The sequence below is a fragment of the Haliotis cracherodii genome, unplaced genomic scaffold, assembly GCF_022045235.1.
Source record: "Haliotis cracherodii isolate W230 unplaced genomic scaffold, xgHalCrac1.p SCAF_7, whole genome shotgun sequence".
In the NCBI taxonomy this organism is placed as follows: domain Eukaryota; kingdom Metazoa; phylum Mollusca; class Gastropoda; order Lepetellida; family Haliotidae; genus Haliotis; species Haliotis cracherodii.
Window position 1 is genome coordinate 36,035,413 of NW_027266330.1, and position 144,179 is coordinate 36,179,591.

At 42.6% G+C, this 144,179-nt stretch overlaps 3 protein-coding genes across 4 annotated transcripts in view; 1 reads left to right on the top strand and 2 right to left on the bottom strand.

Moving 5' to 3' along the window:
• Positions 1-15,469: 15,469 nt before the first annotated feature.
• Positions 15,470-93,782, top strand: LOC139447578 (ATP-binding cassette sub-family C member 5-like). Of its 2 annotated transcripts, XM_071228986.1 has the most exons (33): positions 15,470-15,591; positions 32,016-32,112; positions 37,903-37,994; positions 48,822-48,941; positions 49,804-49,962; positions 50,855-51,002; positions 51,900-52,047; positions 55,672-55,757; positions 56,635-56,808; positions 58,015-58,077; positions 59,466-59,550; positions 60,358-60,506; positions 61,214-61,321; positions 62,378-62,501; positions 63,946-64,094; positions 65,352-65,423; positions 65,959-66,083; positions 66,276-66,348; positions 67,390-67,593; positions 69,262-69,427; positions 71,092-71,445; positions 72,558-72,745; positions 75,665-75,820; positions 76,559-76,688; positions 78,180-78,462; positions 80,831-81,017; positions 82,582-82,671; positions 84,108-84,297; positions 84,837-84,996; positions 86,102-86,180; positions 88,215-88,328; positions 90,576-90,740; positions 92,225-93,782. In XM_071228986.1, the coding sequence occupies exons 3-33, from the start codon at positions 37,942-37,944 to the stop codon at positions 92,321-92,323; spliced, it is 4,401 nt and encodes a 1,466-aa protein (XP_071085087.1). In that variant the 5' UTR covers positions 15,470-15,591; positions 32,016-32,112; positions 37,903-37,941; the 3' UTR covers positions 92,324-93,782. The 2 variants fall into 2 exon arrangements, with proteins under 2 accessions (XP_071085087.1, XP_071085088.1); XM_071228987.1 differs by lacking the exons at positions 15,470-15,591; positions 32,016-32,112; positions 37,903-37,994; positions 50,855-51,002; positions 51,900-52,047 and having other exon boundaries at positions 48,842-48,941.
• A 7,987-nt stretch (positions 93,783-101,769) lies between these two features.
• On the bottom strand, positions 101,770-108,248 carry LOC139448842 (uncharacterized). Its single transcript, XM_071230367.1, has 2 exons — positions 108,230-108,248; positions 101,770-104,751 (listed from the first exon to the last, which is right to left on the bottom strand). Exons 1-2 carry the CDS (start codon positions 108,246-108,248, stop codon positions 102,974-102,976), a joined length of 1,797 nt encoding a protein of 598 aa, XP_071086468.1. The 3' UTR covers positions 101,770-102,973.
• A 35,562-nt stretch (positions 108,249-143,810) lies between these two features.
• LOC139448551 (sodium-coupled monocarboxylate transporter 1-like) overlaps positions 143,811-144,179 on the bottom strand; it is a 17,225-nt gene continuing 16,856 nt past the window's right edge. The window contains exons 15-16 of the mRNA XM_071230117.1: positions 144,126-144,179; positions 143,811-143,960 (exon numbers count right to left, since the gene is read on the bottom strand). The exon at positions 144,126-144,179 is cut by the window's right edge and continues 47 nt beyond it. Coding sequence (XP_071086218.1) covers positions 143,811-143,960; positions 144,126-144,179 — 204 coding nt within the window. The remainder of the gene's footprint in view (positions 143,961-144,125) is intronic.

A 144,179-nucleotide genomic window follows, 5' to 3' on the forward strand; every position in this document is an offset into this window, starting at 1 on the left:
CCATTTAAGTGGAAGCCTCGGTGGCTGAGTGGGTTAGATCGCTGACTTTGTGTGCTGGCGATTAGGTGCCTCACCCTGGCAGGTGTGGGTTCGAATCCCGGACGGGACTCAACCCAAAAAAGTACTAGAGTCTTTACTTTACTAAGAAAGTGTTATCCCAAATATACCATTAGATGCATTTGGCCACTTTCTAAATGGCATTGTGTATTCATACTCATATACCCAATTATACTTATTGTCGTATTCCATTGTATCATACATAAATTATAACAACCTTTAAGAATACACCTATTAGTGACTAGTAGCTTACTCCAATATTTGATCATGTTTAACAATCTAATAATTTAATACACAATATATTATTGCATAACAAGTTGATCTCTTAGCACCGAGTATTCGTTTACAATACTCCAGATGTACTCTTTCGATATTATCTCCCTTACGCAACCCCCACACTTGGGATGCATGGCATACAATGCTACCAACATAATTAAAAAACAGAGACAACATTGTTTCAAGATTTAGATATAGTGATTTACAATTACGATACAAACTAAACAACGCCTATCTGCCTTGGTCGTTCCGAAACTGTAAATCTGTTATTAAAATTAAATAATATTCATAGATAAAAAAAATTTATCAACCACTTTCGAGGGTAAATAGAACAAGCATATTTATTTCTAGATTAACCTCATGTCCCCATTGCTTTGTATAGTCCAAAAGAACATTTAATTGACCTTGCAAACCTTCTACTGATTCCGAGAACATTTTTAAGTCATCGGCATACATTAACAAACATAGACTTAGGCAGTTACAATCATAAGTTGTGCAATTCCCTATAAAAAAGCCATTTCGAAATTATTTGTGTACAATGAAAATAACATTGGTGACAAAACCTCACATTGCATTAAACCCAGGTTATTTGAAATATAATCCGAGTTCACCCTACCTTACAAACACGTGATTTTACGTTTGGATGCATTGCTTTAATTACAGTTAGTAATTTTCCTCTTATTCCCACCTTTGACAATGTATTCTCATCCGTGATAATATCACTGTCTGAAGATCAAGATAAGAGTCTTTGATTAATAACTGAAGTAAATAATTTACCGAAACAACAAACAAGGCTGATTCCACGATAGTTGCCTGGATCCGTGTCATTGACCTCCTTAAATACTGGCACTATAACAGCCGACTACCATTCCTTCGAAATAACCTGTATATAGTATATATTGAATAGGCTATGTTGGTTGGTTGGTTGGTTGTTTAACGCCGCACTCAGCAATATTCCAGCTATATGACTGTAAATAATCGAATCTGGACCAGACAATCCAGTGATTGATATCGTGAGCATCGATCCACGCAATTGGGAATGATGACATGCTTCAACCAAGTCAGGGAGCCTGGCAATCAGATCTTACGATAAGCGAATAAGCTATGTCATATAGGAATAAAATACAAGCCGTCACTAGAACACCATGGGTGTTGCCATACCCCTGCTACAGCGGCTACAAGCCCTCACTAGAACACCATGGGTGTTGCTATACCCCTGCTACTGCGGCTACAAGCCCTCACTAGAACACCATGGGTGTTGCCATACCTCTGCTACAGAAGCTACCATCCCTCACTAGAACACCAAGGACGATTTATAGCCCCGAGAATACGGCGTCCAGCACTCAGGCAAGATGTGGTTCTATTTCTTCACACTAGCAAAAGGTCAAAGCTGTTTTGGCTGCGGGGTTTTTAGACATCTAAGTACGATGGGTTTAGCTTCTTCTGAAGAAGGATAATGAGATTGTGCAGGGAGATTGGTCAAGTGGTGGCGTGGTTACCATGATACACTGGCGACGTCAGATAGAAATTTTGGGAATAGGAACAGTAATGAACAATATATGAGTCTGTCACGTGGTCGTAATATAGTGACAAGGTGACATGTGTCTGTCACGTGGTCGTATTATGGGATCGATGACATACATCAACCAGTCGCCGTTAGTCGCCTCTTACGACAAGCATAGTCGCCTTTTACGGCAAGCATGGATTGCTGAAGACCTATTCTATCCCGGATTCTCACGGTACGGTCGTATTATGAAGACAAGGTGACTTGCGTCTGTTACGTGGTCGTTCGCTCGTCACGCCGAAGACCCGGGTTCGAATCCCAAGATGGGTACAATGTGTGAAGCCCCTTTCTGGTGTTCCCCGTCGTGATATTTCTGGAATATTGCTAAAAGCGGCGTAAACCCATACTCATTCACTCACTCGCCTTTCGAATCCCATATTATGATTCTTGACTTGTCAGCACCCTATCTGTGCTCGTGGGTTTTTAATGTCTAAGACATGCAATACTTCCGGCTTTCCTCCCACATGAAGCCGACACGCGATGATGTTTACTGAAATACTGTTAAACCAAACTCACCCACTAACTTGTATGCGATTGGCCAAGTCGTCTAAAGCGCCGCAATTCGCTATGCAGAGTTGCGTCCCATTGGCACCCAAGGAACCTATGAGCGTGGGTTCAAATCTCGGTTCGCCCCGATTTTGTTACTTGGTTTGTTACCACCATACCTGTGCTCGTATGTTTCACCAAAGCTGATACGCCGTGATATAACTGGAATACTGTTCCAAGCGGTGCTAAACCCAACTCACTCACTCACACTCACTCACTTTTAAAGATGTATACACTGTTACCTTCATATATGTGCAACCGATTCAGTAAGAATGATTATGCGATGACCTGTGTATTCTAAGTATTTATGGTATATTACATTCATTAAAATGATTTTTCTACGACTGAATCAAGCGGAAATACTGCCTGCGTTCGATTTGAAACCCCTGGACGACGCAGGTGAACCTAAGTCAATCATGGCTGACCTATGCTTGCTTTCGATTTGAAACCTCTAGAAGACGTAGGTGAACCCATGTTAACCTTGGCTGACCAATGCTTGCGTTTTATTTAAAACCCCTTGACGACGCAGGTGAACCCGTGTTAACCTTGGCTGACCCAATGCTTGGGTTTTATTTGAAACCTCTGGACGACGCAGGTGAACCCATATTAACCTTGTCTGACCAATGCTTGCGTTTTATTTAAAACCCCTTGATGACGCAGGTGAACCCGTGTTTACCTTGGCTGACCCAAAGCTTGCGTTCGATTTGAAACCTCTGGGCGACTCAGTGAACCCGTGTTGACCAATGTTAGCTCAAGGTAACTGATTTACGCCATACTTCGGTTGACCTTAGATGGCCACACCTACTTATCCCTAGGATGCGGCACTCTCGTTAGCAGCCACCACGTGACGGCATGGGTAACGCTAATTTGTTTCAGTCATTGATTCTTTCATGAATAATATTAAGCATTCTAATGAATATAATTAACCAGGCATTGACAGAGTAAGTATTCTGAAATGCGTCACGGAAATGTAACTTTCGATTGTTAATATAGATAATTTAGAATCATAACTTTGATGAATAATGTACATCATCTGTTTGATGTTCTACGCGTTATTTTATTGTCGTTTGAAATGCATTACATAGACAATGTACAATGTACTTTGTCAAGCATGGTCACAACCTCGAATAGTTGTATGACATAGAAATGCTTGCTGTGTTTATCCTTCTACCAGCCATTATTAAAACCATGTTTGCATTCTGTTCTTTTTGTGTTGGGTACTGCTTTAAGTTCCCTTGATTAACACTGGTTGACTGGGGTTGAACAAGTCAACCCTGGCAGTAGGAAAAGGTATAACCTCGGTTCAGCAAATCGAGCGCTCGTAGTCATTAGTTTAAACGATGACCGAGGGGACCGAAGTACAACGTCAACGTGTCAGCATGTGCTAGCATTGGTCAACCAAAGCCTCGGTTATACGTTGGTCAACACAGGTTTACATGGGGTCAGTTCAACAAAGAGATCGTAGCGCCACGACTGTCTAAGTCTATGTTAAAATATAGAAGCTACGGTCGCCTCAGAGCTGCAATCGCTTTGTCGAGCGGTCCTTGGGTCTTCCAACTTTTCGAATCGAACGTAAATATAAATTTTCAGTGCAAGAGAATAGATTATCTGCCGAAACAGATTCCATTTGGCGTAAAGGCAGTAGTTGTGAAAATTACAAGAATGGACCACTGAAAATCAGTAACGACACCAGGTGTTCGCGAAAAGGGTAAGCATGTTTCGCTTTTCCGGTAGCACACGCCATTTACACAATTGGCCTAAAGAAGAGCCTGATGCTATACAGCAGTACCCCAAAAGGCGACCTGCACACAAACTACAACTGCTTCCATTGGACACATACAGGAGTTCCCATTGTAGGTCATGTTTATTCCAACCTTATTTGGGCTGCATTTGTCATGTTATAGAGCCAACAGAATCAATATCTAGGACAGAGAAGCTTATATAACACACAACATTTGAAGCGTTATCGATTATTATATATTGTTTTTTTTGTTGTTTAACGCCGCAAAATATTCCAGCCAGATGACTGTGTTCTGTAAATAATCGAGTCTGGACCTGACAGCCTAGTTTTTGACACCATGAGCATCGATCTACGCAACTGGGATACAATGAGATGCATCAACGAAGTCAGGAGCCTGATCACACGATCCCGTTAGTCGCCTCTTACGGCAAGCGTGGGTTGATGATTACTAATTCCAACCAGGATCTTCACGAGGCGTTGGAAATATAATGTCATAAGCGCATTTGAATCATGACAATCATTACATGCACAATAAGGAGCGTAAGGTAGCCTAGTGGTTAAAGTGTCCTCTCGTCACGCCAAAATGACCTGGTTCGAATCCCCACAAGGTTTTCCTAGCTGAGGTATTGCTGGGATATTGCGTAGAGCATATAACAGTATTCTCGCCGGATACATGAAATTACGATACAAGACAACTTTAATCCAGAGGATCAACACTGCGCAAAGACATTTTGTAGTATGCCTACCTATTGATGCAAGTACTTGTACTGTCATTAAGCGCACATGTGTAACTCAGATAAAAGATAAAACAAATTGTGATTTGTATGTTGTACCATCAGAATCAGGAATGAGAATATGGGACATTTTAGTTTAAATATTTATGTAATATAAAAGTAGAAAACAAACATATTATGAAAACAAAACGAGTAAAACGTTTTCACAGCAATGATATGCTGTACTTCTGTTCTCGTCCCACTTACAGACCCGCTTCACAGAAATAGGTCAACGTTTCACAGCTGCGACATGCTCATCTTCCCGAGGCAAGGGAGTTAACGGACTGAAAAGTCCAGTTTCCACCCTTGGCGAACCAGGCTGGAATTTCTGGGTTCGATCGTAGCGCCACGAGTTATGCCCCCTCTATGTCCCTCCTATTGACCAATGAGATTCCACCTCTCATCACTCGCATTTGCTTCAAACAAAATGGCGCCGCACAGTCAATACGATCTGATAAATAATCAAAACTTTATTGTAATAAAACGGGTTTTACTTCGCGAAGTACATCAAATCACGTGAGCACCTTGATTTAAAACGTGCAAAGGTTTGGAAAAGATCTGTTGCCGCCGAGTTGGTCGTACACATGCTTTGCAAATCCTGAAATCGACTGAAATCTGCACGGCAGGTTACGAACCGGGTGTCGATTTCGTTACGCGATTTTGATTGGACTATGCATAGCCTCGTTCGTCCAGCCAAACTCTAACTCCATAAGTCCAGCCTGGGTGGAAACTGGACGTTTATAGTCAGTTAACTCCCTTGTTGACTCGGGAAGATGCGACACTCTATACGGGGAAACAGGTCGGAAAGAGCTAGACTGGTACCGTGTCTTTCGTGTTATAGCGGCTGCAGGCGAGGAAAGCAATTCATTTCCTCACAACATGCCCAGTCATCTAATTGGCAGTATATCGCCCTAGCCAGCTATTTGGAATTTCATGTGACATTAAGCTACATTACGACAGCCTGTAAATATTCGACTCTGTACCACACACCCCAGTGGTAGATATTTTGAGCACCGCCCCACGCCAGCGGGGTAGAGAGACTTACCATTTGACTTCGTCATCTCTTTCGACAAGAAAGCAGGGTTAGAAACTAACAGTTTTCGGCCACTAGTCCTTATAATGATAACATATAGCAAAACCCATAAAAGGGCAAATTTCAACAAGTCCTTATGATACCTTTACCATTGGGCAGTTTGGCAAGGACTACAGGACAAGTGCCAGTTTCTTACGCTGGAAAGTAATGGTGTGGTCTAGACCCGGGTCCCAAAGGCACTCGACTAACTAACTAACTGACTAACTAACTAACTAACTAACTAACTAACTAACTAACTGACTGACTGACTGACTGACTGACTGAGTGACAACTCATTACATGTAGAACTAACTAATTGAATGAATATACGAATAGATGAATGAATACATCTGTCGATGATTAAATGCAATCATTTCTGAACAGTATTTCTGAAAACAGAAGGCACATCGCGAAAATAGTCATGCTAAAAAAATGTTTAATATTAGATTCACCTCATTTTTTACATTACATTTCACATCGCCATGCCAGCTGTTATCAACAAAGTGGCAAAAAACCCATGAATTTGTATATACCCATTGCCCTTGACGTATGAGCACGTTGAATAGTAGTCACGGTCCATATTGTGGAAAACATAATTAATGTATGCATGTGATCATACTTTGCTTATGAAACAGACTGTCAGTGTTTGGATGGCGACATTTCGTCAACGTGTTACACGTAAAAACAATGTTTGTTTCAAACACTGAGTACGACAGTGGGAATGACATCCTGTAGAGTTCAAAGAAAAACATAACACTATTTTTTTACCCTGCACGTTATTATATATATATAAGTCCACGTTAGTCCATCATCTTCGTTACACTGAAGAGCTGTCATGAGACAGCGAAAGTACTATGTCTGAAACTGATATAAGGAAGATGATGGACTCACGTGGACTTTATTATTTTATTATATATTACATTTACACCGAGTGAACATTTACCTCATTTTTGTATATATATATATATATATATATATAGAGAGAGAGAGAGAGAGAGAGAGAGAATATATATATATATATATATATATATATATATGTAGAGAGAGAGAGAGAGAGAGAGAGAGAGAGAGAGAGAGAGAGAGAGAGAGAGAGTAAAAGAATGAAAGAATGAAAATACCTGATTGTTCCACTAAGATGTCATCGTTGGTAGCGGTGAGATTATCCCACAACGGATTATATATTTTGAGTGTTCCCTGGCTTGCCTGGCCCAAACTCGATTATTGACAGAACATACACATCCATACTTAACGTCCACACCAGTGAAGATCCGGGGTAGAATAGGTCTTCAGCAACCCATGCTTGCCGTAAGAGGCGACTATGCTTGCCGTAAGAGGCGACTATGCTTGCAGTAACAGGCGTCTATGCTTGTCGTAACAGGCACATAGAAACAGACTTATTAGTATCGCACTACAAGAAAGTGTGCACCCATGTTGCTGCTATAAAACAAACAAGAAATGGTTATTCGATGTGAGGCATTTTTTTTGCGGTTTTTTAACGTTTTGATAACATTTGTAATTTGTGCGACAAATCTAGTTTTAAAGTTCGTAATTTCTTTTGTCCGGAATATTAGTATTTTTTAACTGTCTAGTAAGCAACACCCTGGCAGATAGACAAAGATCTTAATGACGACATTCTGCAATTAGCGATTTGCGCCGTTCGTGGTAGTTTTTTAATTAAAACCTCTCAATCACTGACTCCGTTGACACGAACGTGAGGTCCGTACGTATTGCTCTCAGTGCAAAGATGTAATCTACATGTCATTTATAGAGTATATATTATTGGCATGTTCAGCTGGCTCCACTCAGATAGCACTGATAAACCCATTCGTAACTTACTTCTGCACACTCCTTTGTCGTTAACAACAACACCACTGGCGTGCAGTGATATCAATACATCCACGTACTGATGGTTAAAGTGTGTCGCTTGCTGTGTTTTATGAAGGTCAACGTTGGATATCAGCTTTCAGCACTGAACACTGTGACGTTTACGAAGGACGGTGGGTGATTTGGGGCTGTGTGGGAAGGGTGGAGATTGGGTGGGGCCTTGGGGCTGTGGGGGGTGGGGGGAGGGGGGGTTGTGTGTGGGGTGGGTGGGATTGGGCTGGGGGTGCTGATTAGAGGGTGTGTGTGTGAGATGGGTGGGGATGGATGTCGGGGGATTGGCGTTGATCTAAAATGGTGTATTGATTGATGTATTAGTGGGTGTTTTGTAGTGACTTGTTTTCAGATTTGTTTTCTTTCAAAATTGGAGGGGGCACGGGTGGCCCAGTCGTCTAAGGCGCCGCGATTCACTTTGCAGAGTTTCGTTCCTTGGGCACGCCAGAAACCTATGATTGAGGGTTCGAATCCCGGTTCGACCCAATTATGTTTCTAGGTTTGTCAGCACCATACCCGTGCGCGTGGGTTTCACCGAAGTGGTAAACGTCGGAGACCTGCATCACTTTGGGCTTTCCTCCCACATTAAGCTGACACGCCGCGATATAACTGTAATATTGTTAAAAGCGGCGTTAAACCCAACTCACTCACTCACTCACTCAAAATTGGATACCAGTAACGACGCATATTTTTAATCAAATCTAATCGATTTATGAAAGGGACCAAACCTAGTACAATCCATTGCCTCGAAATAGTGTTCGATGACAAAAACAATAGTTTGACAGTTTTTTCAATTTACTGTTATGATTCATCATATGGTCCCACTGTCGCCGATGAAGACGTCCCAGTTAATTACGGCATATCTAGGAACACTTCGACTGAATGATCTGACATCAGAGCTCCAGATAAGCTGCGTATCTGCGTGAAATACGCATCAGAAATGCAGAAATATGCAGTAAAATATAATCCAAGCGTATCAAATACGCAATGAACAACACAGATACGCTACAAAAATAAAACTTGTGCGTATCATCAACATATTGTGAAGTAACCCTGCGTATTCGATTAGCAAATCAGCAACTTATTTTGAAATTATAAACGGGCATTCCGTCAACCTTGCCAAACTACGCGATGACAGTCACATCATGATCATTTGCCATCACACTTTCTTGTGGAAGTATCCTGGTATTTTTGAGTCCTATAAAGCTCTCGAACCCACACGACACCAGTTTTCAGGGACTAGATGCATAGTGTTTTTTTTTAATATTTAACTTAAAAACCCACATGTGTAAAAACTAGTGGGTAACAGAAATTTGAATACGCAGATAGAATTACTGATACCCAATGATTTTAAAATGCATGGGTAAAATACCCACAACACCAAAAGCTTATCTGGAGCCCTGTGACATAGTGTTTCTATGTCGGGTCATATCTAGGGTCAATATATGGGATGAGAGCCCTCGCTTCCCGGTAAAGAATGAAAGAATGAAAATACCTGATTGTTCCACTAAGATGTCATCGTTGGTAGCGGTGAGCTTATCCCACAACGGATTATATATTTTGAGTGTTCCCTGGCTTGCCTGGCCCAAACTCGATTATTGACAGAACATACACATCCATACTTAACGTCCACACCAGTGAAGATCCGGGGTAGAGAAGGTCTTCAGCAACACATGCTTGCCGTAAGAGGCGACTATGCTTGTCGTAAGAGGCGACTATGCTTGCAGTAACAGGCGTCTATGCTTGTCGTAACAGGCACATAGAAACAGGCGTATTAGTATCGCACTACAAGAAAGTGTGCACCCATGTTGCTGCTATAAAACAAACAAGAAATGGTTATTCGATGTGAGGCATTTTTTTTGCGGTTTTTTAACGTTTTGATAACATTTGTAATTTGTGCGACAAATCTAGTTTTAAAGTTCGTAATTTCTTTTGTCCGGAATATTAGTATTTTTTAACTGTCTAGTAAGCAACACCCTGGCAGATAGACAAAGATCTTAATGACGACATTCTGCAATTAGCGATTTGCGCCGTATGTGGTAGTTTTTTAATTAAAACCTCTCAATCACTGACTCCGTTGACACGAACGTGAGGTCCGTACGTATTGCTCTCAGTGCAAAGATGTAATCTACATGTCATTTATAGAGTTTATATTATTGGCATGTTCAGCTGGCTCCACTCAGATAGCACTGATAAACCCATTCGTAACTTACTTCTGCACACTCCTTTGTCGTTAACAACAACACCACTGGCGTGCAGTGATATCAATACATCCACGTACTGATGGTTAAAGTGTGTCGCTTGCTGTGTTTTATGAAGGTCAACGTTGGATATCAGCTTTCAGCACTGAACACTGTGACGTTTACGAAGGACGGTGGGTGATTTGGGGCTGTGTGGGAAGGGTGGAGATTGGGTGGGGCCTTGGGGCTGTGGGGGGTGGGGGGGAGGGGGGGTTGTGTGTGGGGTGGGTGGGATGTGGCTGGGGGTGCTGATTAGAGGGTGTGTGTGTGAGATGGGTGGGGATGGATGTCGGGGGATTGGCGTTGATCTAAAATGGTGTATTGATTGATGTATTAGTGGGTGTTTTGTAGTGACTTGTTTTCAGATTTGTTTTCTTTCAAAATTGGAGGGGGCACGGGTGGCCCAGTCGTCTAAGGCGCCGCGATTCACTTTGCAGAGTTTCGTTCCTTGGGCACGCCAGAAACCTATGATTGAGGGTTCGAATCCCGGTTCGACCCAATTATGTTTCTAGGTTTGTCAGCACCATACCCGTGCGCGTGGGTTTCACCGAAGTGGTAAACGTCTGAGACCTGCATCACTTTGGGCTTTCCTCCCACATTAAGCTGACACGCCGCGATATAACTGTAATATTGTTAAAAGCGGCGTTAAACCCAACTCACTCACTCACTCACTCAAAATTGGATACCAGTAACGACGCATATTTTTAATCAAATCTAATCGATTTATGAAAGGGACCAAACCTAGTACAATCCATTGCCTCGAAATAGAGTTCGATGACAAAAACAATAGTTTGACAGTTTTTTCAATTTACTGTTATGATTCATCATATGGTCCCACTGTCGCCCATGAAGACGTCCCAGTTAATTACGGCATATCTAGGAACACTTCGACTGAATGATCTGACATCAGAGCTCCAGATAAGCTGCGTATCTGCGTGAAATACGCATCAGAAATGCAGAAATATGCAGTAAAATATAATCCAAGCGTATCAAATACGCAATGAACAACACAGATACGCTACAAAAATAAAACTTGTGCGTATCATCAACATATTGTGAAGTAACCCTGCGTTATCGATTAGCAAATCAGCAACTTATTTTGAAATTATAAACGGGCATTCCGTCAACCTTGCCAAACTACGCGATGACAGTCACATCATGATCATTTGCCATCACACTTTCTTGTGGAAGTATCCTGGTATTTTTGAGTCCTATAGAGCTCTCGAACCCACACGACACCAGTTTTCAGGGACTAGATGCATAGTGTTTTTTTTTAATATTTAACTTAAAAACCCACATGTGTAAAAACTAGTGGGTAACAGAAATTTGAATACGCAGATAGAATTACTGATACCCAATGATTTTAAAATGCATGGGTAAAATACCCACAACACCAAAAGCTTATCTGGAGCCCTGTGACATAGTGTTTCTATGTCGGGTCATATCTAGGGTCAATATATGGGATGAGAGCCCTCGCTTCCCGGTAACACGCATTTCAGTTTGCTTGAAGGAGCGTTTACCTCATTATACAGCGTGATACTGAATGGGCGAAGTGCAGAAACAAAACAAGTGTCACGGTGATGGTATAAAACACGTGAATACCATGACTTGCTGGCATGTCCCAGATATAAATGTCCCAGAAATGATTATTTGAGCAATCTTTAATCTACCCTTTATACAGTTGAGAAATATGCTTTAATGTAGATTAAAGGGGATACGCCGGATGTTTGCTGTATTCATTAAACAAAAAAGGAGATTAAATTTCGGTAAATTTGGAAAAAAATAGAAGAAAATAGGTATTTTAGATAAATGAAGTTTTAAAAAGACGTATTGAAAATGCTATGCACTAATATTAACTCTAATATCTTACCTTTTCAAACATAGAGATAGAGGAAACATGCGCAGAGACAGCTATTTGCGTTTGATAGCCCAAAGTCTATCAATTAGGTGTTATTTTGGTGAAAATAGACCCCACGTGATTTACCTATGTTTTGTACACACCCACCACACCAAACCCCACCCCACCCCACCACATCCCACCCCACCCCACCCCACCCCACCCAACCACAACCAACCCAACCTTAAGCCTCTCTGGATCCGCGCCCGGCATAGTAAGGAGTTAATGCGATTATCTGAAATAGCTTTCCCAATAACCGGTGACATTTGCACTAGATGTGGAAAACACTGAAGACTGTCAAGTGTTTCCCTTTCGATTTTGTTGAGATTCCTTAATTCACGAAATGACATTAGACAATTGGTCTACAATCAGGCAGTATTCCTTTCTGTTTGCTGTACGAGGAACTTACACCGACTCTGGAAACATTGATAAAAAATATAACAGATCAATCATTTACAAGTGTACAAAAGTCTTCAAGTGCTATCAGTTCATACCGCGAAATCTGTGGTGATGCATGTACGTGCTGCATGTTAAGCATGTACTCACATAAACTACCGTGCAGAACAAAGTAAACACCCATGCTTGATGGTGGATAAAAATGAGTGAGTGAGTGAGTGAGTTAAGATTTACAGTCACATCATTTCAGCCATATCGTGACTACAACAAGTTAAACATACATACGGAATATGTGTAAACTATCTAAAGGAAAGTAAAATAACTAGGGTATCACAGACATGTTTAAAACTAGTATGGAACGATAAAACGCTATTACGATACATAACAATACATGATAAAAACGAGCTAGGGATAGCCAGCAACCAAAGTATGGCCAGCATACTGGGGGCCGTGGGGACATACAATACTTCTGCTTCCTTCACGGCTCCCCAGCAGGATTTACCCCATGCCTTCAGACGCTGGCGATTATAGTCAATTGTAGCTATCAATAAAAACTAACAAATATACTACGATCAAAAATGGGATAAAAATGAACCAAGAGGAAATTGTTATTCGATGGTGATGTATTTGATACGGGAATCATAGTTATGTTTTGGACCTGAAGTTTGCAGTGTTTCAGGAACTGTTTTCTACTTTGTAATCTTTTGATAACGTTTGGTTGAATCTTCTTTTCAAGTGTATACTTTCTTTTGCTCGGCAGTGTAATTTCAATCCAGTAACAGTAAAGGCCGACACGGCAGCCATATTGAACATACGCTTCTTGAATAGAGCGTAATAATGTTAGGGGGTGCATTATTTTGTAATTTGTGCATTTAACTTTTGTAAACATGATACGTAAGTATTTCAGTAATGTTTGGTTAAATATATCAATAATGTTTTGGTTTGGTTTGGTTTGGTTTGGATTGTTTGCGTGTTTGTTTGTTTGTTAAACGCCGCACTCGGTAATATTCCAGCTATATGATGGCGGTCTGTAAATAATCGAGTCTGGACCAGACAATCCAGTGCTTGACATCATGAGCATCGATCCACGAAATTGGGATACGATGACCTACATCAATCAAGTCAGCGAGCCTGACCCCTTTTCCGTTGGTCGCCTCTTACGACCATCTTCCCGAGGCAAGGGAGTTAACTGACAATAAAAGTCCAGTTTCCATCCTTGGCTGGAATTATGGAGTTACAGTTTGGCAGAACTAACGAGTCTATGCATAGTCCAATCAAAATCGCGTAATGAAATCAACATCCGGTTCGTAAACTGCCGTGCAGATTTCAGTCGATTGCAGGATTTGCAAAGCATGTGTACTGTCAACTTAGCGTCAACAGATATATTTTCCAAATCTGTTCATGTTTTTGTTTTAAATAGAAATTAGATCCGTTTTATTATAATATAGATCTTGATTATCGATCAGATCATCTTCACTGGGCGCCGCCATTTTGTTTGAAGCAAATGCGAGTGTTATCAGAGGTGGAAAAAATAGGAGATTGGTCAATAGCAGAGACATGACACGCTACGATCGAACCCAGAAATGCAGGCCTAACAGTCAGTTAACTCCCTTGATTCGGGAAGATGCTTACGACAAACATAGTCACCCTTTACGACAAACATAGTCATCCCTTACGACAAACATAGTCACCCCTTTCGACAAACATAGTCACCCGTTACGACAAACATAGTCACACGTTACGACAAACATAGTCACCCCTTACGACAAACATAGTCACCCCTTATGACAAACATAGTCATCCCTCACTACAAACATAGTCATACCTTACGACAATCATGGTCACCCCTTTCGACAAAAATAGTCACCCCTTACGACAAGCATAGTCACCCCTTACGACAAGCATAGTCATCCCTTACGACAAACATAGTCATCCCTCACTACAAACATAGTCATACCTTACGACAAACTTGGTCACCCCTTTCGACAAAAATAGTCATCCCTTACGACAAGCATAGTCGCCCCTTACGACAAGCACAGGTTCTAGGATACCTATTCTAACCGAGGTCTTCACATGAGTGTGTTAATTCTGTTTGAATTCATCATCTTCCCAAGGCAAGGGCGTTCAACTTTCATGATCAGTTATAAAACTCCCTTGACTCGGGAAGATGCTCCCCCATTGACGTATTCCACTTTTTTTCTGTAAGGAGTAGAATTATTTAACAGACTAAGCGGAACTAATTACAAATTAAACGGTTTAATATATTTTGAGATGAACCTCTCTCATTTATAACAATCCCCAAGATGTTATTTTTCTCCAGCTACGACTGTATTTAACATCTACAGAATATCTACTATTTAAATAATATTAGATTTAACGATCAGTTTAAAGTGAGAGAGACATAATGCACTGGTAAGTTACAAACATATGTAAATTGTTCTGAATGATTTATGTGGCGTCCCTGTGTCATGGTCTATATATCATTCGGGAACAAAAGCATCCGTCAGCTGTGGGACCAGTTATACAATAGGAAATGTTTTATTTCAACTACAAAAATATATCTCAGTATAGACCTTTCCAGCTGTCGAAAGAATCTCTAAATAATCTGGATTGTCTGAATATCAAAATACAGTGTACTGAAAACTGTTCCTTTTCCGGTCCTAATTATTTAAAGCAACGCAACTTAACTGTCTCTCTTATTTAAGAACTCCGGGAACATTCTTGTTCAGAGGAAGTATTTTCGTAAAGGTTACAACGTCCCAGATCTTAACGTGTCTATTATTGTGGTGTTCTTTCCATATTTGGATGTGTATGAGACCGCCACTTCACAAATTGGGTATTGTCTCATTTAGCCGCCACCTTCATTTAATCATATACGGTAGAAACTGTTTGTCGACGAATTTAGAAATCATTACGACACACAACAATTTTGCCTCGACAATAGGGTCAATTTGATAAGCTGTATGTGTGGCGCCGACAATCTCTTGGTAGCTGCACACACACGACAGGCCGCCATTGGACGGTTATTGCACGTGTTGCGGGAACTGCATTTGCAAACAATCGTAGACGCGACCACAATTTGCCCGCGCGCCTCGTGCTCTAACGGCTTATAGTGCGGAGATAGTGGTTTCACAACATATTCGCACGGGAAATTGTGAGTATCAATGATAAGTCTCGCTGTTTGTCTTTCAACTTTAATCTACAGTGCACAGTGATAAACAATATAATATGCCCGTTAGAAAACTAGAGTAGATATTTTGACGATCCTCGTACAGAGGTTTATCATATATAAGTAGGTATTATGGAAAGGGGAGCGTTTGTTTGTACAAGGCGTCTTCACACAGGAGGTGCGTTATAAAGTCAAATGGGTTTCATGCGTTGCATACTCGTTATAACGCGACAGGTGTCATCATCGTTTACTGTTTTGGTGCATGTTCATAGCGCTTTGTAACATGTTGTCATATCGCTAAGTAGACGATTTAAGAATAAGAATGATATTAATGATGAAATAATTATATACATGTTTTCACACGATTGAAGCTTTAATTATTTTGGGTTTATTTTCCATACATTTTCATAAACGTGATAATTTGCCGTGCCGTGTAGACATTCAAGCCATTTATGATTAACGTATTTAATATTAAATCAGTGTTTGACCTATATGTTAGATAAACATTATTTATTATGTTGCGTGTGACACGAGTGTACATTTATCATCTATAAGTGACAGTTTGACAAACAATTACAACCAGAAATGCTTTCTGGTTCGTCCCTTATAAACATGTTGAAGTCATCGTGTTACTTTTGGCCAGCTTTTACTGCACACTGAAGTTTGCTCGATGCTACTAATTGAATTGATGGAAATCCATCCACACTGATTTTACAAAGGATTGGTGGCCAAGGATCGCTGACTTGGTTGATGCATGTCATCGAATCCCAATTGTGTAGATATTTGCTCATTGTGTAAATCACTGGATTGTCTGGTCCAAACTCGATTATTTACAGACCGCCGCCATTTAGCTGAAGATTTCAGCCAAATTCGTGTCCATGACAATTGATATGATTCATATCAACCGATTACCCCGAGTCGTGAGGGTGGGGTGGGGTGGGGTGGGGGGGTGTGGGGGGTTGGGGGTGAGGGGGTTGGGGGGGCGTTGTTGTTGCACTGCGTGAGGTAATATACAAAACCTATGCCCGGGTGACTGGTGTTGGCCTGTTCAGTTTCCGATAAAACGCTGACTCATTCTACACTGAGAAAAATGTTAGGGAGTTGAAATATTTGTATATACCGTACACATGTAAATTAACTCGGTCTTCACAACTAAAACATTTGCGTTTACGACCCATGAAGATCCGGGGTAGAATAGGTCTTCAGCATCCCATGCTTGCCGTAAAAGGCGACTATGCTTGTCGTTAGAGGCGACTAACGGGATCGTGTGGTCAGGCTCGCCGACTTGGTTGATGCATGTCATCGTATCCCAATTGAGTGGATCGATGCTCTTGATGTCAATCACGGGATTGTCTGGTCCAGACTCGATTATTTACAGACCGACGTCATATAGCTGGAATATTGTTGAGTACAACGTTAAACAACAAGCAAAGAAACACTGACGTTTACCACTTTGGTGAAACCCAAGAGCACTGGAATGGTGCTGATAAACCTAGAAACATAATCGGGGTGAACCGGGTTTCGAACCCACAATCATAGGTTTCTGGCATGCCCAAGGGACGCAACTCTTCACAGCGAAACGCGGCGCCTTAGACGTGCCCCGTGCCCGCCGTCTTTTTGGAGATAAAACAAGGACTGGCCGATTCGAAGTCAGTATACTGTGTCTGAGTTGGGTATCCGTGTTTAACTGTAACATGGTATCTAAGTACGCTAGCTTTATAAAACCGGAATATACTTGAAGGCGACGTTAAACCTCATTTTAACCCACCTCGCCTCCCTTTCCATCTGCAAGTAATTGTTTCAGGTTGAGGAGCATCACTTACTTTTTCACTAAACATGACTTGTGAGTGAGTGAGTGAGTATGGTTTTACGCCTCTTTTAGCAATATTCCACCAATATCCAGGCAAAGTAATTATAAGCATATAAAATAATTAAACCTTCAAGGAAATAGAGGCGATTTTTTAGATTGTTGTGCTTTAAAATGAACCCATGTAACATTTATAGGCTTTATGTCTTCCTTTGAGTATATCTTTCAATTATTTCGCATGCACTATATGACCCGGAACTTTTACACGACAGTCAGTTAGTCTGCACTGATCATATACGTTTATCCAGAACCCGAAACACCTCTCAAGAATTCTGAATTGGCTAGTCACGTTTTCTTAATAATGATTCGCTAAACTTGTCTGTCATCACTTAACAGGATGTGAAGACACGTACTTGAATTGTATAGGGAAAATCCGCATTCGATGCATTTGACAATTATCCTAACGATAGGAAATAGATGTCGCCGAATGCTCCTTGTCTCTCCGCTTCATCGAACAAACGCAACGTCGAGAACCCAGTCTGGTGGTGGGACTTTATTGGACGCGGACATAGATAGTAGGTAAGGATGTATTCTCTCTATATCAATATAAACAGTTAACAAATTGAACGAGACCCTTTCCTAAACCTTACTGAGCATTGATACATTGGAGGTTATTGTAGAGCCCTTGCTCAATATTGTCACTTTGCTTTCAGTGACTATTTTCTGTAAGCTTCTATACTGCTGAGGAGGGGGCACGGGTGGCCCAGTCGTCTAAGGCGCCGCGATTCGCTGTGCAGAGTTACAGAAACCTATGATTGTGGGTTCGAATCCCGGTTCGCCCCGATTATGTTTCTAGGTTTGTCAGCACCATACCCGTGCTCGTGGGTTTCACCGAAGTGGTAAACGTCTGAGACCTACATCACATAGGGCTTTCCTCCCACATTAAGCTGACACGCCGCGATATAACTGTAATACTGTTAAAAGCGGCGTTAAACCCAACTCACTTACTTACTTACTGCTGAGGACGAGGGCTGGTACGAAAGTTGTACTGTGGGCTATAACAAAGTGAACTAGTCAATGTAGTACATTCTTTGAGTAGTTCATTGCAAGTGTATTTGCTGAGGCCGTTTGTATATTAGTGACAGCCAGTTGAACGTGATAGGGTCCAAATGGACACAGAAAGGAAAAGGAACGAGTACTGAGCAGTCATCAATATTTTTACCCTTAGAGAAAAGTACTCACCAAGAAATCCATGACCGCATCTCACAGGTGTATGGGGCTAAGTGCCCTAGCTATTCCACTGTTAGACGTAGCTATGTTTAAGGCTGGGAGAACAAGTCTTGATGACCCTAGGTCTGGACGCCAATGAAGATTCAATCAAGGAGATATAAAAACTTGTACTGTCAGATAGACGTATTACCATTGCTGAACTTGAGGAAGACACAGTCTAGGCCAAGGATCCATTGAAACTATTATACACGAACCTTTAAAGATGAATAAGATATCTGCTCGTTGTGTGCAAAAATGTCTAAACTCTCATCTTGAGGAAAACAGAACTGGCATCGTCAGAGAAAATTTACAGCTAATTGATCAGGATTTCGTCAAATTCAAAAAGAGTAACGGTTATGAAACATGGGTCTACCATCTCGAGTCAAAACGCCAATCCATGGAAATGCACCATTCCACTTCTCCGGCACCAAAGAAATTCAAGTCTTAAAGATCAGTGAAGAAGGTTATGGCAACTGTATTCTGGGATGCAAAGGGTGTTATCCTTGTTGATTCCTTAGAAAGTCAAAAGACGATTACCAGTGCCTACTATGCTGAAATGAAAAGCGGCGAGGTATGCTGATTGCTGGAGTTCTACTACTTCATGACAATGTCTCTTCTCACACCTCTCGACTTGCAAAGGCCGATGTGCGACAATGTGGATTCGAAGAGCTCCCTCGACCTCCATACTCGCCAGATTTCCACCTCTTTCCTAAACTGAAAGAACACCTTCGTGAAAAGGGCTATGACGACAACGATGACCTCAAAACTGCCGTGAATGGGTATTTCAGGGTGGCTTCAGCAAACTTCTTCCTGACCGGATTAAAAATCCTCACTATCAATATGAGAAGTGCATTGAAAAGCAGGGAGATTATGTTGTAAAATCAAATCAAAAACACTTTCACAGTTGTTGGTTTTGTTTGTAAGGCTTAGAACATTTTCACCCTCCCTCGTAAAAAAGTATTCATACGATGCCTTGCAAAAAGAAGTTCCATATCGGATGAAATGAGATATTTATTCCCTGAAGTTTGAGGTTAATACGCCTGCACGTTTTCCTTTCGACAAAACCAAGGGTGTCAACAGTTCAATGCCATAAGATACGACCCCAAATGCCATATGTACTCCGTGTTATGTTTTCATAAAATGTATGCAGAGTATTATGAAGCTTCAGTGTTAGTGTTGGGAGTCGTTAATTGTCTGTTTGTTTGCTGTTTATCATCGCACACAGCAATATTCCAGCTATAACGGCGGTCTGTAAACAATCGAGTCTGGACCAGACAATCCCGTGATCGATATCATGAGGATCGATCCACGCGACTTGGATACGATGACATGCATCATTAAAGTCAGCGAGCCGGACCACCCGATCCCGTTAGTCGCATCTTACGACAAGCAGGGGTTGCTTAAGATCTATTCTAACCCGGATCTTCACGGGTTTGTTGGGATTCGGGTATGTCTCAAAACTTAAGGAAGGCGTTTTCTTTTATGTGACGTCAATTACCATTGTAACACAGGGGCAAGAATGTATGGCAAATGAGGTGAGGAGAGTTGTGTCCCTTAGTCGTGCCAGGATTCTTCATTTGAATTATCAGAACGATGCACGTGCTCGTGGGTCTCCAAAACGTGGCAACTGTGGCGTGCGCATTCGGCTTTCCTCCCTTATTTCAATGACATGAAACGATCCTCATGAAATACATTTCAGAGTCGCGTCAGCTCGTCAAGCCGAAGTCCCGCTTCAATTCCCCACATGGGTACAATGAGGGAAGCCCAATGAAGGTGTCCCCGCCATGCTACGGAAGAAACATTCTCACTTGCTGATGATCGTATCCATTGACCCGTGAAGATCCGGGGTAGAATAGGTCTTCAGCAACCCATGCTTGTCTCCCCGTGAAAATCCGGGGTAGAATAGGTCTTCAGCAACCCATGCTTGTCTTCCCGTGAAGATCCGGGGTAGAGTAGGTCTTCAGCAACTCATGCTTGCCGTGACTCATGAAGATCCGGGGTAGAAAAGGTCTTCAGCAACTTATGCTTGCCCACCCATGAAGATCCGGGGTAGAATAGGTCTTCAGCAACCCATGCTTGTCTTCCCGTGAAGATCCGGGGTAGAATAGGTCTTCAGCAACCCATGCTTGTCTTCCCGTGAAGATCCGGGGTAGAATAGGTCTTCAGCAACCCATGCTTGTCTTCCCGTGAAGATCCGGGGTAGAATAGATCTTCAGCAACCCATGCTTGTCTTCCCGTGAAGATCCGGGGTAGAATAGGTCTTCAGCAACCCATGCTTGTCTCCCCGTGAAGATCCGGGGTAGAATAGTTCTTCAGCAACCCATGCTTGTCTCCCCGTGAAGATCCGGGGTAGATTGGGTTTTCAGCAACCCATGCTTGTCTCCCCGTGAAGATCCGGGGTAGAATAGGTCTTCAGCAACCCATGCTTGCCGTAAAAGGCGACTATCCTTGTCGTAAAAGGAGGCTAACGGGATCGGGTGGTCGGGCTCGCTGACTTGGTTGATGAATGTCATCGATCCCAATTGCGTGGATCGATGCTCATGATATCAATCACTGGATTGTCTGGTCCAGACTCGATTATTTACAGACCGCCGTCATATAGCTGGAATATTGCTGCGTGCGGCGTTAAACAACAAACAAACCAAGCCAATCATATTAATTCAGTTTCCTTCCGGTTGTTTTGCTGATCTGTTTATTTAGGCGATAACCGGTATGATAAACATATTTTCGGGTGTTATTGAGTACTCATTAACAGGACATGTCATTGCAACTGACCGCGCATTAATATACAGGACACACTCCTATTTGTTTAACAATGTCGTCACCAGTTGGCGATGTTAGACCGGACTCCGATCGATCCTGAACAGGAAACATTTTCTTTAAAAGGTCTTTGTGGTGTGTAGTGTGTCAGATGTGATTAAATTATTAAGTTATACATGTATTAGACGTCAGCATGACCAGTTTGGAACCGCGTACGCGTGGTGACGCCTAATTACGTGAAACTCGCTGGAGGAGACAGACAATATTCAGTATTCAGTCCTCAAAATCGTTCACAGGACCTGACACGGATATCTGATGCCTGAAGTGAAGGTAGTATTATATAAAACACTTGTTGTATAACATGTACTCCTCCAGCAGTGAATATTCTAGTTGTATGGCTTCTGTATAACCTAGATCCACATCCAGTTCCATTGCAGATAGGTCAGTCGTAGGTTTCTTCGTCCTTTCCACGCAGATAGCCATTATGGTCTAGTGGCAGAGCGTCCGCCCTGAGAGCGGAAGGTCCGGGGTACCAAAAGCGTTAAAAGATGGTACTTGTTGTTACCCTGTCTGGCGCTCGGCATTAAAGGGCTGAAAAAAGGACTGGTTGGCTCGGAGTCAGTATACTGTGTCTGAGTGGGGTATTCATGATAAACTGCTGCATGGTATCTCCGTGAACTAGCACTATAAATCGGCATCAGTCCGGACTAGTACAAGCAACCCCCCCCCCCCCCCCCCCCATATACTTTGTACATATATATTTTAAAATAAGATGACACTTTATTTCTAAGACTACTGTTTGTCTACTGCCATCCCCTGCTTAATACAAAATGGTATTGGGTCAACCCCCCTGTTTTAATTAATTAAATAAGTTGAACAATTGATTTATGATAAGATATTTGAAACCTAACATTTATCATAGCTATGTATGCAACATGAAACGCCGAAAATCAAGTTTTGATTTAGGCGACGGTTCACATAAGCTTGTCTGTCCAACAGCTTGTTTTGGAGGATTCTGTATCTCCGCCTGTTATGAAAAAAACTTTTAGAAAATGGTGGTTCCTGTAATATTGTAAGTTTACGTCATGATTATTAGCCAGTAGGGGCACGGGTGGCCCAGTCGTCTATGGCGCCGCAATTCGCTATGCAGAGTTGCGTCCCTTAGGTGTGCCAGAATCCGAAGCTTTGTTTTGAAATCTTGCTTATCATGGAAACACATTTCTAGTTAATAGTCGGCACTTGTGGCCCAGTCGTCTGAGGCACCGCAAATCTCTGTGCAGAGTTGTGTCCCTTGCTCGTGCCAGAAACGTATGATCATACCCATGCTGGTTGTAAGCGCCTAATACCTGCAGTTCTTCGGGCTTTCCTCCCACAAATTATAACCAGACACGCCGTGATATAACTGAAATACTGTTCAGTGTGGCTTTAAATCAACCTCACTCAATCACTCAGGAAATGTTGAATTAATGATACAAGCGGTGCACCGACCCGATCCAATTTCTCACAACAAGCTCTATCACGCTGGGATCTCCAATTGCGTTTTTGTGTTCAGACGTGTAATCTGTACGCATGCGCGGGCATGGGTTTCCCTTGTCAACGGTTTCACATTTCCGGCGACAACAGGATCCTGTATGTGGTATGTCTTCGCACAATGACACCGTCAGTAACGTCGGTTGAGTCATAGGGTTGTGCAGCTCTTCATCCGGATACAAATACAATGTCTAAATAACATGTATCCACGTCACAATCAATATATCTAACGGAAAGGCTGAACTAAGGCAACTAGGACCGACAACTTGATTTTTGTTAGAGACACAAAGTTTCGGGAACAGCGGCAATGCGTACATTTCTTTTTTGTGTGTAACGGCACTCAACAAAATTAATAAATAGTCCCGAACCGGAACATTATGACTGGATTTGAATGGAGCTGGGACACGAGTCAAGCTGATGACCAGTGACCTCAAACTTTTCTGGGAACTTGTTCCATTAAAAGGAATAAGTATGAATATTAATGACCCCACGACCTAGTTTTACGATAGTAAGAGAAGTAATTCTGTTGTAATTTCTACATGTTTGTACATTTTAATCGAATTGGAAGGCCAGGAACTATATGACGGCGGTCTGTAAATAATGTCTTTACCAGAAAATCCAGTGATTGATATCATGAGCATTGATCTTCCCAATTGGGATACGATGACATACATCAAACATGTCATCCAACCTGACCACCCAATCCCGTTCGTCGCCTCTTTCGACAAGCATGGTGTTGCTGAAGAACTGTGTTTAACACCCCCCCCCCCCCCCCCCCCGTCAAAAAAAGTGTTAACTACGGCCTTGCTGTACAAAAGTTGAATGGTTTATCTAGGAGTCCAGCATATGCTCCGCAAAAGAAAAACGATTCAGAAAATCCCCAGAGTGGTTGGCCAGAGCATCTCACATTGAGTGCTCAGAAAAAAAATCGGTTTCATTTTGGCGCCAACTATACATCACCTAAGAGCGTGCAGAGTAAAGTGAAGATATTAAAAGGAGTTAGTAAAGCCAGGCACATCTGTCAATATGGATGAAAATAAGACTCGTATGTGTCAAGTCTTGTCTAGCGGCTATCGACCAGCGCAACGCGGACGGAAATCCAGTTTAAAGGTCTTGATTGGCCAATTATGGCTCATTCAGAACTAGGGCATTTGGGGTATTTCCGTCATGTTCGTTCAAGGCCTGTGGCGTACGTGTGTATATAAGTCGCCAGTGTTTCACAAGACTCGGTAAACTCTACGTACATCTACGTGTTTAGGTGATGAAGACGCGAGGTCAGTAACAAGAACTCGATCCGTGACACAGTTTAACCCGTTTACGTCAGCTGTCACCTGCAGTTAGACAATGTCTGAAGCCAAAGTGGTTGTTTTATTGCTCGTTTAGGGTTCCGTGTTCACGTATCAGGGAAACATATTTCTAGTTAATGAGGATGCGTGTGGCCCAGTCGTCTGAGGCGCCGCAAATCGCTGTGCAGAGTTATGTCCCTTGTTCGTGTCAGAAACCTATATGATCGCTGAATCGATCCACAGATTACTGTTCGCCCTGATTATGTTTCTAGGTTAGAACCATACCCATGTCCGTCGTAGATGTCTAACATCTGCATCCCTTCGGGCTTTCCTCCCAGGGGGCACGGGTAGCACAGTCGTCTAAGGCGCCGCGATTCGCTGTGCAGAGTTGCGTCCCTTGGGCACGCCAGAAACCTATGATTGTGGGTTCGAATCCCGGTTCGCCCCGATTATGTTTCTAGGTTTGTCAGCACCATACCCGTGCTCGTGGATTTCACCGAAGTGGTAAACGTCTGAGACCTGCATTACTTCGGGCTTTCCTCCCACATTAAGCTGACACGCAGCGATATAACTGGAATACTGTTAGTTTCACTTTACACACGTATTACTCTTTTTTCACCAAAACCTGGCTTCCACCGGAGATATAAGTTGAGTGAACTTAATCGATATCTCACAGTAGTTACCGCTCCAATGAAACTGCATCACATTGCTTTGCAGGCCATTGTGATGTCATTGGTTACAATGACGTAACAAATGACATCACTAATCTCCCTGTCACTGAAGCTGTACTATTTACACTCTCGACGTTTGTTAGTACCCAGGGCCCTGTTCAACAAAGCTATCATAACGCTACGACACCCGTAAGTCTTTGTTAAAATATGGGATTTACGACCGTCTTAGAGCTACTACCGCTTTGTGGAACGGGGCCAAGAGGATAAAATAAACCGAGTTAATAAAAATTCGTTTTTGCTCTAGTGCAAATATCATTTCAGGCGCACCTGCGTATTGTTTACGTCACCAGGGCGGCATTGTTGACGTCATTGTAATCTTATTGTGACGAGAGGTAGGAATGACGTCACACTAAAGAGACGACGTCATAGCTGAAGATGGCGGTCGTGATCAGAGTATTTTTGTGAAGGGTGGCTCAAAGGGATTACGAAACAATGGATTCGAAGGTTTTGGTTTGGTTTGTTGTTAAACGCTGCACTCAGCAATATTCCAGCTATATGACGGCGGTCTGTAAATAATCGAGTCTGGAAAGACAATTCAGTAATTGACATCATGAGCATCGATTCACGCAATTGAAGTACGATGAGATGCATCAACCAAGTCAGCGAGTCAGACCACCCGATCCCGTTAGTCGCCTCTTACGATAAGCGTAGTCGCCTTTTACAGCAAGCATGGGTTACTGAATGCCTATTCTACCCCGGATCTTCACGGGTCGGATACTAATAAGGAGATTATCACACTCGAATGTGTGTGATACTGATTAACAAAACCCGTGTAAGAATCCATATATTTCCCCGAGTAACACCGAGACCTCGTTTCGTAAGATCAGCATGACACATGCTCGAACAATAATCTCTATTTACAAACTGAAAATGGATGAATGATTTTGGACGATAAATAGAATCTACAATTGTATAGAATCATCTTGGTATATTTGATCTTTGGAAGACGCTCGGGTCACATTGTCTGTGTATGTGTCTGTTTAAAGTCGTCAAGGTATACTATTGTAAAGATTGAATATACTTATTTTTGTATTCCATGTCTTTTTATAACCATTGCGAAACCAATCGCAGAATGTCGGCGCATGTCACGCATACAAATTACTCAATCTATTCCTGTCTAAATACCCTAAGAAGTTGCAACAATTTACGTTTAATTTCATTCCCTTCGAAAATCGATCCCGATGTATCGGGTCAGACGCTGGTTATACCTTTGAGGTTCACTGGGGCCCTATTTGTGGCAGTGGTAATCAACATTAAATCCGTGTTAGTCCGCTTGTATTCTCTGATATATTTGTTACAGCAACTGCGACTTACATGGGAAGCATAGATCAAGTTCACGCGCGTGTCAATGGACAGCTTCTTGCCATAGACTTGATCTTGAGTTCTTTGATATAGGAAAACCTCTTGTGATGTAGCGCACATAATTGTGAACGGAGGTGCAAAGAATTTATAGGTTCAGATCAATATATCTGATCGCTGCAGGATGTTCCACCCAGAGGTTTGACTTGACTGTCATCATCCCAGTCGTGCGTGGTCCTGGGGTAAGTCACAAGATTATGACTTGTTTTTTCCTTAATATACAAGTTATGCCAATGGATATTCTTCGGAGGTCAAATGTATATTTTTTAAGCACTCTGTGAATGCAAAATGAAATAACATGTTTAAACTGATCCTTTCACCGGGGTAATAATTGTACTCACAATTTTAATGAACATATACATTGTTTAAGAGAGCAAAATAAAAAAAATAAAATGTGCGTGGTAAGTAGTGTTATTATCATCAGCATCAGTAAAATTATCATTATTGTTGTTGTTTTCATGACTACTCGGTATTATTATTATTATTATTATTATTATTATTATTATTATTATTATTATTATTATTATTATAATAAAAATGCATCAAAGAGGGCTTGGTTGATCCTGGCACAGTCAGGATGGTTTGGCTCATCATCTGCTCAGGGCCCTCAGCACAAATATTACATAATGTCGATGCAGAGGTCGTTCAGATAGCCTCTCCTTGAGAAACTCAGTCTAGCCGATTATTTTTATAATAGTAATAGTTATTATTTTTATTATTGAAAACGATATAAGGTCAGGGTCAATTTATTGAACTTGGATCAAAATTAATGACGACAGCACGATATGCATTTTGATCCACTGGACCAATCCAAAAAACATAATTTGATCAAAGATACTTGATCTATTTGATTAGACGAAGGAGTGGGATTAACATCATCTCAGTGAAATATAAATCACGGCTTGCCAGTTAAATGTTTGCTTTTTTTATATTGTTTAACGCCACACCCAGCAATATTCCAGCTGTATGACGGCGGCCTGTAGTAATCATAAAGTAAGCAAGCAAAATTAAAAAATCAATATATTCGCTCCTCGCTCAATATTGCGTCTGAGGCGTCAACTCGGAGTATATATTTTCAAACAGATCATGCGAGGGTTTCTTGTTTTTATGAAAAGTGTACACATTTCAATCGTATATGTATCATGCGAAGTTATACATAACTTGACCCCGAAACAAATTTAAGGTATCCAAAACAAAATCCATTATAGTAATTGGTCGGGCGTGACAACGCACTTACTTTGAGAAATACTCGTTGCCAGCCCGGTGAGGTACGGTCCTATGTTATTGCCCGTTTGTTAACGGGACTTCCTGTTTCTTAGTTCCGGTTGACTACCTCCACCTCAGTAACAACTGTGTTAGCTATGACCCAAGTCCTCGGAGGTAAGTCAGAAAAATCCATGCGTTATTTGAGTCAATTCACTTGTTTCGATTAATAAGAATGACCCACTTTCTGCAAGCAACTCAGCTATATGTTTGTTTATAAGTTCATCAGTGCAAAGGAGTCGGTGAGGTTACGAGTGGGTGTGTTCGGAACGCTGTTCTATTGGCCTAAATCTAGTGCAAGAAGGGGGACGTGTTAAATATAATGACTCCGGACGAGCGTATATTTGCAAATATACCTATTTGACTGGTTTTAGTTCTTAAATATGTTTTATTTCAATCATTAAACACGTGCTCATTTTGGACAGGGGTGCTGACAGAATATGTTCACGAGTATTTTCATTTAAGAGTCCTAAGGCTAAGAATAGAATTGTGATTCTACCCACACCCAAATATAACCAAAGACGTGTATGTATATACGTCTTTGATATAACTTGATGCGATTTGCAACCCAAATCTATCATAAACACTAGACACATCTCAATCGCCTCTTCAATCTGTAGACCGCCCCCGTGGTCTTGTGGTAGAGCGTCCGCCTGGAGAGGGGGAGTTCAAGGGTTCGATCCCCGACCGCGTCATACCAAAAGATGGTACTTGTTGTTACCCTGTCTGGTGCTCGGCATTAAGGGGCTAAAACAAGAACTGGTTGGCTCGGAGTCAGTATACTGTTTGAGTGGGGTATTCATGTTAAACTGCGGCATGGTATCTCAGTGTGCTAGCTCTATAAATCGGCATCAGTCCAGACTAGTACAAGCAGCCACACACATACACGTGCATGCACATCGCTATATAAGTGCAATAATCTTGGATGCGACTTTAAACCCCATTTCACCTCACCTTCAATCTGTAAGGTTAGTTATATATCAAAGACTATGTTCGTCTTTGGATGAGGTCGCTGTAAAATACACTGATTGAATGATTTACTTCAATGAGAGTATACATATTATACCACCTACCTTCGTACACCTCATTCCCTCCCGAATTGACCAAAACAGCAACTAATTTCCAATTTATTACGAGGCCTAAATGTGTTTTTTAAAGATTTCTTTAGCTTGTCATTCATTACGTCATGGATGAACCAACCACCCCCCACAATTATACTTTTTTGTTAAATTTGAAATATATATAAGTTACTTATGAATCCATACACTATAATCCATCATTGTAGGAACCATTTACTCATCTCCAATATGGGTAATGTTGAAATTGTCATTTTTGTTGTTGTAGTCTACGCTGATTGAGGTGCCAACAATAAGCTGTTTGGTGACATATGGTACACTGATCAAAGGTTATCCTGACCTTTGTATAATAAGCATATATTCAGCGTTAGAAACAAACAGTTTTCATTCACTAGTCCTTATAATGATACCATATAGCAAAAACCTTAAAAAGGGCAAATTTCTACTAGTCCTTATGATAACTTAACTATTGGTCAATTTGGCAAGGACTACAGGACTAGTGCCAATTTCTACCTCTGATATTACACATGGCACGTGAAATATTGTTACTATGTTATAATAACCGCATGTCCTGTAAATGTATGCTTTATAATTATCTACTACAAGTTAAAATTTCTAAATAATCATTTGGGAGAAACACATGCTGTCTGCAGACCTGGCAGACTAGAGCTGTTACGATTCACTTGTGTATTCCGTGAATCAAACCGTATCCCTTCATGAAATGAATTCGTTATTCGTGGTCACAAGAATTGAATATTTTTTCAACAAAAAATTTAAAAGAGCGTTTTTTTACTTGAAGTTGTCTGTTATTTATCAAAGCAAGATATGCTAAATGGAAAATATACCACGCAGTAGTCTGTTGTGTGGGTCATCTACGACTCCACCCTGGTTAAACGACTGATTGTCCATTATGCTCATCAATTATTTGGACCCCAAAGATAGTGTTGCAGCAAGCGATCAGTGTATTTTTCATTGAATACAATAAATACAATAACAAGTGCTGACTTGTAGTATTCGTGAATAAATATTCGTATTCGATACCCTATATTTGTGATACATATTCGCCTCATAGTGTATTCGTTGCAGCCCTACTGCACACACATGTAGATCTGCGATTAGGGTCATTCATTTCCTTTCAAGCCTGTTATACTTTTACACTGATGATGTTTACACTAAAATGTATTATTTTAACATGATTCTATTTATAGAGAAGCACATACTTTATCTGAATGTCAATTTACTGCACTGTGGGTTTGAAACAATCTTCTGACGTATAGAGAATCTCACCCGAGTGTCTTTTGATATCAAATATATCAACACGAGTTGATAAAAGTTGAAAAATTCGAGGCTTGCCGAGGATTTTTGCCACTTTTATCAACGAGTGTTGATATATTTGATATCAAAAGACACGAGGGTGAGATTTTATTTATCATACAACATCATTCTTTCAACTTTTTCAATTTGTCGACAGTAATTAGCAGTGTCTTCAGTGTAAAGAGTACTGCAAACAGCTTCAGTAGCAGAATCATTAGTGATGTCATTTGATTGTGACGTCATGGTAACCAGTGACGTCACAATGGTTTGCAAAGCATTGTGATGTAATTTCATTGCAGCGATATCTACAGTGTAGATATCGCTTGATCTCATCCAAGCGATATCTCCTGTGGGAGCCAGTATTGGATGATAAATCACGTTATACATTATGTATCAGTCTTTATGTGTTGTTTTTTCCTCCCGGATAAAAGTGAAATGTCACTGTTCTTATCAGACACAGGGCCTGTTAATCCACATCAATCCACAGGACTGATAACATGTATCAGTCCTTTCAGTTTTGTACGCAACGTCATGGAATGTTAAGGATGTAATGCTTGCTTGCTTGCTTGAGGCCTAGCTGACTCGGTTAGATATGGGTGTCAAGATGATCTCTATTCATTGCACTTTTCCCTATTTCTTCTGCTGTTTGCATGTTACCTTTTTTGCACAGTTTATCATTTTATATACATGATACTATTTGCTGCAGGTTCATATGAAAGGAAAATCTTTTTGACATAGATTTGTCTTTTTGTTTTCATGCTGGGGATTAAGCATGTTTGACGGAAATGATCTTCTTTACAAGGGCATTCCAGAAACTGAAACCTAACACATTGTTGTATTCAGTGAAAACCAGTTAATCCTATAGTTTTGTCAAATAAAATCTCTTGGCCTGACAGTCCGAGATAGTCTGTTTTACTGATGGACGGTCAGTTATAAAAAGTTGCCTGCCAGATGGTTGGGACATTATTGTATTCCGTAAATTTACTAAGCATTCTAGTTTAAATTCAATGGATATGGTAAATTAACTGTAATGTTAATGTTAAACACATTATCATGATTATTGATGAATAAAATTTCAACAAGTATAAGCTACCAAGCTGACAATCCACCAGCTTTTTGTTATGTTTTGAGAGTGAGTGAGTGAGTTGGGTTTAACGCCGCTTTTAACAGTATTCCAGTTATATCGCGGCGTGTCAGCTTAATGTGGGAGGAAAGCCCAAAGTGATGCAGGTCTCAGACATTTACCACTTCGGTGAAACCCATGAGCACTGGTATGGTGCTGACAAACCTAGAAACATCATCGGGGCGAACTGGGATTCGAACCCACAATCACAGGTTTCTGGCAACTCTGCACAGCGAATCGCGGCGTCTTAGACGACTGGGCCACCCGTGCCCCTCGTTATGTTTTGAGAACAAACATTAAACAGAACTATTCTCATGTTTACCCATTTGTTTCTTTTGTTCATTAGTCTAGAAAATTCTGGACTGGCAACATTTTATCGGGTCTGGTAACTTTGCAATGTTAAATCTCAGGGAATCCATGGACATGATTTATGAACCTTGACATTTGTTAATCACTCAATTTCACTGAGAACAGTACAGTCCACATTCACGAGGTTGAAGTGTATAACATGGTATAATGTGATTACATCTTTTGCCAATACCCCTCTCTACAGGTGCATGTATGTTTGTTTGTTTGTTGTTTAATGCTACGCTCAGCAATATTCCAGCTATATGACGGCGGTCTGTAAATAATCGAGTCTGGACCAGACAATCCAGGGAGTGATATCATGAGCATCGATCCACGCAATTGGGATACTATGACATGGATCAACCAAGTCAGCGAGCCTGACCACCGGATCCCATTAGTCGCCTCTTACGACAAGCAAAGTCACCTTTTATAGCAAGAATGGGTTGCTGAAGACCTATTCTAAGCCGGATCTTCACGGGGCTGCTAGTATGTTTTGTGCACTAACTGGAGGTGATTTTCAGTGTTTGTTTTTTACGTTTCCAGACCAAGGAGCGAGGACGTAGTTTCCAACAAGAAACAGTTGACACTATGAGATACTTGTCATCAGCATCAGTGTGGGGAGAACAGTGATGGCCAGAAGGTAAGAGTCATGTTAAGATGACCGTTTTATATTTTTCTGATTACGGACCTGCCAACTCTAATTTTTGAGAAAATGTGAAAAAAAATAAAGTAAAATAAATAAGTAAATCAGATATCTATTGTTTCCCCCAGTCGATAGCTGCGTAGTTAGTTATTTTATTTGTTATCATCACCTTTTAGTTAAAAACAAAACACTGTAATCCTAAAAATAAAAAAAGCCTGGCCTTATGTCATTATGCCTAGTGGACAGTACATTCACCCTGGAGACTCATCTGATGGTAGGTGACCGGGGTCAAAACGTGTGGTGTCACCCTGGGCTGGTGACTTAGCTCAAAATGTGCCTCTGTTCAATGGGTGCCCGATATGTGAGGTGGATGTAAAAACCCTCTAGCGCCAGGCAGCTTGGGTCGTATACTCCCCAGGGAGTTGAGAATGATAACTAAGTGCACGCAGATCCACTGGTTGGGGAACAAACAAGACACATTTGAGCAGGTTCTAGTATCTGTATAAGTGTGGTACAAAATAATAATCATAATAATAATCATCATAATAATAATAACTAAGTGTATGCAGATCCACTGGTTGGGGAACAAACAAGCCACATTTGAGCAGATTTTAGTATCTAGATAAGTGTGGTACAACAACAACAACAACAACAACAACAACAACATAATAATAATAATAATAATAATAATAATAATCTGTGTTGACAGATATGCAAACCACACATAATGTTTATTAAATGTGTTGTATTACTATAAGCATGAAAACTGTAGACAGCTCTTACCACTATCAGATGTTGCAGTCCTCACCACTCCCAGATGTTACAGTCAAATGCATTGTTTAGGTATAATCATGGTAATATATTCTTATGTTTTTCAACAATCAGTTTTATTTATGATAATTCTATATCAAACCCATCTGACTGATCATGCTGACAGTCAAGAGAGCTTATGTCATCGCCGGTGAGTTGTGTGATCTACTGATGACTTCCCACACGAAATGAATGTAAACAATATTGAATGAAATTAGTTAGGTTTCAAGCATCAGTCCAGATATACAATAAACACTAGGGCTGTTACGATTCACTCGCGTATTCGGTGAATCGAACCGTATCCATTCATGAATTGAATTCGTTATTCGTGGTCATTAGAATCGAATATTCATGACTATGCAGTCATGTGCATTTACATACCCTGACCCTTAAAATATCCATAAGAACATGTTATATACATAGATTTCTTCCGTGACATTATTTTAGTCACTGGTCATTGTCGCATTTGAGCAGACACTAGTACCTGGATAAGTGAAGTATATTAATGTATAATTTATTAATAATTAACAAACCATGTCAAATCATTTATTTTGTTATTGTTTCACTGAATATCATGAATAATACATCAACTGCTGACTTGTTATTATTCGTGAATAAATATTCATATTCGTTACCCTATATTCATTATACGAATTGTATTCGCCTTATAGTGTATTCGCCTTATAGTGTATTCGCCTTATAGTGTATTCTTTGCAGCCCTAATGAACACTTTTTTAAACCAGACAGTGTAATTACAAGATTAATTTACGTACTTCCATACAGACTTGTTGACATGATATTTCCTGTGCTACATCCTCATGGTAAAGACCTTGTGTTGGGGTGGGGCGGGGCGGGGCGGGGTGGGGTGGGGCACATCAAAACTCTTCGACCCTGTGTAAAGGGCATCCCCCTTTGAAACCCCCCTACAAAAAACCTGTTTTTACACAGCAATTTACAATATTTTGAAAATACAAGAGTGTGAACAAACAATAAAAGGCTGGTATGGCTGTTCTTTGCCTGAGTCTTTGACTCTTATGGAAATCTTCAACAAGTTTGCTTGTGGAGAACTTGTCAAGTTGACATCATTTGGGGATAAATTCATAAACCCACGAGTAGTTGAGGCAGGGAAAACAGGGATAAGTTGCACATTAATTGCATGAATAAAACGTTCTGCAGGTGTTGCTGTGGGCAAATACCTAGCCTGTATATATATATTTTTGTAGATACATGCATAACATATTTTGGTTAATTGTGGATATGTTAGGCCCCAAAACATAAACATTTATGAAAGATGAATTGGTGTCTTGATATACAACAAGAACAAATTTATTTTTTCTCTGCGTTCCTGATGTGTATCATCGTATACTGGTTCATTCTATTTCATGTATGTTTGGAGGCAACATAAAAGGCGTCGCCCAGCAGACACAGACAGGGTTGTCCGTATGGGGAACTACCACCCCACTTCCCCACCTTGTCAGTAAAAGTTCTGTAATCAGTACACAAATAACTTTGATGTGGTGTCTGTGTGGAAGGAGTTTGAATTACGTCCGTCACTGGCCACAGAAATCCTTAAAGTCTAGTAACATTCTAGAAGGCCACGGACATTCAAATAACCTAGGGATGAACGCGACTCACGTTGACAATGGCTCTGAATCTGTCTGCTTCAGCTAGCATACAATCCTCTCTGTCACAAATGTGATTTATCTGTCTTTTTCAAAATATGAATTGTGAAAACTTCCACACAGACTGACATATGTTTAATACTGTCCTCTTATTTGATGAAACAACCCAGTAAGTAAGATAACTGGACAATTCACTTGATCTTACATTCTTTATATCAGCTAATGGTCCTGTTTGTGAACATATGCACTAGACATAAGATTGAAAGACTAAGAAAATCTATTTTCAGACCATAGAGACAATGAAGACAAGTCAAATTTGTCTTGGCATCATCTGTTGTCTTTTAGATGATGGTTAAGATCTGAAATGTTATAACATTAGATTAGGAAGGAGAAACATTAACATGTTTTATGATACAAGAGATTTGGGAACACTGACATGAGCAATATGATTAAAAGGGAAGTGTACACGCCAAAATCACTTTCTTTCTTTTTCTAAACAAAACGCAATTTTAGAATTAGTTAGTATCTGTGTTTGAAAATATACACTCATTTTTTTCACAGTGAAATTAGGAAGCTCACAATAGTGTGAAAGTGATATGCCGTTATGAGGCCTTCGTTTTTCGAGCTTAACAGGCCTGAGTTATCCCCCTTAGATTATGATGTAATTGGTGCCATTTCAACTGGGCCCCTGTCTATTCTCAACGCAAAAGATATCAAGTACCAGTTTGCGGTAAAACAACATGGCCTACGACACACTCCGGCGCAGTGGTGACTCAGCATAACACTATGCTGGCTGGCATCTGAGAAGCTAGAATCACCCACCTATACCTACACCACGTGAAGCGGCTCTAACAAAGCATGATGACGTCATAATGTTTATCAATTGGCACCAATGACGTCGTATTGCAAGGGGCATAAGCCATGGTGTTTTTGTTATGGAAATAGAACACTTGGTAAATGTAAAAAATATAAATAGTTTTAATGCGAAAAATATGTTAATTAATTGTGATATTTTTATATTTTTGTCTATGACATTTCTAGGTTAACATTTTTAATGCCCTGGCCTGTGTTAATGGCTGGCTTCTTTCTTTGGATTTTGTTATCCATAACAGAGTGTCATTTATTCATGTTCTTCCAGCTTCTAAATGTCAATCAAAGACTTTAACCCGTGTAAAGTTATGAATTGATAATGATGAATGGCTGTCTTATATATACATATATAACTGGATGTGATTCTAAGGCTTCTTTTCTTACCTTTTTGGTTATTAAGTTGGTTATGAGACTGACCAACTAAAAAAACCCTGAAATTACAATCTACCCCTGTTTTTTTGTATTTGTGAAAAATGGTGTTGGTCAGGCTGTATGTTGTCATTGGTCAAACTGTTATTTGGCCTTCTAATCCCTAAGGTATTATTCTTCATCAAATGTTTGAATGTACAATGTTTTTAATTTTCATCTTTCCCTCCATAACTTGCAGCAAATTAAAAATGTTATAGCAGATGAAATTTAAAACTCATGAAGTATTCTCCCAATGAGGGCCCACTTTATTTACTTGAATATAGAGATGGTTAGCTGGAGGTGGGCCTACGTTTTACTTGAATATAGAGATGGTTGGCTGGAGGTGGGCCTACGTTTTACTTGGATATAGAGATGGTCGGCTGGAGGTGGGGCCTACGTTTTACTTGAATATAGAGATGGTTGGCTGGAGGTGGGCCTACGTTTTACTTGAATATAGAGATGGTTGGCTGGAGGTGGGCCTACGTTTTACTTGAATATAGAGATGGTTAGCTGGAGGTGGGCCTACGTTTTACTTGAATATAGAGATGGTTGGCTGGAGGTGGGCCTACGTTTTACTTGAATATAGAGATGGTTGGCTGGAGGTGGGCCTACGTTTTACTTGGATATAGAGATGGTCGGCTGGAGGTGGGGCCTACGTTTTACTTGGATATAGAGATGGTTGGCTTGAGGTGGGCCTACGTTTTACTTGAATATAGAGATGGTTAGCTGGAGGTGGGCCTACGTTTTACTTGAATATAGAGATGGTTGGCTGGAGGTGGGCCTACGTTTTACTTGAATATAGAGATGGTTGGCTGGAGGTGGGCCTACGTTTTACTTGAATATAGAGATGGTTGGCTGGAGGTGGGCCTACGTTTTACTTGGATATAGAGATGGTTGGCTGGAGGTGGGCCTACTTTTTACTTGAATATAGAGATGGTTGGCTGGAGGTGGGCCTACGTTTTACTTGAATATAGAGATGGTTGGCTGGAGGTGGGCCTACGTTATACATGGATATAGAGATTGTCCGTTGGAGGTGGGCCTACGTTTTACTTGAATATAGAGATGGTTGGCTGGAGGTGGGCCTACGTTTAACTTGAATATAGAGATGGTTGGCTGGAGGTGGGCCTACGTTTTACTTTGATATAGAGATGGTTGGCTGGAGGTGGGCCTACGTTTTACTTGAATATAGAGATGGTTGGCTGGAGGTGGGCCTACGTTTTACTTGAATATAGAGATGGTTAGCATGAGGTGGGCCTACATTTTACTTGAATATAGAGATGGTTGGCTGGAGGTGGGCCTACGTTTTACTTGAATATAGAGATGGTTGGCTGGAGGTGGGCCTACGTTTTAGAGAGTCAGTAGTTGCTGTATCAGGCGTGTTGAGTGTTATGTGCACATAGTCATAGGTTATCTCCGAGTTGATAATCAATTTCTAAATGTGGGTCATCTTTTTTCCTTGTAGAGATTGCAACAGGAGTTACCACATTTTTGAATTGCAAAGCTTCATTAGGTTAGCTTATATTACTAATAACCATTTTCTAAAATGTGGGTCCATATTTTCCCGTCAATTTACAACTGTTAGATAAAATGATTGTGTACAAGCTGATCACTAAATTTCACTTATCGACAGTTACATTCGGAAAAGCTTCTGCAACAGACATGGTTGATGGATAGATGCCATTTGAAAAGCACATCGTGCCTAGTTAATGTACATGTTGTATCTTAATTAATTGCTGATTGGTTATTAAAGAAATAAACAAATTAACAAAAAATGGCTTCCCGCAGAGGGAGCTGCAAGCAGACACAGATGGGTATTCTACTGTTCACATGGTTTTAAATGATTTACAGGGATTGTTACGAAACATGTTTTAAGTTAAAAACCCAAATGTCAAGAAACAGGTGGGTAAATAAAATGGAATACCGTCTAAAACTTGCGGATACCCAATCAAAATCAAACCCCTTGGTAAAATACCCAAATAACCAAAAGCTTATCTACAGCTCTGTCAGTGTCATGCTCTGTCATGGCTTTCCTCGATATTGTACAGACACTCACTCACACATCCATTCTTCTTTACAGGCTACAGTGTTAAGTGTCCAATAGTAACCAACTCCAACCATGGCTGACAGAAACGCAGACATTGAAGAACGTGTCGAGGACTTGAGTCTGGGGTGAGTATAGGTTCTGTGTTACCATGATTACAGATCAAAGCTTTGTATTAATATATCAGTATTCAGGGTGTACAGTATGAGTGTTCAGTCATCGGCCATTGTCTGATAGTTATTAAAATGACTGACGACTGTACTACGCTCAGGTCATAAGGACTGTCTGCGTGCAGTATCTCTTCAGTATTTGTCTTTGATAGTGAAGTGTATGCAAGTGTGTATGTGTGTATGTGTGTGTGTGGCTGCTTGTGCTAGTCCGGACTAATGCTGGGTGTATTGTGCTAGCCCACTGACATGCCCGGCCTCAGTGTCCACTAAAACTGGCAAAGGCAAGTTCCCTAGCCATTTCCTTTTCCCTTAACTCGACAGGTGATTGGTTGGTAAAATGTTCAGATAAACCAAGGGCGGGTAATTTGAGATTGCAAAAAAACACGTGGATCCAGGAGTTGGTGTTTGCCAAAAAGTCCTGGAGAATGATATACCCTTCACATGTTGTTGTGGCCCCAAGTAAACTGTTATTTATACACTCACTGCTGTTCGAGTTAATTTTTTGCTGTTTACCTGTTTACCTGTTTACCTGTTTGCCTGTTTGCTTGTTACCTGTATACTTGTTTACAGGTTTACCTGGTAACCTGTTTACTTGTTTGCCCATTTTCCAGTTTACTTGTTTCCCTGTTTACTGGTTTACTGGTTTACTTGTTTCCCTGTTTCCCTGTTTCCCTGTTGTCCTGTTGTCTTGTTTCCCTGTTTCCCTGTTGTCCTGTTGTCCTGTTTCCTGTTGTCCTGTTGTCTTGTTTCCCTGTTGTCCTGTTGTCCTGTTGTCCTGTTTCCCTGTTGTCCTGTTTCCTGTTGTCCTGTTGTCCTGTTTCCCTGTTGTCTTGTTTCCCTGTTGTCCTGTTTCCCTGTTGTCCTGTTGTCCTGTTTCCCTGTTGTCCTGTTGTCCTGTTTCCCTGTTGTCCTGTTTCCTGTTGTCCTGTTTCCCTGTTGTCCTGTTGTCCTGTTTCCCTGTTGTCCTGTTTCCTGTTGTCCTGTTGTCCTGTTTCCCTGTTGTCCTGTTTCCCTGTTGTCCTGTTGTCTTGTTTCCCTGTTGTCCTGTTGTCCTGTTTCCCTGTTGTCCTGTTTCCTGTTGTCCTGTTGTCCTGTTTCCCTGTTTCCCTGTTTCCTGTTGTCCTGTTGTCTTGTTTCCCTGTTGTCCTGTTTCCCTGTTTACCTGTTGTCTTGTTTCCCTGTTTCCTTGTTGTCCTGTTGTCCTGTTTCCCTGTTTACCTGTTGTCTTGTTTCCCTGTTTCCTTGTTGTCCTGTTGTCCTGTTTCCTTGTTGTCCTGTTGTCTTGTTTCCCTGTTTCCTTGTTGTCCTGTTGTCCTGTTTCCCTGTTGTCTTGTTTCCTGTTGTCCTGTTTCCTTGTTGTCCTGTTTCCCTGTTGTCCTGTTGTCCTGTTTCCCTGTTGTCCTGTTGTCCTGTTTCCCTGTTGTCCTGTTTCCCTGTTGTCCTGTTGTCCTGTTTCCCTGTTGTCCTGTTGTCCTGTTTCCCTGTTGTCTTGTTTCCCTGTTTCCCTGTTTCCTTGTTGTCCTGTTGTCCTGTTTCCCTGTTGTCCTGTTTCCTTGTTGTCCTGTTGTCCTGTTGTCCTGTTTCCTTGTTGTCCTGTTGTCCTGTTTCCTTGTTGTCCTGTTTCCCTGTTTCCTTGTTGTCCTGTTGTCCTGTTTCCTTGTTGTCCTGTTGTCCTGTTTCCTTGTTGTCCTGTTTCCCTGTTTCCTTGTTGTCCTGTTGTCCTGTTTCCCTGTTGTCCTGTTGTCTTGTTTCCCTGTTGTCCTGTTTCCTGTTGTCCTGTTGTCCTGTTTCCCTGTTTCCTGTTGTCCTGTTGTCCTGTTTCCCTGTTGTCCTGTTGTCCTGTTGTCCTGTTGTCTTGTTTCCCTGTTTCCTTGTTGTCCTGTTGTCTTGTTTCCCTGTTGTCCTGTTTCCTGTTTACCTGTTGTCTTGTTTCCCTGTTTCCTTGTTGTCCTGTTGTCCTGTTTCCCTGTTGTCCTGTTTCCTTGTTGTCCTGTTGTCTTGTTTCCCTGTTTCCTTGTTGTCCTGTTTCCCTGTTGTCCTGTTTCCTGTTGTCCTGTTGTCCTGTTTCCCTGTTGTCTTGTTTCCCTGTTGTCCTGTTGTCCTGTTTCCCTGTTGTCCTGTTGTCCTGTTTCCCTGTTGTCCTGTTGTCCTGTTTCCCTGTTGTCTTGTTTCCCTGTTGTCCTGTTGTCCTGTTTCCCTGTTGTCCTGTTTCCCTGTTGTCCTGTTGTCCTGTTTCCCTGTTGTCCTGTTTCCTGTTGTCCTGTTGTCCTGTTTCCCTGTTGTCCTGTTTCCTGTTGTCCTGTTGTCCTGTTTCTCTGTTGTCCTGTTGTCCTGTTTCCCTGTTTACCTGTTGTCTTGTTTCCCTGTTGTCCTGTTGTCCTGTTGTCTTGTTTCCCTGTTTCCTTGTTGTCCTGTTGTCTTGTTTCCCTGTTGTCCTGTTGTCTTGTTTCCCTGTTGTCCTGTTGTCCTGTTTCCTGTTGTCTTGTTTCCCTGTTTCCTTGTTTCCCTGTTGTCCTGTTTCCTTGTTGTCCTGTTGTCCTGTTTCCTGTTGTCTTGTTTCCCTGTTTCCTTGTTGTCCTGTTGTCTTGTTTCCTGTTGTCTTGTTTCCCTGTTTCCCTGTTGTCCTGTTTCCTGTTGGCTTGTTTCCCTGTTTCCTTGTTGTCCTGTTGTCTTGTTTCCCTGTTTCCTTGTTGTCCTGTTGTCTTGTTTCCTGTTGTCTTGTTTCCCTGTTTCCCTGTTGTCCTGTTTCCTGTTGTCTTGTTTCCCTGTTTCCTTGTTGTCTTGTTGTCCTGTTTCCTGTTGTCCTGTTTCCCTGTTTCCCTGTTTACCTGTTTACTGGTTTACTTGTTTACCGTTTACAGGTTTACTTGTTTCCCTGTTTTCCTGTTTACTTGTTTCCTGTTTTTCAATTTACTTGTTTTCCTGTTTTCCTGTTTACATGTTTACCTGTTTTTCTGTTTACTTGTCTACTTGTTTATACAACTGAAGTATGACTGACTGTGCAGTGCTGCCAATTACTAAAACATTGAATGGTGGTTCAGTACAACAAATGAAAACTTTGATCTTTTACAATTTTCTTTCACTGATGAAGTTTTTCACAATGACCTGTCTAGCTACCAAGTTTACACTTCGTCACGACTAATTCCCTCACAACCACTGGTGTGATATGTAACCATGGTAACATGACTTCAACTTCAACATGTCTACTAGATTTGGAAAAAAAACCTATTTTTTGTCAAACTCAAATTACTAGATACATTTGAAAAAAATATGTTTAGCAGGGAAGTGATGGGCCAATAGCGTTTGCGGATCAATAACAATTTTCTTTCAGCGCACAGTGAAATTCAGTAATTGTTAACAACCCTTAGATAATGTATTGCCTGTCCTAACAGGGTCATTTATAAAGCCTTTAAATGAAGGGAACAGTTTATGTGCTTAAAGCTGAAAGTGAAGCATGTTTATGTCACATTCTTTAAAAAGGAATCATTAGATGGTGTCTGTCACCTCCAAGTAAAACCTCAGTGATTGTTATTTGATGCTTCCCAGTTTAACTCCCAGAATCTTAACTAACCCAAACTAGGTCACCCTCTGTTGCTCAGTGAGTTCAAAATCCCTTGTGTTAGAGAGCAAATAACACAGAGTGAGTGAGTGAGTGAGTGAGTCGGATTTAAAGCTTCTTTATACAGTATTCCACTTAGGGGTGAAAGGATTCAGCAAGGTCTCGATACCATACATATCTTGATACGTAGGTAACGATACATATCGCGATTCACATATTTATTTCAAATTGCATGGAAACTTCTTGACTATAATTATTTCGGAGCAGGTTCAAAAGACAAAAGCTGGTTGTGGACACATGTTCGTAGCTTAAACAAACAAACAAACAAACAAACAACACAATGTTATGTTTGAAATGAAAACGATTTTAAAACCCACTGAACTGTTGCCTTTACATGATGCCTACTAGGGGTGACTATTGGCCTGGAAATCACTATTGCGATAACTGTTGGTATTGAAAGAAACTATTGCGATAACTATTGATATTGCAAGCAACTATTGCGATAAATATCGATGGTTTTCAGTGTATCATTTTAGATGGAGAGTTTTAGAGTTGAATTCAACCTTGGAACTGAAGTTTCCTTTGAATATGATTACCATAACAACAAACAAAAAGTAAAGTTTGAGATATGACTGATTTGTTTTTATCTTTACCCTAATAATTTAAGAAAAAGAAACTTTAACATTACCATGTTTAAATTACTACCACTCATGATCAAAAGAAAAACAAATTTGAACAGCATTGCATGTATTTTATTGAAAGTGTAAAACAATCGCAACTATCGATATTCCTAATTGAAATCGATACTATTAATCGGAAACTGATTTAACAATCGATTTATTGACTTTAAGTGCTTACCAATAGCGATATACCGATATTTCGATTTATCGTGACACCCCTGATGCCTATAGATTTCACTGTAGATAAATGTTGCTTATGAACACTGACACTGAACTGTGCCTGGTGAGCAATAGCCTTGGTGCTATTTTTGATTGTTTGTTAGAGAATTTCTAATCATTAACATGTTACTATATTAAGATACTTATTAACCTGCCTTGACAAATACTGGGTATTAAAACTCTTTTTTTGTCTCAGAAGACCATGAAATCTAAAATCAATAGTATCTGGTGTATTTCATGAGTATGTAGGCCACCGTCATTTCCAGTCGACCTTTATCCAGTCAGTTTTCAAAATAGACATGAGAATCAAGAATGTGTCTTAACACCCTTTGGGTTGTGTTATTTCAAGAACAGTTAGTGTTTGCTTATTTACAATTTTTTTTTTTCAAAATACATGTCTTTCCTCGTACGGTAAACAGAGAGTGCTCGCTGTCGAATCATCATGCATGTGACGATGCACGCTGACTGTCGTAACTCTCCGATCCACTGGAAAAGAATATCTTCCAGTGGCTTGAATGGCGTCTCAGATCCTCGTCTGGCCTTCTTCGTCTTTGGCATCTCCTCAAGAGACGGCTTCGCTGTCCTCCATTTCCTTACCATTGATTCATTCAATGAAAACTCACGTGCAGCAGCACTGTTGTTTGTACTTTCAGCATAGGAAACCACCTTAAGCTTGAAAGCAGCGTCGTAGGCGAATCGTTTTCTCTTGGAATTCATGATGAAGAATGTCAAGTCAACGAATAACAAATTATTTATACCCATCCATGGTCTACTCAAATACTCAACCATTCTATAATCCCTTAAATCTACTACACGGCTTCCCTCCGACTATGACAAGAAACAATGGGTTTGATCTTTGGTGAGATAATGGGAGTAATATTTAATCGCCAATTAACTATGTTGTATCTAACGAGGCTTATGTTTGCGTCACATTCAGCGTGTTTATTCAACTCTCACTTATACACACCGTCTCCAACAGTTGTTAATACAACTGTAAAAACAACGGGAATTGATTTCAGCTTCACCGGCTATCACATGTTAGGTCACATGTGCAATATGCAAATGCTTACCGGTACTTTCGGCTCTCTACTCACGGATGTTGATTGTTTTACCGTGTAAGCTGGCTTGACATTCTGGATCGAGGCGAGGGTCATTTCGACTTTATTTGCAGAAAATATTTAACTTTATTCAAGGAAAACAGATACAAATCATGTTTTTGTATGGAAATAGTTATTTGAACAGTTATTTAGAACGAAATGCAAAGTTTTATTGTCAAATGCTGGGCTGGCTATCGAACGCCGGTCGACATCGCCAGTGGAAGCTGAAAGTGAAACAACTGGAAAAAAACGTGAGATCTTCGACTCCGTGTATAAGACGACCCCCCTTCTTAACCCCCTCATTTTAGGTACGAAAATCTCGCCTTATACACAGCGATATACGGTATTGTAATTCTCATAATTCTCTGAATCAGGAACAATTTTTATGTTTTTAAGGATTTGTCTTGAATTACGAACTAAGAGCCCAGGCGCATTCTGAAATAAACGTTATATTTTAAAGTCTATATTTTCATTGTCATTTCATTCAGTGCAATGATGTAAAACTAAGCTCTAAAGCGTCTTCCTCTGTATTGGTCCTGTTGTCAGTGATATACAAGTCACTTGTATCCATGACATGATGAAGTGGGTATTTCTTATTTACAATTCACAGCTTCCGTGGTCTAGTGGTAGAGCATCCGCTTGGAGAGTGGAAGGTCCGGGGTTTTATGCCCGGCTGTGTCATACCAAAAGACGTTAAAAGATGGTACTTGTCGTTACCCTGGCGCTTGGCATTAAGGGGCTAAAACCAGGACTGGTCAGCTCAGAGTCAGAATACTGTGTCTGAGTGGGGTATTCATGTATCTCAGACATCTTCCCGAGGCAAGAGAGTTAACTGACTTTAAAAGTTTGGTTTCTACCCTTGCCGAACTAGGCTGGAATTCCTGGGCTTGATTGTAGTGCCACCAGTGGCTATTACCAGTTATGTCCCTTCTAAGCAGCTCCTATGGATCAATCAGATTCCACCTCTCGTATCACTTGCATTCAAACAAAACAGTGGCACCCACTCAAGACAATCTGATCGATAATCAAGGTCTATATTGTGATAAAACGGGTCTTTCTTACATCGCGAAATGCATCAAATCACGTGAGCATCTTGATCAAAAACATGAAAATATTTGGAAAATATCTGTTGACAACGAGTTGGGGGTGCACATGCTTTGCAAATCCTGCAATTGACCAAAATCTGCACAACAGTTTACTAACCGAATTTCGATTTCGTTGCGCCATTTTGATTGGATTATGCATAGACTCCTTAGTCCAGCCAAAATGTAACTCCATAATACCAGCCTAGTTCAGCAAGGGTGGAAACTGGACTTTTATAGTCAGTTAACTCTCTTGCCTCGGGAAGATGATCTCAGAGGGATAGCACTATAAAATATATTGTCATTACTCCGGACTAGTGCACACAAGCACACACACACACGCGCATGCATGCACTATATAAGTGCAATAATCTTGAACGCAACATTAAACCCCATTACAATTCAGGACGTTTTCCTGACATTCTCCTCAAGCTCAGACTGTATCATCAATCACAGTTCTTGTATGCAAAGCAGGAAGTGACAGTACTTTCCCCAGTCTTCCGGTCCAGGCATGTCTGGGTCAAGCAGCAGACCTTGCTACCAGTCATGAGGAGGAAGTTAAGCTGTGGTACTTCCTCCCAACTCGCCTCATGTCATTAGGCGTAAGGTCAAACATGTCAGAAGTACAAGATTAGCTGCATTAGGTCTGTTTGTTTTGCAGTCCAGAAGTTGGTTTCAGTTCTGGTTGATTTGTCCATATCTTTAGACATAAGTCGCGAGACAGTTTGTAAAGTTTCTTTCAGTCGTTACTTTGTTGTGTAGAGTTACATCCCTTAGTTGTGGCAGGATCCGGGGTATGGGTGGCCGGGACGTCTAAGGTGCAGCCATTTGCTGTTCAGAGTTGCGTCCCTTGGGCACGCCAGAAACCTGAGATTCTGGGTTCGAATCCCAGTTCGCCCTGATTATGATTCTAGGTTTGTCAGCACCATACCCGTGCTCGTGGGTCTCACCCAAGTGGTAAACGTATGTGACCTGCATCACTTCGTGCTTTCCTCCCACATAAAGCTGATACGGCTGTGATATTACTGGAATACTGTTAAACCCAACTAACTCACTCACTGTGAAAGGATCCAGTGTTTGTTTGGCTTCCCTGATTCGCCCGTATTGAACGTGTTCTGTCTTCTTCTGGATGGGACCGTCTCCGTGGTTTTAGTGGTAGAGTGTCCACGCGGAGAATGGAAGGTCTAGGTTCGATCCCCAGCCGCGCCATACCAAAAGATGGAACTTGATGTTACCCTTCCTGGCGCTCGGTATTTAGGGGCTTAAAGAAGGACTAGTCGGCTTGGAACAGTATCAACTGTGGCATGGTATCTCAATGGGCTCACACTATAAAACTGGCATTTGTCCAGACAAAAGACTGATACTTTGTCTCTGAAAATAGTATAATTTTGATAGAACAAATAACCCCTTTTATATTGAAAAAGGAGCCCTAGTGAGATAGGAGATTCAGAACCTGAAATCTAGACTTGCTTCATTTAGGGCTTTTGCATTACAGAGAGGGCTATACGGAAGGGAAAATAAAATGATTCAGGGACTGTGAGACAGACTGTTCGGACTAGTACTAGTGTATGTAGTGCATACACATCGCATATTAATGCAATAATTTTGTAGGCAACATTACTCCCCAATTCACCTGACCCCATGTAAGGAAGACACTTATGTTTTTGAAACCAAGACGTGTTGTGACTCCGGTGGTCGTATCACTGTAGATCTATATCCTGTATACCCCCTGGGATCTTATTTTCCTGTTATCAGGAATAAATAGGCCAAGGTCATGGCATCATAATTGACAAAACTGATAAGCTTTGAGTGACATACTTTATAGTCCCTGTCAGTGTGAGAAGGTGATGGTTGTTTGTGTTGTAGTGGTTGTGTTATCTAGGCGTATCTTAGTCAGCTAAATATAGCCCTTTGGGGAAAAAAGATTAGCGGACAGGGATAAAGTGGGGGTGCACTAAAAAAATAAATGGATGTTGAATGCAAGTAATTCTTTCAGGAAACAGTTTGTGTTTGTAAGGGAGCATCCATTTGTTTCTGTGGGATGGGGATGGAAGATTTTCTAAATGAACAGTTTGTTCAGAAATATGCCCAAAATGAATAGCTTGTTGGCAGTGGATAAAGAATGGAATAGTTAGTTTTGTGGAAAATATCCAAACATTGAAATTTTTGTATTAATAGTGAAAATGCAAAGATTGTTTGAAGGTGATCAGTAAATACATAGTTTGTTGGATACAGATAGGTTAGAAATAGATTGTTCTCAAAACAAATCTCCCCGCTCCCCCATACAAATCAAATAGTTGGTCCTACAGCAAAGAAGCAATCAATTAAATGTTATTTTTGTTGAAAACTTGTCACCAAATGATTCGATTAATGTTTTAATATGTTAACATGATAGTATGCTTTAAAAGGGAGGGTGGCTCCAATGCAGAAGCCCCCCTCTCCCCTGGAATCGCTTATGTTATTGTTGACAGTGATTGTTGTTGATGAAGTTGTCTTATCGGCTGTCATGGGGAGGTTCATCATGTTAGGGGCGGTGGGGTAGCCTTGTGGTTAAAGCGTCCGCTTGTCATGCCAAAGACCCAGGTTCGATTCCAGACATGGTTTACAATGTGTGAAGCCTTTTGCTGGAATATTGCTAAAAGCAGCGTAAAACCATACTCACTCACCAACTCATTGTGTTCATGTCAGATTATTGTGGTTTGAGTCAGTCATGCGACTGCTGGGACATTTTAGTTTGGCTATAACACATGATTTGTTTACAGTACGTTTCTGGACTGTTTCTTTCTCTTATTTGCGTTGTCTGTTAAAAAACATAAATGATATTCTGTCTGTGTAATTGATGAATTCATAAAGGCCTGTATGTCTTTAATTGTTCATGCTTCATTAAATTTTGAGTTGGCAGAAACAAATGTGGGTTTTGAAAGAGTTGTTTAAAGCTTTCTTTAGCTTCCCTTTAAACGTGTGTCAGCACTATAAATCGGCATCAGTCCGGACTAGTACTAGCAGCCACACACACGTGCATGCACGTCGCTATATAAGTGCAATAATCTGGGATGCGATGCTAAACCCCATTTCACCATCACTTTCTTATAAATGAATTTTAGCTGAAAAAGGTGTTTCCCTGGATATTAATGCTGTATTTGAGATGGTCCGCAATAATTTTTATCGTCACTTGTTGAAATCATTAACAGGGATATATCAAGACCTGCTAATAGGCCGATATTGGACCCCATGTCTGCACGAAATGACCCCAAAACTTGAATTAAACATTTCCCAATTCACTGTTACTTGAACTAATGTTATGGCTCTGTAAGATGCCTTGTATTACACTGTTAACAGGACCGATATAAGGAAGAGGCTTTAATGCTCAGTTTGACATTATCTTGATTATAACCTTGACTACAATGTTAAAAATCAATGTTAATATACCTCTGAATTTAGAAAAGCTGAACTAAATAATGATTTTCCCAATTTGCCTGTCAAGGGCACTTAGTTTGGAATCCTAGATTTCCCTGCATGAAAGAACAGATACTCAAAATAGCAACGAATGAGTCCATAACAGGCTGGCGATATGATACACTTGGTACTCAGGGTGACTCGGACCTCTTGGCACGTGCCCCCATCAGTCAAACACTACATGATATGATACACTGGGTACTCATGGTGATGCAGACCTCTTGGCACGTGCTCCCATCAGTCAAACACTACATGATATGATACACTGGGTACTCATGGTGATGCAGACCTCTTGGCACGTGCCCCCATCAGTCAAACACTACATGATATGATACACTGGGTACTCAGGGTGATGCAGACCTCTTGGCACGTGCCCCCATCAGTCAAACACTGCATGATATGATACACTGGGTACTCAGGGTGACGCAGACCTCTTGGCAAGTGCTCCCATCAGTCAAACACTACATGATATGATACACTGGGAACTCAGGGTGACAGAGACCTCTTGGCACGTGCCCCCATCAGTCAAACACTACATGATATGATACACTGGGTACTCCGGGTGACGCAGACCTCTTGGCACATGCTCCCATCAGTCAAACACTACATGATGTTAGTCCATTTTGTATTGCTTGCCTCTAGATCCTCTATGTTCAATACAATGTTATCATATATGCACTTTTTTGTTTCAGGATTTTGGAAATCGAGGCTAAGTCGGAAGCAGGATTTTCTCTGTCTCCGAAACGTGAAAACGGAATAAAGAAGTACAGAAATGCACTTTCCCATGCGATCCCTGTCAGGAAGGGCAAAAGGTGGGAACAGCCTACATCTCCCGCTCTTGTACTTGTAGACTGCTGCATGTTTGAAGAGCATGATTTTACCCACAGGGACAGAGTTGAATAAATGCCAGAAACTCGCACAGGGCATTATATTGTTTGTTCGTGCTTGTAGCCGACATTGTTCCAATTCTTCTCAACAATGAAACACTGTGACATCATATAGTTTCAACATAGTCTGTCTCCCAGACCCTAGACCGCCGTCATATAGCTGGAATAGTGCTGAGTGCGGCCTTAGATAACAAACCAGCCAACCAAGACCCTAGACCGCCGTCATATAGCTGGAATAGTGCTGAGTGCGGCGTTAAACAACAAACCAACCAACCCAGACCCTAGACTGCCGTCATATAGCTGGAATAGTGCTGAGTGCGGCGTTAGATAACAAACCAACCAACCCAGACCCTAGACCGTCGTCATATAGCTGGAATAGTGCTGAGTGCGCCGTTAGATAACAAACCAACCAACCCAGACCCTAGACCGCCGTCATATAGCTGGAATAGTGCTGAGTGCGGCGTTAGATAACAAACCAACCAACCCAGACCCTAGAGAAGTCAATTAAAAAAGGAGTCCAACTCAAGTCTAGAGTGATCTGGAAAGTCTAGATTGCCTTATCTCTCGGCCTGAAATTAAGATTGTTCATGGATCCATTTGGATTTTATTTTTTTTATTAGATTTTTTAGATATATATTTATATAACTTTATTTCTGGGACTAAATGTCAGTCTAGCTTCCACCTATCAGCATTGAGAATTGCTAAAATGCACACATGCACATATTAGAAAGTTGCACATGGCCTTTCTACCCTAGGTAATATAGTTCATTTTGTGTTGCATCACCAGATCCAAGTATGAGTTTCCGCTGGCCAAGGCCGGCTGCTTCAGCAGCATCTTCTACAGCTGGCTCTCCCCAACCATGTGGAAGGTCTTCCGGAAAGGTGTCGACTTCCTCGAGAACATCCAGATACTGGACGAGGACTCGGCTAAAGTCAACTCAGACAGGTAGTGTTGTCATCAGTTGGGTAGCTTGGTGGTTGATGTGCTAGCCTATTGTGTGCATGACTGGGTTTGAATCCAAACAGTTGTTGGAGAACATTCAGATGCTTGACAACAACTTGGCTAAAGTCCACTTAGACAGGTCGTGTTGTCAAAATGTCATCATTTGGGTAACCTGGTGGTTGATGTGCTAGCCTGTTGTGTGCATGACAGGGTTTGAATCCAAACAGTTGCTGGAGAACATCCAGATACTGGACAAAGACTGGGCTTAAGTCCAGTCAGACCAGTGGTGTTGTCTTCAGTAGGATAGCCTTGTGGTTGATGTGGTTGCTTTGAGCTTTCCTCTCACAACAAGGTGACATAACTGTTCATCACCTTTAAAGGCACATTCAACCCCAAATCACTTGCTCAGGATGCAGAGTTGTGTCCCTTAGGCATGCCAGGAATCTGTGTTTGAATCTCAGTTTGGCTTATATTATTTCTGGGGTTTGTGCTTGTGCTTGTGGGTCTTACATTTCAGACCTGCATCACTTCAGGCTTAAAATGACACGTTGTGATATAACTGTTTTAAACCAAACTCATTCGCCCACCCACCAACTCACCCACCCACCCACCCACTCACTCACCCATCCACTCACTCACTCACTCACTCACTCACTCACTCACTCACTCACTCACTCACTGATCCACTCACTCACTGATCCACTCACTCACTGATCCACTCACTCACCCACTCACTCACTCACTCACTCATCCACTCACTCTCTCACTCACTCATCCACTCACTCACTCACTCACCCATCCACTCACCCATCCACTCACTCGCTCGCCCGCCCGCACGCCTGCCCACCCACCCACCCACCCACCCACTCACTCACTCACTCATTCCATGTTCCAGATTTGAAAGGTTGTGGAAAGAGGAAGTGCGCACAATGGGCGTGGCAAAATCTTCCTTCGCTCGAGTCCTGTACCGCTTCGTCAAGACTCGAGTCATCGTGACGTTCTTCATCATACTTATTTTCTGTGCCTTTTGTCTTGCTAATCCGGTAAGACGGTACTCATGTTTTTGAAATCTTTAACAATAAAATAAGCTGACATCTAAAAAAACTTACTACTCAAAAGAAGTGAAAGACACACGATTCTTCCCTATGAATATGCTTAATACACATGTAATATGTCATAGCATAACAGATCAACTATAGGAATTTTGAATGAATAATGACTGATTGATGATAAGGGTGCGCGGTATTACCGGTATCTCGGTAAATTCAATTTCATTCTTTCCATTATACGCATCACAAAAATCATTTTTAAATGCTCGGTATATTGGGTAATTTCAAATAGTGATTTTATCATGTGTTTAATGTTACGCTCTTGCCAAATACCCAGGGCCCCGTTCCACAAAGCGATCAGTCTGTCGTAAGTCTATGTTAAAGTATGGGAGTTACGATCATCTTAGCGCTACGATCGCTTTGTGAAACGGGGCCCAGAGCTTGCATCTGGAGCATATACATCGAATGAGTGACCATTATGTTGTACCAGCATCTTGTTTTGTTCCATTTATGAACTTTATACACTGGCGCTTCAAATTTAGGATTTAGAATTATACAATATATTGCGATACATAGTGCTATACAGCCTTGTACATTGTAAAATATTGTGATACACTTTGAACCTCCAGTACCCATCCCAAATTGATTGTAAACAAATTTCACCATTAATAACATCAGACTACATAGTATTGTTTTCTTAAAGAAAAAGAAGGAAATAGGTCAGTATAAGAATACAAGTGATAAAGCTAGCCTTTACCTTTTGGACCGGTGAAGATCCGGGGTAGAATAGGTCTTCAGCAAGCCATGCTTGCCGTAAAAGGTGAATATGCTTGTCGTATGATTTGGGTTGTTCCTTAAGAGTGTTAAATATTTTCAATCTTCCATTCACAGATATTTTTAATCCATAATTTCCTCAACTACTTGTCTCAAGGGGATATAACCATCGGCACGGGTCTGGCGTACGTGGCCGGGTTATTTCTGTGTGAGGCCGGTAGGACCCTGACTGGAGCTATAGTCTGGAACCTCGGCTACCGTTCAGGTGAGACACATTGTTACCATGGTGATATAGCTGCAGTCTGGAACCTCGGCTACCGGTCAGGTGATACACATTGTTACCATGGTGACATAGCTTCAGTCTGGAACCTCGGCTACCAGTCAGGTGAGACACATTGTTACCATGGTGACATAGCTTCAGTCTGGAACCTCGGCTACCGGTCAGGTGAGACACATTGTTACCATGGTGACATAGCTGCAGTCTGGAACCTCGGCTACCGTTCAGGTGAGACACATTGTTACCATGGTGATATAGCTGCAGTCTGGAACCTCGGCTACCGTTCAGGTGAGACACATTGTTACCATGGTGATATAGGTACAGTCTGGAACCTCGGCTACCGGTCAGGTGAGACACACTGTTACCATGGTGACATAGCTGCAGTCTGGAACCTCGGCTACCGTTCAGGTGAGACACATTGTTACCATGGTGATATAGGTACAGTCTGGAACCTCGGCTACCGTTCAGGTGAGACACATTGTTACCATGGTGACATAGCTGCAGTCTGGAACCTCGGCTACCGTTCAGGTGAGACACATTGTTGCCATGGTGATATAGGTACAGTCTGGAACCTCGGCTACCGTTCAGGTGAGACACACTGTTACCATGGTGACATAGCTGCAGTCTGGAACCTCGGCTACCGTTCAGGTGAGACACATTGTTACCATGGTGATATAGGTACAGTCTGGAACCTCGGCTACCGGTCAGGTGAGACACATTGTTACCATGGTGACATAGCCGCAGTCTGGAACCTCGGCTACCGGTCAGGTGAGACACATTGTTACCATGGTGACATAGCTGCAGTCTGGAACCTTGGCTACCGTTCAGGTGAGACACATTGTTACCATGGTGACATTGCTGCAGTCTGGATCCTCGGCTACCTTTCAGGTGAGACACATTGTTACCATGGAGACATAGCTGCAGTCTGGAACCTCGGCTACCGGTCAGGTGAGACACATTGTTACCATGGTGACATAGCTGCAGTCTGGAACCTCGGCTACCATTCAGGTGAGACACATTGTTACCATGTTGATATAGTCTGGAACCTCGGAACTACACTGCTACACATGTTGTTGCAGCCTTGAGCCTCTACTGTTGTTCTGGTGGGAGACACGTTGTTGTATCGTAGCTACACTACACTGCTACACATGTTGTTGCAGCCTTGAACCTCTACTGTTGTTCTGGTGAGAGACACATTGTTGTATTGTAGCTACACTACACTGCTACACATAGAGATGTTGTTGCAGCCTTGAACCTCTACTGTTGTTCTGGTGAGAGACACATTGTTGTATTGTAGCTACACTACACTGCTACACATAGAGATGTTGTTGCAGCCTTGAACCTCTACTGTTGTTCTGGTGAGAGACACATTGTTTTATCGTAGCTACACTACACTGCTACACATAGAGATGTTGTTGCAGAACTTTTCTTCATGGGACCATGCAGGTATTTCTGTTTGAGTAGGTCCCCGGCACCTCTTGCTTGTCCAAAGACCTAATTCCCGACTAACAGGATGAGGTGGTCAGCTCGCTGACTTGGTTGATTCATGTCATCGTATCCCAATTGCATAGATTGATGCTCTTGATGTCAGTCACTGGGTTGTCTGGTCCAGACTCAATTAATTACAGACCCCTGTCATATAGATGGATTATTGCTGAGTAACAAACAAACAAACAAACAAACAAACAAGCAAGCAAGCAAGCAAGCAAGCAAGCAAGCAAGCAAACAAACATACTACTAAGGGGTATCGTGTTGGGGCGGCGGTGGGGCAAACAAACAAACAAACAAACATACTACTAAGGGGTATCGTGGTGGGGCGGCGGTGGGGCAAACAAACAAACAAACATACTACTAAGGGGTATCGTGGTGGGGCGGCGGTGGGGCAAACAAACAAACAAACATACTACTAAGGGGTATCGTGGTGGGGCGGCGGTGGGGCAAACAAACAAACAAACATACTACTAAGGGGTATCGTGGTGGGGCGGCGGTGGGGCAAACAAACAAACAAACATACTACTAAGGGGTATCGTGGTGGGGCGGCGGTGGGGCAAACAAACAAACAAACAAACATACTACTAAGGGGTATCGTGGTGGGGCGGCGGTGGGGCAAACAAACAAACAAACATACTACTAAGGGGTATCGTGGTGGGGCGGCGGTGGGGCAAACAAACAAACAAACATACTACTAAGGGGTATCGTGGTGGGGCGGCGGTGGGGCAAACAAACAAACAAACAAACATACTACTAAGGGGTATCGTGTTGGGGCGGCAGTGGGGCAAACAAAAAAAACAAAACAAACATACTACTAAGGGGTATCGTGTTGGGGCGGCAGTGGGGCAAACAAACAAACAAACAAACATACTACAAAGGGGTATCGTGTTGGGGCGGCGGTAGGGCAAACAAAAAAAACAAAACAAACATACTACTAAGGGGTATCGTGTTAGGGCAGCGGTGGGGCAAACAAACAAACAAACATACTACTAAGGGGTATCGTGTTGGGGCGGCGGTAGGGCAAACAAACAAACAAACAAACAAACTACTAAGGGGTATCGTGTTGGGGCGGCAGTGGGGCAAACAAACAAACAAACATACTACTAAGGGGTATCGTGGTGGGGCGGCGGTGGGGCGGCGGTGGGGCAAACAAACAAACAAACATACTACTAAGGGGTATCGTGGTGGGGCGGCGGTGGGGCAAACAAACAAACAAACAAACATACTACTAAGGGGTATCGTGTTGGGGCGGCAGTGGGGCAAACAAAAAAAACAAAACAAACATACTACTAAGGGGTATCGTGTTGGGGCGGCAGTGGGGCAAACAAACAAACAAACAAACATACTACAAAGGGGTATCGTGTTGGGGCGGCGGTAGGGCAAACAAAAAAAACAAAACAAACATACTACTAAGGGGTATCGTGTTAGGGCAGCGGTGGGGCAAACAAACAAACAAACATACTACTAAGGGGTATCGTGTTGGGGCGGCGGTAGGGCAAACAAACAAACAAACAAACAAACTACTAAGGGGTATCGTGTTGGGGCGGCAGTGGGGCAAACAAACAAACAAACATACTACTAAGGGGTATCGTGTTGGGGCGGCGGTGGGGCAAACAAACAAACAAACATACTACTAAGGGGTATCGTGTTGGGGCGGCGGTAGGGCAAACAAACAAACAAACAAACAAACTACTAAGGGGTATCGTGTTGGGGCGGCAGTGGGGCAAACAAACAAACAAACATACTACTAAGGGGTATCGTGTTGGGGCGGCGGTGGGGCAAACAAACAAACAAACAAACAAACATACTACTAAGGGGTATCGTGTTGGGGCGGCAGTGGGGTAGCCTACTGGTTTAAGTGTTCACTCATCAACGCCGAAGACCCGGGTTTGATTCCCGACATGAGCACAATGTGTGAAGCCCGTGTCTGGTGTCCCCCGCCGTGATATTGCTGGACTATTGCTAAAAGTTGCGTAAAACCATACCCACTCACTCACTCACTCAGTATTGTGTGGTCTTGCTTAGTTATTGCGTATCATCGTGCCCAGATGGTGTTGTTCAAGCTTCATGACATCCCCCCCCTCAAGATTAAAGCCTTTCAATGTACATTCTGTTTTTCAGGTGTGCGTGTTAGAGCTGGTGCTACAAGTTTTTTATTCAAGAAAATATTACGATTGAAGAGTTTGAAAAACAAGACTGTTGGCGAGGTATGTATTCTTGTGTGGAAGGTTGGAAACATAGTCCCTTTTTCCTGTTTTGGACAGTGTAATCAATGCTGTGTAATCAATGCTGTGAACCACTCCGATCAAGTTGGTATCATGATAAGTTTGCAAATGAGATCTCTTAGCAGGAACTGCTTTTTGTAGGCTCTGTACAAGGGTAATTAGGAAACTCTGGTCCGGCGGGTCCTGAGTAGGCCGCGAGTACCCACAGGACTACCCGGACCCGTGGTTAGTCACGTGATACATTGTTTAAATACAATAACAATAAAAGAGGCAGATTTTTGCATTTCTGTCTGGCTGTACACACATTGTTTCTGACTTTTAAACGTTTGAGTAAAGATATAACTTCAGGCGACTTCGGTCGCATTGTTTCTGACTTTTAAACGTTTGAGTAAAGAAATAACTTCAGTCGACTTCGGTCGCATTGTTTCTGACTTTTAAACGTTTGAGTAAAGATATAACTTCAGTCGACTTCGGTCGCATTGTTTCTGACTTTTAAACGTTGAGTAACGATATAACTTCAGTCGACTTCGGTCGCATTGTTTCTGACTTTTAAACGTTTGAGTAAAGATATAACTTCAGTCGACTTCGGTCGCATTGTTTCTGACTTTTAAACGTTTGAGTAAAGATATAACTTCAGTCAACTTCGGTCGCATTGTTTCTGACTTTTAAACGTTTGAGTAAAGATATAAGTTCAGTCGACTTCGGTACATCCATGATCTGATCGTTTTATACATGTATGTAAATAGCATTTGCCAGGGCTCCGAAACGACAATATCCCAATCGGACATGACAATGTTCCTACAGTGGGTAACCGGGTAACATGCTTCACTAAATCTCTTTTGTTTTTTTCTCTTTTCAGCTAGTCAATTTAGTTGGTAATGACGGCCAGCGTCTGTTCGAAGCCACTGCTATTGGTCCTCTGGTCTTTTGTGCACCCTTCGTGTTGCTGGGAGGATCTATTTATGCTGTTTTTCTACTGGGACCTTATGGTCTTATTGGAACCTTAATTTTCCTGGGCTTTTATCCCTTTGCTGTAAGTAGCAGTGTTGTAAACAGGGGTCACGTGAACGTCAAAGATGGAGTTTCTCCCAATGTACCAATGCTTGTTGTAAGAGGCGACTCAGTGGATTGGTGAATGGTGGGGTAGTCTAGTGGTTTGAAGCGTTTGCTCGTCACGCTGAAGACCCAGATTCGATTCCCCACATGGGTACAATGTGTGAAGCCCATTTCTAGTGTCCCCTGAAATTCTGAAATTTTGGGGACCATATATTGTAAAAGATACATCACTTTGTAGCAGCAGACTTCACGGACCGTAAGCATGCCTTTTACTCCTAACACAGGCATTATATGAACCCATTGTTCAATTTTCTAATTTGTAGTTTAATCATAATGTTTTTCAAAGTATAGTCTGGAATGGAAGAGGCCATCTAGTGCCTTAAAGCTTTAGAAAGCTGGGGCGGTTGGGTAGCCTAGTGGTTTAAGCGTTCGCTCATTCACGCCAAAGACCCGGGTTTGATTCCCGACATGGGTACAATGTGTAAAGCCCATTTCTGGTGTCCCCCACCGTGATATTGTTGGAATATTGCTAAAAGCGGCGTTAAACCATACTCACTCAGTTGAGAAAGCTGCTTTCAAATTTGCAAATTCCGACTTCCAATCAGTCTTTTCATTGGTTGGTCAAAGTCCCGGAAAGGTCGTTATGACGTGACCTGTAATGGGATGACCTCAGATAGGTCTTCAGCAACCCATGCTTGCCGTAAAAGGTGGCTATGCTTGTCGTAAAAGGCGACTAACGGGATCGGGTGGTCAGGCTCGCTGACTTGATTGATGCATGTCATCGATCCCAATTGCGTGGATCGATGCTCATGATATCAATCACTGTATTGTCTGGTCCAGACTCGATTATTTACAGACCACCCTCAAATAGCTGGAATATTGCTGAGTGCGGCGTTAAACAACAAACCAACCAACCAATCAGATCTCTGATGTTAACTAGTTTGGATGTTCACTTTCAGAGCAAAATGTCACATCTTGGCATGTCATGAGAGAAAGGGTATTTGTTCATTCCCAAGTGTCTCTTTATACAGTCTGTACAAGAGTTTGTCCTGCCAACTGTTTTGATATTTTGTCAATAGAAGTTCCCCTGGCTCAGCAGAAAACCTGCTTTGTAGTTCATTTCTTGCTTTGTGTTACATTTGCTGTCTTTCTCCAATTGTCTTGACATGGTTCTTGTTTCCAGGCACTGATATCGAGACTCACTACTAAGTTTAGGAGAGAAGGAATAAAAGTGACAGATAAGCGTGTGAGTATGCCGTATATGTCCCGGGTTATAGGGTTGGGGTATATGTTTGTTGGCCGTACATGTCCCGGGTTATAGGGTTGGGGTATCTGTTTGTTGGCCTTGCATGTCCCGGGTTATAGGGTTGGGGTATCTGTTTGTTGGCCGTACATGTCCCGGGTTATATGGTTGGGGTATCTGTTTGTTGGCCGTACATGTCCCGGGTTATAGGGTTGGGGTATCTGTTTGTTGGCCTTGCATGTCCCGGGTTATAGGGTTGGGGTATCTGTTTGTTGGCCGTACATGTCCCGGGTTATAGGGTTGGGGTATCTGTTTGTTGGCCTTGCATGTCCCGGGTTATAGGGTTGGGGTATCTGTTTGTTGGCCGTACATGTTCCGGGTTATAGGGTTGGGGTATCTGTTTGTTGGCCGTACATGTCCCGGGTTATAGGGTTGGGGTATCTGTTTGTTGGCCTACATGTCACGGGTTATAGGGTTGGGGTATCTGTTTGTTGCCCGTACATGTCCCGGGTTATAGGGTTGGGGTATCTGTTTGTTGGCCGTACATGTCTTGGGTTATAGGGTTGGGGTATCTGTTTGTTGGCTGTACATGTCCCGGGTTATAGGGTTGGGGTATCTGTTTGTTGGCCGTATATGTCCCGGGTTATAGGGTTGGGGTATCTGTTTGTTGGCCGTACGTGTCCCGGGTTATAGGGTTGGGGTATCTGTTTGTTGGCCGTACATGTCCCGGGTTATAGGGTTGAGGTATCTGTTTGTTGGCCGTACATGTCCCGGGTTATATGGTTGGGGTATCTGTTTGTTGGTCCTCCGAGACACAAGTCCATCAGTGGGTCCACACAACTATACTGGTGATGAATAAGTAACACTTTTTATGGGCTGCAACTCCTGTTTTTTCTTTGTCATGATGTTTCAGAGCTACTTCTTGCTCCTTCATCAGGTGAATGCTGATAAAGAGCATAGAGTTAATATATATAAACATGCGATACCATTGAGAAAGTAGTCTAATGTAACAAATATTATATTTGGGATAACGCTTTCTTTAATATGAAAGACTTGGCATGACAGATTTACCATGGTAATATGAAGGACTTGGCATGAGAGATTACCCATAGTAATATGAAAAAAATGGGTGGACCTTAACTTCTGGTGAGTAGTATAGATGAATAATTAGATGGTACACAGATGGTACAGAGATGGTACTTGAATATTACTTAGATGTTCTCCAATTGGTACATGAGTGATACAGGGATGATTCAAAATACAATATCTGTTTGTTGTATATGTGGATGCGCAGAAAAAAATGTGTAATTTATACTGTCAGAATATCGTCCGCCGGTTGAGTTGTGTAATCATGGTCATAATATTGTCGCCGTGTTCTCCTCCATTTCTAGGTTCGCATGATGTCTGAACTGCTGACTTGTGTGAAACTCATCAAGATGTATGCGTGGGAAAAACCGTTTGCCAAAACAATATCAGGTGTGGTATTCTTCTCCCTTGTCTACCTTCGTGTAATATTACTGCTCTGGACTTATTCCTCTATAACAGAAGAGCACTATACCTACCTGTTTGCCAAAACAATATCAGGTGTGGTATTCTTCTCCCTTGTCTACCTTCGTGTAATATTACTGCTCTGAACTTATTCCTCTATAACAGAAGAGCACTATACCTACCACCCATGTTGGGATTCAGGGTCGAAATACCTCCACAGTACCTTATGTGATTGAACTCCTAAAGGAATTCTTGGGCAGTGAGGTGGCACGGGTGGCCCAGTTGTCTAAGGCGCTGCGATTCAATGTGCAGAGTTGTGTCCCTTGGGCATGCCAGAAACCTTGGATTGTGGGTTTGAATCCTGGTTCGCCCGATTATGTTTTTAGGTTTGTCAGCACCATACCCGTGCTCGTGGGTTTCACCGAAGTGGTAAATGTCTGAGACCTGCATCACTTGGGGCTTTCCTCCCACATTAAGCTGACATGCCGTGATATAACTGGAATACTGTTAAAAGCGGCATTAAACTCAACTCACTCACTCACTCACTGACCCACCCAGCCCGAGTACCCGAGTTACCCGTCCCAGCCCTATAAGAAGTACAAAGTAAGATGAGAATCTGGTGATGAAACATTTGTGACCTTGCTTATTGTGTGTCATTGTTCCGCTATGGAGCAGGTTGTTGCTCTTGCTATTAACCTCTTGTTTTTAAATTACTGCACATTGCCTACATTCAACAAGGGACGAGAGAGTTCCCAGTGTGTACAGTGTCTGTGACTGGTTGTGTGTGTTGTACAGACATCCGGAGTACAGAGCGCAGGGTGTTGGAGAAGGGGGCGTACGTACAGTCTCTCAGCACATCCATCGCTGGCATGGTGCCTGTCTTCTCATCCGTCGTCACCTTCATAGCCTACGTGGCCTCAGGGAACGAACTCACAGCTGCCAAGGTAGTACTGCTTACGTCATGTACATGTTCGGAAATAAATATTTATTGTCTAGTCTAGTCTAGTCTAGTCTAGTCTAGTCTAGTCTAGTCAAAAAAGCTTTGGGCTACTCTTTTTAAGTCTTATCTTTCATGGATTATTTTCCATGAAAGTCGGTCGGTCAAATAAGAATAAAAAAAAATGTATCTCTGTTATTTATTTATTTATTTATTTATTTATTTATTTATTTATTTATTTATTTATTTATTTATTTATTCATTCATTCATTCATTCATTCATTCATTCATTCATTCATTCATTCATTCATTCATTCATTCATTCATTCATTAAATCCTGCAGTGGAGTTAAAATAGCAGCTGGCTTCTTAAATCACTGATACTAGTGGTAGTGATGTAGACATAGAATTTATATATAACATTTTTTATTGAGGATCTGTATTACTAGTGGGAGACATAATAAAATAAATATTTTCTGTTTAATGTATTTCTTATCCAGCTGCTTTTTAGGATGGGCGGCAGGCTGGTGAAACGAAAAAAGAAAATGTGTTGCCCTCGTCTCATCAACGTTTGAACAAAGTTCTAAAGCTTAATCTCTGGCTATAAATTTAAATTGTGTATGGTTTTAATAAGCGTCCGCTGATGTCAATTTTTTTAGTACCTAGGGTGCTTATCACAGCAAATACGGTACATTTTGGGTTTCATGTTTTTCAGGCTTTCACATTTGTGTCGTTGTTGAATTCGATGAGGTTCTCACTTGGTGTCCTGCCATATGCAATAAAGGCCCTGGCTGAAGTCTTTGTCTCCATGAAGAGGTATAAGGTGGGTTCTAGAAGACTGCCTTTTTTAAAAACCACTGGTCCTAAACTCGAGTCAGGATTTCATTTTGTAATAATATTAATTATGTGTTTGTGTTATTTTTTTCAAGCATGCTCAACTCGCTACATCATTATCCCGGGCAATGCGTACTCAAATTTCATTCTCAGCTCCCTGGGGAGTATACAATCCCAGCTTCCTTATGAGATGCTTAAAGGTCACATGACCATCTTCTCCTTCCGTGTTACCCATTCACTACTGGGTGAACAGAGGCATGTTTTGATCAATGTCACTTGTTTACGGAGAAGCAAGTGAAGTCAGGTTATACTAGTCCATAAACTTTGGTTAAAAGATACTAAAAAATACTTAAAACAATAAAGTTTGGCTTGTAGACTCAAAAGGGTTGGGCACAGACTGTCCTAGTTATGTTGCTCTCATACTCTGTGGGTGATCAGGCGAAGAATTGGTATCCAGTTTCCCATGCTTATTGCAGGAGTCCACTAAATCATGGCCCAAGACCCTGCTCACAACGCAGTCTTAGCGCTAAGTCAAACTTAAGGTATAGGAGTAACAATCACCTTGTGCTAAGTCAAATTTAAGGTATGGGAGTAACAATCACCTTATGCTAAGTCAAACTTAAGGTATGGGAGTGACAATCACCTTGTGCTAAGTCAAACTTAAGGTATGGGAGTGACAATCACCTTGTGCTAAGTCAAACTTAAGGTATGGGAGTGACAATCACCTTGTGCTAAGTCAAACTTAAGGTATGGGAGTAACAATCACCTTGTGCTAAGTCAAACTTAAGGTATGGGAGTAACAATCACCTTGTGCTAAGTCAAACTTTAGGTATGGGAGTGACAATCACCTTATGCTAAGTCAAATTTAAGGTATGGGAGTAACAATCACCTTGTGCTAAGTCAAACTTTAGGTATGGGAGTGCAAAGTCACAGTTAAGTTTGGGGGTAATGACCTTTGAGCGTGCTTTCAATCACTGGTTTGCCTGGTCCAGTATCGACTTACTATACCTGCACAGTGTGACAATGTGATGGTGTTGTTCTGCAGAGTGTGTTGTGTATGGAGGAGATCACCCCGCCCAAGTGCAGCGTGACGTCCTCCAATCAAAGAATAGCTATGCAAGATGCCACGTTTAGCTGGGGCATCATTGAATCTACTGAGAAGAAACATAGTGAGTTTGATTTTATTTCATAACGTTTTCAGCCTTATTATTGAAGAATGATTTCTACATTTGTAATGAAAGGAGGTATTGACGTAAAAACATACTGCATACTGTGTAAATCAGCGTAACGGGTTTACGCAAAGCGTGCACACCAGTTTTTACATTTGTGACTCCCATCAATACAGAATCATTTTGAATTCAATTGTTATAAATACACCTGTGAAGATCCGGGGGAGAATGCTCCTGATGTCAATCAGTGGATTGTGTGGTCCAGACTCGATTATTTACAGACCACTGTCACCTGGAACATTGCTGAGTGCTGCGTTAAACAACAAACAAACAAACAAATGTTATAAACAATTAGTCAGCAATAATAACAGACTGCTTGTGGACGTAGCCTAATTTGTTTTCGGTTTAATGTAAATGCAATAGATTTTGCTTGGTTTCCCAATCAAATGTCACAAAATTATTTACAGTGGTTTTTTTTAATACTGGAATGAAAAACTAAAAACTGGTACCATTGTTGGTTGTTTGACCACAAACAAACTCATCTCAAACTTAGTACATAAAATCTGTGTCATATGAAGGGGTGCAGTCAAAAGAAAAAAAAATGTTTTTATTAATTTTCCATTTTTTTAATGAATTTTTCAAACCCTAACGTCTGTCCGAAAACTTTGTCCGTGAGATTTCTCTTAAACTATTCAGTGGATTCATCTCAAACTTAGTACATATAATCTGTGTCATATGGAGGGGTGCAGTCAAAAGAATTTTTTTTTTTTATTAATTTACCATTTTTTAATGAATTTTTCAAACCCTAACCCTATCCTCACCATTTAATTTGAAACTACTGACACTCTAGGCGGGTCGGGGGTTTTAGTGAGCCATGCTCACTTTTTTTGTTGTTGTCAAGGACATGGTTATCCCACAGTTCGTCATGATGTCACTTGGACTCTGAAATGCTGGACTAGCCATAGATGTAATCAAATACATGATGTTCACATACTTATACCACCCTGTGAAGATCCGAGTTAGAAGAGGTCTTCAGCAACCCATGCTTGTTGTAAGAGGAGACTAGCGGGATCTGGTGGTCAGGCTTGCTGACTTGGTTGATGCATGTCATCGTATCCCAATTGGGCGGATCGATGCTCATGATGTGTCAGTCACTGGATTGTGCGGTCCAGTCTCGATTATTTACAGACCGCGTCATAAAGGTGTAATATTGATGAGTGTGTCGTTAAAGAACAAACAAATGTGCTTATGAATTACTTCTTTATGGTTTTATGTACAAGAACTTCTGATGGTAATTATGTGTATATTTTCTGATGGTAATTATGTGTATATTTTCTGATGGTAATTATATGTATATTTTCTGATGGTAATTATGTGAATATTTTCTGATGGTAATTATGTGTATATTTTCTGATGGTAATTATGTGTATATTTTCCGTTGAAGATCATGATAATGGCAGCGTATCGAAACCGGTGATGAATGGCGGTCACTTCCCAGATGACACAACAGCGCTACGAGAGGCGGACGAGACCACTATGTTGGATGCTGTCCCAGAACCCAGCCTTACAGACATTACATTTGTACTTGAGAAGGTGAGTTATCTGCCCTTGCTGAGACATATGCACAGCAGTCCGACAAAGTATTAACTCTATGATGCGTCCAAAACAATACATGTGTTTTTTTGTTGAATATGCACACCAAAATACAGCTGCTTTTACATTAAAAAAATATAACAATAAATGTTTGGTTCCTCAGCACAAAGTTTGATATAGAGGATATTTGGCTTTTCTATTCAAATACTGGAAATTATTGTGTCTCAAAATTAATATGACTGCTGACCTGTATCAGAAAAATGCGACTCAATAACAATGTGACTCCCCCACCCCATCCCCAGTGGAATGATACATATCCTTACCTTAATCCAATCAAACAGCAAGTAGCACCGCTTATTAGCGCCGAGTAGAGCACTTCCGTAAAAACAATAAACACTGTTTTCCTAGAAACATCACACAGTTGATATGTTTACTCTGCTGACTGGCATTAAGGAAGTTCAAAGGCAATAAAATAATTGAACCAACAACAGTTCACTGATTGGTATGCGGAGGTGTCAACAAGCTTGGCACGAATGGGTAGAACTCTTGACCCCAGCAGTGATAACTCACCGGAAGGCCATTGTTGGTTGTTGTTGGTTTGTTGTTTAACGCCGTACTCAGCAATATTCCATCTATATGACGGCGTTCTGTAAATAATGGAGTCTGGACCAGACAATCCAGTGATTAATGTCATGTGCATCAATCCACGCAATTGGGATCGATGGCATGCATCAATCATGTCAGCGAGCCTGACCACCTGATCCCGTTAGTCGCCTTTTATGGCAAGCATGGGTAGCTGAAGACCTATTCTACCCCGGAATCTTCACGGGTCGGAAGCCCATTTCGTAATTCCTATTTTTTGAATGACATTGTTATATACTTGTTACAACTGCTGCTCAATAAACCGTGTTTGTGTTTATATTGAAGTTGGTATTTCCGCTGTCCAAAGTGTGTAGTGAGAGACCGTCTTATTGTTGATAGTCATTTGGAGACATAAAGGCGAAGTTAATTAATGCGAGCAAAGACCGTTTACATTTTTTGCATTTAATTCACGCTCGCGTTATTTTCAAGATTTACAGTAGCTCATTTCTGATGGTACCTCAATGTCATATTACATGAATATTGCTGAAAGTGGTCTTAAACCCAACTCCCTCACTCACTCATTATAAGCCTATGTTTTAGTGTTTTTAGCCTTTGTGTGTGTGATGTATGTGTGTAGCTGTTGTTCCCTCACATGATTGCTGTGTTTTTACCCAGGGAAAACTGCTGGGGGTGTGTGGCAGTGTGGGGGCGGGGAAGACGTCTCTCATCAACGCCATCCTCGGAAGAGTAAGTTAACCTTAACTTAATAATGGCCACTGACAAAGATTGAGAGACAAGTATTTTTCTTAAAATCAACTTCCATGGTGATGAGGTCATCAATTCAGCTGCCAATCAGAGGTGGTTATTGTGATTAGAAACCTCTGATTAACCAATCAGTTTTGAGTATTTTCCACATTCAGGGTCAAATCATATTTTGCCCCTCTAAGCAAAGAGGCAGCCCTGTATGTTCGTTTTTTAGTTAGGGAGCCAAGCGGCCTCTAATATGAATATTTTAGGAGCTAAACCTAAATTTTCCGCGCCAACAGATATCTTAAACAGATATTGTCACCAGTTTTGTAACTTTTAGGTAGCCAAGTGGCGAGCAGTAGATAAATTTAGGTCACCAATTATAGATTTAAGTCGCATTTGGCCACCAGAAAGGGCTGTGATGGTATTTCTGTATTGTGTTGTGCAGATGGATCTGCTGAGTGGGTGAGTGGGTGAGTGAGTGAGTGAGTGAACAGAAAGGGCTGTGATGGTTTTTCTGTATTGTGTTGTGCAGATGGATCTGCTGAGTGGGAAGATGGCTGTCAATGGCAGCATAGCTTACGTCCCCCAGCAAGCCTGGATCACCAACACCACCGTCCGGGAGAATATCCTCTTTGGGCTTCCATACAATGAGAAACGGTAAACAGAAATTTTACATTATTATGATATTTATAAATTAATATTTTTATGATTACAGTTAGTTCTTTTGATCACTTACATATGAAATATGTTTTTAATCAATTTCCAAAAAAACTTGTTTTTGATCAATTTATTCCTTGGTTAGACACCTAAGCGGCATTGTGCATAAAAACAATGACTTATTTGTTTCAGCTACAATGAGATTGTCAGAGCCTGTGCCTTGAATACGGACTTCCATACTTTTGTATCTGGTGATTCGACAGAGGTATGAATCTTGCATTCAGCAATTCGAGTCTGGGCCAGAACAGGTCCCAAGCAAGTTACGGTCTTGGACGAATTCTGCGATTTCGCGTTCGCAGAATGTTTTTCAGAAAATGTAACTTACTGCAGAATTGCAGAAAAATTTGATTTTGGATTTTTTTTCATCAAACATAAAACATGACCCAAACATTTAACATATCATGCAGACATACAAAATACGAATCCTACAATAAAACAAAATTAGAAGATCAATGATCATGATATCAATCACTGGATTGTCTGTCCGCACTCGATTATTTACAGACAGCTGTCATAGAGCTGGAATATTGCTGAGTGCTGCGTTTAAACAACAAACAAACAAACAAACCTAAACACACCCTCAGAGGTCCCAGGTCCACAGTGCTCCAGACTTGTTGCTGGGGTCAGGTTGCCAGGGTCAGGTTGCCAGGGTCAGGTTGCCAGGGTCAGGTTGCCAGGGGTGACTGATTGTTGGGCAATTCTTGAAGGTTTTGGCTTGTTGCTGATGCTATCAAATACTGGATTGTCTCGTTTCTGCTTGATTATTAACAGGCTACTGTTATATTGCTCCCCCTCCTCCATCACTCACCCACAGGCCTGTGGCCTACATGTATACAGAATAAACCTGGGTATATATACTTGCCTTGCCTTATTTCCCACTCACTCACTCACCAAGGAACCCACCCAGCCACCCACTCACTCAAACACCCAGCCACCCACTCACTCAAACACCCAGCCACCCACTCACTCACTCACTCACTCACTCACTCACTCACTCATGGGCCTGTGGCCAACAATATACCTTGGTATATATAGTTACCTTGCGTCATTTCCCATTTTCTCACCCTCTCACTCGCTCGCTCACTCACTCACTCACTCACTCACTCACTCACTCACTCACTCACTCACTCACTCACTCACTCACTCACTCACTCACTCACTCACTCATGGGCCTGTGGCCAACACAAATGAATGTGGAAAGACCTGTGTATATATATATATATTTATACTCACTCTTCTGGTCCAGATTGGAGAACGGGGTCTCAACCTGAGTGGGGGACAGAAGCAGCGGATCAGCATGGCTCGGGCAGTGTACAGCGACAGTGAGATCTACCTGCTTGACGACCCTCTGTCTGCTGTCGACGTCCACGTTGGACAACACATTGCCAATGAAGTTCTCCTGAAGATGCTGAAGGGGAAGACCGTGCTGTTTGTCACGCATCAGCTCCAGGTGAGTCTCTTATGACACACAAGACTCAGGTGGGTTGTTATTGCCCATCTGATCCAGGTGGGTCTGTTATTACCCATCAGATGCAGGTGGTCTGTTATTACCCATCAGATGCAGGTGGTCTGTTATTACCCATCAGATGCAGGTTGTCTGTTATTACCCATCAGATCCAGTTGGGTCTGTTATTACCCATCCGATCCAGGTGGGTCTGTTATTACCCATCAGATGCAGATGGTCTGTTATTACCCATCAGATCCAGGTGGGTCTGTTATTACCCATAAGATCCAGGTGGGTCTGTTATTACCCATCAGATGCAGTTGGGTCTGTTATTGCCCATCAGATCCAGATGGGTCTGTTATTACCCATCAGATCCAATATTGGTCTGATACTTCTCTTCTACAACCAGGAGTATGGTCACACAGATATAATTAGTAATGACCAGGTATTATTTTAGTGTTCTGACTACTGGCCCACCTGGTCATTAAAGCATGAATATTAACTCAAGATGTAACTCAATACCTGGTTCAGTGTTCTGACTGTACTCTGGTTCAGTGCTCTGACTGTACTCTGGTTCAGTGTTCTGACTGTACTCTGGTTCAGTGCTCTGACTGTACTCTGGTTCAGTGTTCTGACTCTACTCTGGTTCAGTGTTCTGACTGTACTCTGGTTCAGTGCTCTGACTGTACTCTGGTTCAGTGCTCTGACTGTACTTGTAGTACCTGGTTCAGTGTTCTGACTGTACTCTGGTTCAGTGTTCTGACTGTACTCTGGTTCAGTGCTCTGACTGTACTCTGGTTCAGTGTTCTGACTCTACTCTGGTTCAGTGTTCTGACTGTACTCTGGTTCAGTGCTCTGACTGTACTCTGGTTCAGTGCTCTGACTGTACTTGTAGTACCTGGTTCACTCCTCTGACTGTACTTGTAGTACCTGGTTCACTGCTCTGACTGTACTTGTAGACCTGGTTCACTCCTCTGACTGTACTTGTAGTACCTGGTTCAGTGCTCTGACTGTACTTGTAGTACCTGGTTCTCTGCTCTGACTGTACTTGTAGTACCTGGTTCACTGCTCTGACTGTACTTGTAGACCTGGTTCAGTGCTCTGACTGTACTTGTAGACCTGGTTCACTGCTCTGACTGTACTTGTAGACCTGGTTCACTGCTCTGACTGTACTTGTAGTACCTAGTTCACTGCTCTGACTGTACTTGTAGTACCTGGTTCACTGCTCTGACTGTACTTGTAGACCTGGTTCAGTGCTCTGACTGTACTTGTAGACCTGGTTCACTCCTCTGACTGTACTTGTAGTACCTGGTTCACTGCTCTGACTGTACTTGTAGTACCTGGTTCACTGCTCTGACTGTACTTGTAGACCTGGTTCACTGCTCTGACTGTACTTGTAGACCTGGTTCACTGCTCTGACTGTACTTGTAGTACCTGGTTCACTGCTCTGACTGTACTTGTAGACCTGGTTCACTGCTCTGACTGTACTCTGGTTCAGTGCTCTGACTGTACTTGTAGACCTGGTTCAGTGCTCTGACTGTACTTGTAGACCTGGTTCACTGCTCTGACTGTACTTGTAGACCTGGTTCACTGCTCTGACTGTACTTGTAGACCTGGTTCACTGCTCTGACTGTACTTGTAGTACCTGGTTCACTGCTCTGACTGTACTTGTAGTACCTGGTTCACTGTGACGAGGTGATGTTCCTGAAGGAGGGCCAGATAGAAGAGAAGGGCACCCATGATGAGCTGATGCAGCAGGACGGGGAGTACAGTGGGCTGATCAAGATGTTCTACACCGAGCAGATGGAGGAAGACGAAGAAGCTGATACTGTACCCACAGGTTAGTGCAGGGTGTCATGTTGGGGGAGGTGGGGTATCTGTAGCCACAGGTCAGTGCTTGGTGTCATGTTGGGGTTGGTGGAGTATCTGCACCCACAGGTCAGTTTAGGGTGTCATGTTGGGGTTGGTGGAGTATCTGTAGCCACAGGTCAGTTCAGGGTGTCATGTTGGGGGTGGTGGAGTATCTGTAGCCACAGGTCAGTTCAGGGTGTCATGTTGGGGGTGGTGGAGTATCTGTAGCCACAGGTCAGTTCAGGGTGTCATGTTGGGGGTGGTGGAGTATCTGTAGCCACAGGTCAGTGCAGGGTGTCATGTTGGGGGTGGTGGAGTATCTGTAGCCACAGGTCAGTTCAGGGTGTCATGTTGGGGGTGGTGGAGTATCTGTAGCCACAGGTCAGTTCAGGGTGTCATGTTGGGGTTGGTGGAGTATCTGTAGCCACAGGTCAGTTCAGGGTGTCATGTTGGGGGTGGTGGAGTATCTGTAGCCACAGGTCAGTGCAGGGTGTCATGTTGGGGGAGGTGGAGTATCTGTAGCCACAGGTCAGTGCAGGGTGTCATGTTGTGGGAGGTGGGGTGTCTGTACCCACAGGTCAGTGCAGGGTGTCATGTTGGGGTTGGTGGAGTATCTGTAGCCACAGGTCAGTTCAGGGTGTCATGTTGGGGTTGGTGGAGTATCTGTAGCCACAGGTCAGTGCAGGGTGTCATGTTGGGGGAGGTGGAGTATCTGTAGCCACAGGTCAGTGCAGGGTGTCATGTTGTGGGAGGTGGGGTGTCTGTACCCACAGGTCAGTGCAGGGTGTCATGTTGGGGTTGGTGGAGTATCTGTAGCCACAGGTCAGTGCAGGGTGTAATGTTGGGGGAGGTGGAGTATCTGTAGCCACAGGTCAGTGCAGGGTGTCATGTTGTGGGAGGTGGGGTATCTGTAGCCACAGGTCAGTGCAGGGTGTCATGTTGTGGGAGGTGGGGTGTCTGTACCCACAGGTCAGTTCAGGGTGTCATGTTGGGGTTGGTGGAGTATCTGTAGCCACAGGTCAGTTCAGGGTGTCATGTTGGGGTTGGTGGAGTATCTGTACCCACAGGTCAGTGCAGGGTGTCATGTTGGGGGGAGGAGTATCTGTAGCCACAGGTCAGTTCAGGGTGTCATGTTGGGGTTGGTGGAGTATCTGTAGCCACAGGTCAGTGCAGGGTGTCATGTTGGGGGGAGGTGGAGTATCTGTAGCCACAGGTCAGTGCAGGGTGTCATGTTGGGGGAGGTGGAGTATCTGTAGCCACAGGTCAGTTCAGGGTGTCATGTTGGGGGGAGGTGGGGTATCTGTAGCCACAGGTTGGCTGTAGAGTTAATTAACTAGGGTGTTTCATTGAATAGGTAATTTAACCTGAGTTGTGCGTGGACTGATGATAGAATCATTTAGAATGTATTGAAATATTGAATTTTAAAGAGAATCTTTCTCATATTCATGTATGCGTAATGTTGATGCTTTAAACTATTCAGAAAATTGCTTGTATTTTTCCAGTGAAGATATTGAGCATTTAACTGGAACGTATTTTTGACGATATTGTTATGAAATTGCATACTCAGTCTTCACTACAAAAAATATCCATGAAAGTATTCATGATCCCTTTCTCTTTTTGTTCAGCATACATAATATGTATTCTCTTTTCCAGAAAGATTATCTTCACTGTCAACATCTGACATCCATAACGACAAGTCTGCCAATGCCAATCCAGGGGAGAGCACTCCAATTGGTAAACCCCCACCGCCACTTGAGAGACTGTTTTCTAGAGGAGCAGGGATGGGAAATATATCCCCTATTACACGCAACAAAGCACCCCCCTTGGAGAGAATGTTTTCTCGGGGGGCGGGTATGGCCCCAGCCCCTCCTCCCTTAGAGAGGTTGTTCTCACGAGGTGCAATGGTGGAGAAGCCCCAGCCCGAGGTGTTCTCTGGGGGTCCAGGCATGAGAGTGGAGAGGCAGTTCAGTACATTGTCGTCAAGCAGCTCAGGAGATGGTGATGAAGGTAAGAATTACAATATGCACCCCATCTTTTTTCTAAAATGCATCAGTTTATCTTTCATCTGTAAGTGCCATAAGGTTCTTGTTGTTGTCCACAGTGTTATATACATCGACAACCTGAGTCTTGCCCATGGGTGGCCCAGTCGTGTAAGGCGCCGCGATTCTCAGTGCAGAGTTGGGCATGCCAGAAACCTGTGATTGTGGGTTCGAATCCTGGTTCGCTCCGATTATGTTTTCTAGGTTTGTCAGCACCATGCCCGTGCTCGTGGGTTTCACCGAAGTGGTAAACGTCTGAGAGCTGCATCACTTCGGGCTTTCCTCCCACATTGAGCTGACACGCCGTGATATAACTGGAACACTGTTAAAAGGGGCGTTAAACCCAACTCACTCACTCACTCATCCTGAGTATTGTCAGACATTCCTCCCACATTGAACTGGCTATCTTGATATAACAGAAACATTGTTCATTGTAACATTTAACCCCTTCCCTGTTGAGGGTTTGCTTTTTGCATGAGATGTGGATCCCCACACTTGCAGTGCACGAGTCAGTCTCAAATCTCACCACTGTTGCACTGTAGAAAATCTTTTTTTTGTGTTTAATTCATCCTATAAGTTCCCAGAATGTTATACCTCTGAACATCAGTCTGCAATTCAGGGTTTGGTCATTTATTACAGGTGGGCGCAGGATGGCTAGTTGGATTGGTTTTGACAAATTGTGCTGACTTTTGTGTGTACCCCACCACACCCACCATAATACATTTTCAGTCCAAAAATACTAAATAATATTCAAATTTACAATTTATTTATGTTTCATGACCCCACCCCCCATAGTTGTGATACATTTGGCCCCTTCTTCCACTCCCTCTTTTTAAATGACCCCTGCCCCATTCCTGAATCTGATCAGCCCACTACCACCCTATGATAAATGACCAGTCCCTAAAGCCAGCAGTCTAGTAAATTTTGTTCCGTCTAGTAAGTTCAACTAATGATAGTCCATTTGTTAACATGAATATATGCTGAAAATGATGTTAAGAGCCAGGCAAGTAGACCCGAAAGTTTGACAGACTGGACCATTACTAATTTGGTGTGAATGATTTGTTAATTTTTACTTCTCAGACGGGAAACTGATTGTTGCTGAAGAGAGAAGTACGGGAACTGTTTCAAAGGAAATATATCGCCAGTACATCCAAGACGGAGGAGGATATCTCGTCTGTTTCGGCGTGTTTCTCATCTTCTTCTTGTCCGTAGCCTCCCAGACGGGCGCAAACTGGTTTCTCTCCTTCTGGTTGAACCAGGGCAATGGTGTATGTACCTCTCATTACTGATCTGCATATTGCTGTAGCTGGGGGTGTTATAGATGGGTGTGGTGTGGGTGTGGATAGAGCATCTACCCAGAGACCAGACTGCCCCTGTGGTGTAGTGGAAAGAGCATCTGCCCAGAGACTGCCTCCGTGGGGTAGTGGATAGAGTGTCTACCCTGGAGACTGCCTCTGTGGTGTAGTGGGTAGAATGTCTGCCTGGAGACTGCCTCCGTGGTGTAGTGGAAAGAGCATATGCCCGGAGACTGCCTCCATGGGGTAGTGGATAGAGCATCTGCCCACAGACCGCCTTCGTGGTGTAGTGGATAGTGCGTCTGTCCGGAGACTGCATCCGTGGTGTAGTGGATAGTGCGTCTGTCCGGAGACTGCCTCCGTGGTGTAGTGGATGAGCATCTGCGCGGAGACTGCCTCCGTGGTGTACTGGATAGAGCATCTGCCTGGAGACTGCCTCCGTGGTGTACTGGATAGAGCATCTGCCAGGAGACTGCCTCCGTGGTGTAGTGGAAAGAGCATCTGCCTGGAGACTTCCTCCGTGGTGTAGTCTAAAGAGTATCTACCCGGAGACTGCCTCCGTGGTGTACTGGATAGAGTATCTACCCGGAGACTGCCTCCGTGGTGTAGTGGATAGAGCATCTGCCCGGAGACTGCCTCCGTGGTGTAGTGGAAAGAGCATCTGCCCGGAGACTGCCTCCGTGGTGTAGTCTATAGAGTATCTACCCGGAGACTGCCTCTGTGGTGTAGTGGATAGAGCGTCTGCCCGGAAACTGCCTCCGTGGTGTAGTGGATAGAGTGTCTGCCCGAAGACTGCCTCCGTGGTGTAGTCTAAAGAGTATCTACCTGGAGACTGCCTCTGTGGTGTAGTGGATGAGCATCTGTCCGGAGACTGCCTCCGTGGTGTAGTGGATGAGCATCTGTCCGGAGACTGCCTCTGTGGTGTAGTGGATAGAGCGTCTGCCCGGAAACTGCCTCCGTGGTGTAGTGGATAGAGTGTCTGCCCGGAGACTGCCTCTGTGGTGTAGTGGATAGAGCGTCTGCATGGAGACTGCCTCCGTGGTGTAGTGGATAGAGCATCTCCCCAGAGGGTTGAAGGCGGCTGAATCGATTCCCTGGCTGCATGATACCAAAAGACATTAAAAGATGCCTCGGCGAAGTAGTGGCTAGCTCAAGACAGTACACCGTGTTATACTGCAGCATGGTATCTCTGGGTTAGCACTGTAAAACAGGCAAATGTCTAGACTAGTACAAGCACCTGACATGATCATGCAACATTTAACCCCATTTTGCCTCACCTGCTATAGCTGGTTTCTGAAAATTGAATTCATCCGGCAACTACTGCAGCTATTGAGTTTAAAATGGGCTCTGCTATTTTTGGCCTTTGGTTCCCATTTGATGATCTCTGATTTGTGGAAATGTCCCCATCCAAATCATAGTTTGGTTTTAATGGCAACACTTTTCGTACAATTGATCCTTGATTTACCCTGGTTAATGTTTAAAAATTTGCTGATCTGTGTAAAGCATTTAGCGACATTCAACACAAATAACATGTTTTTCACAGAATTTTTTTCTTTTCTTTCTGCTTCCTTTTTTCAGTCAAAGAACCTCTTGATCAGGTGTGAATGAAATGAGTTAGTGCTTGAGAACCAGTTGTATTTATTTCTAAACCTTCATTGTTGATAATAATTTCACATTTATTTTATGTAGAATCCATACGCTATGTTTATTGCACATTGCATGGGTGGCCCGGACATCTGACGTGCCGCATTTCATGGATCAGAGTTGTGTTCCTTGGGCACGCCAGAACCCTGTGATCATGGGTTTGAATCCCGGTTGACCCCATTACGTGTCTAGGTTTGTCAGCACCATGCCAGTGGTCGTTGATTTCATCAAAGTGGTAAATGTCTTAGACGCATCTCTTCCGGCTTTCCTCCCACAGCAAGCTGACATGCTGGGATGTAATTGGGATACTGTTGAAGCTAGGGGTGGGATGGGTAACTCTGGTACCCGGGTCGGGTGGTACTGAGTAGGACCCAGGGAACCCACAGGACTACCCAGACCCGTGGTTAGTCACATGATATATTGTTTAATGGCAAAAATTATCTAGAACTCTATGGTTACACTACAAGCCACAAATGTTCCCATACTTTCTGACTATGCACCCATTCCTTCTGATTTTTCATATGGTTGAATAAAGATATAACTAAGTCAACTTCAGTGTTTACATGGCCAGACCGTTTAATACATGTATCTTAATACGTTTTGCCAGGGCTATGGTAAAAGAATTCCCAATCGAACATCTCTTGAGACCTACAGTGGACGTGGGTACCCGGTTAGAGTCAGGTAATAGGGGGGGCGGGGTGGGTACCTGGGTAGTAAATTTGGACTCGTCCCTGCCCTAGTTGATCCCAACTCACTCACTCACTCTCCGCTGCCAGGTCAACACTTCATGTTTGGGACAGGACCATGTGCACCCTTTGTTTGGGGGCATGGAAAATATGACTAAATTCAAGATGTAGCATGAGAGCTAGGAAGGTTGGCGGTAATTGTTGTGAAACACCATGACACCTGTTTTGTCAAAGCGATAACAAACTGTCCATGTTACAGAATAACACAGTGGTCACCATCAACACTATGACACCTGTTTTGTCAGAGCAATAACCAACTGTCCATGTTACAGAATAACACAGTGGTCACCATCAACACTATGACACCTGTTTTGTCAGAGCAATAACCAACTGTCCATGTTACAGAATAACACAGTGGTCACCATCAACACTATGACACCTGTTTTGTCAGAGCGATAACGAAACTGAACTGTCCATGTTACAGAATAACACAATGGTCACCATCAACACTATGACACCTGTTTTGTCAGAGCAATAACCAACTGAACTGTCCATGTTACAGAATAACACAATGGTCACCATCAACAATGTGACGATGTCCAGCAACAATAGGAACATCAGCGATCACCCGATGCGGAACACCTACACCCTCGTCTATGGAATGTTTGTGGTCATGATGCTGGTGCTCACCTTCTGCCGGGCCTTTGTCTTCATGAAGGTAACAGTGAACTGTGTAGTACAACCTGTCCCGTGTCCTGTGTGTCTTAGCTGGAATATTTACTGACTGTGACTTATACCGTATTCGATGTAATAAGCGCCCAGGGCGCTAATTTCTCAAAATTAGAAATAGGATGCTCTTATTAGAATATAATTTTGGTGAAAAAAAAACAGAGTTGAAAGATCGTAAATTTATACGTTTGCGTACCTGAAATGATACAAAAGAAGTGCGTATTATACACGACAGATATATTTTGCCAGAATTTAATTGCCAATAATTAAGTGCACAATAATTAAGTACCAAATAGCACCGCTTATTAGCGCTGAGTAAAGTACTTCCGCAAAAGCAATACTACGCGCTGGCTCGTGTCGGCCTTTGACGCAGTCGCTAAGAACAAAGGGTAGCATCTGTCTAGACTTGCAGGTGTGATCAGTGATGACATAAGTGAGTAGAACTCTTGTCTTGACCCCAGCAGTGACAATTCACAGGATGTAATTAGTGTTTGAATGACATTGTTTATATACTTTATATACAAGTACTGCTCAATAAACAGTGGTGTGGAATACATCAGCGTATGTCTTATTGTTGATATAAATGCGATGTTTAAAAATGCGAGCAAAGTCCACTCGCTTTTTTCGCATTTAATTCACGCTCGTGTTAATTTCAAGATTGACAGTATTAAAGCGGGGTGCTTATTATGTCGATTACGGTAACAATTTGCTGCTCTGATGTTTGCAGGCCACCCTGAAGGCTTCCAGCGGACTCCATGACCGCGCGTTCAAGAACATATTAGACAGCCCCATGGAGTTCTTTGACACGACTCCCACGGGTCGGATCGTCAACAGGTTCTCAGCTGACATGGACGAAGGTGAGGGGGAAGTTGTCGAGTTGACTAATTTAGATTTCTATCTATTAAAGGGGGCACGGGTGGCCCAGTCGTCTAAGGCGCCGCGATTCGCTGGGCAGAGTTGCGTCCCTTGAACACGCCAGAAACCTATGATTGTGGGTTCGAATCCCGGTTCGCCCCGATTATGTTTCTAGGTTTGTCAGCACCATACCCGTGCTTGTGGGTTTCACCGAAGTGTGTAAACGTCTGAGACCTGTATCACTTCGGGCTTTCCTCCCGCATTGAGCTGACACGCTGTGATATAACTGGAATACTGTTAAAAGCGGCGTTAAACCAACACACTATCTATTGAACCCTTAAGATTCAAGGGACTTGCGTGCTCGACTTGTCTAAGGTGAAGCAATTTGCTCTTAAGAGTTGTGTCCCTTGGACATGCCAAGATCCTTTTATCCTTGGTTCAAATTAATTAGCTTCAGGAGAAATTCTAGCTAGGAGCAAGTCTGTGATGAGATGTTGACCTTATGTTTGTACTGTCTTGGCCTCAATCTCTTTAAAATATCAGGGGGCACGGGGGGCCCAGTCGTCTAAGGCGCCGCGATTCGCTGTACAGGGTTGCGTCCCTTGAGCACGCCAGAAACCTATGATTGTGGGTTCGAATCCTGGTTCTATTATCTAAAGGCTGCCGAAATTTTGCTGAAATATACTAAATTAAGCAAAATAAATTTACTTACCACCCCTAAAGATCTGGGTTGGAATACCACGGTATGTCTTCAGCAACCTATGGTTGCTGTGAAAGGTGACTGCTTGTCGTAAGAGGTGAACTAACGGGATCGGTTGGTCAGGGTCACAGGGTTGCGTGGATCGATGCTCATGATATCAATCACTGGATTGTCTGGTCCAGACTCGATTATTTACAGACCGCCGCCATATAGGTGGAATATTGCTGAGTGCGGCGTTAAACAACAATCAATAAAAACGAAAAACTTGCTGACATTATTACCTCAATCTCATTAAAATCGGATCTTAGTTCTCGCTACGGCTAAACAATGATCTGAGGACATTCCATTACGGATCACGTCAGACCGACCTTGCACGAACTTTGACCGACCAATGGAATGACCAATCAGAAGGCAGCTTTCTTGTGCTTTACGGCACTAATTTCAAATTGGCAACCACTCTTCGAAACATTTTTTGACAAATTCTTGATTACAAATTTGAAACCTGAACAAAAGAACATTCTGGAATGGCTAATAGATGTTCCCGATTGTATTGATTCAGTCGTTATCCTGTAACTGTCGTTCGGAATACCCTGTGTTAAAGTTTTCGAGGTTGCATGATTAGAAATCGCATTCCGACTGTCACTTTCATAATCTGATAAGCGACGCTCTGATTGGTCGGATGAAAGGTCGTTCTGACGTGACCCCTAATGGGATGTCTTCAGATCTTTGTTTAGCGGTAGCGAGAACTAAGGTCTGATTTTAATGAGATTGTTATTACCTTGACGTGTTACAGTGGACATCCGGCTCCCCATGCAGGCTGAAGTGTTCATCACCAACGTACTGCAGGTTGTCTTCTCGCTCCTGATGATCTGCTACATGTCGGCCTGGTTTCTGGTTGCCATGATACCGCTCGTCGCGTTGTTTGCGTGTCTGTTCGTGATGTTTGTTCGCTGTGCACGCAACTTGAAGCGTCTGGATGCTGTGACAAAGTCTCCGCTGGTCAGCCACATCACCGCCTCCGTCCAGGGCATCACCACCATACATGCATACGGCAAGATGGAGGAATTCGTGGCAACGTAAGTTCGTAGTTCCTTGTATTAGAGGGCTCTGTTATAATAATGGACCGATGAAAAAAGCTTAACTGGCTCGGAGTCAGTAGACTGTGTCTGAGTTAGGTATTCATGTTCAACTGCTGCATGGTATGTTAGTGGGCTAGTGCTGTAAAACTGGCATTAGTCGGGACTAGTACAAACAGACACACACACACACACAGACACAGACACACACACACACACAGACACAGACACAGACACACAGACACACACACACACACACACACACACACACACACACACACACACACACACACACACACACACACACACACACACTCACACACACAAAACAGACACAGCTATGGATGCACATGCAAAAGTGCAATAATCCTGAACGCGACGTTATGCCCCATCTCACCTCTCCTCAGGTTGTGAAGCTGATAACTTCTCTTGGTGTTAAACCTTGATCTGGATGAGATAACTGCTGTTTTACCATCGAAGTGCTGGAAAAGTAAATAAAATTGGTCTAGATGTGCCAAAATTGCCGCTGAAAATTGATTGAGTTTCAATGCATTGTGTACAAAAGAAAAACTGGCTCCAGTTCATTGTGGGTGTTGTGAGATTGCGCATCGTATTTATTACTGCATATAGTTCAGTTTTGACTTTATAGTGAGATGCATTTGACTCTTGTTCTCCATAGGGCGGTCGGGTAGCCTTGTGGTTTATGCATTCACTCAACACACCAAGACCAATACAATACTTACTCACTCTCATTCTCCCTGAATACGTAACTAGGTCAAGTATGTTATTTCAACCAGAATGTTATATCAACCAGAATGTTATATCTACCAGAATGTTATATCATGACAGAATGTTATATCAACCAGAATGTTACATCAACCAGAATGTTATATCTACCAGAATGTTATATCATGACATGATGTTATATCATGACAGAATGTTATATCTACCAGAATGTTATATCATGACAGAATGTTATATCAACCAGAATGTTATATCATGACAGAATGTTATATCAACCACAATGTTATATCATGACATGATGTTATATCAACCACAATGTTATATCATGACAGAATGTTATATCATGACAGAATGTTATATCAACCAGAATGATATCTCATGACAGAATGTTAAATCTACCAGAATGTTATATCATGACAGAATGTTATATCAACCAGAATGTTATATCATGACAGAATGTTATATCAACCACAATGTTATATCATAACATGATGTTATATCAACCAGAATGTTACATCAACCACAATGTTATATCATGACAGAATGTTATATCATGACAGAATGTTATATCAACCAGAATGTTATCTCATGACAGAATGTTAAATCAACCAGAATGTTATCTCATGACAATGTTATATCAACCAGAATGTTATATCATGACAGAATGTTATATCAACCAGAATGTTATATCATGACAGGATGTTATATCAACCAGAATGTTATATCATGACAGAATGTTACACAACCAGAATATTATATCATGACAGAATGTTATATCAACCAGAATGTTATATCAACCAGAATGTTATATCATGACAATGTTATATCAACCAGAATATTATGTCATGACAGAATCAGGGCCGAAAGTTAGCTTCAGTATTTTGTGTTATGATTATATTGCTAAAACTCAGTTTAATGTGCTAAACATAACCTGCTTGGAGCTATTGTTCATTCAGGATGTATGTTTGGATGAATATAAGTGGTCCTTGAAAACAAATGTTCTTCTTTGAAATGTGCTTAAAACGTGCTTGAATTCAGAGCCCAAAGACCTGAGTGAATCCTGGGACCATATAGAATAAGTTTCTGATAGTCACACTTAGGAATGATGTCTTTAAAGAATACATTGTGGTGTCCATCGAAAAACGTTACTGTGTCTGGCACTCGGCATTAAGGGTCTTAATCAAGAACTGCTTGGCTCAGAGTCAGTATACTGTGTCTGAGTGAGGTATTCATGTTGAACTGCTGCATGGTATGTCAGTGGGCTAGTGCTGTAAAACTGGCATTAGTCCGGGTTAGTACACACACACACACACACACACACACACACACACACACACACACACACACACACACACACACACACACACACACACACACACCACACACACACACCACACACACACACCACACACACACACACACACACAAAACAGACACAGCTATGGATGCACATGCAAAAGTGCAATAATCCTGAACGCGACGTTATGCCCCATCTCACCTCTCCTCAGGTTGTGAAGCTGATAACTTCTCTTGGTGTTAAACCTTGATCTGGATGAGATTTGTAGAAATTGTGAAACACCCAAGTTTTAATATTTTATTATGATTGTGTCAATTTCCTTTTCAGGTTCCAGAAACTGATGGATACCAATTCTGTCCCTTTCTTCATCTTCTACTCAGCGAGTCGCTGGCTGTCTGTGCGTCTTGATCTCCTGTGCGTCTGCATCAGCGGTACAACGGGACTTATTATTGTCTTCAACTACGACAACATCACACCACCTGTCGCTGGACTCGCTCTTGCCTTTGCTGTGCAGGTCAGGCCATGGGTTTTCATCACTTTTTGTAAAAAGTGTTTATATTTATTTCATATTTTTTTATTTTTGATATATTTAATTAAAGCCACGTTTTCATGGCCTTAAAACAAAAATTGGGTATTTTTATCGAATTTGATTTATTTTCATTTTGACTTTTTGATATGTTTCCATGTTTTAAACACTTTAAGAATTATTGTTTTTTATTTCCCAATCACTACACAGTTATACTAAATGGAAATGGATGCCCCTTCAAGTTCTGTCCAAAAATCTTTCCTGATTTTATAGTATCACAAACAACATCGCTGGTTTTCATGATGGCAGATAATGCAGGAAGCCAAATAAAGCAATATAATAAAAAGCAGCTTTGGGGTCTGCTTTTAGTATTGGTTGATGATGAGAAATAGATTGTTTGTCTGTTTGTGACCTAACATGCCATCTCCCATAGATTAACATGTGTGCGTATTTTCAATTAATACATTAAATGACAGAAAGGAAAAAAAATAAATAGAGAAATGTATGCAGCAAATCGTGTCCAGCTGATTTGAAAAAAGGACATTCAATGAAAAATGATATGAATTTTCACATGGTCTGCCACATCAGACCTGTATCAGCTGACAGTGCGAGATGGAACTGAAATGCTGTTCAACTTGGTGTTGGGGGCACGGGTGGCCCAGTTGTCTAAGGCGCCGCAATTCGCTGTGCAGGGTTGCGTCCCCTGGGCACGCCAGAAACCTATGATTGTGGGTTCGAATCCCGGTTCGCCCCGATTATGTTTCTAGGTTTGTCAGCACCATACCCGTGCTTGTGGGTTTCACCGAAGTGTGTAAACGTCTGAGACCTGTATCACTTCGGGCTTTCCTCCCACATTAAGCTGACACGCTGTGATATAACTAGAATAATGTTAAAAGCGGCGTTAAACCAAACTCACTCACTCACTCACGCACTCACTCACTCACTCAAACTGGTGTTAAACTGAACTCACTCCCTGTCCTTGAACATCCCAAAGTCTAAGGGAGATGGACTTTGAGCTTGTCCTCATGCACCTCCAGATGACTGGAACAGCCTCCCAAATCAGATCCAAGCTGACAAGTCTTCATGCATCATTCAAGAACATCAAGATATGTGAAAGGCATTTAGAAGTGATACACAAAAGGAAGATAATTTATGGATGTCAACTTGACATCCATATGTTGTCTTCCTTATCTCTTTTCAAGGAGCACTATGTCAGATATTTTTAACTCATCTGTACATGCATAGACCTCTAGTATGGACTGAAAACCTGCAGCTATGTTTCCTAAATTCAGCAGTAACAATTCTGGTTTGTGCGGCCGCAGTAAGGGTGTATTGGGGTCGGGGGGCCTCAGATAGCTCTACCTCTCACACACATACATCTTGTATTGCAGTTCACAGTCTGGCTAATAAGCGATAACCAGCAGTGCACCAGCACTGTGTGGAAGAACTGCTATACAAGTGATGATGATGATGATGATGATGATGATGATGATGATGATGGTTTTGTTGTTATTATTGTTATAATTAACCTTGTACACTGCTATATTTTCAGATGGCTGGACTGTTCCAGTTCACAGTGAGGCTTGCTATAGAGACAGAATCTCGCTTCACCAGTGTACAGAGAATACAGGAGTATGCCAAGGTGGGACTCTCGTTACAGTTGGAAGATGACATTGATTAGGAATAAATGACCGCCCGATTAGTCATGTTAATGAAGGCGTATCTCTGCTCCGAGAGTGCTCCATTTTATTACTCAAATTAATGGACCAGTGTGAACACATTCATTCTCAGCATCCATTGTTCGCATTTCGCAAACCTCATTGAAATCAGATCGTTTACTCCGATACCTCTCTGCTTGAAAATCTGAGGAGACACCCATAAAACTCCTTTGGGGAACTCTCTTGTCAGCCAATCGGAGTGGAGAGATTGAGATTGCGTAGTACCCTCATGATACTGTGCATTCCGGTGGGGAAACAGGAACGGGGACGCACAACTGTAATCCCTTTCTGGATTCCCGTGAGGATGTTTGTTTGTTTGTTGTTTAATGCCACACTCAGCAATATTTCAGCTATATGATTGCGGTCAGTAAGTAATCGAGTCTGGACCAGGCAATCCAGTGACTGACATCATGAGCATTGATCCACGCAAGGGATCGATGACATGCTTAAACCAAGTCAGCGACCTGACCACCCGATCCCGTTAGTCGCCTCTTACGAAAAGCATAGTCGCCTTTAACAGCAAGCATTGGTTGCTGAAAATCTGCACGGGTCCTACGCAATTGAGATAAGATGACAGCATCAACCAAGTCAGTGAGTCTGACCACCTGATCCTGTATGTCGCCTCTTACGACAAGCATAACTGTCTTTTAAGGCAACCAAAACTGGATTGAGTGGTCGGGCTCTTTATTTTGGTTGATTATGTCACACTTGTCAGTGGTATCTGATACTTCACAGGGGCGGTCGGGCAGCCTAGTGGTTAAAGTGTTCGCTCGTCACGCTGAAGAACCGGGTTCGATTCCCGACATGGGTACAATGTGTGAAGCCCATTTCTGTTGTCCCCCACCGTGATATTGCTGGAATATTGCTAAAAGCGGCGTAAAACCATATTCACTCACTCACTCACTGATACTTCACATCATATCAATTGCTTCCATGTAAGGTCCACTCACCATTATTTACTCACCGTTGTCATTCAACTGGAGTATCAATCACTCAAACTAGACTGACTCATATTGATTCATATGTTTTCAAGCATCAGAAATGATGTTTTGGTGGTCAAATTCATCACGGAACACATCAAATAAATTCAATCCCAAACGATGACATTGTTGTTTGATTATCTCATGCTTAAATACACACAACTTAATTTGATATTTGTTGCCATTTTGCCAAATATTGCAAAACACTGAATGTGCTTTTTTAAAGTGTTTCAGTATCTGTTGGAAAGTCATTGTTTGAAAAAACCCCAAAACACTCTCACCTATTTTGTGCTCAATCAACAGTTTTTAACAACAATGCTTATTTTGATTACCTCCTATCAACCCTATTTCTGGTGGATAACCAAGTAGTTTCCTGACAGGATACATCAGAAGAAGATCTCATCACTGTGTCCGACACCGAGCCACCCGCTGATTGGCCAGCAGATGGCAGGATTGTGTACAACCGTGTACGGATGCGATATCGAGAGGGAATGCCTTTAGCCCTGAAAGGTGTCACATTCTCTGTGGAACCTCAGGAAAAGATAGGCATTGTAGGAAGATCAGGCTCAGGTAAACCATGTCAGGAATAGAACCTGGACTTGTGTCATTGTTGAAGTGGTTATGCAAGTTTGTGTATGCAGTCTGCAACTTAAACCATTAGTCATTTAGCCCAAAGCCCAGGTCAAGTAATGTGTTTTTTTGTTTTTTTAAGCTGATATATCAACACTGATATCAACTCAAGATGACGCCAAGAGGCAATAGTTGAAGCCAAAGATTTTGGCACAAACTGTTTTTTCTGTTTTGGTTTTGAAAGTTTCCCTGTAGGTAATATGGATAAATTTATTTTTGAGGATATGAATTTTGGAAAGTAAATAATTTCCAAAATTGGAAAGTAATGTGTTTTTTCTATTTTACCTTCAAGGGTGCTTAGTTTCAAATCCTAGATCAATCCCCAGCCAAAAAGCAACAAACTTGTAAAAAATTATTTTGATGGCTAATATTTGACAAGAATGTTGTTCGTCTGTATGCTCAAATCAACGTGTTTTTAAATAATTTTACATGTTGCGATGTATAAACAGGATACTGTAATGTTCTGGCTTTCTCTCCAGGGAAGTCCTCTCTAGGAGTGGCGTTGTTCCGTCTTGTGGAGGCAGCATCCGGGACAATCGTCATCGATGGCATCGACATCAGCAAGGTGTCCCACTATAATCTGAGGTCCAAGCTGGCCATAATCCCACAGGACCCTGTACTCTTTGTCGGAACAGTCAGGTGATTATCTCCCCTTCTTATCCAGCTGTCTCTCCTTCCTTTCCAGGTACCTCCTCCTCATATCCAGTTATCTCCCATTCCTATCCAGTTACCTCCCTTTCAAATTCAGTTATCTCCCATTCCTATCCAGTCATCTCCCATCCCTATCCAGTTACCTCCCTTTCAAATTCAGTTATCTCCCATTCCTATCCAGTTATCTCCCATTCCTATCCAGTTACCTCCCTTTCAAATACAGTTATCTCCCTTTCAAATTCAGTTACCTCCCTTTCAAATTCAGTTATCTCCCATTCCTATCCAGTTATCTCCCATTCCTATCCAGTTACCTCCCTTTCAAATCCAGTTACCTCCCATTCCTATCCAGTTACCTCCCATTCCTATCCAGTTACCTCCAATTCCTATCCAGTTATCTCCCATTCCTATCCAGTTATATCCCATCCCTATCCAGTTACCTCCTCTTCATATCCAGTTATCTCCCATTCCTATCCAGTTATCTCCCATCCCTATCAAGTTACCTCCTCTTCATATCCAGTTATTTCCCATTCCTATCCAGTTATCTCCCTCCTATCCAGTTATCTACCTTCATATCAAGTTATCTCCCTTCAAATTCAGTTATCTCCCATCCCTGTCCAGTTACCTCCCTTTCAAATTAAGTTATCTCCCTCCTATCCAGTTATCTACCTTCATATCCAGTTATCTCCCTTCAAATTCAGTTATCTACATGTATATCCAGTTATCTCCCCTTCATATTCAGTTATCTCCCCCTTCATATCCAGTTATCTCCCCTTAGTCTCACCACACTGAATACACACGGCAGCTTTGAGGTGTAGTTTCTATTTTCTATGAACAAATCAAGCTAAGGCCTAGTTCCATCGAAAAGCTACACCTGTGAGTGCTCAGACCAATTAACACACAACTTAAAGCTGCATTGATCTGCTCAGCCCAGCTACATCTATGGGGAACAACTTACTAGATAAATTCCCTCTAAAACATAACATCGTCCAATATATGACGTGATCTTCGGAATGGCGTCATGACAGAGCAATGTTTTATCGTGAAATATTCATTATTCTTCGCGGGTTATTGTGTAGCTATCTTATACTTGCAGATATAATCTGGACCCATTCAGTGAGCATGCGGAGGTTTCCCTGTGGGATGCCCTTCAGAAGTGCCATGTAAAAGACACGGTGAGCTATGACCATACCTTTAAATATACTGAACAGCAAAAGAAACGTCACCCCAAGTAAGATTGCATGAAAATGAATTTCTGGGTAATTTTTGTCAAAGTTTCTAATATTTAACATTACCTTGTCTGGAAAAATAAAATTTGATGATAAAAAACAAAGCAGATGACAATAAAACCAATCACCCAAATGCATCATGGCAACGGCCATGGTAACCCGATGCACGTGAGTTCCATGCAAATCAAAATGCACATGCGTTCCCCCATTTCCTGCCCTATAAAAATCCACCCAGATCGGATAACATTAATTCGTTATTGAATTGCTACCACATGCCAGGATTGACAAAAAATCAGCGACACCAAGCCCTTGGACGATTGCAAGCTGGACACACCACCTGGCAAGTAGCCAATGTATTTCAAGTCCACGTAAGGACCATATACAGGCTCCAGAAATGGTACCAGACCACCAACACTACAGATGACCGACCACGTAGTGAAAGACCAAGGGTCACCACCCGATGTCAGGATTGTCAGATTGTGCAACAGCATCTTCAAGATCGCTTTGTTACTGCTGCTGAAACTGCTTGACAGACCATGGGGACACCCCAGTGACACATCAGTGCGGACACTGTGCGTCGACGCTTGACGAGCAGACACCTCCACTGTCACAGGCCACACCGAGGACTCATTCTGACACCAAGTCATCGCCGGGACCATCTTCAGTGGGCAACACAGCACCAGCATTGGCGCCACCAGCAGTGGAGAAGAGTCCTCTTCTCAGACGAGAGCCGTTACTGTATCTCAACAGCAGATGGCAGAGAGAGAGTCTGGCGACGCTGTGGGGAGCGTTATTCAAATGCTTGTATTGTTGAGAGGGACTCGTGGGGTGATCCGAGCATCATAGTGTAGGGTGAAATTGGTCTTGCACAGAGGGTCGGTCTACCAGAACATCGGTCCAGGGAGAGGCAATGGTGTCACAGCAGCTCGGTACATTGATCAAGTCTTGAGACCACATGCCATACCTCATTTGGCACGTCGCCGCAGTTTCAGCATGATAACGCCTGTGCCCACACTGCGAGAGCAACAAGAGACTTATTCCAGCAGAATGGCATCAGAACCATGCAGTGGCCTGCCCTGTCCCGATTTAAATCCCATTGAGCACCTGCGGGACAAGATTCAAAGACGGCTGAAAGACGTTCAACCAAGGTCAACAACTGCAGCTGAACTGAGTCAGGCATTCCTCAGAGTGTGGGCTCAAGTGCCTTTGGCCTTCATCCATTCCATGCATCGACGTTGCCGGCAGTCATCAATGCACATGGCGGACACACGAGATACTGACTAGTGATGCCATTTTCTCAGAGACTAGTGTTGTGTTTCGATTTAAGAACAATTGACACTTTACTTTCAACCTTGATGATCAATTTTGCCAAGTTTCATCTTTTTAATATGTCTCAGAGTATGTTTACAGTATTTGAACAAATAAGGTTTCTCATATATGTATCCATGGTGACGTTCCTTTTGCGGTTCAGTAGGCTGGGGGACACCTAAAATGGACATCAACATTCTACCCATGTTGGGAATTGAACCTGAGCCAATGTTATACCCGTTAGCCTGCCCACCACCTCAAGCAGAGATGCCAACCATTACGCTTGTGGTAGTGAATACCTGTTTTGTTATAAGTTATTGGCTGACAATGTTATGCATCTAAGTTTCATTTGGCTGTAATGGAGGGGCTCAAAATCCAATGTTCGTAACAAGATGGCATCTGATCGGCTTGCTTGGCGAGGCATTATTGCTATGAAATTAACAAGACATGGTTATTTGACCATCCTAGTGTTAACAGAAATACATGTTCTGAAAGATATTCAGGATTATTTTTAGTGTATCGGGATGTGAAAAACATCTTAGGGGCTCGAAAACACATAACACAAGGATCACTAAAGAATTGAGACTGATCTTTCATAGTGGAAAATATTTTGAAGATGTGTTTGTTTCACATGCATGAGTCAGTTATGTATTTATTCTCTGGACAATACAGATAGCTGGCCTGGATGACAAACTGGATGCCATGGTTGTGGAAAATGGAGAAAACTTCTCAGTAGGAGAAAGACAACTTCTCTGTCTGGCTCGTGCTCTGCTGAGACACAGCAAGGTAAGAGACACCACAGAGATAGGGGTGTGGAGGGGAGACACCACGGAGATAGGGGTGTGTTGGATGTGGAGGGGAGACACAGCAAGGTAAGAGACACCACAGAGATAGGGGTGTGTTGGATGTGGAGGGGAGACACCACAGAGATAGGGATGTGTTGGATGTGGAGGGGAGACACCACAGAGATAGGGGTGTGTTGGATGTGGAGGGGAGACACCAAAGAGATAGGGGTGTGTTGGATGTGGAGGGGAGACACAGAGATAGGGGTGTGTTGGATGTGGAGGGGAGACACCACAGAGATAGGGGTGTGTTGGATGTGGAGGGGAGACACCACAGAGTTAGGGGTGTTTTGGATGTGGAGGGGAGACACCACAGAGATAGGGGTGTGTTGGATGTGGAGGGGAGACACTACAGAGATAGGGGTGTGTTGGATGTGGAGGGGAGACACCACAGAGATAGGTGTGTGTTGGATGTGGAGGGGAGACACAGAGATAGGGGTGTGTTGGATGTGGAGGGGAGACACCACAGAGATAGGGGTGTGTTGGATGTGGAGGGGAGACACAGAGATAGGGGTGTGTTGGATGTGGAGGGGAGACACCACAGAGATAGGGGTGTGTTGGATGTGGAGGGGATCGAGACACCACAGAGATAGGAGTGTGGACGGGAGACACCACAGAGATAGGGGTGTGTTGGATGTGGAGGGGAGACACCACAGAGTTAGGGGTGTGTTGGATGAGGAGGGGAGACACCACAGAGATAGGGGTGTGTTGGATGTGGAGGGGAGACACTACAGAGATAGGGGTGTGTTGGATGTGGAGGGGAGACACTACAGAGATAGGGGTGTGTTGGATGTGGAGGGGAGACACAGAGATGGGGGTGTGTTGGATGTGGAGGGAAGACACAGAGATAGGGGTGTGCTGGATTCGGAGGGGAGACACAGAGATAGGGGTGTGTTGGATGTGGAGGGGAGACACAGAGATAAGGATGTGTTGGATGTGGAGGGGAGACACTACAGAGATAGGGGTGTGCTGGATTTGGAGGGGAGACACTACAGAGATAGGGGTGTGTTGGATGTGGAGGGGAGACACAGAGATAGGGGTGTGTTGGATGTGGAGGGGAGACACTACAGAGATAGGGGTGTGTTGGATGTGGAGGGGAGACACAGAGATAGAGGTGTGTTGGATGTGGAGGGGAGACACATAGATAGGGGTGTGCTGGATGTGGAGGGGAGACACAGAGATAGGGGTGTGTTGGATGTGGAGGGGAGACACTACAGAGATAGGGGTGTGTTGGATGTGGAGGGGAGACACAGAGATAGGGGTGTGTTGGATGTGGAGGGGAGACACTACAGAGATAGGGGTGTGTTGGATGTGGAGGGGAGACACAGAGATAGAGGTGTGTTGGATGTGGAGGGGAGACACATAGATAGGGGTGTGTTAGATGTGAAGGGGAGACACAGAGATAGGGGTGTGTTGGATGTGGAGGGGAGACACAGAGATAGGGGTGTGTTGGATGTGGAGGGGAGACACAGAGATAGGGGTGTGTTGGATGTGGAGGGGAGACACTACAGAGATAGGGGTGATGTGGAGGGGGAGACACAGAGATAGGGGTGTGTTGGATGTGGAGGGGAGACAGCACGGAGATAGGGGTGTGTTGAAGGGGTAGGGGAGACACTACAGAGATAGGGGTGATGTGGAGGGGGAGACACAGAGATATGGATGTGTTGGATGTGGAGGGGAGACACAGAGATAGGGGAGTGTTGGATGTGGAGGGGAGACACAGAGATAGGGGTGTGTTGGATGTGGAGGGGGGACACCACGGAGATAGGGGTGTGTTGGATGTGGAGGGGGGACACCACGGAGATAGGGGTGTGTTGGATGTGGAGGGGAGACAGCACGGAGATAGGGGTGTGTTGGATGTGGAGGGGAGACACCACAGAGATAGGGGTGTGTTGAATGTGGAGGGGAGACACAGAGATAGGGGTGTGTTGGATGTGGAGGGGAGACACAACACAGAGATAGGGGTGTGTTGGATGTGGAGGGAGACACAGAGATAGGGGTGTGTTGGACATGTTGGAAGTGCTGAAAGAAAACTGTCTGAAGAGGAAAGAAAGTGTTTTTAGAAATATTTTTGTGTACCCACCGCTCCACCGAAATGTTCACACAAATATCTTTGAAGTAAGAATTTTATAAAGTCTAAAGAAGGCAAACTACTTGAATGTACTGAAGCCAGTATTTGACTGCCCGACAGATACTGATGCTGGACGAGGCGACTGCAGCCATCGACACAGAGACGGACACACTGGTGCAGACAACCATCAAAGAAACTTTCTCCGACTGCACCATGCTGATCATAGCACACCGTCTCAACACCGTCCTCAGCTGTGACAGGATCATGGTCATGGAGGATGGCAAGGTGAGGAACCAGTCCTGTAGTGTTCCAGGGGGCCAGGGATTTATCTTGGTGGGGTGGGAGATCATGGTCATGGAGGATGGCAAGGTGAGGAACCAGCCATGTAGTGTTCCGGGTGGGCGGGGATTTATCTTGGTGGGATGGGAGATCATGGTCATGGAGGATGGCAAGGTGAGGAACCAGCCACGTAGTGTTCCAGGGGCGGGGCGGGGATTTATCTTGGTGGGGTGGGAGACAAGGTGAGGGGATATTGGGTTTAAGGTCGCGTCCAAGATTATTGCACTTATTTAAAGATGTGCATGCACGTGGGTGTGTGTTTGTGTGTGTGTGTGGCTGCTTGTACTAGTCCGGACTGATGCCAATTTATTGTGCTAGCTCACTGAGATATCATGCCGCAGTATAACGTGAATACCTGACTCAGACAAAATATACTGACTCTGAGCAGACCAGTCCCTGTTTTAGCCCCTTAATGCCGAGTGCCAGACAGGGTAACAACAAGTACCATCTTTTAACGTCTTTCGGTCTGAGTGTAAGAGATGACTTATATTGGATGTCACAGTGGCTGCTGAAAGCAAGACCGTTGCTCCAGGCCTTATGTGGGAAACAATGTCGATAGTCAGGGTGTGCAGCATCATCGGTATATCGGTAAATTGAGGTTCATTCTTTCCAAGATACGTATCACAATATCATTTTTTCATGCTCGATATATCAAGTGATTTCAAATAGCGATTTTTATCATGAGTTTAATGTTATATACTTGCCAAATACCTTTGCTGCCCAGGAGCGAGGATCCAGGACCCCAAGATGGCTGCGTATTTATCGACTGAGTAAACATTATGTTGTTCCAGCATCTTGTTTTGTTCCATTTAGGAACTTCAGTTTATTCCTTAATGTATCAGATTGCTTCTTAATTAAAAATTTAGAATTATACAATATATCGTGATACTTATCGCAATATGGCCTAGTGCGTCGCAAGATATTGTAATACACTTTAAACCACAAATACCCATCCCTAATTGATAGTTTGCATAACAATCTGTAGATTCAATGGTTAAATTAGTAATAAATAAAACATAAATCATACATCTGAAAACTCAGTTTTTGCAGTCAAATTTCAAATTTGCTGTGTCGTTTCGAAAGTATTAGGAAAACTTCAGATTAGAGTTACTTCCCCTTGGTTTGAGTAGAGAGAGGGAGGAAAATGGTGACTTTGACATTGTTGACCATACTTTATATACTTCTACGTGTAATAATACGATTAAAGCCTTAAAACAGTACTACTCCCATAGTTGACAACCGTCGCAATATTATTACATTAGTGTGGTGTACTATTGCAATACAATCACTGTAATGACAATGGGTCCAATAGTCACCCCTAAATTGCAGAGCCAAATATAATGCTAAACCCACTCAAGTATTTCTAAATTCATGGTATGTGATACATTTTCAAAAGATGTGATAATGTCTCATTGTGTCCATGATTGCAGGTTGTCGAGTTTGACAAACCATCAGCTCTGATGTCCAAGTCTGACTCCAAGTTCAAGGCCATGTTAGAAGCCACCGAAGGTCAGCCGAGTTCATCATGACAGGGTTCCCAGGTGTAAAGCGAGATGACCGATACGGAGACACAAGCCATGCCAGACTCATGCTGCGGAGCATTGGACACTTCTATTTTCTTACGTTTTTCCATATCGGTGACATGTATCTGCAGCATCTGATTGGCCAAGCCTGGTAGCCAGTGAGAGAATCTGATTGGACAGGACATCGAGCCAGAATCTGAATGGATAATTCCTGGAGCCAGTGTGAGAATCTGATTGGATAATTTCTGTAGCCAGTGTGAGAATCTGATTGGATAATTCCTGTAGCCAGTGAGAGAATCTGATTGGACAGTGCATCAAGCCAGAATCTGTTTGGACAGGGCACTGAGCCAGAATCTGAACGGATCGTTTCTGTAGCCAGTGTAACAATCTGATTGGATAATTCATGTTGCTGATGTAAGAATCTGATTGGACTGGACTGGACATCAGCCAGAATCAGATTATTTGGCAGGGTGTTGAGCTAGAATCTGAATGATAATCCCTGAAGCCAGTATGAGAATTATATTGGGTTATTTCTGTAGCCAGTGTGAATATCTGATTGGATAAATCCATGTCGCCATTGTGACAATCTGATGAGACAGGACATCAAGCCTGAATGGGATTATTGGGCAGGACATCGAGCCACATTCTGATTGGATAATTCCTGTAGCCAGTATGAGAATCTGATTGGACAGGGCATCGGGCCAGAATCTGATTGGATAATTCCTGTAGCCAGTGTGAGAATCTGATTGGACAGGGCATCGGGCCAGAATCTGATTGGATAATTCCTGTAGCCAGTGTGAGAGTCTATTGGATAATTCCTGTAGCCAGTATGAGAATCTGATTGGACAGGGCATCGGGCCAGAATCTGATTGGATAATTCCTGTAGCCAGTGTGAGAGACTACTGGGTAATACCTGTAGCAAGAAAACTACCCAAGCAATGAGATAATCACCTGGGGGAAGTGGGAACGTCAAAAGGAGACACATTCATATTGGAATTTTATTGAACCATACAAACCAAATTCGAATTGAGGTGTGCATTTGGTAGGTTTGGACAACGTTTTGGTTTGCCCAAAACATGAAAACTGTTTGGGCAGTACTGGAGATATTAACACATGTCAGCAAGGAATGTGAAAAAATCAAGTCCATAGACTATACTTCTCAGTACACCATAATCATTCTCAAACTGCCACTGCCAAACTTAAAACAATTCTTGATATCAGTACCAGTTGGGGGTGTCATGATATGCCTACCTCATGAATTATTACATGTCGCACATATCACGTGTATCATGTGTATAGCGATACTTAATTTGTGCTGTGGGGTGAAGGTCTCCATGTTACATAAGGTCCTGGGCCCTGTTCCATATGACACACTAATGATTCTCCTGATTTGCCAAGTGTATAAAGACAGAGAGACATATCTGATTATCTCTATCAAAATTGAGTGGAATAGTATTAAAACAAGCCTGACCAGTTACTTGAGAGAATGATGAAGTGGTTGACAGCCACAACCTGTTCCATAAAGTGATCGTAGCCCTAAGGTGATCGTGACTCCCATACTTTTAGATATGCTAATGACAGTCGCAGCGCTACGACTGCTTTCCTGAACAGTACCCTCGGCCCTGTTCAACAATGTGACCGTAGCTCTTCACCTATTGTAAGCCAGAGCTTAAGTATGGGAGTTACAATCATCTTAGTGTTACGACTGTTGTAAGCTTATGCTGAGGTATGGGACTTACCATCCTGTTAGTGTTACGACTGTTGTAAGCTTATGCTTAAGTATGGGACTTACGATCATCTTAGTGTTACGACTGTTGTAAGCTTATGCTTAATTATGTGACTTACGATCATTTTAGTGTTACGACTGTTGTAAGCTTATGCTTAAGTATGTGACTTACGATCATCTTAGTGTTACGACTGTTGTAAGCTTATGCTTAAGTATGTGACTTACGATCATCTTAGTGTTACGACTGTTGTAAGCTTATGCTTAAGTATGTGACTTACGATCATCTTAGTGTTACGACTGTTGTAAGCTTATGCTTAAGTATCTGACTTTCAATCATCTTAGTGTTACGACTGTTGTAAGCTTATGCAAAAGAATGGGACTTACGATCATCTTTGCACCACGACTGTCAAAAGCCTATGCTGAAGTACCATAATCTTAGTGCTATGGCTGTCGTAAGTCAATGTTAAAGCATGGGAGTTACGATCACCTTAGCGCTAAGATCACTTTGTTGAACAGGTTGTGGCTGTCAACCACTTCATCATTCTCTCAAGTAACTGTTTAGATACTATTCCACTCAATTTTGATAGGGATAATCAGATATGTCTTTCTGTCTGGATACACTTATCAAGAGAATCATTTTTGTGTCATAGAAAGATTAAAATATCCCTATCAAAAGTAGAGTAGGATATTTTCCTATCAGATTTATCATCCTGTTCCATGATAGGCGAGTAACGCGAGAACGATGGCCTGGTTACTGCAACACTTTGTAATTGTTATTATCCTCAGTAAACACTAGAATTTTCTAGCCATGTTTGTGTACCACTGACCAAGAGAATGAAGCCTTACGTCCAGTGTTTGAAATAAACACCTGCCCGTGGGCCCGTGGGCCCGTGGCAGGTAATTTTTATGTCGGGTCCATCGTTTCAAATTTGTATGGGTACTTATGGCCTACAGTAAATTTATGTGTCGATTTATTTACCAGAGCTGCATTGTTTTTAATGAGGGCCTGAAGAGTTTAGTCAGGGCCTGGAGCTTCTAAAGTCTGTGGGTCCTGATTGTAGCCTGGCATTTTGTTTTATTTGTTGCTTACGTCGGATGAGGTATGATATGCACTACTGAGCATTGTTGAAAGTATGTATTTATCATGTTTATATACAATATTTTCACAGAATGTACTTCAGAGATGGAAAGAAGTTACTAGTCACCATTATTAACAAACAGTCAACAGTTATCACTCTAATACATCACTTACAGACTTTCCTCCCACATTAGGCTGACACGATATAACTGGAATACTGTTTGAAGCTGTGTTAAACCAAACTAACTCATTCACTCAAAACTTTTAATCGATCCATCCACTAAATATAACCCAAATATTTGTGAGGTAGTGCATTGTTCATGTATGTTATCTACAAGGGTTGAATAATTGTGTGTAATAACATTTCAATAATTGCACTTGTACATTTGAGCAATTCTCAATGCTGATAGGTCAGTTGAAGCCATGATGTCACAGTGCTCGTTGAGAAAAATAAGATATATTGTCATCCATTGTTCATGACATCACATGCTGCGTCATCTAAACTGAGGGAATTTTCTCTGTAGGGTTGTCATTTCATGGGTCTTTTTTCATTTTCTTTCTTAAAATGTCAGTGTGTAAAATATAGAATAACATATTCGTAATTACAAATTATCTGCCCAAAACTCGGGACTTCCACTATACAGATAATCCATAATTATTAATATTTAGTTTGTTATTCTTTAAGTATCATGGCCTGTAGTACCGTATATCCCCGTCTATAAAGCGACCCCAGGTAAGGTATTTCCGATGTTACATGCTCACAGGGGGTAGAATAGGTCTTCAGCAACCCATGATTGCCGTACCAGGCGACTATGGAATATTGCTGAGTACGTCGTTAAACAACAAACAAACAAACAAACATGCTCAAAGTAATGTCTTTGTGTTGCGGAAAAAACCCATCAAAACTCTTCAACCCAGTGTATAATAGAACCCCTCTTGAAAGCCCCCTAATTCTAGGTATGAAAAACTTGCCTTATAGACGGCGATATATAGTAACATAAAGGTAGTTGTCAGGATCATTTTCCATCATTTGTCTGGTCGGCCAGCGTGTTTGTTGAACCCTACAAAAGCTGCAATATGTAACTTAATTTTGATGGCATTAATCATATGACAAATATCATATCTTGGAGCATATTCATATTAAATATATCAATTTATTATTGTTAGTTCTTGATTATGAAAGACTTTGCTTTTGGGTCACATGAAATGTTTGGTTGGGGTTAACCACGAATGTTTGTATTTTATGTCCCCGATTGGAAGTGTAGGCTTGGAAGCAAGAAATCAGAACATTTTTATGCGGCTTCATACATAATGTGTGGAGAGGTATCTGTTTCCATAGACCCTCTTTAGTGTCGGATGTCATCAGCCAATTATCTGTATTGTTTCAACCTTGTCAAAAGTATGGCCGATGTATATTGTGTCAGTACACGATAATGTACTGTTTTAAAACTGCTTTTTTCAGGTTTAGTTTATTGTGATAGACACACAACACACACACACACAACACACACACACACACACAACACAACACACACACACACAACACACACACAACTCATATACACACAACACACACAACACACACACACACACAACTCATATACACACACACACAACACATATACACACACACACACACACAACACACACACACAACACACAACACACACACAACTCATATACACACACACACAACTCATATACACACACACAACACACACACACAACACACAACACATATACACACACACACGATGGGATTTCAGGCTAGATAATACAAACAATTCAATCTCAGACAGTGGCTTTTGGAAAAAACTAGTGCAGCAATTTTTAAGTTTGAGCGATGTATCAAACTAAAGAAGAATTGCAGTAATACCATACACACACAACACACACACACACACAACACATATACACACACACACACACAACACACACACAAAACACACACACACACACACACACACAACACATATACACCCACCCAACACACACACACACACACACACACACACACACACACACACACACACACACACACACACACACACACACACACACACACCACAACACACACACACAACACATATACACACACACACGATGGGATTTCAGGCTAGATAATACAAACAATTCAATCTCAGACAGTGGCTTTTGGAAAAAACTAGTGCAGCAATTTTTAAGTTTGAGCGATGTATCAAACTAAAGAAGAATTGCAGTAATACCATAGCTGAGAACGGAAATGTCTTTATATTTGTGAAATCAATTGTCTGATGTTTTATGACTTCCATGGCTATAGATATTTTACTGCTGCTCTGCATTGTATACAGCGTTAGAAATTGGCACTTGTCCTGTTGTCCTTGCCGAACTCCCCAATAGTCATGGTATGATAAGGACTAGTAGAAATTTCCCATTTTTAAGGATTTTGCCATATGTTATCATTATAAGGACTAGTGGACTGAAAATGTTAGTTTCTGCCGCTGGTATGACATAGCCCCATACTGGTGAACTTGTCAGCGTTGTCCCCAAGGCAAGGGAGTTAACTGACTATTTAAGTTCAGTTTTCACCCTTGCCGAACTCGCCTGGAATTTCATGGCTCGATCGTTGTGCCACCATTGGCTATTTGAGTTGTGTCAAGATAATCTGATTGATAATAATGATCTATATATTGTAATATTTTTGTAATATAAAAAGTCTTATCTGGGACTTCCTGGTCTCCAGGTTGTTGTTAGAGCTGACCCATGTTATGATCATCTTCCTGAGGCAAGGGATTTAACTGACTGTAAAAGTCCAGTTACCACCCTTGCTGAATTAGGCTAGAATTTCTGGGCTAGATCATAGCGCCACCAGTGGCCATTACGAGTTATGTCCCTTCCATGTCCCTCCTATTGACCAATCAGATTCCACCTCTCATATCACTTGCTTTTGCTTCAAACAAAATGGTGGTGCCCAGTCAAGAAGATCTGATCGATAATGAAGAAAATCTGTATTTTAAAATAACAGATCTTAATTTGTGAAGTGCATCAAATCACACGAACACATTGATTAGAAAAATGAAATTATTTGGAAAATACCTGAGTTGATGGTACACATGCTTTGCAACTCGTTAGTCCAGCCAAAGTGTAACTCCATAATACTAGCCTAGTTCGGCAAGGTTGGAAACTGGACTTTTAGAGTCACTTATCTGCTTGTCCTCGGGAAGATAGTAACGATTGGAAGGTCACAATGGTTGCTAGATACTTTGATAAAGGGGCTACTAACTCTCAGATGTGATGCAGGTGATGCTGTGGCGGCCTGGATTGTTCATCTCTGTGCTGACCAGCCTTGTTTATAGCTGTGGGATTTTGTTTTTTTCTAAACTAGGTTAGTTATACACCTGTGGGATATAGCATTCAGAAAAACCTTAGTGATACAGCTTTTGGATATAGCTTTCAGAAAAGGCATAGCGATACAACTTTTGGATATAGCTTTCAGAAAAAGCATAGTGATACAACTTTTAGATACAGCTTTCAGAAAAAGCATAGTGATACAACTTTTAGATACAGCTTTTAGATATAGCTTTCAGAAAAAGCATAGTGATACAACTTTTAGATACAGCTTTCAGAAAAAGCATAGTGATACAACTTTTAGATACAGCTTTTAGATATAGCTTTCAGAAAAAGCATAGTGATACAACTTTTAGATATAGCTTTCAGAAAAAGCATAGTGATACAACTTTTAGATATAGCTTTCAGAAAAAGCATAGTGATACAACTTTTAGATACAGCTTTTAGATATAGCTTTCAGAAAAAGCATAGCGATACAGTTTTTAGATGGAGCTTTCAGAAAAGCATAGTGATACAACTTTTGGATACAGCTTTGTGAAAAAGCATAGTGATACAGTTTTTGGATACAGCTTTCAGAAAAAGCATAGTGATACAACTTTTGGATACAGCTTTGTGAAAAACCTTTGTGATACTGCTTTGGAAGACAACTGTGTGGTACAGTCCTGTTAGGCTGTGTAATGAAGCTATGATATAGCTGTGCATGCTCTGTGAGTCCCAAAAAGGAAAATCCGTCAATGTGACTACCTCGCCAAACTGAGAACAAGCCTGGGAGTTCCTTGGTTTAGGTCTGCATAGGGGTCTAGGTCTGGCCTGGGGTTTAGTTGGGGCCACCTTGGGCCTAGGTTGGGCCTGGGGTTTAGGTCTGGCCTGGGGTTTAGGTCTGGCCTGGGGTTTAGGTGAGATCAAGGGACAAGGTGGGGGCCACCTGGGGCCAAGGTTGGACCAGGGTCTAGGTAACGCCACCTTGGGGCTAGTAGACTTTGTGTTCCTGGTAGGCAAAGTGGCCAACACCTTGTCTTCTGGGCAATTTTGAGTGTGGGAAGTTTTAACATGATGAATGTTTTCAGTCACTGTACTTCTTATCAGGGAACCACAAACAGGAAGATGTTATTGTTACAAATTGTTATATGCCTCGTGTGACAAAAGAGAGAATGCCCATCTATTTTATATTTTAGAGACTGGGCCCTGTTCCACAAAAGTATCTTAGCATGAATATTTCTGTAAGTCAGTGTTAAGAGTATTGCATGTATTATCCTCATAGTGTAACCTACATTCTTTAGCACTGTGTAGCAACTCGAAGTATGATCCTGTATGGTGGAAATAGGCCCCCAGCAACCTGTGCTGGTTGTGAGGACCAGCTACATTGGAAAAGGTTTTTAGGTTGGTTGATTGTGTGTCGTCCTATCCTGACTGGGGGGCACGGGTGGCCCGGTCGTCTAAGGCGCCGCGATTCGCTGTGCAGAGTTGCGTCCCTTGGGCACGCCAGAAACCTATGATTGTGGGTTCGAATCCCGGTTCGCCCTGATTATGTTTCTAGGTTTGTCAGCACCATACCCGTGCTCGTGGGTTTCATCGAAGTGGTAAATGTCTGAGACCTGCATCACTTCGGGCTTTCCTCCCACATTAAGCCGACACGCCGTGATATAACTGGAATACTGTTAAAAGCGGCGTTAAACCCAACTCACTCACTCACTCACTAACCTGACTGCATAGGATGGTGCTCTGGATATCAAGCACTGGTTAGCCTGGCTCAGACTCCAAGGCCGTAGATAACTTTTTTTGACAGGGGGGCAAATTTAAGATTTTTCATTTTTCATTCAAGTTAACTGTCACAAGAAAAAAATGTTTCCATAAAAAATCCAGGGGGGCAACTGCCCTCCCTGCCCCCTGGCTGGCTACGGCACTAGACTCAGATGTTTACAGCCAGCTGTGATATAACTAGACTGAGTGAATGATTATACGCCGCTTTTAGCAATATTCCAGCAATATCACGGCGGGGGACACCGGAAATGGGCTTCACACATTGTACCCATGTCAGGAATCGAACCCGGGTCTTCGGTGCGATGACCATGAGCAAACACTTTTAACCAACTGCACCTGATATAACTAGAATATTACTGACTGTGTAAAACAGCAAACAAACGTAAACTGACACATGTTCAAATATTGTAATAGTTGTAATATTTGGTAAGAAGCCTACAAAAGTCAAATGTTGTCCTGGGTATCTAGGCATGATATAATCAAGCATAACAATGTTGTTGTGCAGGTTCGAATCTAATTGGGTGTGTTTCGAAATTGACTTGTGCTCAAAGACACATCTTTTCTGATTCCGAGTTCTATTATGGATTTTCGATGTGTTTCAATTCACCTTTTATATGACTGGGGGTAACGCAAACAGAGCAACACATATCTCCTTTATTGTACTGTTGTTTGTTGTTTAACACCACACTCAGCAATATTCCAGCCATATGACATTGGTCTGTAAATAATCGAGTGTGAACATTTTGGAAATGGTGACATGAATCAACCAAGTCTGCTACCACCCGATCCCATTAATTTCCACTCATTTCTGAGGATCCATTCTAACCCGGGATATTCATTGGGAATTGTACCATTGACTTAAAGTATAGAGCTAAGAACGTTTTGTGGATCAGGGCTCTGGTTAGTTGTAGCTATTATTATTATTATTATTATTATTATTATTATTATTATTATTATTATCATAGTCTCCCTTTGTTGCATTTACTTCCAAAAAAAGCTGTACCTGATTACCCCGGTATGTATAATATTTGAAGTTAATTCATTAGAGGACTAAACCGTTAATATTCTGGGATTGGGGAACTTCTTTAAAAAAAGAGAGACAACAAATTATTTTTCTATCACGCCACATTTTTTCAGGACTCTCACAAGGTCCATCTAACAATTATTTTTGGTGTGTGAAATCTGAAATAAATATTATTTTTCTTAAAAATGCTAGCAATATACCTCAAACTCCCAGAATATCAAACAGTAAGTCCCTAATGCAGGACTGTTTGTATGACTGTTGCCATTGTTCACTGTTATCTTACCAATGTTTTTTGGTGTACTTTTTAATCAATTGCTTTCTTAATACTTTTTTATTCTGTGGAGGCTTCTTTGCTGTCTTGAAGAATCCTGTCATTGTTTACTATATATATTGTTTACATATTATATCTTATGCAGTTGTATACTTTGTTGTCAATATGTAAATGACCACATATTTCAATAATTGAAATAAACTATTTTTTATTTTAACAGAAAATGTGTAATGTGTTGTGTATTATTTAGTTCAATCAGTCCACGCTTAATTTTCTGTAATCATTTACAAATGTTTTTGCAAAAACAATTAAGAAGAATCACATCCATTTAACGTTTTGCCGTTAAATTCCCCAGAACTTGCACCAAGTGTGTTCTACAAGAAATGGGTGCCAACGTCATCACACTACCACCACCAAATCTGTACATATTCTGTATGAAGTTTCGTGCATAACGTTCCCCTCGACGTCTGTAAACACGACGTCCACCATCCGTACGGCGAAACATGAAACGTAACTCGTCACTGAACCAGTTTGTCACCATTGCAGTTGTGGCCATACTCTGTGACCTTGACACCATTGATGTCGCAGCCGACAATGCAGGTCACCTCGACACCTCGAACTGATCTTCTACAGCTAGCGCGAATACCTTCAGTGCCTAAACAATTCCTCACTGTCTGGACTGATATCCTACCCAATCCTGGTATTGTCGAGGTTGTGGTTATTTCACGTAAAGGACGTAGCCATATGAATCTGTCCTTTGATCTAGTAGTGATACGTGGTCGACCGGATTTGGGAAAGTCTGATAACGGTTCCACGGTCTTGCCATGGTGTTTGGTGCTACATGGAAACACCAGGCTGCAGCTGAAGATAATTCTCCTGTTTGCAGTCGGTCGATGGCGTTGTTGTGTTTTGCTTCCGTCAGTGAGTGAGTGAGTGAGTATGGTTTTACGCCGCTTTTAGCTATATTCCAGAAATATCACGGCGGGGGACACCAGAAATGGGCTTCACACATTGTACCCATGTCGGGATGCGAACCCGGGTCTTCGGCGTGAATGAGCGAACGCTTTAACCGATAGGCTACCCGACCGCCCCTTCTGTCAGTTGTGGCATGTTTTCGACACTCACTTGCTGTAAGATTGTTAATTGTTATGGTATGCAAATGAAAACTGTCATGTTGGTGTGTTTCGGCGCCAGACTCTCACCTGGTTCTGCTTTTGCGATTGTTCCATAGTTTCACCAAATTCACCAGTACTCATTCTTTCCACACAAAACAATTCCAATCAATGCAGAAATGACCAATAACTTTTGGTATTAATTTTGTATGGATGTCGGCAGCAGGCAATCAGATATTTACGATTTTACCACTTTTGCGTCACTTGTCTTTGCAGAGTATAAATTTCACAACTATGTGATAACCAAGACTGAATATTAAGTTCTCTTGGATTGACATTTAAAGTTTCTTTGCTGCTTTACGTGTCCACCCAGGTTTGGCCATTGGAGTACATTCTTTCAAAGAAGGCGTGTATTTCCTCGGCTGATGGACGGTCCAAGGGACTTGCACTGAGGCAGTTGGTGATAACGCTGGCAACGGCGTGGTCGGAACAACCATCGAACACCGACTGCAATATCCCCCCCAAGCTGTACACGTCAGACGAGGAGGTCACCGCCAGCTTCTGGGGCATTTCCGGTGAGTCACCATGTGTCATGTGACTAGCGTGAAGCACGTGGCCAGTTCCAATACCTTTCCCAATGTCCTTGAACTTGATAACAGGGTAATCGTCTTTTATTTCAAACAATATGTTTTGTGGGTCCATACAATTAAGGATATGACCATGTTGGTGAAACAGAAGCAATGCTTTTGATAATTCAAGTGCTAGTGCAACTTTTACATATTTTCGGGAATGTGTGATTGTTTTCAGAACGTCTGCTAACACGGTCGTATTTGTCATAGATTCCTGGACGATACACAGATCCTCCATGAGGTTCTCTGACGAAGTCAAACCTAAGAATGTCGGGACGTAGCCTGAGGAACTCATGACGTAGCTGACGTATGCCTCGTGACGTATGTCCTCAAAGACGGCGTTGTCATCGCATTTGACAACAACTGTCGCGTTAGTTCCCGAGTAATAGGCTAAGGAGTATGTGGTATCCTTTCGAAAAGATTTCCAATTTTGTACGTATGTCCTCTCCTTTAAAAACTCCGAAGTAATTATTGGCAATTTCGATGACAGCACATTGGGTTGCGTCGCGTCACCACCAGCAACACTAGGTGATCTTCCGCTGAATAAATCGATGGGGGTATTCCCATCCACTGCGGGTTCCTGTACCCAATCCATATTGTTCTTAACAGACTGCATATATTCATAGCACGTGTCTCTGTAAATCTTTAAAATCCCAGCTTTGGCCTGTTTTAAAGTAGGTCTATCTTTCGACAGTCTCTCGTTGCATTTTCTGGCAATTTCATAAAATTTGAGAGATTCGATGAATTTCGACATCATCAACAACATGTCCCCTAAAGAGTACACATCGCTTGCAGGGGTAGATAACCCGTGAAACACTTCCGGCGCCAGGAAGTCGCCCGTGTGTCGTTTCTCTATCGGTATGTGAGAAAAACAGGCTCCTTTCCTGAAGGTAGCGAGGCCAAAGTCTATGATGTACAGATGAGGCAAGGAGCCACGCCATGTGATTAGCAGGTTGTCCTCATGCAAATCGTTGAACAGGACGTATTTACTGTGGATGTAGTCCAGTGTCGAGACAGCTTGTTGAGCTATGTTCAACCAATCGCACTCGCTCAGCGGGTCCTCGTCGTCCACAAGTTGCCCAAGTGTGGTCGAATTGTCTAGAAAGTCGATCACGAGAGCGAGGTCATCCAGTGACACGCCATGAGGAAGGATACCCTGGACGTTAGGGATGTGAGAGTTGCCCTGAAGATAGGCCGTCAAGGTAGCTTCAGACAGAACCGCGTCATAATCTCCGTCCGTGAGTTTCTTCACTGCGACTTTCTGTCCTGTGAAGCGCATCCGACCTTCGTACAGCTTTGCCGTGAAGCCTTTGTTGAGGAGCTTGAACTGTTGTTTGTGGTTTAAGACATGGAGGACGCTTTCTTCGTGCAACAGAACTGGTTTAAACTGACTGAGATCACGTGGTATGTCATCACCGGGATAACCATAGTTCTTGAAGTCAAAGTTGGGAACTGAACCTGAGATCGTGTTGTGTTTGTTGCCTATTGAGGCCGATCCTTGAACACCTGGAAAATACACATTGCAAGAAATTGAAAGTAGTTATAGAGTATATAGTTGTGTTATAAACGTCTGACCTCCTCCTCCTGTTCTTAGCACTATAAATGGGCATCAGTCCGGACTAGTACAAGCAGCCACACAAACACACACACGTACATGCACGTCGCTATATAAGTGCAATAATCTTGGACTCGACGTTAAACCCAATTTCACCTCACCTCACCTCACCTCACCCCACCTCACCTCACTACTACTACTACTACTACTACTACTACTACTACTACTACTACTACTACTACTGATACTACTTATGTTGTTGTTTGTCACACAGCAATATTCCAGCTACATGACGGTGGTTTGTAAATAATCGAGTCTGTACCAGACAATCAAGTGATTGACATCATAAGCATCGATCCACGCAATTAGGTTGGTCGGTTGGTTGGCCTGTTGTTTAACGCCGCACTCAGCAATATTCCAGCTACATGACGGTGGTTTGTAAATAATCGAGTCTGTACCAGACAATCAAGTGATTGACATCATGAGCATCGATCCACGCAATTAGGAGACAACTTACCACTACCACTACTACTTCGCCTCTTACGACAACTATGATCCTTACGTCTCACAACAACAACAACTGCTACTACTACTACTACTACTACTACTACTACTACTGCCACTACTACTACATCACTGACACGCTGACTTGGTTGATGCATGTCATCGATCCCAATAGCGTGGATGGATGCTCATGATATCAATCACTGGATTGTCTGGTGCAGACTCGATTATTTACAGACCGCCGTGATATAGCTGGAATATTGCTGAGTGCGGCGTTAAACAATATACAAACAAACAAATAAAACCACCGCCAACACCACCACCACCACCACCACCACCTCCACCAACAACAACAACAACAACAACAACAACAACAACAACAACAACAACTACTACTACTACTACTACTACTACTACTACTACTACTGCCACTGGGCGGTCGGGTAGTTTGGTGGTTAAAGCATTCGCTCGTCAAGCCGAATACCCGGGGTCGATTCCTGACATGGGTACAATGTGTGAAACCCATTTCTGGTGTACCCCGCCGTGATATTTCTGGAATATAGCTAAAAGCGGCGTAAAACCATACTCACTCACTACTACTACTTCTTCCGGCTTAGCTCCGACATTAAGTTGAAGCGCCGGGACAGAAAGGAAATGCTGTTCCAAGCTTCGTTCAGCCAAACTTCCTTTACGCATCATCAGCCGACTGTCCGACCCGTCACCGCCTGATGAGAAGACACTGAGATGTCCGACCCGTCACCCCCTGATGAGAAGACACTGAGATGTCCGACCCGTCACCCCTTGATGAGAAGACACTGAGATGTCCGACCCGTCACCCCCTGATGAGAAGACACTGAGATGTCCGACCCGTCACCCCTTGATGAGAAGACACTGAGATGTCCGACCCGTAAATCCCTGATGAGAAGACAATGAGATGTCCGACCCGTCATCGCCTGATGAGAAGACACTGAGATGTCCGACCCGTAACCCCTGATGAAAAGACACTGAGATGTCCGACCCGTAAATCCCTGATGAGAAGACACTGAGATGTCCGACCCGTAACCCCTGATGAGAAGACACTGAGATGTCCGACCCGTAAATCCCTTGATGAGAAGACACTGAGATGTCCGACCCGTAACCCCCTGATGAGAAGACACTGAGATGTCCGACCCGTCACCCCCTGATGAGAAGACACTGAGATGTCCGACCCGTAAATCCCTTGATGAGAAGACACTGAGATGTCCGACCCGTCACCCCCTGATGAGAAGACACTGAGATGTCCGACCCGTAACCCCTGATGAGAAGACACTGAGATGTCAGAACCGTCACCCCCTGATGAGAAGACACTGAGATGTCCGACCCGTAACCCCCTGATGAGAAGACACTGAGATGTCCGACCCGTCACCCCCTGATGAGAAGACACTGAGATGTCTGTCCCGTCAACCCCTGATGAGAAGACACTGAGATGTCCGACCCGTCACCCTTTGATGAGAAGACACTGAGATGTCCGACCCGTCACCCCCTGATGAGAAGACACTGAGATGTCCGACCCGTAACCCCTGATGAGAAGACACTGAGATGTCAGAACCGTCACCCCCTGATGAGAAGACACTGAGATGTCCGACCCGTAACCCCCTGATGAGAAGACACTGAGATGTCAGACCCGTCACCCCCTGATGAGAAGACACTGAGATGTCCGACCCGTCAACCCCTGATGAGAAGACACTGAGATGTGCGACCCGTAACCCCCTGATGAGAAGACACTGAGATGTCCGACCCGTCACCCCCTGATGAGAAGACACTGAGATGTCCGACCCGTCAACCCCTGATGAGAAGACACTGAGATGTCCGACCCGTCACCCCCTGATGAGAAGACACTGAGATGTCCGACCCGTCACCCCCTGATGAGAAGACATTGCGATCCGGGTGATCTCATGAGTTAGTGAGTGAGTTTGGTATTACGCCGCTTTTAGCAATATTCCAGCAATATCACGGCGGGGACACCAGAAATGGGCTTCACACATTGTACCCGAACCCATGTCTTCGGCGTGACGAGCGAACGCTTTAACAAGTAGGCTACCAGACCGCCCAAAGGGTGATCTTATGAGCTACATGTGATGAGAGTCAGGGCGTTTGTTATTAAGGGCCTAGCCACTATCACCATCGAATATGCAAGATTGAAATATAGAAATGAATGTAAAGTTAGAAAATACATTGATAATACAAATAGACAGTATTATTACAATAATATAACATTAAATGGTTATACACTCAAAACCAAAGTTCTCGTGACCATGTTTATGTGGAAGATGTTGCGTTTTCGAAACTACCATATTTCATGAGCCGGTTACACTATTTGGGCGGGTAATTTTGTACTTACGCGTTATCGTGTTGTTTCTGTTCCTCATAAGAGTACAGCAGTTTTGAAGGGAAAACAATGTTGAAATGTGACTTCATATTAAACTCTAATGTGTATTAAAATGGAATTCAATTCTTGACAAGATGTTTGTTGTGCACACAATCTAAGTATTAGTCTATATAAAGTCATAAAGAATAAATAAATAAATAAATAAATAAATAAATAAATAAATAAATTTAAAGGGAATACATATAAGCATATATATAACAAATATATAGGGAAACTGCAGAAATTTAGGAACATACAGTCAGGAATAAGAAAAGGAAACAAAAAGAAATTGAGCAATGAACAAGCAAAAGAGACAATTTCTACCTCCATATATGAAATACAGACACGATGCAATCCACACCCGTGCTGCCATCATGGTTGAACTAGACCATCGTGCTGTACTGTTGTCAGGGGGATCGATGAAAGTCCAGTGACGGTTATAGTAAAGTACCAACTGTTGTTTGGGGGCGTATTGTTACGCATAATAAGCCCTGTAAAATGACCCATTTACCACACACTGACGCCTATAAAGGCCATTGTTAAATTGTAATTGGATAATCATCATAGCTTAATGATAGCGACCCCACACCATTGCGTTTAAGTTTTATGGTGTTTGGCGTATTTATGTGAGCTAAATGGGGTTTAAAGTCGCGTTCAAAGTTATTGTGCATGCTCGTGTATGTGTGTGTGGCTACTTGTACTAGTCCGAACTAAGGACGATTTTATAGTGCTAGCCTTTCCTTTTATAACCGTCGATCCTTTTATTACCGTCTTCGCCATGCTTGTGTATTTTTCCACTGAGGTCCATCCATGGTACAACCCAGAATATGTAGAGGGCAATGATAAATGCAAAAAAATTAGGAATAGGCCCGTATACAGCCTCAGACGTGTCCAGGCCAACAAAAATGATCTTGTCCTGTTTTGATATATCCAATTAAATCATTTATATACTGAACAACAAAAATTCCTGTGACATTGAATAAGACTTAATGCAAAGTTATGTTATGTTTTAACAAATCTGAAATAATTTCGGTTTGCAACAGATAAAAGACTCCAGTAAGTATTCAAATAGTTTGATTTGCCATACTGACTTCAGAAAATGCGTGATTTCATAAAAAAAAATGAACATGCCAAAACGTCAATTTACAAATCAATAGCGTGTGTGTCCACCTCTGGTTGCGATGCAAGCAACACATCTTCGTCTTATGGAATGGACCAGGCGTCGCACAAAGTCCTGTGCGATATCTGTCCATATCTGCTGGAGCATGTTTCGAAGTTCCTGGAGTGTCTGTGGGACACGTGGTTGACGTCGAAGGCGCCGATCCATCTCATCCCACATGTGCTCGATTGGTGAGAGATCAGGAGAGCGAGCCGGCCTGGGGATGACATTCACGTTGTTTTGTTGAAGAGAATCCTGAACATGTCGAGCAATATGTCATGTTGAAAAGTAATGCCTGGGCCATGACGACGCAAAAACGGTAGAACAACAGTGTCGATGATCTCGTCGCGGTAGCGCTGTGCATTGAGATTTCCCTCTACCACTATCAAACAGGTCCTCTGTCTTGCTGTAATCCCATCCCATACCATAACGCTGCCGCCCCCAAACCGATCTTCTTCCATGACACAATGATTGACGTAACGTTCACCTCGACGACGCTACACTCGAATCCGTCCATCGCTGTGGCTGAGGTGAAAACGAGACTCTTCAGTGAATAGAACTTGTCCCCACTGCAAGGCCGTCCAGCGTAGACGCTGTCTGTACCACTATAGACGTGCTTGGCGGTGGTTTCTTGTCAAAATGGGACGTCTGGTGGGTCTTCTGGCGACAATCCCTGCACATCTGAGTCGACGACGTACGGTTTGTGAAGATATTCGTCGAAGGCCAGGGATGCTTCTTGCAGTCACTGTTGCTGGCTGGAATCGATTTCGTAGGTGTGTTGTTCGAATCCAGTTGTCTTGTTGATTATTGGTTACGCGTGGCCTGCCACTCCGAGGATGGTCTCTGACTGCATTCGCCTGTTGCCAACGTTGCCATAAACACCAAATGGTGTTTCTGTTTACGTTAAATTGTCTTGCAACATCACGTTGACTCGATCCTGGCTCGCAGACGCTCATTTTCGGACAGTCGTGGCATTTCGTAATGTTGAATAATTGCGTAATTTTGTTGTTTTTCTGAGTGGTTGTCAGCACGATGCTAAACAATGCATATGGAATCCCGTTAACGCACATGTTTTTATACCCATTCTTAGCTAGTGAAATGCATCGGGCTTGCATAAAAGTCAACTTTTGCATGGAATGCATGCTTTTCTGCAGCAGTTGCGTTTTTGTGACTTGATTCCATACATGTAATACAATATTGAAAACCAAACTTTACTTGTTTGAAAAATACACTGAAATATTGGTGTCACAGGAACTTTTGTTGTTGAGTATATGATTGAATTTTCTGTCCCTTTTTGACACTGATGTGATTGACAAGATTTATGAAAAAAACATGACAAATATGCAGACCTCGCTTTCGAAATCCAAGTACCAAGTTGTCCGACATCCCATTGTTCTCGGTGCCTTAGGTTTAGTACTGTTATAAGGTTAAAATGCGTCTAAAAACATTAGAAAATGGTAACAAATTAAACCGTTTATAGCTGCAGTGAGGAGTTGCATTAGATATAGTTTGTGACAAAAAACTTTTAGTTCGAAAGGAATTAATAGATAAAAGACATTTCACATTTATCACAAGAGTATTTTGACATTTCATATTTATCATTGGATTGGAGCAGAGAGGCAAGATATTTTTCATTTGTAGCATCCGGAGTGAGTCACAAAATCAAGAGAGAGAGATGATCAGCCTTGCACGTAGGCTTCGGTATTTTTCCGATTATGAGACACACGAGTTCATGGTCAGATCTAACTTTTAATGAATGAAAATGAGGTATTGTGACATGTGACAAAGACAGGCCAGGCCCGAACACTATATAATGATACCTTCAACATTTGGAGAGGAGAGCGCGGTTTGCAATCGATCGAGTCGAATCCCGATCGTTCTAAGTTTTCCCCATTTAGTGACGAGTCTGGCCGGTCTGATCCTGTTCTGCATTGATAGATGGACTGAGAGTAAGTAAAACTATAGTATAAAGCTGGTGTTGCGTTTCTTAATTATGCGAGGATGAATGCTGATAGAGAAAACTTGGAGTAAGCGTCGTTAGACCAATCACTCCTTGGCGGAGCCGAGCCGATGCTGACGATGAGCCTAACCAGCCTGACTGTGCCAGGATCACCAAAAACCCTCGTTGCTGCATTTTTTAAAACCTGTATATAATGATAATTATGATGATGATGTTAACGACTGAACAACGTTTAACTCCGTGACAATTCAAGATGCTTGCTCATCACCCTGGGGAGTATACAATCCAATATGACCAGTATGTACCCGGCGGTTTTGTCATTTATATAGGATTTAAGAGAGTGGAAAGATTATTGATTTGGAGCAAGTTTTCTTTTCGGCTTGGATTCATTGATTTGTCGCTGCAACTACACACTGCAAGCTGCGACTGGCGTAACGGCGATGCAATGTGTGTTGCATATCGAAGGCGCTACATGCAACAGCTGGCAGTAGAATTGCACATTGTAGAGGAAGTTGTGATCGTAGACGAATTTACTGCGTGCAGAGGTGTTTTAAAGTGGGTTGATTAAATGTTTATATTTTTTAGGCCAGCCCACCGATGTGTTAGTTTTATACACGAGAGACCATATAACTCAGTTAGTATGGCATCCTCATCCTCATTGGTAAGTTACCTTTAATTTACCTATTTTGCGATTTTCACAGGAAAAACATTGCTACTGCAATAACTATTAAGTCAGTGTACTTTGGCCATCCGCGATGCTTCAAAGTTAAATTTCCTCACACCTCCTCATCATTTTACCTCAGCCCACACAGTCGTGTAATAGGTCTGTATTTTGTATCAATAGATTATCAAGATCAACTGGACAGTGGTCGAACAGAGGTTATCGATCAGATGACTTTTGTTATGCCATGGCCCAGTCGAACAGTCGATTGACCCTCTGTTAGTTACGGTTAGTAACACAGGTGGTGAAATATGTCTTTCAACTGCGACTATTAAGACCACAACAATATACGAGCACGGACAACTTGACAACATCGAGTACCATAATTTTACAATTTTCAGAATTATTTAATTTATTTTTTTTAAACCAGCGTACGTAACATATTCCAGAGGTGGATGGTAGCCGGAAGAAAGGACTCACTGCAGAGCCAAGTCTTTCCCAATATTATTTGTAACTGAATATCATTAATTTTCTTAATGATCTGACGTCACCAGATGGCACAGATACTGTGTTATACATGTATAGGGGACATAGGGATCTTATTTCCATTTTTCATTAATTAATTATATTACGAAATAGCTGCCAGTGGTAAACATGGTGTCCAAATGTTCCCAGATTGGATAGAAATATTGATGCTACTTTTCGCAGATGATGTCACTCTAGTGTCAGATACTGTTGTTGGTAATAGCGTCGAAAGTGAGATGGTCATTCGATGGTCAGTTAGTCAATATCGTAGATCACTACTCATATTTAGGAATCTGGTTATCACACACAATGAATTGGACAAAAATGTGCCCTTGACTTGTCCTTGCGTGCAAAGAAAGCTTCAATAAGTGTAATGTCTATTTCTCATAAAGTGGGATCGGTGTCACCTAATATCTTCTTTAAGCTTTTTGATACCCAGATACAACCAATTTTATTGTATGGTTCTGAAGTATGGGGATTTCAGCGTTATGACTGTTTAGAGAAGGTTCATTTATTAGCATGTAAAAAGTTCCTTTGTGTCGGATCTTCTACACCAAATTGCATGGTTTATGGTGAATGTGGTACATACCCATTTATATATTAACTCTCGGATCAGATGTTTAAAATACTGGTTTAAAATTCTTCATATGCATGAACAACGTCTCCCCAAATTAGCTTATAACATGCTTCTGCATTTAGATAACATGGGAAATAATACTTGGACATCGCATATAGAAAATCTTTTATTTTCGCATGGTTTTGGTTTTATATGGCTATGTCAGTCAGTTGGAAATGTAAATATGTTCCTCAATGAATTTCGGAATCGGTCTAGAAATATGTTCTACCAAGAATGGCATTCCACTTTAGAGGATAGTTCACGTTATGAATATTACAAAACTTTCAAGACTTTACTTCAACCAGAAATATATTTATCAGTACTCTTAAGAAAACAGTTAATTAAATATCGGCTTGGTTTGCTAGACCTATTTGTAAATGAAGGAAGAAAACAGTCCATTGAAAAAATGAAAAGAATTTGTCCATTGTGTAATCTAGAGATATAAAATGAAATTCATTTTGTGTTTGTCTGTCCATTTTACAATGATCTCCGAAAGAAATATATAAAAGATTATTTAATAGCAATGTCACCGATAAACGCCTTTGTAGTTATGCTGACGATAAAGAACGAATTAAATATTATTAAATCTTTCTCTTTATATTAAGCATGCATTAGCCAAAAGAAATAAATTGATCAAACAACGTGTATATCCCCAAATGTAACATACAATAAACTTCATTGACTTGACTTTGACTTGACAAACGCACTTTAGTGCGTGTCCTGTAGACGCGGGAGCATGAATACCTGTAATTGGTTATTGATTCAGTTGATAGTGTGACACATGTGCGCGCTAACAGACCACGCTCAACGGATGTTGTTACGATCGACATATTAATGTCCATAATGCGATCGTGAAATGACCTCGAAACGCAACACATGCTGAGTGAGTGAGTGTGTGAGTGAGTGTGGTTTTACGCCGATTTTAGCAATATTACGGCGGGAACACCAGAGATGGGTTTCACACATTTACCCATGTGGCGAATCGAAAATGGGCCTTCGGCGTGACGAGAAAACGCTACAATCCCCAGGCTACCCATCTTCCTGAGGCAAGAGAGTTAACTGACTTTAAAAGTCCAGTTTCCACCCTTGCCGAACTAGGCTAGAATTCCTGGGCTCGATCGTAGCGCCACCAGTGGCTATTACCAGTTATGTCCTTTCTATGCCTCTCCTATTGACCAATCAGATTCAACCTCTCGTATCACAACAAAACAAAACAAAACGGTGGCGCCCAGTCAAGACGATCTGATCGATAATCAAGATCTATATTGTGATAAAACGGGTCTTACATCGCGAAGTGCACCTCAGCACCTTGTTTAAAAACATGAAAAGATTTAGAAAATATCTGTAGACAACGAGTTAGCGGTGCAAATGCTTTGCAAATCCTGCAGTCGACCGAAATCTGCACGACACTTTACGAACCGGATTTCGATTTCGGTGCGCGCTTTTGATTGGACTGTGCATAGACTCGTTAGTCCTGCCAAAATGTAACTCCGAAATACCAGCCAAGTTCGGCAAGAGTGGAAACTGGACTTTTTAAAAGTCAGTTAACTCACTTGCTTCGGGAAGATGCAGGCTACCCGACTGCCCCTGGGAGAAGTGCCCATTCCCTTCTTTGAGGGTTAACATGTATTTGAAAGCGATGTACAAACGTTTGCTATGAATTATTTTCTGCTCGTCCACCTTTTGACTCTGCATCTGTTTGCCGATATATTTCCTGTAGTAACCAATTTTTTTTTCAATTGGATCCCCAACCCCATATACCATATTCATCAATTAATATCAAAACTGCCCAAACTGACAGATATCATAGGCGTTAACGCTCCGGAAAACCCCACGAGCACTGGTATTGTGATGACAGTGGAAGTTTGGATTCGAACCACTACATTTTGCTGGGACGCAACTCCACATTTCGGAGGCCACACGCCTTTGATCATTGCAGCATCCGTTCCCATCTCGCCGATGTGACTGCGGTGTGGTCGTCTCGATTGTTACTGTAATCCCGTGCTTGCCTCTAGGACATGAGAAGCTCCAAGATATTGTAACTCGATTGTGTGGTTCGTTGCGGACATTTTCGACCACTCACTCGCTAATTTTCCTCACTCACTTCCTCCCTCCGCCAATTCACTCACTTGGCTGACTTTTCACGAACCGTCACTCACTCACTCACTCCGATCACAGGATGACTGAATAGGATCTCTGTATATTGCCCACATTCTTCAGGTTTTATTTCTTTATCCTGTGACATATGAGCATAGCATAGATGTTCACGTGGAGCTCTCAATCGGATGTGTTCTGAACCATCCGCCGGTAGCCCCCGCTCGCATCAAGAGCCAGAGCGAGTTGGTTCCTTTCCAACTTACGAGTGTTTTTTGTTCTTTTGTTTTTTAACGACGCACTCGATATTTCAGCTATATGACGATGGCCTGAAAAAAGTCGAGTCTGAGCCAGACAATCCAGTGAATGGCATTGTGAACATCGGCCCAAGCCTTCATGAAACGAGACGAGAATAGTGCGACGTGTTTCATATCTCCAAGGAAAATCCCAAATTTGCTTCGATTGGAGGTGTAATGGGGTTTAACAATAACGCTGAAGATTTTTATGTAGCGTGTGTTTGGGTGCTAGTGTGTTTGTGTGTGTATGCGCGCGTATGTGTATGTGAATGTACGTATGTGGTGTGTGTGTCTGTGTGAGCCAATGTGTGTGTGCGATTGTGTTTGTATGTGGGGCGTGTATGTGGTGTGTCAGTCTGTGTGTGCGTGTGTATGTGGTGTGTGGCTGTGTGTGTGCGCGCGTTTGTGTGTCTGTGGTCTGTGTGCGTGCGCGCGTATTTGTTTGTGTGGTGTGCGTGTATTGGGTTCGATACTCAGTACCCCCAAACCTAACGTTCGAACGCACGACCCTTATCATGACAGATGACACGCTGTCCTGCACAAGGACCATCGACTTCAATTTAAGTCTGTATTTTAATTATAGTTTTGACCACCGACCCTACGGGTTTGGGAAAATACCCGTGTCAAGCTTCTTCTTTATGCAATGGCCTTGATATGGAACCCCTTGAGGGACATTGTCGCGTTGACGCACAGTCGCATTTTCGCGCTTTGGCAAATTTTGACACTTTTGCTTGTTTTTGTAAGGGCGACAACACGACAGTGCGACAACGTGACAATGTGCGCTCCAGGATTTCATAGCTTGCTGTTGAATATGAGGATATTCCGAAAGAGCCCACACGGTAGGCTATTTGTGTTTAACACTCCCACTTATCTGTTCGAACCGTGAAGATCCGGGGTAGAATAGGTCTTCAGCAACCCATGCTTGCCGTAAAAGGTGAGTGCTCGTCGTAAGAGGCGACTATCGGGATCGGGTGGTCAGGCTCGCTGAATTGGTTCATGCAAGTAATCGATCCAAATTGCGGGGATCTATCCTCATGATGTTAGTCACTGGATTGTCTCGTGCAGACTCGATTATGTACAGACCGCCGCCATATACATGTAGCTGGAATATTGCTGAGTGCGGCATCAGACAAACAAACAAACCTATTTGTCCATTAGATTCCTGCTTATTAATAGCATATTCCTCGATGCCTCACTGACATGTGGGGAGCCCTAAAGATCGGCGTTCCCACTGCAGGGAATCAGGAAATCTTGGTCTTAATGACATGACATTAACTGAAGAGGAAATGTTATGTGTGCTAGCCCACTGAGATACCATGCCGCAGTTTAACATGAATACCCCACACGATCAGGGGATCGCAGTCCAGCCATCAGCTCTCCCGGCGGATGCTCTACCTCTAGGCTACTGAGGAGGTTCCTTTAGGTTCCTGGGGACTCTCGCGCACGTCTATGGAGATCTCAGACATAAATTGGGGATTAATAGGTGACCAATATTTTTTACAACAAATATAATATAAAGTATTTGTGAAGTGCTGAGTATTTATCAGACTTTCGTTTGAAACAAAGCTTTGTGACTGAGAGAAGAAAAGTCATTTAGCAGTCATGGTACAGGACAGAAAACAACATGAGAGACAAATCATGTCGTGTGTGTGTTTGTTATTTGTTAAATGCCAAGCAATATTCCAGCTAATGGTGCAGCCAACATCTAACCATTAATATTACCAGCAACAATTCACGCCGGAAAAGTGCGTTGACAGCCATCAACCATTTCAGCGAGCCTGACCATCCGCTCATTAAGTCACCTCTCACGACCAGCGTCGATTGCTGGAGCCCCGCTCAAACCCGCCAGCCCTACAGGACCATGTACTTGATGTAAACAGTTCGCGGCATCAGAATTATACTGTAATTGACTATACTCAAATTGAGTTCTTGGTACCGTTGGAAAGCGCAGGTTCTGATCTTTCCGGCTGTGCAAACATTATTCTCATTTGAGCAATAGTAAAGCCACAATTCACAGAATTATTTTTTTCTATCAAGAAAATGACACTTAAATTTAGTCTTAAAGTGTACCGTGTTTCCTGACCAATCACATGTCTTACTATATACCACGTGATCAGTTTTTCCTTTCATGTCCCGGCAGAGCGTATGGGGTCATCTTTTTCCACTTTAATCATGTATGTATCAAGTTCAAAGCAAAACAATTTTTAGTTTTTATGAAAGTGTATATCGTCAAAATCATGTGTGTAAAGTCTCTATACGTTGACTAATTCTTGGACAAAAATCGGATTTAAGTTTATTTCAAAGATAGAACACTATAATACTTAGATAAAAGTATCCTTATAATTTGATATGAATGTATCACTGAGATTATAATTGTGTATGAAGAACATAGAACATTATAAAACAAAACGGATGTGATAAAGTGTCCAACATTGCCTTTAATTCTTTCTTGCATTGACAGATATTAAGAAATGTGCCTGATCGATCTACCAGAAGTAACTGTTGCTTTAGTGGGTCTGGCGTGCATCTGTGCGCAACGGTAACCATGTCACGTGTCCTTTAAATAAAAACGAAAATACTTGCATACTCTGCTTTCTTATCAACACACTCCAGGTCATAGATCATACGAAGAAAATGGTTTTTGACACTTAAGCGACCAAACCTAATTCTTTCTGGCAACAAATATTACTCAGTTCGGCGCACGACGATATTTTTCATTCCCGAATATAAGCGTTAGATTTGTCACGCGCTGCAATAAGGATCAGACAATTTCCTGTTTGTATATGCGTGGCGTCATGTTTATATGGTATAAACCGCCTCTGTGGTCTAGTGGTAGAGCGTCCGCCCGGAGAGCGGAAGGTCCGGGATTCAATCCCGGAAGCGTCATACCAAAAGACGTGAAGAGATGGTACTTGTTGTTACCCTGTGTGGCGCTCGGCATTAAGGGGCTAAAACAAGGACTGCTCAGCTCTGAATCAGCATACTGTGAGTCGGGTATTCAAGTTAAACTGCGGCATGGTTTCTCCGTGGGCTAGCACTATAAATTGGCATCAGTCACGAGAAACGCATCAGGGAATTACAATCATGGAGTGTGTAAGAAATCATGATGTACTACAAAGGAATAGCTTCACAAGGCGTCGTGAAATTGAACCTTATACATTACAGGATAGATGAAATGAGGTTCAACGTCACGTCCAAGATTTGTGTGTGTGTGTGTGTGTGTGTGTGTGTGGCTGCTTGTACTAGTTCGGACTACTGAGATTTAAAAAAATCCTTAATCTATACCTTTTAGCGTTTGTGATCCAATCAAATAAAGAAACCCCAAATTGATTGCATGCACTTCTTGTCTTCATTCAAAAAAATATATCAGTATTAATACGTGATAACTCGCAATGAGAAGGGAATCTCAAATATATTGAAACTGATATATCGAGTATTTATGACTCTCCTGGGGGAATTATCATTTCGTAAGATGGGTTTTATATTATATTCAAGAAAGGGATCTCGCTCTTGTAAGCTGATATTTCCCGGAGCTGCTCTGTGATGATAGATACTATTCCCCAGGAGACAACTCGAAACGGAAAGATACTATTAGAAAGCCGCGATTGGAGTATCTCTGATTACTTGTGTCAAATAGCAAATACTTAATTATCGTCATGACATCCTTAATTCCATACTGTTTTATATGCCTGTTCCTCAAACCAATGCAAAATACCGCTGAGATTATACTGTGTATTAAGACTCGTGGTTACTGGTAATTGATTCCCTGATGTTTGCCGGTCCATGAGCCAGAGATGATGTGTTGTCACTGATGATCAATTAGTGAGATGGTTGCAGATGAATCAGAAACCATATCTGCGGAAATATAAGGTTTAGCAAATGATCATCAGCATCGATCCATTCATATATACGTTACCATGGCACCGAAGCTGTACTGACCGAAAGAACAACAAAAGCGTGGGTGTATTCGAAACCACTCGGTTTATTACTTTTCCTTTAGAAATATTGCCTGTTCCAGATTGTGACATTGGTATGGATTTGATTTACACGACTGCCATCAGAAAAACCTCAAGGTCTCGACCAAGATGCGAATACTTTTCGACTTTGCATGGATGTTTTAATATCGGTAAGTGTGCGAAATCTTGAGGCTAGCGTGCTACGCTTGTTTGACGCTACTAAAGCGAAGTCTTATCGCGATCGCGGGGCGTTATTACATAACTGCTTGAGACGTCTTGTCGCGATCGTTGGGCGTTTGTTTAGCGCTAGTAAAGCGAAGTCTTGTCGCGATCGCGGGGCGTTTGTTTAGCGCTCATAAAGCGAAGTCTTGTCGCGATCGCGGGTCGTTATTTCATAACTGCTTGAGACGTCTTGTCGCGATCGTTGGGCGTTTGTTAAGCGCTACTAACGCGAAGCCTTGTCGCGATCGCGGGGCGTTATTTCATAACTGGTTGAGACGTCTTGTCGCGATCGTTGGGCGTTTGTTTAGCGCTACTAACGCGAGGACTGAAAGGTAATCGACAACCGAACCCTGGACCAGTAGCGTAACCTCGTATTTAATAAAGACTTTCAATGTGTGAACATTATTCCGGAAAATATACTCACAAAAGGTTTAAAGACATATATAGTAAACTGGGCGGCAAGAGAAAGTATAGGTCGAGTTCCAGGATCGATAAAAAATAACAAGAAGAGGTTTTGTTGTGAATTATAATAAAATCTAGGGAAGGGTAACAAATGATTGATCAACCACAGTTTGGCTGAAATTGTGCACAGGTAATGTAAGCTCAAAGTAAACAATGGTGGGGTAAGAAATTTCATTTTCAAAAGTTGTCTGAAATGTCACCAAAATATTGTCAGACACACTACAAGTTCATTGTCGAGGCAGTTGCCTTCAATAGCGTATATACCTCCACCTGCCTCAATGCATGCTGTGATACGTCAGTCTTCTGATGACGACTGGAATCCGTTGCCACTCGTCTCTCAGGGCTTGCTGCAATTCTTGTCTGTTGACGGGAGGCTGATGGCGTGCTCTAATCTATCTGTCAAGATGGTCCCACAGATGTTCAATAGGATTCATATCGGGTGAGTGGGCAGGCCAGGGCAAAACGTCAACGTTCTGCTGGTTTAGAAAGTTCCGAGTCAGTCTTGCAGTATTGGGCCTGGTATTGTCATGTTGAAACAATGTCCCCTGCTGTTGGTTTTGTAAGAACGGAAGCACAACTGGCTGCAACACTTGGTCTCGGTACTGCACAGCGTTCAGGTCGCCCTGTATAATCACCAAATCAGTCTTCTGATTCCCACAAATACCGCCCCACACCATGACACCTCCCCCGCCGAATGGATTGACCTCTCGAATACACACCGGAGCCAAACGTTCCCCTCTGCGTCGATAAAATCGTTCTCTGCCGTCATTTCGAAACCAGTTAAACCGACTTTCATCAGGAAACAGCCAATTTCTCACTTGCCAGCGTCGAACCTGCCTCGCGTTCGCAGTCTCAGGCGTCGATGTTGAGCAGTCAGTACCATTCCAAGGCAAGGACGATACGCTAGGATTCCAGCAGCACGAAGTCGTCGTAGTACTGTACGTTGGCTAATTGGATGTCCCAACGCTGTTGCTGCCGTCGCCGTCGCCGTTACGAATCTGTTTCGCAGGTGAATGAGCCGTATCTGACCGTCTTCCAGTGGTGTTGTCACTCGGGGTCGTCCGGTTCTAGGCCTGTCCTGTGTCCTCCCTGTCTGCATGTACCGTTGAATCAGCCTGGCTACTGTCAATGGTGTACAACCAAACCTTCTGGCAATTTGGACCTGTGTTGCCCCCATTTCGGCCATACCGATGTCCCTCTCTCTCTGCTCCTGTGACAATCGTGGCATTTCTTTTGTGTGCTTTCATCACGTGTGGTTATACCCTGCAGACGAACGCATTCATACAGCTATCATGCACGTGCAGTTCATGCCATAGCCGTGAAACCTGTTTCACCATTTTTTTTGTCACGGCACGAGCGCCGTCAAAGCTGGCGCGTTCGGGAGAGGTGTTTTTTGGTACCTGTTCCTGGGCAGTCATATTCTTTCTTTTGCCGCTTAGTTTATTTTACCAGATCCACAGACTCTTCATGCAGTATTCATTCTGTATCAAGGCGGTCTGGAAACAGACACATTCTGAATGGAAAAAAGATGGAAACACCTTACACAAAACTAGCACCCGCGAAGATCCGGGGTAGAATAGGTCTTCAGCAACCCATGCTTGTCGTTAGAGGTCAGGCTGGCTGACTTGGTTGATGCATTTCATTGCATCCCAATTACGTAGATAGATGCTCATGATGCCAACCACTAGATTCAGACCGCCGTCATATAGCTGGAATATTGCCGAGTGCGGCGTTAAACAAAAAAACTAAAACAAACCTAACATGAAACGTGAAACATTTCAATTGTTAACTTATCTCCGAAGTTCCTTTTCAAACGAATATCGCCATCTGTGCAACAGCCATCTCTCTAAGCCTTAGCGCCTGGGATACACTGGTTTTGAATTCGAACTCAAGATTAAAACCGACTATGACCCTTGGTCCACGAACCCGGGGTAATGTATAACCTGTTAAACGCTGCTTGGAATCCAAAATCCACCTTACTATTACCTGTAAAAATCGGAATAAAACGTGAATCCTCCGTGGTAAAACAAGCTTTTGCTATTGTCGAGTCTCCTCCAATCTATAACACCTGATTATGATTCATATACCTACTCTCGGTCAATTCCAATGGGAATCTGACCTAATAGCTGATGGATATTATTAGTACTTCTCTCAGCAAGGCCATTTCTACCTGCGCTGGTTATTACCTGCTAAAACATCACTAATGCGCCATCATGTGTAAGCGGAGGGAATAACTCGAAAGCAGGCACTGCGTTGAGATAGCCCTAAGCGCTATCACGTTTCATATCGAGTTGATATTAAAGTTGTTGCTTGTTTTATGACAGCTGCTAGCAACGTCTATATTTAACTTCCGTTAGCAATTTGCCATGTACATGTGCGCACACACAATGCCCGTGCGCGGGGAAATGACGGAGCGCATTTCGCGTCAACCACGCAGACATCAGGTGAGGCTGTCTTTTTGTCTTTGTGGAATATTGGAATGTTTTACATTTAGATGTAATAATTTCGTAAGATTCACATATCGTAGCTGAATATCTTATGATGATTTTATAACATATGTGTCCTTCTTGTAAGGAAGATTGTAGAGATTTGTCAGTCAAGGCGTCGTATAGGTCTTTGTGATATCTTGAATTCGGATTTGTTTTCAAATCTGTAGGGTATTTTTTGGTGATGAGATCTTTTATAAATATTGTCGGTCTTGTTAATTATGGAAATATGAAAAAGGGTCTTGTGATGATAAGTTGAAGGTTTAAAACTATCCCCCCGCACAGTGACTAGTTTTGTTATTGAAACTATCATTGCACATTTATTAACTATAGTGTTGGATGATAAAAAAATACCACGCGATTAAAAACGTCCTTATTTCATGTTCAGTGGGGCACGGGTGGCCTTTCGTCTAAGGCGCCGCTATTCCCTGTGCAGAGTTGTAGGTTCGAGTCCCGGTTCACCCCGATTATGTTTCTAGATGTGTCAGCACTAAACCCGTGCTCATGGGTTTCACCAAAGTGGTAAACGTCTGAGACCTGCATCACTTTGGGCTTTCCTCCCACGTACAGCGACACAGGATAAAAGGAATACTGTTAAAAGCAGCGTTAAACCCAGCTCGCTCACTCACTCACTCACTCAGTTGTATCGATTATTTATGTACACCAGTCGTCACTTTTAGAAAATATTTAAACTACAATATCGTCTTTGGTTATACCAGTACGGCATTGTATTGAAATGTTAAATTACTGAGCAAAAGAAACAAACTGAGATTTTATCACATTTATTATTTTCAGGTGATAATATTTTATGTTATATATAAATATGAACTGTACCGACGCTTAATCAGCACTCAACGAATACCTCTACGTGTTTTAAAAAAAAAAAATATAATTTGATTTAAAACTTTTTAGAATTAAAAAAACAATCGCGTAAAACACAACTGCTGATGATTATCTGAGACATCTTATTTTTGAAAATCAATATATGTCCGGAAGTTTGAAGTCCAATTCTGGTCTCCTCAAGTGGGAACGGGTGGCCCGTTTATCTACGTCTCTGCAAGCCGCTGTGCAGAGTTGAGTCCCTCCGATGCACCAAACTAGTGGGTTCGAATCCTGGTTCTTCCTAGTTATGGTTCCAGGTCTGTCAAGAAAATAACCACGTTCGTGAGTGAGAATGAGTTTAATAAACGCCTCCTACCACATCAGACTGACACGTTGTGGTATACAGTCCGACCCCGACTAAGCGGAAACTAGCGGAACCGTCTTGTAACTTCGAGATATCCGGACATTCGTGATAATGTAGCATGAACAGCAAGCCAGCCAGATCGAGTAACAGATTGAGTATTACACAGCCATAGCAGTACGATTACATACACGATAAAGTAACAATGTAACAGGTGTATGCGCTGACTAATTGAAATGTGTTTCGCCGGAAATAACCAATGAAAGGTGTGACAAATGTATTTGTTTGCATGTATAACTTGTAGAATTGTCAATTGTTGCACGTGCTTTTTAAATAATAGTTTTTAATGAAAAAATTCAGGGAAGGGCTTTTGTGGATGAAACTAACATACACAATGTTGCAAGTGTTTGTTTTTTACCTCTTATCGGGTGCCACAGCCTGTTTCAAGGAGAACTGCTCACAGCTCTGTGAAATGCTTATTTGCGCTTCTCAAAACTGTTAATGTGGCAATGCCAACTTCGAAATAAAGGTACACAAATCTGTTAAGTTAAAGTTGGGACCGAGTCCAAGGTTCGAGATAGCGCTATGTATGTTTATCTCGAACTCGAGATAAGCGATGAAATGTTTTATAGCATGAGAGCCGAGTAGTTTGACTTCGGAGAGCGGCGCCCAGTTGGGTCCCTGTAAAGACAGGACCGCCTACGTGGTCTAGTGGATAGCGTGTCTACCCGGAGAGCGGAAAGTCCTGGGTTCGATACCTGGCCGTGTCATACCAAAAGGCGTTATGGGGCTAAATCAGGGACTGGTCGGCTCGGAGTCAGTATACGGTGTATGAGTGGGATATACATGTTAAACTGCGGCATGGTATCTCAGTGTGCTAGCACTATAAAATCGGCTTAGGCGTTGCTCTATAAGTGCAACAATCTAGAACGCGACTTAAAAAATTCTTTCACCTACCTCAACCCGGGACAGACAAGGCCCTCAGTACCCAAGTTGGCATAAGAGCCGACTAATAACAGTGCACGGCCGTAAATAATGACTTCATAACCCTTCCAACAAAATAACACTTTGACCTCATTACTTGTTTGTTTGTTGTTTAACGCCGCACTCAACAATATTCCAGCTGCATGACGGCGGTGTGTAAATAATCGAGCTTGGACCAGAAAATCCAGTGATAAACATCACGAGCATAGATCCACGCAAATGGGATACGATGCCATGCACTAACCAAGTCAGCGAGCCTGACCACCCGATCCCGTTGGTAGCCTCTTACATCAGCATAGTCGCCTTTTACGACGAGCACAGTTGCCTATTACTGCAAGCATGGGTTGCGGAAGACCTGTTCTACTCCGGATCTTCACGGGCTTGTTACATTATTAAATATCCAGCGCGTTATGACACACTGCCACGCGTTTTCCTTATACGTGTAGTCACTGACACGAAAGCTATTAACCTTTAAAAAACTTGAACTTAAACTAATAACAACGCGTGTGGGTCCGGCGTTGATTAATGAACAATTTGCATACTCGTATATGCAAGGGGCCGGCGTATGGTTCTCAGTAGGAAGTGACAACTTGGTGACGATGGCTTGCGGTATATACAGTTTTACTTTATACATGTTGATAAATACATACAGAAGACACTATGTGCCAGGTCAGCACATGGTGGTAGTGGTTGGTGTCTAGGTGCCCAAGAGCACAAGGCCTAACCCTAGCTAGGCTCAGGGTAAGACCTTTCTTTTCTCCTCTTCTCCTTCTCTCTGGACCAAGGCTTATATAGCCAAGGTCACCTGACATTTAGTAAGTAATAAATATAAATGTAAACTGTAAATCATCAGTGACATACTTGCACATCCTGTTCAGGATGGCAGACGGTCGATGTACACAAAAATGGGGATTAACAAATAGGATTAGCATCTAATAAATAACATCAATTAAGTGTTTCAAGGCATATAGATGTCATGGCTCCAGGGTAATGAGCCTTTGCAATCAAATGTTCTTCAGTCGCTATGACACTAACAAGAACGAGACGACATTAATGATTGCACCAAAATAAAAGTATCAGAAATCACAACAGAAATCTGTAGTCTGGGCCCAGACTTTGTAATTATGACAACCGAGGTATTTGCCGTAACTATGACAACCGAAATGTAAACCAGAAAAAGCGACACCTATGTCCAAGAATAACCTAATCAGACAGAATGTTACCTGATAGATTGTGTCTCAAAGTGATTAAGATTTTCCGTACGAAAACGAAGCTTTCATTTCACATGGAGTAAATACGACAGAAAAACAAACACATTCACATATGGATTCTAGACGAATGACATTTGTCTATATATAAGCCAGGGAAAGGTGATAAGAACACCGTGAATATATTGTGAATACATCGTTGACACATTTTTCATACATTGTGGATATATTGTTCATACATTGTGGACACATAGTGAATACATTTTAAATACATTTTCAATACATTGTGGACACATTGTGAATACGTTGTGGACACATTGTGTATACATTATGAATATATTTCAATACATTGTGGACACATTGTGAATACATTATGAACACACGACGAATACATTGTGAATACACTGTGATACATTGTGGCAAACTGCGAATACATTTTGGACACATCGTGAATACATTGTGGACACGCTGTGAATACATTGTGAATACATTGTTGGCAAACAGTGACTACATTATGGATACATTTCGAATACATTTTGGCACTGTGAGTACATTGTGAATACATTGTGAATACATTTTCAATACATTTCGGATATATTGTGAATACATTGTTGACACATTGTGAATACATTGTGAACACACTGCGAATGCATTGTGAACACACTTTGAATACATCGTGAAAACACATCGTATGCCCAATGTGTTCACAGTGTATTCACGATATATTCAAAGTGTTTTCACAATGTATTCGCAGTGTGTTCATAATATATTCACAATGTGTCCACAACGTATTCACGATATGTTCTGAATATATTTCAATACATTGTGGACACATTGTGAATACATTGTGAATACATTTTTGACACATTGTGAATACATTGGAATATGCTGTGAATACATTGTGGGAAAACAGTGACTACATTATGGATACATTTCGAATACATTTTAGCACTTTGAGTACATTGTGAATACATCTGAATACATTGTGAGAAGATTCAAGTTTTGAGTTCATAAGGTGGAATATTGCTGAGTGCGGCGTTTAACAACAGTATATTGTGAGAAGATGGTGAGTATACTGGAAGTATGTTTAGAGATGTTGAGTACACTATGAATACTAGTACATGGTGAGAACATATTGCGCATCAGTTTTTTCTCTCGACGAAATAATAAAGAAAATATTCCACTCTATGATGCTCCTTTAGGCGTGTGTTAAGGGCACAATTCACCATCACCCCAGCCAACTGATCAGTGCGCGGCAGTCCAGCTGATTTCACGGGGAGAGTCACAAATTAATAACATAATCCCCTACCACTGTCACTGTATCATCCTAGTCTAGCAGACCCGTGAAGATTCCGGGGTAGAATAGGTCTTCAGCAACCCATGCTTGCCGTGACTATGCTTGTCGTAAAAGGCGACTAACGGAATCAGGTGGTCAGGCTCGCTGACTTGGTTGATTCATGTCATCGATCCCAATTGCGTGGACCGATGCTCATGATATTAATCACTGGAGTGTCTGGTCCAGACTCGATTATGCACAGACCGCCGTCATATAGCTGGAATATTGCTGAGTGCGGCGTTAAACAACAAACCAACCAACCTAGTCTAGCATGGTTGTTATGGCTTATCGCGCTCTCATGAAATACATCTTCTTTCAGGCATGCTCCTCCCAGCTGCGATGTTGTTTGTAATGGCCTCCCAGACAGGTGTGTATTGTAAAGGATAATGACAGCACAACCACAGGGACTTTATGGTAATGATTCAATGAATTAACGATACTGTACAAGGACATATTTACATATAACGGTTGTCTGTTTGATCAGGCGTTGCAAGTAGCTGGCAGAGCTACGTTCCTTAGCCATGCGCTGATCCGCTTATCGGGGTTCGAGTCCCAGATTCGTCCCAATAATGACCCTGTCAGTACCCTATCTGGTCCCGTGAGACCAGCCACAGTGGTAAACTGTTACTGCCGGAGTCGGCTTTCCTTTCCCGTAAAGTATATGCTAGCATGTGCATGTAATTGATACTCTTGAAGGGGACGCTAAACCATGCTCACTCACTGACTCACTGACTCACTGACTCACTGACCCACTGACTCACTCACCCACTCACTCACCCACTCATCACTTACTCACTCACTCACTCACTCACTCACTCACTCAACCACCCACCCACCCACTCACCTACTCACTCACTCACTCACTCACTCACTCACTCACCCAAATCACTCACTCACTCACGTTAGTCGCAAGCCTGGGTTGCTGAAGACCTATTCCACCCCGCATCTTCTCGGGTCAGCTGCGACATGGTATCTCAAAGGGCGAGCATTATAACCTGGACCGGTACAAATAATGACACAAAAAATCGTGAAGCCCACGCTAAGCTACATTCCACCACATCTTACCCTTAATAAACACGTCTTTGTGTTCCAGGGGTAACGGCGTTTATGCAAAATTACACAATGTGCCCGAGAGTACTACGATACGCTCTCTTCAAAGAACATGGTTACACAGACGAAAACATACCACGTGACCTGTTCCAGTTCCACCCGAGTCTCTTGCACGAAGGCAGCATCCTTCACCGCGTGAACCACCTAAAGGAGTTCAAACTGATTGGCATAGGATCTCAAGCTCAAATATTCCAGGGCCGAATGCGGTTCACAGACGAAGAAGTTATTATCAAGACATTGAACACGGGTGACTTCGAAGAATTCCTCCACGAAGCATACATCATGGGGTATTTACAAGACATACCCTACATACCCCGTCTGTATGGGTTCCTGCCCACCGGCCCAAACATCGCCGACTTGTCCTTGGTGTCGGAGTTTCTCAAGAACAGTACATCGCTGAATGAGCTGATTAACATGGATCCAGTCCTACCAGAATGTGTTTGGATCGACATCACAAGACAGATCACGACTACATTGCAAGAAATCCACAAACGATTCGTGCTGTACAATGATCTCCACACCAACAACATCATTGTGTCGTGGCAAGGCTCCAAGCCGTATGTTCACATCACTGACTTTGGCCATGCCACCTTCGGCGAGGGGTTGTCCTACGGCAGCAGCACCAACACCACGTGGACAAGAGAAGATCGCGAACTCTATAAATTCTTAGCTCCAGAAGTGTGGTTTGATTTGACAACGTTGGCTTGTGACGTGTATTCCGTTGGCAATATAATGATATACATATCTCGCTTCGTCGGGAATACAGAGTTCAAAAGAGTCTCAAGACAATGTGTAGCCATTGATCCAGTTCGCCGTCTTCCTCTACGTAACGTCAATGACTTTCTGGTGAATCTGTACGAGGACGTTTGTTCCGGGGACTATTCTTACAGAAATCAAGATATCGTGGTTGCTGAAACGAACCATCCTTCGCCTGAAGGAACAGCTGATATTGATGATGTAGCTGGTGGGGATGTTACAGTCGATATGGAAGATACATCTGATATGGATGCAGCAGCTGATATTGATGCTGTAGCTGGTGGGGATGTTACAGTCGATATGGAAGATACATCTGATATGGATGCAGCAGCTGATATTGATGCTGTAGCTGGTGGGGATGTTACAGTCGATATGGAAGATACAGCTGATATGGATGCAGCAGCTGATATTGATGCTGTAGCTCATGGTGATGCTTCTGCCAGAATGGGTACTAAAACTGATGCAGACACAACAAATGATAACGAAGATGAATATGATATCCTGGAAGAAGCGACTATCATGTTGCCTTTTATTTCTCAGGAATCTCTGAACTTTATAACATCCGAGGGTGAAAAGGTTTGGTTAAGATACAGCGGAGAAACTCAAATAGCCCTAGCCCATTATAAACCTTACAATATGGACGTTGTTATCAAGATGTTTAAAGATTCCAGCTTCGCTGATATACGCCAAGAAGCCTCCGTAAACTACTTCATGAGCAATACCGGCTATGTCCCCGAATTCATCGGCGTGACACCGTCAGGATCATCACTCACAAACATCAGCATTGTTCAGGAATACGTTGCCGAGGGGCAAACGTTGAGAGACGTCATGCACGTCGTCGTCAAGTTTCATCTACAGATTAAGCTTGCGCTTGCAATACAACTAGCACAAGCGATGTCGAGTTTCCACCAGAGAGATTTAATCATCAGCAACTTTAAGACGGACAATATATTGTTTGATTTTGTAGATAACTACCCAGTCATTAAGGTCATAGACCTGGGAAAATGTAACATTCATTACGGGTACGCGGTGAGCAAGTCGAGCGATCTTGATCTTGATTATTTAGCTCCGGAACTTAAGGACAAGGGTATGACGTCGTTTGCATCGGACGTTTACGGATTAGGTGTCATCTTACGTGGTATTTTTGAAGCATGCACTGATAATAACATCACGGGTTTAATCAATCGGTGCCTTGAGAAAGATCCAAGGTTAAGACCCTCATCTGAAGAAGCAGTTGAGCATTTAGTGGACATATTGGCTAATGTGAATGAACGTGATGCATGACCAGCGTTGTTTGATATTCTAGGGAAATGAAAGGGGGCAGTGATATTACTGAAAATTTTACGGGAGATGCTTGAAAACAGTAAGTTGTTACAAAAAATACTTGACAACAGTAAGTTGCTACCGAAAATGCTTGACAGCAGTAATTTGTTACAGGAAATGCTTGAAAACAGTAATTTGTTACCGAAAATGCTTGAAAACAATAAGTCATTGCAGAATATGCTTGACAATAATAAGCCGTTACCGAAAATGCTTGACAACAGTAAGTTGTTCCGAAAATGCTTGACAACAGTAAGTCGTTGCAGAAAATACTTGACAACAGTAAGTTGTTACCAAAAATGCTTGACAACAGTAATTTGTTACCGAAAATGCTTGACAACAGTAATTTGTTACAGGAAATGCTTGAAAACAGTAATTTGTTACCGAAAATGCTTGAAAACAGTAAGTCGTTGTAGAAAATGCTTGACAACAGTAATTATATAATATATATAAGTTGTTACCGAAAATGCCCGACAACAGTAATTTTTTATAGAAAATGCTGGAAAACAGTAAGTTGCTACCGAAAATGCTTGACAACAGTAAGTTGTTACAGAAACTGCTTGAAAACAGTAATTTGTTCCCGAAAATGCTTGACAACAGTAATTTGCTACCGTAAATGCTTGAAAACAGTATTTGTTTATAGAAAATGCTTGAAAAGAGTAATTTGTTACCGAAAATGCTTGACAACAGTAATTTGTTACCGAAAATGCTTGAAAACAGTAATTTGTTGCCGAAAATGCTTGAAAAAAGGTTTGTAGACAGCAAATCTTAATCGGAAAAAGAATGAGTGGTGGGTTATCCCGCTCAACCGTTACATACCATAATCATAACTTCAAACGAGGTCCATTATAAAACACATCCATCCATTTGGTAAGTTACCTCTGACGGGGCCAAAGACGTCATATAATTGCCCTTATGGCATTGGAAATTTTAATTCTATTGCAACAAGCCTGGGTAAGTCAGTATACATTTTACATCGCAACCGATCGACATTGCTTTGGCTGCACAGTTACGGATTCCACGGACGGATCCAGGATTTAAAAATAGAGGATTCCACTTGGGCCATTTATGACTTCAGTCGGAGGGAGGAGGGGTGAGTGGGGTTGGGTGTGGGGGTGTGGGGGTGTGGGGGTGTTGGTGTTAGTCCACCTAAAAGATCACAAACACTATGTGTAAACCATTATTAGTTTTATTTTAGCAACCAAATCTACATGTTGTCATGACAGGCGATGCGCAAGCGAAATGCCATCAGAAGAAAAAAAGAGGGATGGCCTATTTAAATAAAATAAAATTTTAAAAGTTGAATACAAATTATGTATACAATTCTATATGAAGCGGGTGCCATGTTAGAAAAGGTTCCACACGTTGGATTGTTATAAATGAATCTGGCCGCCTGACCAGGTGACTTGGTTGATTGTGTCTCATCCTATTCTGGCGACGACGGTTGATGCTTAAAATGTCAATCACCGGTTGATCTGCTGTTGACAACAAACAGGTTGACGTTTGGCTAATCGGCCATCAACACAGACACATTACACCATATGCACTAGTGGTTTCATTCTTAACAAACAAATCAAACAAAATGGTAGAGCGTCTGTCCCGGGTAAGCGGGAGGTCTGTGGTGTTAGGGGTAGAGCGTCTGCCCCGGGAGAGCGGAAGGTCGGTGGTGTTAGGGGTAGAGCGTCTGCCCCGGGAGAGCGGAAGGTCGGTGGTGTTAGGGGTAGAGCGTCTGCCCCGGGAGAGCGGAAGGTCGGTGGTGTTAGTGGTAGAACGTCTGTCCCGGGAGAGTGGAAGGTCGGTGGTGTTAGGGGTAGAGCGTCTGTCCCGGGAGAGCGGAAGGTCTGTGGTGTTAGGGGTAGAGCGTCTGTCCCGGGAGAGCGGAAGGTCGGTGGTGTTAGGGGTAGAGCGTCTGCCGCGGGAGAGCGGAAGGTCGGTGGTGTAAGTGGTAGAGCGTCTGCCCCGGGAGAGCGGAAGGTCGGTGGTGTAAGTGGTAGAGTGTCTGCCCCGGGAGAGCGGAAGGTCGGTGGTGTTAGTGGTAGAGCGTCTGCCCCGGGAGAGCGGAAGGTCGGTGGTGTTAGGGGTAGAGCGTCTGTCCCGGGAAAGTGGAAGGTCTGTGGTGTTAGGGGTAGAGCGTCTGTCCCGGGAGAGCGGAAGGTCGGTGGTGTAAGTGGTAGAACGTCTGTCCCGGGAGAGCGGAAGGTCGGTGGTGTTAGAGGTAGAGTAGACTAACATATAGTCTCTGAAATGAACATATCATACAGAAAATAAAAATCTAATAAAAAGGGAGCCCAGTGATTCTCTTCATTCCTGATACTGCAGTAATCTAGACTTGCCAAACATTATAGACTTGCATGGGCTGTAGTTGATATAAATGTATCAGGGTCTGTAAGACAGACTAGAGGTAGAGCGTCTGCCAGGGAGAGCGGAAGGTAGGTGGTGTTAGTGGTAGAGCGTCTGCCCCGGGAGAGCGGAAGGTCGGTGGTGTTAGTGGTAGAGCGTCTGCCCCGGGAGAGCGGAAGGTCGGTGGTGTTAGTGGTAGAGCGTCTGCCCCGGGAGAGCGGAAGGTCGGTGGTGTTAGGGGTAGAGCGTCTGTCCCGGGAGAGCGGAAGGTCGGTGGTGTTAGGGGTAGAGCGTCTGCCCCGGGAGAGCGGAAGGTCGGTGGTGTTAGTGGTAGAGCGTCTGCCGCGGGAGAGCGGAAGGTCGGTGGTGTAAGTGGTAGAGCGTCTGCCCCGGGAGAGCGGAAGGTCGGTGGTGTAAGTGGTAGAGCGTCTGCCCCGGGAGAGCGGAAGGTCGGTGGTGTTAGTGGTAGAGCGTCTGCCCCGGGAGAGCGGAAGGTCGGTGGTGTTAGGGGTAGAGCGTCTGTCCCGGGAAAGTGGAAGGTCTGTGGTGTTAGGGGTAGAGCGTCTGTCCCGGGAGAGCGGAAGGTCGGTGGTGTAAGTGGTAGAACGTCTGTCCCGGGAGAGCGGAAGGTCGGTGGTGTTAGAGGTAGAGTAGACTAACATATAGTCTCTGAAATGAACATATCATACAGAAAATAAAAATCTAATAAAAAGGGAGCCCAGTGATTCTCTTCATTCCTGATACTGCAGTAATCTAGACTTGCCAAACATTATAGACTTGCATGGGCTGTAGTTGATATAAATGTATCAGGGTCTGTAAGACAGACTAGAGGTAGAGCGTCTGCCAGGGAGAGCGGAAGGTCGGTGGTGTTAGTGGTAGAGCGTCTGCCCCGGGAGAGCGGAAGGTCGGTGGTGTTAGTGGTAGAGCGTCTGCCCCGGGAGAGCGGAAGGTCGGTGGTGTTAGTGGTAGAGCGTCTGCCCCGGGAGAGCGGAAGGTCGGTGGTGTTAGGGGTAGAGCGTCTGCCCGGGAAAGTGGAAGGTCTGTGGTGTTAGGGGTAGAGCGTCTGCCCGGGAGAGCGGAAGGTTTGTGGTGAAATAAGTGGGGGAACGTCTGTCCGGGGAGAGCGGAAGGTCGGTGGTGTTAGAGGTAGAGCGTCTGCCCGGGAGAGCGGAAGGTTTGTGGTGAAATAAGTGGGGGAACGTCTGTCCGGGGAGAGCGGAAGGTCGGTGGTGAAATAAGTGGGGGAACGTCTGCCCCGGGAGAGCGGAAGGTTTGTGGTGAAATAAGTGGGGGAACGTCTGTGCCGGGAGAGCGGAAGGTCGGTGGTGTTAGAGGTAGAGCGTCTGCCCGGGAGAGCGGAAGGTTTGTGGTGAAATAAGTGGGGGAACGTCTGTGCCGGGAGAGCGGAAGGTCTGTGGTGTTAGAGGTAGAGCGTCTGCCCGGGAGAGCGGAAGGTCTGTGGTGTTAGGGGCAAAGCGTCTGCCCGGGAGGGCGGAAGGTTTGTGGTGAAATAAGTGGGGGAATGTCTGTCCCGGGAGAGCGGAAGGTCGGTGGTGTTAGAGGTAGAGCGTCTGCCAGGGAGAGCGGAAGGTTTGTGGTGTTAGGGGTAGAGCGTCTGTCCCGGGAGAGCGGAAGGTCGGTGGTGTTAGAGAAAGAGCGTCTGCCCGGGAGAGCGGAAGGTCTGTGGTGATAGGGGTAGAGCGTCTGCCCGGGAGAGCGGAAGGTTTGTGGTGAAATAAGTGGGGGAATGTCTGTGCCGGGAGAGCGGAAGGTCGGTGGTGTTAGAGGTAGAGCGTCTGTCCCGGGAGAGCAGTGTCAGTGGGGGAACGTCTGCCCCGGGAGAGCGGAAGGTCTTTGGTGAAATAAGTGGGGGAACGTCTGCCCCGGGAGAGCGGAAGGTCTGGAGAAATAAGTGGGGGAACGTCTGCCCCGGGAGAGCGGAAGGTCTGTGGTGAAATAAGTGGGGGAATGTCTGTGCCGGGAGAGCGGAAGGTCGGTGGTGTTAGAGGTAGAGCGTCTGTCCCGGGAGAGCAGTGTCAGTGGGGGAACGTCTGCCCCGGGAGAGCGGAAGGTCTGTGGTGAAATAAGTGGGGGAACGTCTGCCCCGGGAGAGCGGAAGGTCTGGAGAAATAAGTGGGGGAACGTCTGCCCCGGGAGAGCGGAAGGTCTGTGGTGAAATAATTGGGGGAACGTCTGCCCCGGGAGGGCGGAAGGTCGGTGGTGAAATAAGTGGGGGAACGTCTGCCCCGGGAGGGCGGAAGGTCGGTGGTGAAATAAGTGGGGGAACGTCTGCCCCGGGAGGGCGGAAGGTCTGTGGTGAAATAAGTGGGGGAACGTCTGCCCCGGGAGAGCGGAAGGTCTGTGGTGAAATAAGTGGGGGAACGTCTGCCCCGGGAGAGCGGAAGGTCTGTGGTGAAATAAGTGGGGGAACGTCTGCCCCGGGAGGGCGGAAGGTCGGTGGTGAAATAAGTGGGGGAACGTCTGCCCCGGAAGGGCGGAAGGTCGGTGGTGAAATAAGTGGGGGAACGTCTGCCCCGGGAGGGCGGAAGGTCGGTGGTGAAATAAGTGGGGGAACGTCTGCCCCGGGAGGGCGGAAGGTCGGTGGTGAAATAAGTGGGGGAACGTCTGCCCCGGGAGGGCGGAAGGTCTGCCGTGCGATCGCATACCGCACATACAAGCACGCACGCACGCACACACGCACACGTGCGGACGCGACGTTAAAACTCATTCAGACTACTATACCCCACAGAAATGGCTTTGTCAAATATCTATTGAGAAGATGCAAACAATCCCTTTTCGTCACCGTCCCGACACAAGGCCTCTGTAAAACTAAGGGCAGCGACACCCCCTGGTCCGAGAGTATAGGTCAAAGGTGAGCGCGAGGATTGACCGTCCACATTGAATCAGAAGGCGACGGTTTGGGGCTCCTTTAAAACTGATAATGATATTGTCGGCAATGTTGATGTCTGTTACCCTCTGCGGAGACATCGGAACCCACTTGGCTGTCTCGCCCTGCAGAGTGTCATATTGTTTTATGAAAACTTGTACATTTACAACCGGGTAGGTTAGCTTTGTAAATTGACAGCCGAGGGAGTTCAACTCACTCACTCACTCACTCACTCACTCACTAGAAGGGATGCAGTCACCCTCACTCACCTTGAGGGCACATTGACCGCTGACGGGTTGTGCTGTATTAATAGCATCAAAGAAACATGGCGGATACAACTGGTAGTGGAAGGGCAAGTTTAGATTTAATTGTGTTTCATTATTTTTTCTGAGATTTGTTGGAAAGCGTATATTGGCGAGAGTCTAGGTAGGATTTTAACGTCGTTTTAAATACAAGTAGTGATTCAGGCATATCACAATGAACACACAATACCATTTCAAAAGTTGTCAAATGTTACAACTGTTATATTTGGAATACCACTTTCTCAGTAACGTACACATTCAAGTACTTTTTTGGGTTGAGTCCCATGATTCTATCCGGGATTCGAACCCTAATCGCCAGCACACAAAGTCAGCGATCTTACCCACTCAGCCACCGAGGCTTTCCACAAACATGTAAGAACGTGTTATCCAGAATATAACATTTGTTACATTTAATCACTTTCTAAATGGCATTGTATAGTCATAGATTTCGGCCATGGGGACTAAGCCAATTCACACTTGTCAGAGGGGTACACAAAGTACGTGATCTAGACTTCTAGTTGTTGGATTTTTGTGAAAGCCTCTGTGGCTAAGTGGGTTAGATGGCAAAGTTTAACCCGGTTGGTACTCAATCCATACAAGAACTAGAATCTGTACTTTACTAAGAAAGCGTTATCCCAAATGTAACATTGTTGAATATCACGATATCTACAACTTTGGTGAAAGTATAGGTATCAGATCTGATGTTGCATTTACAGCTTGGATTGTCTCGATACATATTTTTTAAAATCAAAATAGTAGCTTTCGCAACCTGTTATCAATTGCGGTCGCTGGTCTTGATGGTTTTAGGATGAAACCATCTGCATTGACGCTTCTGGGAAAGAAATGTTTACAAGATAAACAAGGTTTGTTTGTTTGTTGTGTAACGCCGCACTCGCAATGGATCCACGCCATTGGCATACGATGACATGAATCAACCACCTCAGCGAGCTCGACCACCCGATTACGTTAGTCGCCTCTTACGACAAGCATGGGTTGCTGAGGACCAGTTCCATCATTGATGGGGCTATTTCAGAGATAGAATGGTGTCCTTCACGCATTAAGCGTCACAGAGTAAATATAGATAAACAACAACGTACTTGGTGAGGGATTTGTTCAAACACCACCCCCACCCCCCACCCCTACCAAATCATGTCACTGACTCCAACTGGAACTGTGCTTAACGTTGCTACCACTACCTTCAGGGACGTGGACGGCTCCGTAGTATTCTCTGCAAAACAGCGACCTCATCAACGTAATTAGGCCACATACAAATATCCTTTGCTCCTCGTCGTTGACCGGTAATTTCTAAAAAAATGCACCTTTTGAATAACCTGTTCTGACGCTTTGTGCGTGCTCTTTTTCTGAATAATTCCCACAAAACATTCTCTCTACATACTTAGATACTTGTTTCCATTCACTACAATTCATAATTTAGTTTCGCGATTTTTAAAAAACTGAAATATAATAAAATCAAATTTAAAAAAAAAATATTTGAAAAAGGTTTTTGGAAACATGTTTTTGTTATTATACAACTGGCGTAACACAAGATGTATAAATAGAAACCAAAATATCATATGTTATATTTGTGCGATGCCCGTACTCTATGAAGTTAAGATAAAATATTTAAGTCACTGGGACAATCTCGGATGAAGTAACAAAACTGTCTTTGGTAGTTGCGGTGGAAAATAGCATGTTCTTAATACTATATCCACTTCCGGGTTGAACGCTGGTTGTCCAGTTGTTGTCCTTGAAAGGCGCGACGCCCGCATCTTCCCGAGGCAAGAGACTCAACTGACTTTAAAAGTCCAGTTTCCACCCTTACCGAACCAGGCCGGAATTCCTGGGCTCGATCGTAGCATTCGTGACCAACTCGTGTTATTCCGGGACAAGCCGGTCTTCTTGCAGATTACGGAAAGGGGCGAGTGGTGACGAATGCGATCGTAGCGCCATCGTCATCGGTGGCTTTTACGAGTTATGTCCCTTCTATGTTTCGCCAATGGACCAAGAAGTTGAGAAGAGCAGAAAACCTGCATAGTCCTTCGCTTGGATGAAGTCGGCTGGCCTGAAATTTGAAACAGGAGGCTTTCTGTTTGCTGCGAAGGACCAGTCACTTCCCATTCGAAACATCAAAATGTAAATATGAAATGTAGATTATGCAATGAATTTAATGAGACTGCCCAAAGCATTGTCAGCGGATGCCCAGCTTTGGCACAAACACACACACTCAGTATCTTAAGCAACATGATGGAGTGGCTCGATCCTTTTATTACCGCCTTCGACATGCTTGTGGTTTTGACACAGAGGTCCATCCATGGCACGACCCATAATATATAGAGGGCGTCATGGAATATGATAAATACAAACTTCCTTGGAATAGGCCCGTATACAGCCTCAGACCTATCCAGGCCAACAAACCTGATCTTGTCCTTTTTTGTAAATCCATTGAAATTGATTATATAACTAAATGTCCTCTCTGGAGGCTATCCCTTGTGAGGATAAGTCACTTTAGTTCTTTTATGAGTGCTTCATTTAATTTCTGTAATTTCGTTGTTTTTTTCCTGTTAATCTACAGGTTTCGTCAGTGCAAGGCCAAGCACGTGAATGTAAACAGTAGAGGTTATTATCTCGTGTAGTGTGTAAAGGCCCATAAAATGTGTAAGTATTAACAAAATTTATAAGTAACAACATGTAAATGATAACTAACATATGTAAATGATGTAAAAGTGTAAATTGCATGTTGAAAAAAATTAAAGTGTGTATCACAGATGTTTCGTTTACAAACCGGAAAGTAATGTGGATATGATAATAACAAGTACTTGCTACATTAGTTACAAGTTGTAATATTTCACATTTGTTTTTATTATAGCTGGTACCTGTCAACAATAAGCCTTATAATTAAAGGGTCAGTAAATGAGTTAAGGAAACACAAAATACATAATATCGCGGTCACAATGTTTCAAGACTAAATCGGAGGCACGGTTTGCCTAGTCGTCTAAGGCGCCGCCATTCGCTGTGCAGAGTTGCCTCCCTTGGCCACTCCAGAAATCTATGATTGTGGGTTCGAATCCCGGTTCGCCCCGATTATGTTTCTAGGTTTGTTAGCACCATACTCGTGCTCGTGGGTTTCACCGAAGTGGTAAACTTCTGAGACCTGCATCATTTCGGGCTTTCCTCCCACATTAAGCCGTGATATAACTGGAATACTGTTAAAAGCGTCGTAAAACCCAACTCACTCACTCAAGAATCAAGAATGTATGAATCAAGTTTGAAAATAAACCATTCAATTATTATTGTGTGTCAATGGCCAAAGTGTATCACCTACACTGTCCCTTTTGAAACACTAATGTGAGAACTGGCTTTCGAAATGTCACGCTGGCATCCCAAGTACCAGGTTGTCCGACACCCATTGTTCTCGGTGCCTCAGGTTTAGTGCCTCCCCATCTGTTGACTGACATTGGGAAAGTACCCGGGTTTACTACCAGAAATACAGCCCTTCTGACAATCTGGGTAATGCAGAAGGCTGCGGTGTTGAGGAGTCTTTACATTGTCGTAAAGAGTTCACTGTCTGGGCTGCGTGTCGACATGGTGGAGGGGGCAAGGACTCTGAGCTGATGATCGGCCTAACCAGCTAACTATGCAAGGATCACCCTAACCCTCTTTGCTGCATTTATTTATTTTTATCTCTAAAATATAATAATGAAGATGATTGTACTCGTCCTGACAAATTCCGTTTTTATTGTGCTGACACATTTATACTGACCAGTCCTTGTTTTATCCCCTCTATGCCGAACGCCAGGCAGGGTAATTACAAGTTTCATCTATTAACGTTGGATGGTTGGTTTGTTGTTTAACGCCGCACTCAGCAATATTCCAGCTATATGACGGCGGTCTGTAAATAATCGAGTCCGGACCAGACAATCCAGTGATTGACATCATGAGCATGACACCACGCATTTGGGATCCGTGACATGCATCAACCAAGTCAGCGAGACTGACTACCCGATGCCGTTAGTCGCCTCTTACGACAAGTATAGTCGCCTTTTACGTCAAGCATGGGTTGCTGAAGACCTGTTCTACCCCGGATCTTCACGGGTCCTATTAACGTAGTTTGGTATGTTGCGGCCACGGTATCGAACCACTGAATTGCTGCTCATCGGGCAGACGCTTGTTCTACTCGACCATGGATGTGGTCCCCCTTCCTCTTTGAAACACAACATCATTCAAAGTGTGTTAATGGGTACAGTATGGAATGTCTGCTGGCTGTGAGATATTGCTGTAACATTGACCAAAGCGTTGTAAACAACATCACAGACAAGTACATGTATTTGGTGTTTACACGTCAGGTGACGCTATTAACAACTGCTAGGCTAGTGTTTCATATTGTGATATACATGGGTAAAAATTATGAGCCGAGTGTCTACGTGTCGTATATATAATATATGAAATTATAATATTTGGCAAGCATAATTATGAAACATAGTTTCTGTGTTCCGTATATATGAGTGAGAAAGTGAATATGTCACTCACACCTTAAAAACAACATCATGGCTGAAGGCACTGACTGGTCTACCCTGTGTTACCTAAGTATTAGAATGGATAGATCCAAGAAAAGTAGAAAGTAATCTTGTACTTTATGTACTTATCTCAAGATACATTAGAAAAGCAAACGTTTACTGTATTTACGTGAAGTATATGCACAAAATGGCAGGAGCACAGCTGACAGATCCCATGTTGCAGGACAGGATGTGAATGTTCCATCAATGTAGATGGCCTCTGCTGACTGAAGTGTCTCCAGCTGACGTTGTGTTGAGAACACCAAGCTTTTATTGTCTTTCCTGTCGCTGAATGGGAGGTTTTTGTTTGTTTATTTGTTGTTTCACGCCGTACTCAGCTATATTCCAGTTATATGGCGGCGGTCTGTAAATAATCGAGTCTGGACCATACAAACCAGTGATTGACATCATGAGCATCGATCCACACAATTGGGTTTGCCACGACATGCACTGACCACCCGATCCCATTAGTCGCCTCTTACGACAAGCATAGTCGCATTTTACGGCAAGCATGGGTTGCTATAGACCTATTCTACCCCGGATCTTCACGGGTCTGAATAGGAGGTACAAGCTACTGAAAGAAATCCTATATACCCAGGTGAAATGGGATTTAACGTCGCGTCCAAGCGTATTACACTTATATAGCGACGTGCATGCAAGTGTATATATGTGTGTGGCTGCTTGTTCTAATCTGGACTGATGCCGATTTATAGTGCTAGCTCACTGAGATATCATGCCGCAGTTTAACATGAATACCCTACTCAGACACAGTATACCGACTCCGAGCCGACCAGTCCTTGTTTTAAGCCCTTAATGTCGAGCACCAGACAGGGTAACAACAAGTACCATCTTTTAACGTCATTTGGTAAGACGCGGCCGGGGATCTACCACTAGACCACGGAAGCGGTCTTACTCCAGTTAGGAATGGTCCATTACTCAGTAGGTGTTTGTCTTTTCTAATCCTATCATGGCCTCTACCCAGGCTGTGTAACAACTGGGAATATAGAGGTGTGTGACAAATGTGACGTGTAACTAATGGGAGATAACCAATACTATATCGAGCCAAGAAAAGTTTTCTTGATGTGGCAAGGGTAAAAAAATAGGCTTTGATAGATGCTAGTGGAACATGGAAAGGCCGATCTATCTAAACGGAGTGAGAGTCAGTGAGAGCTGTAAGTAGGCATGTTTAAGTAAGTATAGCATCACCACATTCTGCGTCAACTCTCAAAATATGTCAACTATTCAAACATTTCACTGCTTCGTAATATCATCTTTCAGAGATTTTTGACTTTTCCCAAGAGTGGAAAGTTTGGACATGCTAAAAGACTGTTAAAAGTACCAGAAATTATCTGCCACCCATTTACATTGTTGCAATGTGTTTTATAAATAGTATATGCTCATATACTGAGGGAAACAAATAAGGGAACACCACTTTATCACATTCTTCCTTTATTTATTTCCAGATTTTCACCCACAGAGCATGCGAAGAAACCTGCAAACAAATACAGGAACATGTACTTTCATGTGTTCCCTTATTTGTTTCTCTCAGTATAGTTTTAATCAAAATATTGCCTGGTTTTGCAGCAGCACATTTAGCTGAAAAAAATTATTCTGTCTCCATACCAAATCACAACGCCCCCAGAAAATCAAATATTCGGCCAGGCCACCTGGATGAAGATCAGCTTACTTTCAAGGTACTATTTTCTTGATGTGAAGCTTTTTTGAAAACAAATCTGAGAGGACCTTTACTGTCTAAGGGTAATTTATACCACATATTGTTTAAATGTATTAATGCCAGTACCTATAATGTTGCACACGTTGACTATATCAATAGAGCTACGAACAGTATAAAGTTAGTGAACTTTTTTTCACAATCCCCCTCTGGAGCCAAGTCGCTACCACAGAACGTTCTCGGGCAATATAATTTGGTTGGGGCGTGCAGTCATTGTTTGTTGTTTAACGCCACAACCCACTGATTGACATCATGAGCATCGATCTACGCAAATGCGATACGATGACATGCATCAACCAAATCAACGAGCCTCACCACCCGATCCCGTTAGTCACTTCTTCCGACAAGCATGGGTTGCTAAAGACTACTATTCCAACCCGGAATCTACACGAGACTGCAGTCATTGAGATCGGATGAAAAGACAAATGTCATAGTTACGAGCACACACACACACACACACACACACAAAAGCTTTCATGCACGCACGCACGCACACACTTTTAACTTTCAGACATTTATAAATGTGTCAACACCACGTTGAAGGAAAGAAGTGATGCAGACCGTCGATCACGACAGTGATGCCTACAAAGCAAGCAGAATACAGCAACATAGCAATGGTCTGCAAATAATAGAATCAGTAAAGGTCAGCAAGTTTTTATATAGGAAACGCTCGAACACAGGATGGTGTTAACAACAGGCATCCCATACTGGGTTGCTTGACTGCCTCTATTTTTAATCAAACACTACAAGTTCACAGACAGACAGAAGTTTATTCAATATTTTAGGCCATACGACCTACAGTACAGAAGTGTTTTTTTTTGTATCAACATTGTACAGTCACGTGTAGGTAATAATAAGTTTACATAAAATATTAACGTCTAATTTCAAAAATCTTCTTCGGGAATATTGACAGAGATGATATTGTATTTGCATTGCGGGAATTCAACAAATTTTTCATCAGTTGTTCATCTTTGTACATAGTTGAAATCATAGGGAGGTATCTATTTCTAAGAAACTGATAATATTTACAAATGAGAAGTACATTAAACTCATCCTCAACATAGCCTTCATTACAATAACGGTATAAACTACTTTCTTTATCTTGTACATTTTTCTTTCTGACATTATTAACATTAAAATTATGTAATGATATACGTAATTTACACAAAGATCTTCTCAAAATTCTATCCTGAAGTACAGATAGATATTTTCAGGAATAAGTAATGATTTTATATTCGTATAATGGCATAAGGATGATTTTTGACAGTGCCAATCTTGTTAAAATATATCAAGTAATCTTTGCTTAAGCATGAAGAAAATTAATTTATCATTTCCAATATCTTGAGATATCCATGCAAAAGAAAAACCAGACATACATAGAATATTCCTGATATCAGACACCCATTAACAATATTTACCCTTTACATCCAAGGCTTTTAACATAGTATAAGTTCACGTGTAAATGCGATACACCGTTAGTAAAATTTGTATGAAAAACCCACCCTAACGTAGCTTCGCAGCATTCAACACTACTAAACAAACGCCATCGATGACGAAACTATGAAAGGGCGATAATTTCGTTTTCTGTTTCGTGTTCGCTAATTGGCGCAAATAGGCCCCTTGTTGGACCACAATGCCCTCAAATAAAACACCATTAGTAATGGTTATCTCAGATACAATATAAACAAACGTGAAGATCAGTTAGTTTGTTTAACCTAGGGTCTTTAGATTTTAAGTTAGGGCTATTTGAAAGATGTCCCCTTCTGTGAGGAAGATAAGATATTTAGAACAAATGTTTTTTTCTTGCAAAGATACTATGTTTATACAGCCTATGAATAGTCGAGACAGAGCAATTAAATAAATATGAATCATCCCCAGCCAAAACAGAATGTTTTGGTAGGACGGATACCAGTTTTTGCAGGTGCCCATCAAACTATCAACACACACAGGCCTAAGTTTCGTCCTTTTTGGTGTGAGAGGGAACATCAGAAGCAGATCTGTCCTTGCCGGAAGTAGCAAGCAGTGGTAGTTCTGTCTCGGCTGTTGGTCCGGTTTCTATACCAATCACGGTTTTGTAGGTACTGTCCTGCGTTACAGCCTTCTGAAAAATATATGTGGGTAATTTATTTAGGAATCATGAAACAGCCTTTACATTTACCAAATTACCAGCCTTTACCAAATACATTTAGCAGTACAAACTAGGAATCAAGTAGCATTCACGCACGTAGACGTGTCTGAAAGACACATGGAAAATTAACGTGAATACCTCATCTGTCTTGGTCTTTTTCCCGCAGTTCAGCATATTTCTGACGACGTCAGA

What these genes read in the sequence shown, in the direction of transcription:
- LOC139447578 (XM_071228986.1), top strand. Translation starts at nt 37,942, where the DNA reads ATGGCTGACAGAAACGCAGACATTGAAGAACGTGTCGAGGACTTGAGT. An exon ending in TGGGCTTTTATCCCTTTGCT is followed by an intron (nt 56,809 to 58,014) that starts GTAAGTAGCAGT and finishes TCTTGTTTCCAG; the next exon opens with GCACTGATATCGAGACTCAC. An exon ending in ATCTACTGAGAAGAAACATA is followed by an intron (nt 62,502 to 63,945) that starts GTGAGTTTGATT and finishes TTTCCGTTGAAG; the next exon opens with ATCATGATAATGGCAGCGTA.